At 41.1% G+C, this 144,179-nt stretch overlaps 1 protein-coding gene across 2 annotated transcripts; it reads left to right on the top strand.

Moving 5' to 3' along the window:
- The first annotated feature begins 43,025 nt into the window (after nt 1-43,025).
- Nucleotides 43,026-140,925, top strand: bahd1 (bromo adjacent homology domain containing 1). Of its 2 annotated transcripts, none has more exons than XM_062968180.1 (7): nt 43,026-43,505; nt 101,288-102,925; nt 125,033-125,394; nt 130,883-131,042; nt 134,875-134,951; nt 135,923-136,014; nt 137,606-140,925. In XM_062968180.1, the coding sequence occupies exons 2-7, from the start codon at nt 101,305-101,307 to the stop codon at nt 137,793-137,795; spliced, it is 2,502 nt and encodes an 833-aa protein (XP_062824250.1). In that variant the 5' UTR covers nt 43,026-43,505; nt 101,288-101,304; the 3' UTR covers nt 137,796-140,925. The 2 variants fall into 2 exon arrangements, with proteins under 2 accessions (XP_062824250.1, XP_062824251.1); XM_062968181.1 differs by lacking the exon at nt 43,026-43,505 and adding an exon at nt 95,882-98,048.
- Nucleotides 140,926-144,179: the final 3,254 nt, after the last annotated feature.

Here is a 144,179-nt window from a genome sequence, read left to right as displayed (position 1 = left end):
AAAACAACATTTAGATATGAGGACATAGAATTAAAGCCAACTAATATAAACATTAAAATCACATGATCCAAAATATTGATGCTGCCTGCCCATCTTCAAGTACATTAGCTGTTTTGAGTCTCTATATTGGGAGGAAGATGGGAGAAAAATTAAGTAAGTAAATAAATATATAAAACAAGGCCTATTTAAACCAGTGGGGTTTTTTTTACATTCTTTGGCAACACCCTCCCTCTTGTGTTCCCCAGCAGCTAATATACAGACACAAACTGATATCTCATACTGCAAGTGATATATAGCAAGCCTGTATTAGAAACCATTGATGGCCCTGCCTGGAATGAGGGTACCTAATTCCCCTTTAAAGACATTCAATTTGGTGCCTGTTGCTGCATCTTGTAGCAGTAAATGCTACCATTTAATGGTGTGCTATGTGTAGGGCTGCCAGTTCAGAGCATCCCAGGCTGTGAAATTTTAAGGCCAAATCTTGAGAGCTAGGGTTGCCCCCATTTATATTTTTTAGTGTAGTGGGTTTAGGATCAAGCACAGCTGCTCAATGCATTTAGTTCAAATAATAAACACCAAATCTGGTCGGAAATTAAATTTTCCGAGGTTTGCAGTGGGGGGAAAGCTTTCCTAGCTGTTTTTAACACCTTATCAAGCACTGCTTTTAAGGCCACATGGGAGTACCTCAACCAAGCTGTGCCTCAACTAGTGAACAGGTTGCAGTTGCTACTATGAGCCACCCTAAAGGAACAGAGAGCCAAGAACATACCAATATAGGCACTTTTCAAGATTGTGAGCTCCCACCACCACCCTGAGAACTGGAGGAGAGGGCCTGGCTTTCAAATCTGTAAACCATAGCTGTATGGGAGACTAGTTATTTTCATCACTACCAAATCTCCATCCAAGATATCTCCAAGATAGCTTGTGACGGCGCGAGTGGCGCCATCTATGTGTTGGAACTATAAGTTGCAAGATTTGAATTGTTGTATCATGCCTGATTTTGCCCTTACCCTGTAAATGTAGTTGGATTGGTTATTTATATCTGTCAATCAATGTTGTGTGTACCTGTTATATTGCTCACTCAGCAAAACTGTTTGGCTCCACCTCTTCCTGGAGTAGGACTGTGTTTCCTCCTTTTCATTCCATCAGCAAGTTCTCTATCGGATGGACGTGAAAGAGAGGCTTGGCTCAAAAAGCCCTTCAAAAGTTACCTCTCAGCACCAATTCTGAGGTTCTTACCCTTGGGACTCACACTTCATGTTCAGGGCCAACCTGAACAACGTTGAGGAGTCTCAAGCGCCTTCACATCAGTCCTTTGGCAACAGAGGAAGACTCTTGTCTTCAGATATAGGTCATTGGACTGAGGCTGAGTTTGCTCCGGCATTCACAGCCAGAGAAAGAGGGATCTAGAAGGCTCCACGGACTTAAACAATCAAAGACTGTAATGTATATTTTCTTTTACCCCCTTTGTGAACAATAAACCCAGTTTTTGAGTTATCTACAGTGTTTTGGTCCTTGGGAGTTCCAGTTTCCCTAAAGGGAGGGCAAGAAGCAATCCCCTGGGGAAAGATGTCACGTCCATGCCTCTTTCACTAAGAGTACAGCCCCAGGCGCGACGGCATATAGCTCATTCTGGTCCCAAGCATCTTAGAAATGTGACCCAAGACTAATATTAATGTATACAGGGTATATCATATATATTTTGTACACATAGGTAAAGGTAAAGGTTTTCCCTGACATTAAGTCCAGTTGTGTCCGACTCTGGGGGGTTGGTGCTCAGCTCCATTTCTAAGCCGAAGAGCCAGCGTTGTCCGTAGACACCTCCAAAGTCATGTGGCCGGCATGACTGCATGGAGCACCGTTACCTTCCCACCGGAGTGGTACCTATTGATCTACTCCCATTTTGCATGTTTTCAAACTGCTAGGTTGGCAAAAGCTGGGGCTAACAGTGGGCACTCACTTTGCTGCCCAGATTTGAACCTGCGACCTTTTGGTCAGCAAGTTCAGCAGCTCAGTGCTTTAATATGCTGCGCCATCAGGGGCCCTCCCCTTGTACACATAACCAGAGGGTTATTTTATACACAATATTTTAATCATTTTGTACATGAAACAAAGTTTGTATACATCGAACCACCAGAAAGCAAAGGCGCCACTATCTCAGCTACCCATGTGGACAATTTTTGAGTATTTCAGAAGTCAAAATGAAAGTTAGTTCTCTTTTAACTATTGTAATTAATGTTTTAGCTTTTGTTGTTTTTTAATTATTGTGAGCTACTTTAAATCCCAAAGTTGGGGTATAAATGCAATAAATAAATAGTAATCCCCACCCCTGCCTGATGTCAAGGTTAACTTCATTTCAAATGGGAAAATTGAGAGTTTGGGGGAAATGGAAAGCGGAGAGTTGGGCTGGATGATCAGGCAGACTTTTCCACTATCAGACGTGCTTCTCAGAAAGCAGCCCATCACACAGCTGCCAGTGGCCTTCACAACCTCAGAAGGAGCCTGGATTACTTTTCCCCTGGAGTCCACTAAAGAGGTCTGCATGAGTGGCTGGAGCCGAGTGCTTAAGACCAGGCTAAATTGCATTTGGAGCACACTCTCAAGACGGCCTAATACAAATTAATTGCCATCTTACACACTTTAGCTGCCCTTTTGTGTAAATGATCAGGGTGGTCAGCAGGTGGGTTTCCTTCTTCTTTCTATAAAAGTTTGCATATGGAATATAGCCATTCTAATTCCTTTCACTGATTGCGAATCATCGCCCAGGGGATGGGGGCTAATCCAGATTAATGTGGACTTGAAAAGGATCTCTTTACATACGCCTGTATTGTGTTAAGACTGGCTCTTTCACGTTCAGCTTTTTATGATGGCGATCTTGATTGTTAATTTCAGGGAAGAGGGATGCAATTAAGAGAAAGATTTAGTCTATATATCCTGGTCCTGGTTTAGCTGGAGTATGAGTTTGTACAGCTGTTGGCTCATTTGGATGCTAATGAATGAATGGCTTTAACAGCGAAATGCTGATACATGTGTATATTCCTAAGAGTTTATTTGGACAATGGAGCCAAACACTGCATGGGAAATGTCTCCCTGTTGCACTGGAGAAATCTTTATACTACTGTCTTACGACCAGGTATTATTACGATGGTCTGCTACCTTTTCATGCTGAAATAAGGACAACTTCATGCAAATGAGAAGAAATTCTTGTTCCTTTCATGGTGCAGAAAAAGGAACCTCAGCTGGCCTGTGTATAGCAAGTTTGTGAATTGCATTCCCTCTTCTACATATGTTATTGCCCCACTATTAAGGATACGTATCTTCCATCATTTCTCAGATAAGAACTGGAATAGGTGTGGGAAAACAATATTAGTGTGGCAAAAATTATTGAGGAAGAACACACAAGCTAGGAGAGGCTGCATCAGTTTTCTTTTGTTTGAATTTACAGGGAAGGGAAAGATTTAATTCAGTGGTTCTCAACTTGTGGGCCATGGCCCAGCAGTGGGCCTTGAGAACAAAAATCCCATTTGTGAACCTCATTCTTCTTTATTTATTTTATTTTATTTCCACTCCTTTCTGCAGAGCTGACCATTGCATTGGATAGGCCACATCAGATCTAGATTATTAAATATGGTTTTCTGTGGGAGAGCAGATGGCAACTACTGGATGGCATATGTTCTGTATCAGAAACTAGAACTAATGTGGTATTTCCAATACAATTTTCTGAATCAGCACCCCAAATAACCAAACCGAATCTAAAGTTAACCAAAAACCGATTTGAAACCCTTTTGGTGCTAATGTTGAAGAGGGGTCCCTGGTCAAAGTGGGCCCTGGTAAAATTGGGCCCTGGTCATAAAAAGGTTGGGAACCACTGGTTTAGTCGATTCCTTTTCTCCTGTTGAGTTAATTGTATGCAAATCGTTTTTGCACTTTGAGCTCAGTTTGCAGCAACTGAAGTGAGATGAGGATGAAGGGGAAAGGTTTATTTATTTCATGTCAAAAGCATTGTATAAATAAGTATAAAACTGATAAAATAGACACAAGTGCCTAAATAATTTTCGACCAAAAATGGGCAACAACAACCACATCGTCTGTAGCATTAAACCATTTTTCCTCTGTGCATGAAGCAGGGCATTGTGGACAAGCATACAGATGTTGAGTTGTTTCTTCTGCTCCACAGTCGCACTAGGTGGAGTATTCTTTTAGGTAGTGCCATTTTGCCAGGTTGTCTTTTGCTCTGCCCACTCCACTTCTGAGTCTGCTCAAGGACTTCCATGTTACCCATTCCTAGTTTGCCCCTGGAGGCAGACCCTCATGGGGAGGGGGAGGGGCAGCCATTTGGGATTTCCTAGTTTAGCTGCCCAGAGGATACTCTTGCTGTTGCTGGGGGAAAGTTAAGAGGAATGGTGGTTCTCATGCAGCTTTTCCTTGATTTGAGTCTAGTGGGAGGAGGCTGATAGCCATGTAGTGGGTGGCTTTCATATTGTTCAACCATATTTCTCTTACAGTTAGTAGCAACTTCCCGTCACACATCGGGGGAGGGGGGGCAATGCAAGCTAGCTTATAGAGTTTATCAACAAGTGTAGGTCTGAGACATACTGTGATTATTCTGCATGTTTTATTCAGTGCTATATTCGCCAACTTCGTGTGGACAGACTTGTACCAAACAGGGCAGGCATACTGAGCAGTTGAGTAAGACAAAGCCAGGGCTGCCAGTAAGTTTCTGCAGGATGTTATAGTGTGCAGCTACTTTGTGCTTGGTGTTCATACAGTGTTTCCTAAATGTTAGTGTTCAATCTAAGGTGACACCGAGATATTTAGGATGGAAACAGTGTTCAAGGTCTTGGCCTTCCCAAGTAACTTTCAATTTCCTGTTGGCTTCACGGTTCTGTAGGTGGAAAGCAATGGCACACACTTATGTCTTGGCAGGGTTAGGCTTCCGGTGGTTATCTTTGTAGTAGTAGGAGAGATCTTTCAAGGCATTAGCAAATTGGTTTTCAACTGTTTCAAAGTCTTTTGCTTGTGTTGATAGGCCAAGGTCATCAGCATAAATCAAGCTTATTGTGATTGGTTGCTGTGGCTGATAGGGGAAAGGTAGGAAGAGGAGAGGAAACTAGGGCTCCATCTACACTGGCATATAATGTTAAACTGATTATATGAGTCAACATTGACAGTATAATGCAGTTTCAAACTGCATTATATGGCAGTGTAGATAAGGCCTGAATCATCATAAAAGACGATGAGGAAAATGAGATGACAAAGAATTGCTCAGGATTGTCCCCATCAAATCAGTGCACATGGAAAATATGTGAATATTAAAGAGAGTGAGGTCCAGAGATATACATAGTTATGCGGGGGCAAATAAAGCCCCCCCCCCAATTGGGAATCCTCCCTCTCCTCCATGAAATATGAAATTGGCCAGCTTTCTGTTAATTTCTGGTGTTGCAGTCATTCAAATGTTCAGTTAAGTACAGAAAAAGTTTAGGCACCCAAATAAACAGGGCAGGTAGTTTTCAGGTGAAAACATACATACTAAATGTCAGAACTCTAGGTATTAATGATTTTCAGTGTCTTTTTGCGCAATGGATTTGGATACTGAAAGAAATTTTCATTAGTGTCAGAGTCTTCATTTTGTTTTCCTCACTTTATTCTTAGGGAGTTCCTGTTGTACTTTGCATTTAGCTATCATATAATTCCCATAATTCCAATAATAATACCAGTTCAAGAGTGACTTTGGTTGTATCCATTCTGCAGAATTATGTCAGTTTGACAGCACGTCAACTGTCATGATTGTGAAACGTGGACTGTCTACAGACGTCACACTCAGCTCCTGGAGCGATTCCATCAGTGTTGCCTCTGAAAAGTCCTGCAAATCTCTTGGGAAGACAGGTGGACAAATGTCAGCATGCTGGAAGAAGCAAAGACCATCAACATTGAAGTGATGCTCCTACGCCATCAACTCTGCTGAACTGGCCACATTGTCTGAATGCCCAATCACTGTCTCCCAAAGCAGCTACTATACTCCCAACTCAAAAAATGGAAAATGGGATGTTGGTAGACAGGAAAAGAGATTTAAAGACAGGCTTAAAGCTAATCTTAAAATCTGTGGCACAGACACTAAGAACTGGGAAGCTCTGGCCCTTGAGCACTCTAGTTGGAGGTCAGCTGTGATCTGCAGTGCTTTGGAATTCAGAGGCAGGAATGGAGAGCGAAAGGGAGAAATGTGCCAAGAGGAAGGCGCATCAAGCCAACCCTGATTGGGACCGCCTTCGACCTGGAAACCAATGTCCTCACTGTGGAAGAACATACGGGTCAGGAATAGGGCTCCACAGCCACCTACGTATCCACCACTAGGACACCACACCTAGAAGACAATCATACTCGGACAACGAGGGATTGCATAAGTAAGTAAGTAAGCAAATCCTTTAAATACTTTGAAGGCACCAGATTCCATCTGATCTTGGAAACTAAGTAGGGTCAGCCCTGATTATTATTTGGGTGGGGAACTATTATGAAATACTTCTTGTAGGATGTATTTCAGAAGAAAGCAATGGCAACATCACCTTGGAGTATTCCTTGCCTCAGGAGAGCTTATGAAATATATGATGCCACCCTAAGTCGACAGGCAGCTTGAAGAAGGCACACATACACACTCATTTATTCTACCTTTCCCTTGTAAAACTAAACTTAAGGAGAGAAACTGTGTAGCTAAAAAAACAAAACAAAATGCTAACATTAAAATGTAACCTTTCGAAAACACTAAAAACAATTTAAAACACACAGTTAAAAATAAGAAAACGCAGTTTAAAAGCAGGAGAGTTAAAAACAGACATCAACCTTTTAAAAGCCTTTAAAAATGAAGCACTCTATATTTTAAAATCATCAACAACAACCTTTGTCTCTAATGGAAGGACAGCAAGAAGGGAACGTCATTATAACCTGCCTCTGAAGAGAGTTTGGGAGCTAAGATCAGCCACCGAAAAGGTGCAGCTGGCGTGACCATCAGATATGCCGGTGAATATGGTAGGACAGAGAAAAGAGCTTCTCCTGAAGATCTCAGGCAGGCTCGTTTGGGGAGACTTTTATCTGCCATATAGCTATTTAGGCTTGAGCAGCAAACTCTCCAACAGTTCACAGATGAAAAGAGGGACACGGCAACACCAGAGTATAGCCAGAGTATAAGACCAGCCATGGGCAAAGTTGGGCCCTCGGGGTGTTTTGGACTTCAACTCCCACCATTCCTAACAGCCTCAGGCTCCTTCCTTTTACCCTCAGCCACGTAAGTACCCCCACAGAATTCCATTACTACAGCATTTCTCAACCTGGGAGTCAGGACCCTTGAGGGGGGGGTCACGAGGGGGTGTCAGAGGGGTCACCAAATGACAAAATCACCCCCCAACCCCACCAGTATTCAAATTTATGCATATACAGTATTTGTGCCAAATTTGGTCCAGATCCATAGTCGTTTGGGTTCACAGTGCGTTCCAGAATTAGGTGAACTACATCTCCCCTAAATCACTGTCAATTCCTCCCAAATCCTTCCAGTGTTTTCTGTTGGTCGTGGGGGTTCTGTGTGGGAAGTTTGGCCCAATTCTATCATTGGTGGGGGTGAAGGGGATCTTTGATTGTAGGTGAACTATAAATCCCAGCAACTACAACTCCCAATTGTCAAGCTCTATTTGTTGTTCACTTTCACGGGGGTTCTGTAACCCTAACCTCAATGAATGTGGAGGGCTGATTGTTTAATGAGGAAGGACACACAAGATGTTTTTGCCTGAGTCTAGTGCAGGTATGGGCAAACCTCAGCCCTCCAGGTGTTTTGGACTTCAACTCCCACAATTCCTAGCAGCCTACCGACCATTAGGATTTGTGGGATTTGAAGTCCAAAACACCTAGAGGGCCGAAGTTTGCCCATGCCTGGTCTACTGGATAAGCAAGACTCCTTCCTTCTCTACCACAACAAGTTAATAGAGTGCAAACTACTTTGGCACTTTTGACTTCAGTTTGCAGGACCAGAAGTAAGCTGAGTGATCAAGTGGGAAGAGAGAGAAACTGGGGCATCTTTGAAACTGCTGAAAAGCTGGATTAATTAGAACTCTGACTATCAAATTGAGACAGGTGGATGGGGTGGAGCAGTCAGCAGCAGCACTTTAAGTTGTGCCTGGAAACAGACTGCTAACAAGTGGAATGATATGAATATAAAGTATGCATCTTCGAAATTCTTTCTTTTAGCAGGCCCAAACCTCTAAAATGCAATACTCAGGATGCATTTGCACTGTATAAATACAGTTTGACTCCACTTTAACTGCTATGGTTCAAAGCTGTGGAATCTTGGGCATTGCAGTTTGGTGAGGCACTAACATTCTGGCAAAGAGAGCTAAAGGCCTTGTAGAACTATAAGTCATATAATTCCACAGCAGTGAACCATGGCAGTTACAATGGTGTCAAACTGCAATAATTCTAGCCCTAGTTTCACAAAATGTCTATAACTTTATTAGTATCTTTTTATACACAGTTCATATTTTCCAAGCATTTCCTTGGTTAACTGGATATTTAAAAATGCAAGGGTTCTGCTCTCTCAGCCTTCTCAGTTTCTTCTGAATTACTCATGCAAAGTTGGGAAGGATCGTGGAGGTCATCTAGCTCAATGCCCCGGATATACCATGCACTACAGCATCCCTGACAGATGGCCCTTCATCCTCTGCTCATATACCTCAAGTGCTTACCATTCAGTGGTGTGCTCATAAATATTGAAGGGTAAGTGCTCCTCCTGACAGTCCCTATAGGAAAATGCCCTGGATGCAAACTCATTTCTCTGTGCTCTTAAAATGAGGCATGCCAAGCCAGACACACTACTCCAGAAGTGGTCTGACCAGACCAGCTCGAAATAGGATGCAACTATTAATCCTCATGATCTCAACTTGTCAGACTGGAAAAGAAATTGAAAGAGTTTGCATTTCCCTTCAGAAAAATCAACTGTTCACCTCCAGAGACTGGTAAAAGTATAAATTACATTTTGTATTGAAATCCATATATCTCCCATTCTTCTGGCATAATGTTTCCAAAAAGGATGGCTAAGGCGCACAAAACTATGCATGAATTGGGAAAATGTGCATGATTAGAAATATGTACATTTGAAAAGCAAGCTTGAATCACCAGAAAATTGTACACAAAAGTGCATACCCTGGGGAAAACTATGCCAAATTACAGACATATTTCCATATGGAAAGGAGATTAAATCTGGTACCATACAAGAGAATTGGGAAGGGATGGGAATGACAGCAGGATTCTGAAAAATATGAGAAAAGTGTGACCATTTTTCACATCTGGATGCCTTGCTTTTTTAAAAAATTATTTTGTATACACAATTTTACACTGTGCACAATTAGATAGTTACCTTTTTTCCCCCTCTGGAGTACCTGTTTTTTGTTAATGCAGCCTTAAGATTACTTTTATAGCAGCTTCATCATACTGCCATGGAAAACTTTTGTATCTCAAAAGGAAAGCACTATAAACATCTGGAGATGACCACTCTCCTGCCACTTAGCCCATTAGTGGGCAGATCAATAAATAAAAGAAAAGATTTGTGTTATTGTTTATTCATTCAGTCGCTTCAGACTCTTCATGACCTCCTGAACCAGCCCATGACAGAACTCCCTGTCGGCTGTCGCCACCCCAGCTACTTCAAGGTCAAGCCAGTCACTTCCATCCATTTTGCCCTTGGTTGGTCCCTCTTCCTTCAATTTTCCCCAGCATCATTGTCTTCTCCAAGCTTTCCTGTCTTCTCATTACATGGCCAAAGTACTTCATCTCTTCCTCTAATATCCTTCCCTCCAGTGAGCAGTTGGGCATTATTCCCTTTAGTATGGACTGTTTTGATCTTTTTGCGGTCCAAGGCACTCTCTGAATTTTCCTCCAAAACCACAGTTCAAAAGCATGTCTCTTCCTTCGCTCAGCCTTCCTTATAGTCCAGCTCTCGCATCCATAGGTTACTATGGGGAATACCATTGCTTTAACCTTCATTGCCAGTGTGATGTCTCTACTCTTCACTATTTTATTGAGATTGGTCATTGCTGTCCTCCCAAGAGGTAAACGTCTTCTGATTTCCTTGCTGCAGTCTGCATCTGCAGTAATCTTTGTACCTAGAAATACAAACTCTGTTGCTGCCACCATGTTTTCTCCCTCTATTTGCTAGTTATCAATAGATATGGTTGCCATGATCTTGGTTTTCTTGATGTTTAACTGCAACCCAGTTTTGTACTTTCTTCTTTCACCTTGGTTATAAGGCTCCTCAGCTCCTCCTCACTTTCAGCCATCAAAGTGGTATCACCTGCGTATCTAAGGTTGTTAATTCCAGCAATTTTAATTCTAGCCTTGGATTCGTCAAGCCCCGCACATCGCATGATGTGTTCTGCATACAAGTTGAATAGATAGGGTATACAGCCCTGCCATTTTCCTTTCCCAATCTTGAACCAGTCTGTTGTTCTGTGGTCTGTTTAGTTGTGTGGATATGAAAGTGCATTTTAAAGTTGCACAGGAGATGTTGCTTTGAGTCTCACATTGGAAGACAAGGCAAAGTATTATAAAGACACATATACATACAACACAAAATAATGGAATCATGGAATTGGAAGGACCCCATCAGTTACTGATCCCAACTCCCTGCTAAATGCACTAAATCCAGCTAGAACATTCCCAAGCTCATTTTGGAGATATTTAGTGAGACAGCAACATTCTTCGACAGAGAAGGCTGAAGTCCTTGTAAAACTACAACACTCTAAGTGGGACTGTAGATAGTTTGTAGGTTGCATTTCTTCATCAGCTTCCCTATGCGGTCAGTGGTTCCCTTAATGCAGGGGTCCTCAAACTTTTAGAGCAAAGGGCCGGTCCACAATCCTTCAGGCTGTTGAGGGGCCGAATTATAATTTTTTTTAAAAAAATACGAACAAATTCCTATGCACACTGCACATGTCTTATTTGTAGTGCAAAAAAACAAAAACAAAAAAACAATGAAAAAATAATACAATGTTTAAAAATAAAAACAATTTTAACCAACATAAATCTATCAGGATTTCAATGGGAAGCGTAGGCCTGCTTTTGGCCAACGAGATAGTCAAGATAATTAGGGTTGTTTTTGTTGTTGTTGTGTGCCTTAAAGTCATTTCAGACTTTGGCCGAGCCGAGTCTAAAACTGAGGGCGGGGCCCCGGTAAATTACCTTGGAGGGCCACATCTGGCCCACGGGCCTTAGTTTGGGGACCCCTGCCTTAATGTATGGTATGAACACTTTTCCTCTGGGTGGATCTTTGTCTTTTCTCTTGTGGCTTGTGCTTGGTCTTACAGCTCTTCTGATGTCTATGGTGGAGTATCCATTGGCCTGTGGAACCCAGTTGAGGTGGTTCAGTTCCCCATGGAGGAGATGGAGTTTGCAGATTCTTTTTGCACAGTCTACCAGGGCTTTGATTGTGCTTCTTCTTTTGACTTGGGTGATGGTTGGAGTTTTTATGTATGTATCTATCCGTGTGTGTAGGTTTTCTGTAAACTGTGTGGCCTAATTGTTGATTGGGTTTGCAGATGATTGATTGGTATTTGCATTATTTTCATTGACATTGTAGGAGGAGATGAACACCTCCAAATCTCCTGAATAGTATATTTCATTTTTGAAATATTCCTTTATGTAGAAGTAAAGGAAGTTCACACATAATACAAACAATTTTAGTAATAGCTTTCATTTTCATCATGTCTAACTTATCTTTAATCCCACCCATCTCTCTAAATATTGTGCAATATGTTTTATCATCTTACATTAACATTAAGTTGAATAATCTGAGATAAGTCCCTAGAGATAATTATATCCAGTTAAGTAATCACATTTGGGCAGTAACGAAACTGATATGCTTTAAATATGCTGATATGCTGAAGCCCAGTGAAGAATGGTAGTGAACTGTTCAGAAAGTCAATGATTCTGCACATCTACCATAGTTCTTCAATTGTAAGACAGCGCCGATTGTAAGGTGCACCCTAATTTCAATACCATCACCAACAAAAATACATAAGATACACTTGCAATTCTAAGACACACCCCATTTTTATATAGGAAAAAGTGCATCTTAGAATTGAACAAATACAGGAATATACATAATGGATTTTTTCATATTTTTTAATAATCTGCTGGTTGATGCTGTTTAAGACCCTTACGTTTGATCTGCACCGATGGTGAAATGTATTTGACTGTAAAAGGGTGTTGTGGGAGTAATGGCAAGTTGAATCCTTAGTAAGTAAGATTTGTTCAGAAGTGGTTTACCTTCCTCATAGTCTGAGGGTATATAGAATCAATGCAATTTCACTCCACTTTAACTGCCATGGCACATTGCTATGGGATCAGGTACATGATTATTTTACAAAGTATTTAGCCTTCTCTACCAAAGAGAGCTAATGTCTCACCAAATTACAAACCCCATAATTTCATAGCATTAAAGCATTGCAGTTAAAGTGGTGTCAAACCGCATTAATTCTATAGTGTAGATGCACTCTGAGAGTACAACTTGCTCAAAGTCACCCAGTGAGTTCCCATAACTTTGTGGGGATTTGAACCCCAGTCTCCTAGAGGCCCGGTGAAACACTTGACAGCCCACAATATACTGCTATAATACTATTATTACTGCCAAGGCAATATTTTGTGGGATTTGGGGATTGGTAGTTTGGGGAGGCACTAAAGCTCTCTGGCAGAGAATTCTATGCCCTTCCCTAAATTGTATCTCCCAGGATTCCATATAATGTTGTCAAAGCAGTTAAAATGGGTGCTAGAAACAATATCATATGAAAGCTGACTGGCACAACCTGGGGATCACAACCAGATACAGTAGAGATATCTGCCCGGGGGCTTTGCTACTCTACTGCTGAGTACACATGTCCACGTTAAAACAGTGGATGTGGCTCTTAATGAGACATGCCGCATTATCACACAATGCCTACGCCCCACACCACTGGAGAAATTGTACTGTTTAGCTGGTATTCCACCACCTGACATCCGCCGGGAAGTAGCAGCCAATAATGAAAGGACCAAGGCAGTGACATCTCCAGCCCATCCCCTGTTCAAATACCAGGCAGACGCCAGGTTGAGAACCACGGATCTACAGAAATACTCACAGGAACACCTCAGCAAGCGAGAGTCCAAACGTGGCAGGCTAAAGCCCGGAACCTCAAGCCATGGCTGATACCGAATGAGAGACTCCCCTCATGGCACCCAGAAGACTGGGCAATTTGAAAGGCACTGAACAGACTGCGCGCTGGTACCACATGATACAGAGCCAACCTTATGAAATGGGGCCACAAAGTGGAGTCCACGACATGCAAGTGTGGAGAAGAGCAAACCACAGACTATCTATTACAATGCATGTGGCATGTCCTGCCACATGCACAATGGAGAACCTTTTTATAGCAACACCAGAGGCACTCCAAGTGGCTAGCTACTGGTCAAAGGACATTTAATATAATGCCAAGTTCGCTTCTAATATGATAAATAAGCAGTTAAAGCGGAATAATAGTGTATAGTAGAATAAAAGTGTAGTATGGTAACATCCTGAAACCTCCACACCACATTAGTATTGCTAATTAATTTGAAATCTAAGCCCCCTTGTACATTCTGGCTTCCCAGATTATCTGCTTTGAACTGGATTATATGGCAGTGTAGACTCATGTAATCCAGTTCAAAGCAGATAATTTGGGATCAGATACTGAATTATATAGCAGTGTAGATCCAGCCTGAGCAACTTGAATCTTCTTCGTTTGGCAGATTATTTGCTTAAAAGGCAGAAAGATGTTGACTTTATAGGTTTTGGACTCACATCACACAAGCTGCAACAATTGCACAAGAAACAGGCGTTCAGCGCAGCCTGCTTGCCGTCCTGGATTGCAGAACCTGCTGTAAACCTGCCCAGATCTCAGTGCCCTGCCCTGGTTTTGGTTTTTTATCTACTGTAGTAGTTGTTGGTAGGAAATTACAGCTAGACCCAGGCTGCCTGTAGGTAGTTAGAGGTGATAACTCAGCAAGGATATTGTGCTCTTTACCCCACTGACCTATTTTGGATGGGAAGAACAGGCTCATTTGTTTTCCTTCGGCAGGTGTTCGGCTAGCAAATGAAAAGTATGCTCTTTTTAAAAAAAAATGAGAAGGACTGGAAATGTCAAATAGCAAAGCTTGTAGGAAATTGTTTGATGGCTGGTGGAAAAATAATAATCTCAGAAAAGAAGTAATCCTTTTACTCTTTGCCAATGTTTGTCCTTTAAAAAAAGTAATTGGATATTGAGGGAAATGTGATAAAGATACAGAGTAATGTCTTTAATATGTCTTGCAGAAAGTTTGGGTAGCTTCCTTATTGAAGCTGAGCATGCCATTTGGAAACTGAATCTACTGGATAGATTTTAAATAAAATTCCTTTTGCAACTATTCTAAAGACCTCTCCGTATCTGCTGAGGTTTGGTTTCTGGACTCCTTGTAGATACCAAAATCTGTGGATGCTCATGACCCAGTTTATATAAAGTTATATAATGGTATGGTAAAATGGCATCCCTTACACAGAATGTCAAAATTAAGGTTTGCTTTTTGGATATATTTTTTTAGGAGAAGGGGGATGTTAAAGCTGTAGATGGTTGAATCAATGAATGCAGAATCTACAGAGGACCAACTGCATTACTGGTCTTAATTCACCTATATCACGCCTTCCCTCCCAAGTGGCACTCAAAATAGTTTACAAATCAATCTCTCTCTCTCTCTCTCTCTCTCTCTCTCTCTCTCTCTCTCTGTATATATATATATATATATATATATATATATATATATACACACACACACACACACACACACACACATACACACACACACACACACCATTTAATGCAAATCAATTGAAAAGATAAAAGTTTAAAATCAGTAGATCACCACTCTATTAAAAGCTCTTTCATTCAGCTCCCCAAAGCCTATTGGAATTACAGAAGGGGGGATTTCAATGGAAAGAGCTCAAGGACGGACTCATCTTACTCTCCCAGAGGTGGGAGGGGAGGACAGTACTTCAAAAAATCACAAAGAAAGCCTGGTGCCACATTCCCACCAGGCGTATCTATGATGGAAGAAGTCTGAAAGAAAGAGCCTCTCTTGAACATCTCAGCTTGGGCAGCCTCATATGCAGTTCTTTGGAGAAGCTGAATCTGTGCCATGTAAGTCTTTAAGGGTTACAACTGGAAGCTTCAATTGTGCTCAGAAACAGATTGCAGTTTGGTGGAGCTGGTTTGATAAGGGAATTGTACATTTCCTGTCACTAGTCGTGCTCATTACTGTGGCTCCAGCTCTCTGAGCTAACCGAAGTTTCTGAGCACTACTCAAAGGCAGGCCTAAGTATGTTGTTGTTCTTGTTCTTGTTGTGTGCCTTCAGGTTGTTGTTAACTTATGGTGACCCTAAGGGGTTTTTGGAACCTAAAAGTATGTAACTTACCCGGCATCTTCCAATGGGTTTCTATGGCTGAGCAGGGAATTGAACCCTGATCTCCAGAGTCATAGTCCAACACTCAAACCATTACACCAGGCATCCTCAAACTGCCATCTCCAGCTTTTTGTACCTCTAACTCCCAGAATTCTCGACCATTGAACAAGGTGGCTAGGGCTTCTGGAAGTTCAAGGCCCAAACAGCTGGAGGGCTACAGTTTGAGGATGCCTGCATTACACTATATTGACTCTCAGTATGTTACGGTAATCCAAATGGGACATCACTAAAGCACATGTCTTTGAAGCTAAATCAGGCCTCTCCAGGGACAAATGTGATTGACACACTGTGTTCAACTTTCCAAATGCAGTCTTCTTGGCCATCAATGCCCTGATTATCTAGTCTCAGAGCCGAATCCAAAGACTGCACTCTAACTATGAACATGTATCTTCAGGGGAAAGATAAGCCCATCGAGCACAGACTGAATCCCTATTCCTTCTTCTGCATTTTGACTGACTAAGGGTACTTCTGTCTTATCTAGGTTTAAGTTTCATTCATTATGGATGACAGATGCTAATTGAGAATCAAAATAGCTTTTCTGGATTTAAGTGGAGAGGAGCAACAGAGTTAAGTGACATCAGCAGAATGGAATGGACAGTAAACATTTGAGTCATCAAAACTCAGCAGAAGCAAGAGATACTTGCTCTGCCTGTCCGGTTCCCAAGGCAGGCCATCCACTAAATGACCAATCTGCCTCCATCCTGAAGCCAAACTGGAATGGATAGTCCTCAACCAGTAGGTCCCCAGATGTTTTGGTCTTCAACTTCCAGAAATCCTAACAGCTGGTAAACTGCCTGGGATTTCTGGGAGTTTTAGGCCAAAACACCTGGGGACCCACAGGTTGAGAACCACTGATCTAGATAATCAATTTTAACCAGAGACAACCAGGGTTCACAGGTCATCACACATACCAATATCTTGCCCAGAAATTGAATATTGGAGATTGGCCAGCAGTTATCTTAATCGGTAGGATCCAAGTATCTCATTTGCCAGATGGCTGGGGGATTCTGGAAGCTGTAGTTCCAAAAAATATTTTTCCAATCTCTTTTCTGCATTCTAATCACCTGCCATGAAAAGCAGTGACTAGCTGGAATGAAACAACATACACACATTGTTATCAAAAGCAGCTGGATCATTTAATTTAATCCATTAAAAATCAAATGTATAGTCATTAAATCACTAACTTATTGCCACACCCATCCTCTCTTCCCATGCGCTCATTTCCATTTCAGCACAAATGCACAATTTGTTACATAGTGTGGTTGTCCTATATAGACTGGTTCAGTGCAGTCCCATTGAATCTAATAAACATATTGTCAAATGAATATGCATTGGATCAGACTTCAAAAATGATTAATGCAGTAAGTCAGCAACTGAAATTAGCAATAAACTGAAGCATGCTGATATATACTGGCCTCTCCTCTTCTAAAATTTTATGTTTAACTGTGTAGGAGGAGAGAGTAGTTTTGACAAGCTCCTGTATTCCACTTTGCCAACTCAGAGATCTCTTCATCGATATAGTTTTTATACCGATGGCTCATTTGTTGGGTGGGCTGCAGGAAAATAAGGTATAACAGCCAGAAAGTAAGTTTGTGGATGTTAAAAAAAAGAGCTCAGCATGAACCTCCGCTTTTAAAATTTTGTTCTTCTTGCAGGGCAGCTTGAAGAGAATCAGATCCTGTTACATGCTAAATGCTGCCGAGGATGTCCCAAATGTGTCAGCTTCTGTTTTGTTCCTCTCGCTTTGGTTTGTGGTACACTGAAAGCATAATCAAGATCTGATCAGAAGGGATGATGCTACTAGCAACCTGCTGGCTTCTAGCTGCTGCCATGATACTGATCAAGGTGGAGGCTGGAGGGCAGAGTTAAGCCGGGAACTCAACAGCACGGCTTCCTGCTGCATTGCCCAGTTCCTCTTCCTTGGAGGTCTCTTTAAGGAAGGACTTGAAGTGAACAAATGAACACTTGCCTTTGCTGGAGCACAGTCCAAAGGAGACAAATGATCTTCTAGGAGATTCAAATGAATATTTGAGCACTTCATTCTGTGGTACTCTCTGCTAAGTCACCCTGCACCATATTAGTGGATGTCTATATAGAGGACTGTTTTATTCAAAAGCAATAATTGTTCGTACACAATTTGCCTTTGCCTTCTCAGACAGATTCAGAAATGTCATTTGTATAGGAATAAACAGACCTATTCCAAAACGTTTTGCATCAGCAGTGGGAAAAAGTAAGATCTCTTCATCCAATTTAGACCTGACTTGAAGGTTGGGTGGCTGACCTGAAGGCTGCCAGTTCGAATCCAACCTGGGGACAACGTGGATGAGCACCCTCTGTCAGCTCTAGCTCCATACAGAGACATGAGAGAAGCCTCCCACAAGGATGGTAAAACATAAAAAAAAACATTCAGGCATCCCCTGGGTAACATCCTTGCAGACAGCCAATTCACACCAGTACTAGTAGTACAACTTCTAGTATATTTGAGAACTCGGGAATTTTTAGAACTTTAGACTAAAAAGTAATTTTAACAAACTCTGGTTGAAACTTATTTCATCATTGGCAACCAAACACATCTTCACCTGCTCATGAAGGCAGAAGCACAGACTGACAGGCAGGCCTTCAACTCTGTTCTCCAGAACTTCCCTTTTGATCTCTTCATCTTGACATCTGTTGCCTGAGGCAGTTACCTCATTGCCAAATGATAGGGCCAGGTTTATGAGTAACTCTTAAATGAAGAATTTGTAAGAGTATACGTTGTTCCATGTTGAGAGAAACAAAGTTATGCTCTGATTGCTAGTTACTGTTATGTGTTTTCAAGTCAACTCCAAATTATAGTGACCCTATCATAAGGTTTTCTTGGCAAGATTTCTTCAGGGTAGGTTTGCTATTGCCTTCCTCTAAGGTTGAATATGTATAAATTGTTCAAGGTCACCCAGTGGGTTTCCATGGTTGATAAGGGTTTCAAATCCTGCTCTTTGCCCTAGTAGTCCAAAACTGCATAATGATAGCTCCAATTGAAGTCTATCCCAAATGAATTCATGAGAACTTGATCAACACTTATGTAATTTTCCATTGATTCAATGGAAATCTGCAATCCTGCAGTTGGAACTAACTGGATTTAGGTACATGTCAAATGAGTAAGAAAGTGCAAAAGCTGAGTTGCAGTTAAACATAAAAAAACAGGATGATGGCAACAAGACTGATTGATAACTGAAAAATATAGGGAGAAAACGTGGAGGCAGTGACAGACTTTATATTTCTAGGTGCAAAGATTACTGTAGACAGAGACTGCTGCCAGGAAATCAGAAGACGTTTAATTCTTGGGAGGAGAGCAATGACCAATCTCCATAAAATAGTGAAGAGTAGTGACACCACACTGGCAACGAAGGTCCACATAGTTAAAGCAATGGTATTCCCCGTAGTAACCTATGGATGCGAGAGCTGGACCATAAGGAAGGCTGAACGAAGGAAGATAGATGCTTTTGAACTGTGGTGTTGGAGGGAAATCCTGAGAGTGCCTTGGACCGCAAGAAGATCAAAATGCCTGACTGCTTGCTGGAGGGAAGGATATTAGAGGCAAAGATGAAGTACTTTGGCCACATAATGAGACACGAAAGCTTGGAGAAGAGAATGATGCTGGAGGAAATGGAAGGAAAAAGGAAGAGGGCCGACCAAGGGCAAGATGGATGGATGGTGTCCTTGAAGTGACTGGCTTGACCTTGAAGGAGCTGGGGGTGGCCACGGCCAACAGGGAGCTCTGGTGTGGGCTGGTCCATGAGGTCACGAAGAATCAGAAGCAACTGAACGAATAAACAACAACAAACAAATTAGTAAAACTTACAGATAACTCTTATAATAATTATTGTAGAGACTAGTAAGTTCCTTTATTTACAGAGGAACTTCAAAAATGTCTGTGTCTGTATTCATGGCTATATGGTTACTTGCCTGTCAATCAGCTCTGTTCTTTAGATGTGTCCCTTGAAGAATACTCCCACTCGTCCCTCACCTCCAGATCACATTTCCGCAAGTGTCAGCCATATCCTTATTAGAGCATATCTAGATCAATGCATTGTGCACTGGTGGTACTAGTTGGAGTTTCTTTGGACATTCTGCTGGTGAAACTAACTAGAGAATTCTTCCTGCATGAAAATCCTGTTTCTTGTTCCAGCATGTCTCTGTTCAAACACTCCATTCTCTGGGGTTTCTTCATATCAGTATGCTGAATATGAACTAGTCTGCCTGTTCATTGCAGAAAATGCTCATTTTCCTGTAAAAACAATGAAAAGTCTTGAGACCCCGCTACAAATTAAGACAACAGATTGTTTTGTTTTCGTGGTGCTGAGGGCAGACTTTGGAAACTTTATTTTGGATGACAATTCCCAGAACTTCCTAGTTAACATGCTAACCAGGGAGTATGGGCACCATGATCCAAAATAATTTTTCCGGGCTTTTGTCATGACTTTGTACATGCTGACATCTTCACAACCCAACAGAGATATGTCAGTGTTGTCTCTTTGCTCTTCATTTCAACATGGAATTCACATTACGGTTTATTGCTACAAAGGTGCAAATGAATAAATACAATGCTCACTATATTACCAAGTATGACATAGGAGAATAATTAACTATCACGACATATTGTTAAATATCAACTGGTCTGAAAGACAGGTGCTTCTTTCTTTAGGTGCTCAAGCATACCTCATCAGTCTCAAGACTTACCTACACTGGCCACTTAATTGGCCACACTCTGTCCCCATCCTGTGGCAGAGCAGAGTCTTCAAGTCCAGCTGGCCTGAGACCAGTTTGTCCCTGCTGGACTCTCATCTTACCTTCCCTGTCACTGTTACCTCTGCTGGGTGGCCACAGAGCTCTGTGTCAGGACACAGACCCCTTTGAAAGAGCCACACACAAGAAGTAAGGACAAAAAACGTTTATTAAATGATATTCTGAACCTAGGAACACTTAACTTCAGTGTTCCTGGTAAAAGTAAATGTCTTTTGCTTCAAGAAAGGCAAAAATGCAGGAACAGAAAATAATCCGGATTATCCTGCTTGATAATCTGGCTTAACTCCAGCCAAGAGTTACTGAAACTATGGTCACGCCCAACTACGGTACGGAAATCCAAGAGCCAAACGCACACCCGTAGCGAGAGTAGACGACGCCGTTGTCCAAAAGCCAAGCCGAATTCAGGAACCGAAGGAAAGCCAACCGGGAGTAGTGATGCCGTCGTCAGGAGCCAAGCCAAATTCAGGGACCGAAGGAAAACCAACCAGGAGAAGCGATGCCGTTGTCAGGAGCCAAGCCGAATTCAGGAACCAAGGGGAAGCCAGGAAACACCAAACCAGGAACGAGCGATGCTGTCGTCAAGAGCCAAACCGAATTCAGGAACACGAAGCTGTACAGCCAGGACCCAAGCCCAACAGAAGAACAGGCAGCGACAACCCAATGTCCAAAACGACACCTTGCCTTCTGCAAAGAGTCTTTACTTCCAAATCCACTTTTAACTTACGCATCATTATCCGACGATGATGAGGCCTCCGCCCTGTCATCATTATCCACAGCTGATCTTGATCCCATACGTGAACCTCGCCCATCAACCCTCCAGTCCCTCCATCTTTGTTCAAGACTTAGATCTCCCCATGTCCCTGGTGTATCAGCAGTTAGCCAATCTCCTGATGCACCCCCAGAAACTGGCTCTGCCATACACATTTGCTTGAGTCCAGTCTGCAGCACTTTCCATCTCACTCCCAGACCCATCATTCCCAGAAAAACCCTGAAATGTTTCATCTTCCGTGGGAGCAGTGAGTAAATCCCGGATCTTCTTCCTTTCCCTTTCTTCATCTGACTCTTGCTCCCGAGTTGTCCTTTTAGTTCCTCTACTCTCTGTTAACCCATCTTCTTCCAGCATTGACTCCTCATTGCTAGAGAACCCTTCAAACGTTTCTTCCTCAGAAGGAGCCATAAGTATTTCCCGGAACCGCTTTGTTTGCTGTTCCTCATCAAACACCTGCTCACCATTAGCTCTTTTCCTCCTGCTAGCAGTTCTACTACTAGTAGTATTATTGCCCCCTGACCCAACTACAACACTCTGGGATTGCTCCTGGCCATTGCAGGCACCACAAGCCAGTATTAAAAGCAGGATTCGCACAACCATTTATATATATATTTCTAAACAGAGGCTTCTCCAGAAAAGACAAATGTGACACGAGATTGCCGGAAACTGTGGTATTTATTGTGGTACCTATTGTTTTGGTTTTTAAAATCCATTATGATTTATTTATTTTATTTACAGCATTTATATTCCACCCTTCCCACTCCGAAGGGGACTCAGGGCAGATCACAGAACATACATATGTGGCAAACATTCAATGCAGATAAGACAGACAATTATACATAGATAGAGGTATATATTTTCCTCCATCTCCAGCATCTTGGAGGCTTCTGCTCAGTTCCAGCCCTGGAGGGATGCTATCGCTCCATCTCCCTGCCAAAGAGCTTTGTTCGTAAATATTCTCCTTGATCTAATCGTTGGTATTTTCTGGCATTTCTGGGTGCCTTTAAAATACCTCCCTGCTTTTTAAGCGGTACCTATTTATCTACTTATATTTTGCTTTTGAACCCCTAGGTAAGCAGAAGCTATACTAAAGGCAGGGAGCTAACTGTGACCCCGGTTTTGAACTGTCAACCTCTTGATTGACAAGATTTACTGCTGCTGGTGCCTTAACCTGCTGTGCTAAAATCCAGTCCCTTCAAATCCATATGAAGTTTCTATTTGGAATATTTTATGACAATTCCTGACATTTCAGTTTTTATTGCCAGCTTTAAGAAAAATTCTGAGCTATATTTGAAAGTATACATCAATAAATGTATTTCATACTGCTGGGGAGGAGCAGGGTTCCCCTAATGATGCTTATAAAAACATGGCTCTTCCGCTGTGCTTTTGGAGAGTAACTGTTTTTATTCTTCTTTTGCGCCTCTCCAACATCTTTCCTCTAGTTGGTTCCACTTTCGTATACCCCTGCTCCCCGTGGTCTCCATTCCCTTTATCTTTCTCACCCAAGTTTTAATTTTTGTATTCATGCGGCCGGCCCTGTTTTTACTGTTTTTGTGATTTGCGTTGTAGTGTATATTGTATATTATTATTTACTGTATCGTTTATTGCTCTATATTATGTTGTATTTATACTTGTTATATTGTCTTGCTCTGGGCATGGCCCCATGTAAGCCGCCCCGAGTCCCCACCGGGGAGATGGTGGCGGGGTATAAATAAAGTTTTATTATTATTATTATTATTATTATTATTATTATTATTATTATTATTATTGTGACATGGGTTGCAGTGCTTGGATGGTGGCTGGCCTTCAGATTCCCTTACCTTGGGGTGGAAAAGTATGCCCCTTGGAGCACATGTGGCCCTTGGCACCCTCAAATGCAGCCTCTGAAGCCCCCAGAAGCTTCCAGAGCTTCCAGACTAAAAATAAAATGAGAAAACAGGATTGACTTTTGTATTATTATTATTATTATTATTATTATTATTATTATTATTTTACTTCAAATCTGCTGAGAAATTTGCTTCCCCAGCCCTCCGAAGCCCTCACCCCCCCCCCCCCCCATAAAATAAAATTAACCAGTGCTATCCACCAGGCAGGCGAAGAATAGAAAAATGACCCTGTCCAGTTGCCCATCAATGCCCTTGCTATTTCCATTTCAAGACTAACAGTAGAACAGGGAAAGGCAAAGGGACTCTTATCCACATCTTCATTTTCCTTGTCTCTTAAAAAAAGTTGCATCACAGTGTATTAGTAAAATAGCACTGGCAAAAGTATACTGTTATGTTGTAAGAGCTAAGGCTTCTTTCGAGCAATCTGGAAGAGTCTGCAAACTAAAAAAGTAATGAGGGGGGAATGTTACAAACATCTTCTCCCAGTTACTACTTGCATATTACAAGTTTGTGTGTGCTTCACAGCACATTACATAATGGGATCTCCCAAACTCATGATGAAATGCACCACAGGATTTTGGCTTGGAAGCCCCACCCCAAAACCAGAGAAACTTTGAAAGGGTTTTCTGGGCAGAAAAGATAAAAAAGGAAGAAAAAAACCTCTGCCATTACAGGTGCAATTACACAGTATTGCAGATAGTTTATTACTCTATAGAATGAGGTACTTTGTGACTTCCTGCTCCTAAACCTGTGTGGAACTGAAAGCTATTTTAAATGTTTCCTTTATATCAGGAATCTTCAAACTTTTTAAACAGAGGGCCAGTTCATGATCTCTCAGACTGTTTGGGGGTCGGACTATAGTTTGAAAAAAACAAACAAACCATGAACCAATTCCTGTGCACACTGCACATATCTTATTTATAGTGCCAAAAAAATGAAAGAACAATACAACTTTTAAAATGAAGAACAATTTTAACCAACATAAGTTTACCAGTATTTGAAAGGGAAGCGTGGGCCTGCTTTCGGCTCGTAGGATATTCAAGTTAATTTGGATTGTTGTTGTGTACCTCCAAGTAGTTTCAGACTTAGGGCGACCCCAAGTCTAAAGTTTAGGGTGGGGGTAAATGACCTTGGAAAGTCGTATCTGGCCCACAAACTTTAGTTTGGGGACCCTTGCTTTACTTGAACTACATATAAAATGTATACACCCAACATAGCATTATTTGTGAGAGGAAAAGCTTGTATAAACATCAGACTTAAGTACTGGACTGTCATTCTGGGTGCCTTTGGAAAGTTAAAGCTGCATTTTATACATGCAGTGTGGGTTTGCATGCATTTTCTATTCTAGATTCATTTAGACAAATAACTACAACTTGCCCTGAACTGACTGAGAAACTGTTACAGCTGATAGGAAGACTCAGGTACCATAAGTATGTACATAGAGGTTAAATCTAAGATAAATGCACTCTATGCCATCAATTTAGACAGCAGGAAGGTGGATCATGACTTCAATCATAGGGAGAATAAAGCACATGGCAGAAACTTTCATTTTTCCGTTTCATCCTAAATCCACTCATTATCAGGCCTTCACTCCAGCTTCCCATGCAAAAGTTAACTATTTCCACTGGGGGTATGGAAATACCCTGTTCTTTACAAGGGGTGTTTCTTAGGAAATGTAGCTCTAAATCCAGTTTCTACTAACTAGAGTGGATCTATTGGATTATTTGCTAGACAGTAAGTCAACATTTCTGTGATTCCTTTTGATTCAATGGACCTACGGGATTCTAGTTGAGGCTAGCAATCAGCCATATCAGCGTGGTGTAGAGGTTTGAGTGTTTGGACTCGAACTGGTTTGAATCCCCACTCAGCATTGAAAAACTATTATGTGGCATGTCACATTCTCCCAGCTCAGAGGACAGCAAGGGCAAATACCCTCTTAACAAATTTACCAAAAAAAAACCCCACCCCATGATAGATTCACCTTAGGTTGTTGTAAGTCAGAAACACATTGAAGATATACAACTCCAACAGCATACCATTATGCCTTGTTACTAACTCCTGCAATCACTTGGGCTCACCACGCAGCTATGCCAACATTGGGATCTCTAAAGTACAGGTTGAGTATCTCTTATCCAAAATAACAACAACATTATTGTTGTCATTATTATTTCTTACCTGCTTCTCTCCAAAGCTCGAGATGGGATATAACGTAAAATTAAAATGCAATAGATAAGGCTTTTCTGCCAACCTAGCAGTTCGAAAACATGCAAATGTGAGTAGATTAATAGGTACTGCTATGACAGGAAGGTAACGGCGCTCCATGCAGTCATGCGGCCACATGACCTAGGAGGTGTCTAGGGACAACGCCGGCTCTTCAGCGTAGAAATGGAGATGAGCACCAACCCCCAGAGTTGGATATGACTAGACTTAATATCAGGGGAAACCTTTACCTTTACCTAGACAATGCTTGGGATCAGAAGAGTTTTGGCTTTTGTTCTACTTTTATCCAGATTTTGAAATATCTGCATTTACATATATGTACACAATGAGATATCTTGGAGATGAGACCCAAATCTAGACATGAAATTCATGGGTGTTTCCTACACACCTCATACACATTTTCTGATGATAATGTTGTAGACAACATTTTAAATAATTTTGTGTATATTGAATCATTAGAAAGCAAAGATTTCCCAGCCACCCATGTGGACAATATTGGTACAGTAGAGTCTCACTTATCCAACATAAACGGGCCGGCAGAATGTTGGATAAGCTAATATGTTGGATAATAGGGAGGGATTAAGGAAAACCCTATTAAACATCAAATTACATTATGATTTTACACATTAAGCACCAAAAATCATGTTTTACAACAAATTTGACAGACAAAGCAGTTCAATATACAGCAATGTTATGTAGTAATTACTGTATTTACGAATTTAGCACCAAAACATCACAATTTATTGAAAAGATTGACTACAAAAACATTGACTAATAAAAGGCAGACTGCGTTGGATAATCCAGAATGTTGGATAAGCGAATGTTGGATAAGTGAGACTCTACTGTATTTAGATTGTTCTGGATACGGTGGTTAGAGTGTTCTCAACCTCTATGCATTTGGATTTATGTTTTTAAAAATCATTCATAAATGACCTGGGCAGTGTAGTAAGATGGCCAACTTTGCCAATGACACTAAATTATTTAAGCTGGTGAGAACATTAACAATACAAGTGGATAGTAAAGTGGCAAGTGTAAGCAAGAATAAAGTGGTACATACTGATGGGCAAAATATTGATGGGATAAGAAGTTGCAGTGACTGATCAAAAAGGGGGAGAGATCCCTGGATGAAAATGCCGGTCCAATGTACTTCTGCTGTTAACAAAAAAGGAACATGCTGGTCATAATCAGCAGAGGAATGTTCAAACTGATAGTATCATAGTCTGCCTTGATACAAATATTTAGTCTTATAACATGAAAATGTACAGTTCTGGATACTGCGCCTCAAAAAGAATACTCTAGCACTGGGAAAAGTGTGCAAAGATACAACCAAAATGATTAAGAGAAGGAGCAACTGCCCTGCAAGGAAAAATTACAATATTTGGGGTTGTTTAGATTAGAGAAAAAAGATAAGAGGAAACAGGATAGAAGCATATAAACCATGCATGACGCAGAGAAAATACCTTTTTCTTCACTCATAATACTAGAACCTATCCTTATCACCATCATAATCACCACCACCATCATATATTTTATTTCTTATCTGCCTCTCTGCAAGGCTCGAGGCAGAGTGAAGGAGGTCCCTGAGTTACAAACACTGGACTTACAAACAACTCATAGTTAAGAATGGAGGTGAGACATAGAAATTTAAATTTAGGGTGATAGAAATTTACCCTTTGGAATGGAAATTTACTCTTGGAAGAGTTATGGGGAAATGGTGTTTCCATTGAAGCTTTATCACCAATCCTTGTTTCCACAACAAGCCAAATTTTTAAAAATCCATTGATCGCAGGGACAGAAAGTGAGGTGAAATTTTCTAAACAGGAGCATAGACAGAAAAAGAAATATATAATAATTTGGTAGGAGCAGAGCCGGCCCTAGGTATTTTTCAAGTGTAAGCAAACAGAATTTTGGCGCCCCCCCCCCCCCCAAACCAATCACTGAAAAATAAAAGCATTGGATAAGCGAAAATGTTTGATAATAAGGAGGGATTAAGGAAAAGCCTATTAAACATCAAATTACATTAAGATTTTACAAATTAAGCCCTAAAACATCATGTTTTACAACAAATCAACAGAAAAAGCAGTTCCATACCTTGCTGAGGCAGACCTCAGGACACAGGAGATGCCTCGATGGCGCCCCCAACAAGATGGCGCCACAGGCAACTGCCTAGTTGGCCTGGTGGTTGAACCGCCTCTGGGTAGGAGTTACACTTAAAAATGTACCTGTTCCAACTTCCAAACAAATTCAGCTTAAGAATAGACCTACAAAATATAGCTTAGGTTGCTGTGAGTTTTCCGAGCTGTATGGCCATGTTCCAGAAGCATTATCTCCTGAAATTTTGCCTATATCTATGGCAGACATCCTCAGAGGTTATACCTCACAACTTCTGAAGATGCCTGCCATAGATGTGGGCAAAATGTCAGGAAAGAATGCTTCCGGAACATGGCCATATAGCCTGGAAAACTCACAACAACCCATTGATTCCGGCCATAAAAGCCTTCGACAACACATAAAACATATCTTGTTTGTAACTTGGTATCTGTCTGTATAATATAGAGATAAAATATAATAGATAATTGAAAATATAAAACCATTTAAAGCCACAATAGATAATTTAAAACACATAAACATAAGTTTAAAACACATATTATAATCTTTCATACCTTTAAAATATCAGTTTAAAATTCATAGTTTAAAATGAACTGACTAGGCTTGCTGGATGAGATAGATCTTTAATTCCTTTTAAAATTCAGACAGCACATTTAGCTGCTGAATCTCTTACAGCAGCTCATTCTAAAGTCTAGGGGCAGCCGACAAAAAGATCCTCTGGGTGACGGTTGCCAGTCGAGTTCTGGCTGGTTGAAGTAAGCATCCCTCAGAGGACCCAAGTGCAAAGAGCAGGTTGTAAGGGAGAAGATGATTCTGCAGGTAATTTGGATCCAAACCTTGTCAGGATTTAAAGGTCATAACCAACACTTCGCACTTTGCCCAGAGACTAATACGCAAATAATAAAGTAATGTTAATATAGGTATTATATGCACTCTCCTGGATATTCCCGTAATCAACCTGGCTGCCATATTTTAGACTAATAGGAGTTTCCGAACTTGATACAGAGGTAGTGCATTGCAGAAGTCAAACCTTGAAGTTACTAATGTGTGTGTAACCATCTTTAACGTAAAGGTAAAAGTTTCCCCTGACGTTAAGTCCAGTCGTGTCCAACTCTGGGGGTTGGTGCTCATCTTCATTTCGAAGCCGAAGAGCCGGCGTTGTCCAAGGTCATGTGGCCGGTATGACTGCATGAAGTGCCGTTACCTTCCCGCTGGTAACCTATTGATCTACTCACATTTGCATGTTTTCAAACTGCTGGGTTGGCAGAAGCTGGAGCTAACAGCGGGCACTCACTCCACTCTCCAGATTTGAATCTGCGACCTTTTGGTCTGCAAGTTTAGCAGCTCAGCGCTTTAACACACTGTGCCACCAGGAGCTCCTATCTTTAGGTCCTACGAATTCAGGAAGGGGCACAGCTACAATCCATCTGGGCTGACATTTGGAGAGACAGATCCAGGAGCCCTCCCAAGCTGAGAACAGTCTTTCAGGGGAACTGTAACTCCATCCAAAACAGGTCAACTTACCTCCAGGTCGGGCTAGAACTCTTAATAGCAAGAACTTCTGTCTTGTTCAAATTTAGTTTCCATTTGTTTTTCTTCATTCCGCCCATGACCTTGTCCAAGAATGAATTTAGAGGCAATGCATTATTACTGCTATGGCTGTTTTTGAAGGCACGGAGAAATACATCATCAGCAGATTGATAACACCCTGTCTCATGTCTCAAAAAGTCTCCTCAAGTGGTTTAATGCAGATGTTTAAAAGCATTGGGGACAGAATTGCACCTTGTGGAATGCCACATAACAGCTCCTTTTTTTTGTGAGGAGCAGTTATTCTCAAGCTCCACCATCTGGAACCTACCTGAGAAATAAACAGTGCCCTTGATTCTCCAAAACTCCAGGCGCTCCAGAAGGATGCCATGGTTGATGGGATCAAATACCACTGAGAGATATAAAAGCAATAGGGACATAGTCCCAGTCAGTGTTAAGAACGCTAATGTTGAATAGTAGGCAATCTAGGACAACTAAAGGAAGTATCTCTTCCCAAAGTGCATGGTATTCATTGTCACATATTCCTGTCTGTTCTTATAAAATAGGCTATTCCTCTAGTCTTTGCAGCTACATCCTCACTGTGATGTAGTAGTTAAAATGTTTGACTTGAAACTTGGCAAAACTAGATCCATATCTCCACTAAGACTGAAGATCACTAAGATTGGATCTACCCTGCCATATAATTTAGTATCTGATCACAGGTAATAATAATAATAATAATAATAATAATAATAATAATAATAATAATAAAAATTTGTACCCCGCCCCATCTCCCCAAGGCACTCGGGAAGGCTCACGATATAAATAAATACAATAAGATACATAAAAATGAAATAAACACATAATAACACTTCAACTCAATATACAACAACACAATAAAACAGAGCACAAGTATCAATTTAACAATAAAAAATTCTAAAACATTAGTTAAAACAGTCTATTTGCTTTGAACTGGATTATATGAATCTACTCAATGTCATATAATCCAGTTCAAAGCAGATAATATAGTATCAGAAACTACATTATATGGCAGTGTAGATGGGGCCTAAGAGACCAGTCAATTTCTTATTCTGACCTACCAGGTAATGTTGTTGTTTTGAGAATAAAGTGGGGAGGGAAGAGTCACACATAACATCTTGAAGCCATCAAAGAAAACATAGGGTATACATGAATGTAAATAAACATGATGGTGATCAATGCTGCTCTTTCTCAAAGAAAAAGGTAGCATTACATTTGTAACAAATATATTGTGTAACTAGGCATGTTTCAGATAACAAATGTAAACACTGGAGTGAGAATAAATGAAATAAAGAACATTTCCTTAAATTTTACAAATGGTAGTAACAGAAATAGTACAAAGCATGTTAGAAATACAACAAATTCTTGTGGCAGTATATGGAAGGCTGAATATTCAAGTCTTAAAAATATAAATGGAGTGGGATCGAGGGGATCGAGGGATTAAATATCCTAAAGTCACCAGATCCTATCTGATCTTGGAAGCTAAGCAGGGTCAGCCTTGGTTAGTACTTGAATAAGATACTACCAACAAATATTTCTGAGAATGGAATTGGCCAATCTACCTTGGACTATTCTTTGCTTAAGAAACCTTATGAAATTTTGAGGTTACTGTAAGTCAACTTAAAGGCACATACACCTACACCAGTAGTAGGAGCAGTTATACCACAAAATCATAGAATCATAGAGTTGCCATTTAGTCCAACCTCATTCCGCCAAGCAGGAAAATCGCATTCAAAGCACCCTCGACAGATGGCCACCCAGTCTCTGCTTAAAAGCCTCCAAAGAAGGAGCCTCCACCACACTCTGGGGCAGAGAGTTCCACTGCTGAACAGCTCTCACAGTTAGGAAGTTCTTCCTAATGTTTAGGTGGAATATCCTTTCCTGTAGTTTGAAGCTGTTGTTCCATGTCCTAGTCTCCAGGGCAGCAGAACACAAGCTTGTTCCCTCCTCCCTATGACTTCTTCTCACATATTTATACATGGCCATCATGTCTTCTCCCAGCCTTCTTTTCTGCAAGCTAAGCATGCTCAGCTCTTTAAGCCACTCCTCATAGGGCTTGTTTTCCAGACCCTTGATCATTTTAGTCTCCCTCTGGACACATTCCAGCTTGTCAACATCTCTCTTCAATTGTGGTGCCCAGAACTGGACAGTGTTGGATACCAATTGACTGTATGCAAAATCACCCCACTGCACTAAATTAGACATGGTCCTGAGCACTGGGACAGGACTTTTTAATGCTACTCAACAGGACACACACAATGCTATCAAATACCTCAGCCAATATTTCAGCACAGGAGGTTTCTACTCATAATGCAAAGTGCAAGGATGTGTATGAAATGTGATGCATTGTGGGTTTATTTTTTTAAAAAAAATGGATTTACTTGAATCACATTTCTAGGAGAGGAAAAAATCTAGATATAGTTTGTGGTTAAAAATCTATAGATGTCCGAACTTCCAATTCGATCCTCAAAAGAAAAAAAAGAAAACAATAGCATACAGAAATACGAAAAATGCACAAAAATGTATATACAGTAGAGTCTCACTTATCCAAGCTAAACGGGCCGACGGAACCTTTGATAAGTGAATATCTTGGATAATAAGGAGGGATTAAGCCTATTAAACATCAAATTAGGTTATGATTTTACACATTAAGCACCAAAACATCATGTTAGACAACAAATTTGGCAGAATAAGTAGTTCAATACGCAGTAATGCTATGTTGCAATTACTGTATTTACGAATTTAGCACCAAAATATCATGATATATTGAAATGCCTTGGATAATCCAGAACCTTGGATAAGCGAGTCTTGGATAAGTGAGACTCTACTGTACAAATATAGTGCAGTTAGTAGCAATTAGCAGGGCCATGGATGTGCATGCACTCACACAAAGGGCTTTTCATAAAATGAACAGAACAGGCATGAATTGGATTTACACAAGGAAGATGTCCACAGAAACTGCCATGATTTGTTCATTCCTGACATGGATAGTTAAGGTAGACTAAAGACATTTTTTAGAGAGAGATTTCTAAAGAAACAACAACAAAAAAGAAACCTTGGCCTGTTTTTTTGGTTTTCTTTCTAAGTACGGCCTCGCATAGCGAGTGGTTATTGTTTTGTGGAGGGGAAATGTATACCATACCGTAGTTATCTTGAACCATCCTAGTGGTAATGAGCTCATAGCTCCCTTCCAAAAAATTTGGATTTTTGTCAAAGTTACTAAATATATCCGAACTCAAGCCAAAATCTAAGTTACATTTTACCAAACTACTGGAAGTTGCCTATTTCCCATTAATACAGTGTGGACATTGCATAATGCTTATGTGCAAAGTCAAGCACAAGTTCTAATCCCTTTATGTTTTGTGACTTCATTTCTTAAGTTAACTTTGGAGAAGATCTAGTGGGTGCCTGTCTGGCTGATTCACCCTGAACTGGAGGTGCAGCAGGAACTACTGTGAACTAGTGCTTTAAGGGGGAAACTGCAATACTCTCTGGTATTTTAGAGTACTTCTTGGGCAATATCCTAGCGATGGACTTTCCTGATGCCAATGCCAGCATCTTTTGAGTTAATCAGGAGGCAAGGCTGACTGGGGACAACCACACTGGAATCCCTAATGTGTTGTGAGCAACTCCTCAGAGATGCAGATGTTTTCTTGTATCCCCGTTTAAAATGCTTGTATCTTAAACAGTTGAGCAGAGAGCAATTTCACAAAGCTATTTTGGGAAGTGGGGGAGTTGCGTGGAGGGTGAATGATGCATCTGTACGAATTCTGAAGCAGAAGATGCCCCCATTTAAAGAAATCATTCTTAAAAAATCCCGTAGTGACAGCTGCTTCGTTTTAAGATGAGTCAGAGAATCTGCTGTAATTTAGGAGCACTTTTCCAAGAAATAAAACAGAAACTGCACAGGAAACCTTCCTTCAGTGTGGTTCAAGACACAGAAAAATTCACTTCTCACTTTTCATTAGGGAAACTCACTTGTCATGCAGGTATGCGTGCTTCTCCTACTTTGAAGACCACAACAAGTGTGAATTTTCAACGTCTTTGTTCTATCTCAGGAAGATGTGACGTGGGTAACTGTTTCCCTTTATACTTTTTAAATGTCCCACTCAAATCCAGGGCATTTCAGGCTCCTTCTAACACTGCCATATAAAATTCAGATTATCTGTTTTGAACTTGATTATATGGCAGTACTGTAGACGCATATAATCCAGTTCAAAGCAGATAATGTGGATTATCTGATTTGATAATCTGGATTATATGGAAGTGTGCAAGGGTCTTAAGAGAGTAGTAAATATAAGAGGGTTACATATACACCCCATGATCTTTGTGGAGTTTCCCACAATCCTCTACATGCAGATCACAAATGACATGGAGCGCTTCATTTGTTTGCTGACGTGTGTGTGTGTGTGTGTGTGTGTGTAAAACTCAACCACAATTTATTATATGATTCAATTGCAGACCTAGGGAATCCCAGATTCCCATTAATTCAGTTATTCTGAGATCAACAATTGGATTTAGGCCCTAATTTGGTCACACATTGGGCTGAAATCAATTTAAGTTTAGAAAAGTAACTTTTTTGACTGTAACATCCAGAATGATCTAGTGAGGATCATGGATTCTGAGAGCTGCAATCTAAAAGTAAAATTTCCATGTGCTGGATTTAAATGCCTTTTATGTGAACCTTGTTGCTTTCAGTGGGTCAGCAATGAGTGAGAGCCAAGGTAGTAGTTGGCAAGGCTAGGATTATGGAAGACTGGGGTCTGAATCTCCTTTAAGCCCTGGAAACCCAGTGGTTGGCCTTGGACAAGTCATTCCCTCTCGGCCTCAGAGGAAGGCAAAAGCAAGCCTCCTCCAAACAAATCTGAAGTCATGTAATAACAACCAGCAGTCTAAACTAGATCTAATAAAGGCATAAATACAATATACTTTTGTCAGTGTCTGAATTATTATAGTCATAATAAAGACAAAAAATGATGAGCTACGAAGAAATGTAAGTATACATTTGAGGAAAGCACTATGGCAATAAATATTAAATTCTAAGATAAATTATATGTATAACCCTAGGGAGCTGAATTTCCAATGCATTAATATGAGGGAACATATATTAATTTGTATTAAATTTCTGCCATATCATTAAAATAATCCGCCATGGTCAGTCTTGGAGTCTTGATTTCTTGAACCGCTATTTAAATGAACAGTCCTTGGTTCTTTTTTTTAAAAAGGAAGTGTTTTGCCAATAATTAGAGTGCCCGGTGAAGCAGTGGGTTAAAGTGCTGAGCTGCTGAACTTGCTGACCGAAAGGTTGGCGGTTCAAATCTGGGGAGTGGGGTGAGCTCCCGCTGTTAGCCCCAGCTTCTGCCAACCTAGGAGCTTGAAAACATGCAAATGTGAATAGATCAATAGATACCACTCCGACGGGAAGGTAATGGCACTCCATGCAGTCATGTCTGCCACATGACCTTTGAGATGTCTACAGACAATGCCAGCTCTTCGGCTTAGAAATGGAGATGAGCATCAACCCCCGGAGTCAAACATGACTAGATTTAATGTCAGTGGAAAACCTTTACTTGCCAATAATTGAAGCAGTAAGAACTGTCGCGAATATTGTCTTGTCAATTGCAATTGACCCATATGCCGATTGACATTTTGAGGGAACCCGGATTTAAAAATGGATAAGAAACCTTAAATGCATTACATAATGATGTGTCCGCAGCCAGCAAATCAGAAGACATTTACTTCTTGGGAGGAGAGCAATGACCAATCTCGATAAAATAGTGAAGAGTAGAGATATCACACTGGTAACAAAGGTCCGCATAGTTAAAGCAATGGTATTCCCCATAGTAACCTGTGGATGCAAGAGCTGGACCATAAGGAAGGCTGAGCGAAGGAAAATAGATGCTTTTGAACTGTGTGTTGGAGGAAAATCCTGAGAGTGCCTTGGACCGCAAGAAGATCCAAACCAGTCCATACTCCAGGAAACAATGCCCGACTGCCCACTGAAGGGAAGGATATTAGAGGCAAAGATGGAGTACTTTGGCCACATAATGAGAAGACAGGAAAGCTTGGAGAATAGAGAATAATGCTGGGGGGAAAGGAAGGAAAAAGGAAGAGGGGCCGACCAAGGACAATGTGGATGGATGGTATCCTTGAAGTGACTGGCTTGATCTTGAAGGAGCTGAGGGTGGCGACGACTGACAGGGTGTTCTGGCGTGGGCTGCTCCATGAGGTCACGAAAGAGTCGGAAGTGACTGAACGAATAAACAACACCAACAATGATGTATTTTAGCATTTTTCAATTTTGCAAGAGCTATTTAACTACCTCTATCAGGTAATGGCAATATCTACAGCTGTCACGATCCAAATTTGGCCCTGCAGCTTTACATGCATCAAAAACTCCCTAGATATTAGGGATGTTATTTGAGTCTCACTTATCCAACATAAATGGGCCGACAGAACACTGGATAAGCAAAAATGTTGGATAATAAGGAGGGATTAAGAAAAAAGCCTATTAAACAAAAATTACATTATTTTACAAATTAAGCACCAAAGCATCATGTTTTACAACAAATTGACAGAAAAACCAGTTCAATACACTGTAATGTTATGTAGTAATTACTGTATTTATGAATTTAGCACAAAAACATTGCAACATTTACTACAAAAACAATGACTACTAAAAGGCAGACTGCTTTGGATAATACAGAACATTGGATAAGTGAAGCTTGGATAAGTGAGACTCTACTGTATCTATCTATGGATGTGTGTGTGTATTGTTCATAACTATTTGTATAACTACAAATAATTCTGACGTAAGATTTACAGCAAGGATGGAATGGAGAATTAGAATACCCAGTTTTTGAATAATCAATGGTCATTGGTTTTAACATCTATAACTAGCATAGCTATAGCTCTCCAACGATGTCTTAAGACAGCATAAATTGCTCCTTCGGGTATAATAGTCGCCACAATGTCTATTCAAGAAAGTGCTTTCTAAATCAGCAAACTGGAGTTGTAATGCAGCAAACACTTCCTTAAGGCATATATGTTGCCGTTGGCCCACAGTAGCCAGGCATTGTGAGGAAGGAATCACACACGAGTAAATTTTGTGTAGGAATGTTCTTTTAATATTCAGCAATGAGCATGTCCTTTTGAATTATTTAGCTGTTTCTTGGAAATTAGAACACATGACCAACAGAAGTGGATTTCTCTCCTGCCCTCCTGACTGCTAAAAGATTGATACTTCATTACTGGAAAGATAATTCTCCTCCGCCTGTGACCCAACGGACAGAAGATCTAACGCTTGCAAGCTTTGAAAGGATGACGTACGGATGAAATTAAGAAACAGGCTTCTATTTGAATATTTGGTCCACTTTTCTGGAAGCTTGCCACTAATGTGGTTAATCCTCTCCTTTTGTGTTTTTATGGTTATACTGGAATGTTATTGTATGTAACCCAGAACCCCTTTGAATGTAAATACTTTTTCTTTAAAGTAGGCATGGGCAAACTTGGGCCCTCCATGTGTTTTGGACTGCAATTCTCACAATTCCTGGCCTCAGGCCCCTTCCTTTTCCCCCTCAGCCACTTAAGCTTATTGTTCACAAAGGGTTATCCCTTTAAGGCAATAAGATGGACGTTTCAAAGGGGTAAAGGAAAATATACATTACAGTCTCTGGTTATTTTAAGTCCATGGGGTTTTGCAGCTGAGAAGCTTTTCCAGGTCCCTCTTTCTCAATGGAAGGCCCAAGTTTGCCCATGCCTGCTTTAAAATCATCCCTCTATCTTAAGTCAATTGCATAATGTCAGAAAAAGTTCCAGCCAATTAAAAGAGGGTCTATATAGAAAACTATAATAGTATCCAATCCTCGTTTTGCTATTTATGCTTATTTGAAGGAAACTCTGTCTGAAGTGACTGTGTAGCCAGTGTTGCAATTCTATGTTCTGCCTAATTCAATTGGGAGAAAACCTGTCAGTATGATGTATATTATTTGAATTCAAGGTGATCGACAGAAAGTTGAACTCACAAAAGTAGTGATACAGAACCACTTAATACTACCCCATAGTTCTGGAAGAAATTATTCTTCAGTAAACCATTTTCAGGCTGGCTGCCCCAACTTAAGCATTTGGGAGCCTGAAAAAGTATCTACCTGAACCTTAGTTTTCCGTCTTCAACCTGGAAGAAAGCAACAGCCAACCAGCTTTAGTTATTTAGGAAAATAAAGGGAATACAAAGACTGCTGTGCTAATGGGATTCCTATTAAGGGAGGATACATTACATTAATGCAGTTTGACACTTTAATTGGGTTGCTGTGAGTTTTCCGGGCCGTATGGCCATGTTCCAGAAGCATTCTCTCCTGATGTTTTGCCTGCATCTATGACAGGCATACTCAGAGGTAGTGAGGTCTGTTGGAAACTAGGTGAGTGGGGTTTATATGTCTGTGGAAAGCCCAGGGTGGTAGAAAGAACTCTTGTCTGTTGGAGGTAAGTGAGAATGTTGCAATTGGCCAGCTTGATTAGCATTGAATTGCCATGAAAATGAACAAAATCTGGCTAACAGTATCAAAAAGACACTAAAACCAAGACAGTAAATAAGCTGCAAGGCTATTGAAGCTGCAAGGCTATTAAACCCATTGCTTTTGCCGTTCTTATACAGATTCTGTCATACTTATGGGTCATATTACTCCTCAAAAGATTGCTTAAATACAGTAGAGTCTCACTTATCCAACATAAATGGGCTGGCAGAACGTTGGATAAGCGAATATGTTGGATAATAAGGAGAGATTAAGGAAAAGCCTATTAAACATCAAATTAGGTTATGATTTTACAAATAAAGCACCAAAAACATCGTGTTATATAACAAATTTGACAGAAAAAGTAGTTCAATTGGCAGTAATGTTATGTAGTAATTACTGTATTTACGAATTTAGCACCAAAATATCACGATGTATTGAAAACATTGACTACAAAAATGCGTTGGATAATCCAGAACCTTGGATAAGCGAGTCTTGGATAAGTGAGACTCTACTGTAGCTAGGTCTTAAGATTTTTCCTGAAGCTTAAGAGCGAGGGGGCTGTTCTGATGTCACTGGGGAGGGAGTTCCACAGCCGTGGAGCCACCGCCGAGAAGGCCCAGTCTCTCCTCCCTGCCAACCACGCCTGCAATGGGGGCGGGACCGAGAGCAGGGCCTCCAGAAGATCTTAACCATCACACCAGATCATAAAGGGAGATGCAGTCTAACAGGTAAGCTGGACCAGAACTGTTTAGGGATTTATAGGCTAAGACTAACACTTTGAATTGTGCTAGGAAGCAAATTGGCAGCCAGTGGAGCTGACATAACAGGGGCATTGTAGAGCTTAAGGTCCTCCAGCTTTAGCGACTAGGCAGGCTATAAATCAAATAATGAAATAGAAGAGGCGGCCTGGCGCTTGTTTTGTAAGGGTGGGGAGAAGAGAGAAATACATGAAGGCAGAGCCCTGGGGTGGAGAGGAGTCCACAGGGACCAAGCCCATCATGTGTGGGAACAGGGTTATGGATCAAATTAGGGTGACATATCTACACTGTTGGATTCATACAATCTGACCGCACTTTAACTGCCATGGCTCAATACCATGCAATCTGGGGATATGTAGTTAGTTATACAAACTCGTTCGCCTTCTCTGGCAAGTGTTACGACGCCTCATCATGACACAACTCCCAGGATTCCCCAGAAGCTTATTTATTTATCGTGTTAGAAGTAAACCGAGAATACAGTTGTAATGTATTTAAAAACACAAACAAAGTTTTAAAAACTGGGTTGGAAATGGTACATCAAATGTGACATGGTCAAAACAAAAGACTAAAATCATTGTGTTGTCAAAGGCTTTCATGGCCAGAATCACAGGGTTGCTGTGATGTAAGCTAATAATTTTTAACTGATTTATATTGTAATGTATAATTTTTATATATGCGTTTTATTGCAAGCCGCCCTGAGTCCCCTGTTGAGTGAGAAGGGCGGGATATAAATATTGTAATAAATAAATAATAAATTTTCCAGGCTGTATGGCCATGTTCCAGAAGCATTCTCTCCTGTCATTTCACCCACATCTATGGCAGGCATCCTCAGAGGTAGTGAGGTGTATTGGAAACTAAGCAAGGGAGGTTTATCTGTGGAATGTCCAGGGTGGGAGAAAGTTTAAAAAATGGCATTACGCTAAATGTCCTTTGACCAGAAACTGGCCACTTGGAGTGCCTCTGGTGTCTGTAAGAAGGTCCTCCATTGTGCATGCAGCAGGGCTCAGACTGCATTTTAATACGTGGTCTTCATTGTAATAGCTGGAGTCCGCACTCGCATGTCATGGACTCCACTTTGTGGCCCCATTTCATAAGGTTGGCTCTGCAACTCATGGTGCCAGAGCAGTATGTTCAGCGCCTTCCAAGTCGTCCAGTCTTCTGTGTGCCCAGGAGGGAGTCTCTCATTCGGTATCATCCATGGCTCGAGGTTCCGGGTTCTAGCCTGCCACTTTTGGACTCTCGCTTGCTTTTTTTTTTTCACATTTTTTTTTATTAATGAAAGTGAAAAACAGTAACTAAAATAACATGTATCCATATACAACCGCAGAAGAAAAAGGAATAAAATAGAAAAAAGGAATAAAAAGAGAAGAAACAAAAAAAAATACAAACAGGTATAACAATTTGCACTGTAGTGTCGCTAAACTAATGGATGATCACAGATTTGCTATACCATTGTTGTACCTTAACTTATCCTTGTCCCCCTTACCCCTCGCCCGTGAACCCAACCCCCTAGACCTCCGATACCCCTCAGTAAGTATCGCGTAACTGACCGTCAACTACCCCTGTATCTTCTTTCGCTAAATCCCCTTTATGGCTGTCATCAAATCTACCTTTGTCTTCTTTTCCAAATACCCAAGTGCCAGCCTCCATTTATTTGCAAACTCCTCATTATTTCCTCCTCTGTTGCTATTTGTCAGCTTGGCCATTTGGATATATCCCCCCAGTTTGTCTCTCCAATCTCTAATACTTAGCTCTTCTTCCCCCTTCCATGTTTTTGCGATTATTAGTCTTGCCGCAACAAAACAATATTGGCAAATTTCTTCATCTCCTGCGCTAATATGCCTTCTAAATAAACCTAATAAGCATGTCTCGGGGTTCTTCTTGACCTTATTGGTAATCATATTATTTGTTTCTTTCACCACTTTTATCCAGAATTCTTGAACTATATTACAGGTCCACCATGTGTGGAAGAATGTTCCTTTTACTTTCTTGCATCTCCAACAGGCCCCTCCTTCTGTTTTCTCTATTTTCGCCAGAAGCTCTGGAGTTATGTATGTTCTGTAGAACATTTTAAACATATTCTCTCTAATTGAGCCGGCCAGAGAGAATTTAAACCCCTTTTTCCAGAGATATTCCCATTCTTCCAGGTCTATGTTTCTACCAAAGTCTCTGGCCCAAGAGATCATAACGGTTTTTATTTGGTTGTCTGCAAGGTTGTAGTCTAGAATAAATTTATAAAGCCTTGAGAGTAAGCCTTTGTTGCCTCTGTCAAAGATACATTCTAACTCGGATTTTTTGGATGCAAATCCCACCGCCGCATCCTTTCTAAATCTATCATGCAGTTGGTAAAAACTGAACCAGTCTTTTAACCCTAATTCTTCTCTGCCCTTAAGTGCCCATTGCCCTCTTTCTTTAACTAAATATTCCTCATACGTTCCAACTTCAATACATGTAGCTGGTCTCAAGACTGCTTCAAGTGGGCGCAGCCACAGAGGGGTTTTGGGCTCTATCCCCTTCTTGTATCTTTTCCACGTTGTTAAGAGACTGGATCTTATAATATGCCTTTTAAATTCTTTATTCACCTTGTCCTTTTCATCCCATAGATAAGCATGCCAGCCATATCTTAAATTGTGTCCCTCTAATTTAAGTAATTTTTTGTTGTCCAATTTAATCCAGTCCTTTAGCCAGCTAAAGTTAGCAGCTTCATAGTAGTATCTGAGATCTGGGAGTGCCAGGCCCCCTCTGTCCTTCACATCAATAAGATTCCTATAGGCAATTCTAGCTTTTTTCCCATTCCAAATGAATTTAACCAAATCTTTCTTCCAGTTTTCAAACACCTTTACCCCCTTGATAATTGGTAAATTTTGAAACATAAACAGCATTTTGGGTAGCACCATCATTTTAATCACAGCAATCCTCCCTAGCCAGGTAAGTTGGAGTCTTTGCCAATTTTCAAGGTCTCCTTTTATCTCCTTCCACGTTTTGTCGTAGTTATTTTGATAGAGTTTGCTGTTTTTGTTAGTTAACCATAGTCCAAGATATTTTACTCTTGGCACTACCTTGCAGTTAGACAGTTTCTCTAGGTCAGCCGTATCACAATTGGATAAATTTTTGGTTAGAAAAACCGATTTCTCCTTATTGATTTTGAAGCCCAACACCATGCTAAATTTGTTAATAACCTCAAATAATGTGCATGTACTTTTTAATGGTTCCCTTAAGAAGCAGACCAAATCGTCTGCATAAGCCTTCCCTTTAAATTCGTATCCTTTTACCCTGACTCCTTTGATTTCGCTGGTCTCTCTAATTCTGATGTTCAAAATTTCTAATATCCAAATAAACAGTAGCGGCGACAGAGGACACCCTTGTCGAGTCCCTTTTTGAATTTCTATGTAATTTGTCATTTCGTCGTTTATTTTTAGCTTGGCCCTTTGTCTAGAGTAAATGGCTCCTATGGCCCTTCTAAAATGTTGTCCCACTCCAAAGAGCTCCAACACTTTCAACATATATTCCCACCGCACGTTGTCGAATGCTTTCTCTGCATCTAAAAACAATAGTGCAATCTCTCTGCTTGGGTCTTGTTCGGCATATTCTATTATATTTAGCACAGTTCTTACATTTTGGCTCAGGTGTCTCGCTTGCTGAGGTGTTCCTGCAATGACCTCTGAAGATCTTAGAAAACTATGTGACGGAATAAAAAACTAAAATGTGTAGTCCACGCACTGCCTTGCCAGAGAATGAAGATACTGAACAACAAAGAACAAGTGGTTTATTCTTCTTAAACCCAGAACAACATATGTACAGTGCACTCAGTTGCACCAACTCACATAACTCCTTAAAATAGTCTTTCCTTTGTCCATGTGGATAAATTCCTTCCAGCAGTATCATGAAGGGAAACTTCTTTCTCTCTAGTTCTCTCTTCAAACTGCCTCATAGAGAATGAGTCCACTTTAAATTCAGTTTCTGCCTCCTGCAGAATTCTGAGATTTGTCGTTTGATGAGGCCCAGGACTCAGTAGCTGAGCTGTTTAAAGCCTAAGTAGATTTAAAGTGGATCCAAGCTCTAGTGCAGGCATGGGCAAACTTGCCTACCGGCTGTTAGGAATTGTGGGAGTTGGAGTCCAAAACACCCGGAGGGCCCAAGTTTGCCCATGCCTGATCTTTGTTGTTACCTAATGTAAAAAATCAATGAATGTGTGTTTGAGAGTCAACTGCAAAATAAGATGCATAAAGCTGATTGGTTGAGCCATGTCTGAAGAGCTGTTAAGCCTGGGAGTTTTGGATACTGTTGCAGTTTTGTTCAGGCTTGAGCTAAGCATGTGCAGAGAGAGTGGGTTTAAAGTGGATCCAAGCTCTAGTGCAGGCATGGGCAAACTTGGGCCCTCCGGGTGTTTTGGACTCCAACTCCCACAATTCCTAACTGTTAGGAATTGTGGGAGTTGGAGTCCAAAACACCCGGAGGGCCCAAGTTTGCCCATGCCTGGTGTAGAGAGATGCACAAATGGAGCTGGATCTGGGGGAGCGGAGGATACAACAAAGCGAGGGGATGATGGAGGAGGAGGAGGGAGGGGACAGAGCCCAAGAAACTTCTCCTTCTCCTTCCTCCTCTTCCTCCTCCTCCCACGCGGGAAGGGGAGCCGGTGATGGCTCCGCGTGGCGGGCGGGAGGGCTGGAGCAGGACCCCCTCCCCATGGAGCAGGTCCTCGTGCAAAGCGGGGAGAGGGCGGGGCGGCGCGTGTGGGCTTGCCATGCCTGAGCCTCCTCCTCGTCGTCATCCTCCTCCTCCTCGTCCTCGATGCCGCGGCTGGCCTGCGCCGGGACCTGGCTGCTGCTGGGGCGGGTGGCGGGCGCGGCGATTGGCTGGCGGGGGCGGGCAAAGCCGGGCGGCGATTGGGCGGCGCGGCCGAGCGGACGGCGCTGGGGAGGCCCCTCATTGGCTGCCGACGAGGAAGCAGGAAGGGAGGACGGACCAAGGGAGCCGAGCAGGGGCGCGGGGCCGAACACTGCCGCTTTCGGGGACTTGGAGCTCATCGAGGAGGAGGAGGAGGAGGATTAGGAGGCGAGCCCGATCCGGACCCTGCTTTCCTCTGCTTCGGGTCCCCTTGCGCCTCCTCCGGGCCTCCTCCGCGCGGGCCCCAGAAGGGGGCGCGCCTCCGTCCCCATCCCGGTGGCGACGCGGAGGGAGAGAAGGAGGGAGGGCCAGAAAGGAGGCGGCGGCGGCGGCAGGAGGAGAAGGAGCAGCAGCGGCGGCGGCGGCGCTGACGCAGCAGCGTGGATCCCGGGATTCGGGCGCCCCTGCCGGCCGGGGCCTCCTGGCTCTGCCCTGCGTGGGGCCCGCCACAGCCCCCGGGAAGAGCAGCCACCCTCGGTGAGCAAAGCCCAGTCCCTTCGCAGGCAGGCAGCGATGGGGCTCCACCCTGGGCGTCGAGGAAGTTGCGGGAGGGAGGGAGGGAAGGAAGGGAGGAAGGAGGCAAGCGATGGGAACAGGTGCTGCCGCCGCCGCCACCGGCGAAATAAATAAAACAAGGCAAAGCCTAAACCCCAAAGCCCCGGTGCCCTCACCGGGAAGGCAAGGCACACGAGGAGAAAGGCAAGCAAGTGTCTCAGCTTAGGATTCCTTTGAGCTGAGCTTAGGATCCTTTCTGTTTTCCGGGCTGCATGGGCCATGTTCCAGAAGTATTCTCTCCTGACGTTTCGCCCCCATCTATGAGGTTGTGAGGTCTATGAAGGGTTGTTGTCGAAGGCTTCCATGGCCGGGATCACAGGGTTGTTGTACGTTTTCCGGGCTGTGTGGCCATGTATACCTCACAACCTCTGAGGTAGATAGATGTGGGCGAAACGTCAGGAGAGAATACTTCTGGAGCTGTATGTATCTGAGGATGCCTGCCATAGATGTGGGCGAAACGTCAGGAGAGAATACTTCTGGAACATGGCCGGAAAACATACAACAACCCTATATGGAGGTTTCTTCTGGGTCCTCTTCAGGGGCAGCAGCCTCTGTAGGTGAAGGATGGCAGGAGTGTCTGGCTTAGATGTTGCCTGGACACGAATGGTAAAAAACTATGACATATTTATTTCATTTATTTCCAAGGGGTGGGTTGGCATGCGGCGTTTGCCCGCTTGCCCGTGGATGTCACGCGTGAAAGGAAGGGAAGGAGTGGAGGGGGCGCGGCTCTCGCGGGACGCCCTTCCTTCCCAGCTCCCCACGATCACGACGAACAGGCCGACAAAACCGGGAACTTTCCGCCGCGATCCGGCTGGGGCTGGAAGGGAGAAAGGAGCGAGGCGGGGATCCTGCGTGGGGCTTCCCCCCTTCTTTCCTTCCTTCCTTCCTTGCTTGCTTGCTTCCCTCCTTGAGTGGCCCCTCAAGGAAAGGCTCGCCCTTCCTTCTCCCCTCCTGCTTGCCTTGCTTTTCCCTTCCCTTCCTGGCGTCGTCGGGGGTGGCCTCCTCCTCCTCCTCGCCGTAGTCGGCCATGATCCTCCCTCCTTCTCTCTTCCCTTCCTTCCCTCTCTCCCTTTCTCTCCCCCACCCCCATCCCCTTTTCCCTGGGCTTGAGAAGGGCTCTCGCGTGGGGCTGTGCGTCGTGGGCGGCTCCTCCTTCCTTCCCCCCCTCCCTCCCCCTCTGTCTTTCGGCTCCCGGTGGCCCCACGGATGCCCGGCCTCCCTGGGATTAGTTCTCTTTCTGGAGTTATGTAACGACCAGGAAAACCATTAACTTTGGCGGCAGCAGCAACAACTAACTCCCCACCTCCCCTTGGACCTCATCACACTAGAGCTTGGATCCACTTTCAATCCACTTTCAGGAGGAGGCTTTGAACAGCTCAGCCAGAACAGGTCCTGGGCCTCACCAAGGCAGAATTCTGCAGGAGGCAGAAACCGGATTTAAAGTGGAGTCATGCTCTAGTGCAGGCATGGGCAAACTTGGGCCCTCCAGGTGTTCTGGACTTCCAACTCCCACCATTCCTGGCCTCAGGCCCCTTCCTTGGACTTCAACTCCCACCATTCCTGGCCTCAGGCCTCTTCCTTGGACTTCAACTCCCACCATTCCTGGTCTCAGGCCCCTTCCTTTTCCCCCTCAGCCACTTATGCGGCTGAGGGGGAAAAGGAAAGGGCCTGAGACCAGGAATGGTGGGAGTTGAGGTCCATTTTTTAGCTTGTAGTCATCCATATAGCACACTTTTTTCTCATTTTTAAAATATTCAGCAGTGGAACTTTACCCCAGAGTGTGACAATTGACCACCTTGATATGTCATGCTATTGTCATTTTATACTTTTGATGTTGAGTGAAGTATATTCATTGCATAGTTTCTCCACACCTCACAACCTCTGAGGATGCCTGCCATAGATATGGGCGAAACGTCAGGAGAGATTACTTCAGGAACATGGCCATACAGCCCGGAAAACATACAACAACCCCTTGAGTGAAGTAGTTGTGGCATTGAATGTTTGCCCTGAGTCCCTCTGGGGAGAGAGGACAGTCTAGAAATAAAGTTTTATCTTATGATTAGCATTGAAAAGCCTTGCAGTTTCAAAGCTTGGCTGCTTCCCGCCTGGGGAATCCTTCATTGGGAGGTGTTACCTGGCCCTGATTGTTTCATGCCTGGAATTCCCCTGTTTTCTGAGAGTTGTTATTTATTTGCTGTCCTGATTTTAGAATTTTTAAAATACTGGTAACAAGATTTTGTTCGTTTTCATTGTTTTCTCCTTTCGGTTGAAATTGTCCACATGCTTATGGATTTCAATGGTTTCCCTGTGTAGTCTGACATGGTGGTTTTTAGAATGGTCCAGCATTTCTGTGTTCTCAAATAATGTACTGTGCCCAGGTTGGTTCATCAATTATCTTGTTAGACTACAACTCCCAGGGTTCCATAGCATTGAACGATGGCAATTACAGAGGTGTCAAACTGCATGAATTCCAAAGTGTAATGTACCCTCCATTAATAGGCATCCCATTAGCATTCGAACTACAGGAAAGGAGATTCCACCTGAACATTAGGAAGAACTTTCTCACTGTGAGAGCTGTTCAGCAGTGGAACTCTCTGCCCTGGAGTTTGGTTTGGGCTCCTTCTTTGGAGGCTTTTAAGCAGAGGCTGGATGTCGGAGGTGCTTTGAATGCGATTTTCCTGCTTCTTGGCAGGCGGTTGGACTGGATGGCTCATGAGATCTCTTCCAACTCTGTGATTCTATGTACTAATGTGTAAGTCAACCTCATATAGTAGTGGAGCAGGCTTTGGGGCTAAAGTTAATGCATTTTGATAAGACTTATGCTGCTGTGATTTTTAGTTTTGTATATGATTTAATGGATTTTAACTGTGAATTGTTAATACTGTTAGGTTTAATTCTGTTTTAATGTTTGCATATTTGTATATTTTAAACTGTGTGGTCATACTTTCAATGTAAGCTGTTTTGAGTCTCCTTTGGGAGAGATAAAGTGGGGTATAACAAACATAATAATATGTGTTGTCAAAGGCTTTCATGGCCGGAATCACTGGAATGCTGTGAGTTTTCCGGGCTGTATGGCCATGTTCCAGAAGCATTTTCTTCTGACGTTTTGCCCACATCTATGGCAGACATCCTTAGAGGTTGTGAGGTATATTGGAAACTAGGCAAGAGAGGTTTATATATCTGTTGAAGGCCCAGGGTGGGAGAAAAACAAGGCTTTGCAGGAGAAGTGTAGAGGTAGGCACAAGTGATGATTATAGTCTTCTATTTCTCCTACTCTGGACTTTCCACAGATATATAAACCTCACTTTCCTAGTTTCCACCAGACCTCACAACCTCTGAGGATGCCTGCCATAGAAGTGAGTGAAACATCAGGAGAAAATGCTTCTGGAACAAGGCTATACAGCCCGGAAAATTCACAGCAACCCAATTAAAGTGGTGTCAAACTGCATTGATTCCACAGTGTAATAATAATAATAAAGACCCCTCCTTCCCAGAGCTGGTCACCTAGCCCACTTTGGAGTGTGCTGCCTCCTCTTTTTTGAACAAATCAGACACGGAGACAGATGTCCCTATTTGAAATGGGCCCTAAAAGACAAAAGACCCTTTCTGTTCCTGGTTAGTGGTCTCTTAGAGCAGTGGCTTGGAACCAGTCGTTAGAAAAGGAAGGATCAAGTCTGGGAAACTTTTTTTAAAAACACTATTCCTCATAGAGAATAAGCCAGGTACCCTAATGACTCAAGATAACTGTTGACGTGACAGAAAGCCACAGAATCGCGCTAGTATTTAGAAAGTTACGAAGAAGGCCATAAGGTGATGGCACTAAAAACCAGGATGTCCAAAAGAACGTATTTCTTTTTATATTCCTCAGGCATGGGTAAACTCTGGCCATCCTTCAGGTGTTTTGGACTTCAACTCCCACCATTCCTAACAGCCTCAGGCCCCTTCCTTTTCCCCCTCAGCCACTTAAATCACAAGTGGGTTTAAAGTGCTCTGTCTCCTTCCTTTCCAGTTAATGGTCTTAACTTTACTGTTCATAACTTTATGCTTTTCTGGCATCAAAGCCCGCTGATACTGTCCAGCTGGTGCATAAGAAGGTATCGGCCCCATTGTACGTGGCTGCTGTTTTGAAGTCCCCTCAATTTCCCTTAAGCGGCAGGGCAAGTTTCACAAGACAGTGCTTTGAAAACAATCTACACTGCTAGGAATCCTTCCCCCAGATATCCTTTCCGTCTGGTTAATAGAGGTTAGACTTCAAACACACACAAAGCCATTCCAAAATATGTGCTGCGCTATGGTGAAGGACTCACCATGTAATTTGGCTGGAATGTATCTCTTTCCAGGGGACAAATCTGCATCCAGTGGGAGGGTTGAAATACAGCTGACAGCTGTATACAAGGTGATGCACTGTCATTAAAAAAAACAGATGTGAAATTGCACGTCTTTCTTTCACACGTGCTCACCGAGCTCAGGAAATTACACATGTGAAACTTATTTGGGGGGCTGTCTTAATTCTAAGAAAGTCCAGTACTTGGTTAAATTTATTACGAATTAAACAATTATTTCAGTAGAAATGAAGGGCTATGGCTGGTTAAACAGTTGCTTCGTCAAATTATGCAATGATGTATACATTAAAAACATATTCTTATTTTGCTCATAAGTTAGTGACTCCTCGGTAACGGCCATAAATTTTTGCCAACAATGATGTTAAACATCAGACATTCTGTTTGTTTGTATAGACTAAAAGTTGGAAACAACTTACATATTAGGATGTAACTTAATTGGTTATTTCTAATTTAGTATATCATGCAGTGTGTGGAGGAGCAACTTTGAGTCGGAGAGGGACTCTATGTGCGTAAGCGTGTTTGTGGCACATGTGCCACAAACACGAAGGACGCAGCCACAGGGAGCCTGATTTGTTATTGTTTATCTTGTTTACCTGTGTCATATTAATTATTTGGTTTATTTGTTATGTAATTTTGGCATTGAAGGCTGACATTTTTTTGTGAGCCATTCCGAATCCCCAGAGGGGAGAAGGGACGGGATACAAATAAGGTTTTGTTGTTGTTTTTGAGTGATGTGTTAATGAGGTTAATGCTGGTGTTCTGGTAATGTCCACTTGCCCATTTCCATGTCTTTCTGCCTGTAGATAGTATGAAGACCACAAGTTGAATATGTGTTGTTTTCTGATGTGTGGAAGTAACTTCCAGGAGATCACCTGCTCTCTTTTATATCTGGATGGTTCTGAAAAGAGCAGGCTCTAATATTCATGAGACTGGCCAATACTACGTTGATGGTTGCTACTTATTTCCAACTCTATGATTCTACTTATTTATTTAAATTTTGTATCCTGAGGAATCCTAAAGGCATGTACCAATCTTTTTATTGCTTGTGCTTTTTGTAATTCAGGGAGAACAATTCCTAGTCCTTGTTCATAACAAGTGCAAGCAGAGTTCTTGTTCAAGGTTTTTGAATAAATCCATGGTTTAGCTTGTTATTTGAGCCTTGGGTTTACTTGAGTTCAAGCTAACCAAGTCATTCATTGCCTTTTACTTATAGGGTGTTGTAAGATACTAGAGCTGTGGAGTAGATTGCAAAAACCAGAGCTTTGATTAAATGAGATGGGGCAATTTTAATGTTCTTGGGAAGATTTGATAGGACTTTGGAGAAGCACTTGAAGTATCAGGCATTTGAAAAACATCATAGTCAGAAGAGATTTCTCCAGGAATTGATTGTGTTTTCTTTATCACTGGATTTTGTAAAAGCTTCTTTTTAATAGATATATTTGAATCAAGTTCCATTTTCTGAGTTTTAGCCACCCAGCATTTGTGACTGGACCTTTCTCCACTGTTTTTGGATCTTTGCTAGTCAAGGTGCCTCATAGTGACCGACTTTGGTAGAAAGGTATGTGACAAATCTCTACCTTGTTATCAGGTCATTGTAAGGGATTTTTACTGCTGATAACTCAGCAATTTTCTAGGATTAGACATTTAGTTGCTTATTTGTTGGCCATAGAAGTGACACTGGCCATGAGTGCCTGTCAAATGAAAAGGAAAATAACAGATATTGGTTGTTTGTAGTACTGATGATAGGGTAAAGGAGAATTAACTGTATATATGCCCAGTAAAGAATGTGGAAAGGTGACAGAACTGTTTTCCCAACTAACTGTCAAATATCAGCTTCCCGCAAGGTTGAATTTAGTATTATGATGTCAATGTCAAGCTGTATTTATTGTATTATATAGACTTTGGGATTTTGAATGTGTTTGAAATATTTTTGACCTGTACATGAAGGTGTTTAGCAGCTTGGTCCATTTGTTAACTTTGGCAAATTGACTCCCCCCCCCCCCCCCCCCACAATACAGAAGAGTTTCACTTATCCAAGCTAAATGGGCCGGCAGAAGCTTGGATAAGGGAATATCTTGGATAATAAGGGGGGATTAAGGAAAAGCCTATTAAACATCAAATTGGGTTATGATTTTACAAATTAAGCACCAAAACATCATATTATACAACAAATTTGACAGAAAAAGTAGTTCAATACGCAGTAATGTTATGTTGTAATTACTGTATTTACGAATTTAGCACCAAAATATCATGATACAGTAGAGTCTCACTTATCCAACGTAAATGGGCCAGCAGAACGTTGGATAAGCGAATATGTTGGATAATAAGGAGCGATTAAGGAGAAGCCTATTAAACATCAAATTAGGTTATGATTTTACAAATTAAGCACCAAAACATCATGTTATACAACAAATTTGACAGAAAAAGTAGTTCAATACACAGTAATGCTATGTAGTAATTACTGTATTTACGAATTTAGCACCAAAATATCACGATTTATTGAAAACATTGACTACAAAAATGCGTTGGATAATCCAGAACGTTGGATAAGCGAGTGTTGGATAAGTGAGACTCTACTGTATATTGAAAACATTGACTACAAAAATGGCTTGGATAATCCAGAAGCTTGGATAAGCAAGGCTTGGATAAGTGAGACTCTACTGTATGTGATTATGCACAACATTGCTTTCTTATCATATGAGTTAATTGTGTTTCTGTGGTACTAGAGTGCACTTGTAGAAAGCTTATGGGTACATGCATACTTGTGTGGGTATTTCCTCCCTATTTTTAGGATTCAGCATTGGATATGTTGGCAACCCTGCCTCTTTGCCAGAGAAATGTTACTTGTGCTTTTGGTGTTCATGTTCATCAGGTGTATAAATCATTCATGGGAAGTGATGTCTGAAGAGATTTTTTATGGATAGCGTCCTGTGTGTAATGGACCTCATACTTGATTTCTTCTCCTTACAATAATACTCCTTAAAGATAAGGGAAAGCAGCACTTTTATTTATTTCAAAAGTTTTATATCATACTATTTCCTTTCCATTAATGAATATTCAAGGCTGCTAACAGCATTGTGATTGTTCTTAATGGAAATGCAGTTTCTCTGAAGAAGAAGCCAGCAGAATGTAATGGCAGTTTCATAAAGAAGAGAAGCACACAATAATGGATCAACCCCTTGCACTCCATTAAACAGCATTGTTTTAATCAAATGAGGAGGTCATACAGGTTTATATATTCAAAAGACTGGGTGCTGCAGGAGAGAAGGCCTTGTGTTGGAGATCCCATCATTCATGCGTTGATCAGAAGTAGAACTGGATGTGTTCTTGAATTATTGTCCCCATATTGTGAGAATAATAAGTGGGAAAATCCTTGTTGTTGGTACCAGCAGCCTTGGTTTGAACAGGGGAGGGGGTCCCATATCCTGCCACCATTGGGTGAAATGCCCTCTTCTGTCGAGATGGTGGACCATTCATACTTTGTAGTGACTTGAATTGGAACGCTTAGATGAGGAATTCTGGGCTAACATTCTTCAGTTCTGATCCCATAATTCCTCATGTGGTGGAAGTAAATGAGGATAGGGACCAGATGGATTGGAACGGTAAGGTTTTGCCAAGTTTAAAAGCCTCATTAAACTATGGGCTATTTTAAGTGGAGAGTCTGTTTCAGTCTTTTTCAAGAGAGTGTGACGCATTAATCATGTTTGAGTCACTGCAAGGTCTAGAGAGGTGGACTGCCTTCCACCCACCCATATTGCAGTCTGTTGACAAGGTTCAAGACCCAAAGTCAGTTTCCTTTTGGGTACTACTTTGACCCAGCCAAACACTTTTTAGCAACCTTGAAAAGGAAAGGGGAAAAAATCTGGGGAAAACAGTTTTATTTTCAAATGGATTTGCTTACATATTGATCAGAAACTCACATTTGGCATTTCAGTTGAAGAGATGCAAGTTTTTGGGTTTTTTTCATGTCAGGAGTGACTTGAGAAACTGCAGGTCGCTTCTGATGTGAGAGAATTAGCTGTCTTCAAGGACGTTGCCCAGGGATGCCCGGATGTTTGATGTTTTACCATCTTGTGGGAGGCTTCTCTCATGTCCCTGCATGGGTAGCTCACCCGCTCTCCTTGGATTTGAACCGCCGACCTATTCCTCAGCAGTCCTGCCGGCACAAGGGTTTAATTCATTGCACCATCCGAGGGCTCCAAATGGATACAGTAATCTGTATGAAGAAAGTCTATAATATTATAATATTATTAATTTTAACAGGACTTTCATTGCTAGAATCCCTCATGGATGATGATGTGCCTCTATAAAAGAGAAATGCATGGATTTCTCTATTTTTGTGAGATATCTTTACTGTGTTCTAAAGCAGTGATGCCCAAATTTTAATTCTCTGGGTGTTTTGGACTGCAGTTCCCAGAAGCCTCAGCTTCTTTGACCAGGGATTATGGGAGATGAAGTCCAAAACACCTGGAAGACCAGAGTTTGAAAATATAGTTGAATCCACTTGTCCTGTGGATTTGGTCAGTGTCTCTCCTTATCTGTGGCATCTTAAAAGCATCACAGCAAGCTGGATTAAAAGTACTGAATTCTAAATAGTCTCTGTGGAATGTGCAATCTCAGTAATTTTGTCTGGGATGGACAGCTGTGATGCTTCTTATTTTCTAAAGAAACGTGAACTTTTCTTTACCCATTCATTACTGGTGCAAAATATGACTTCGCTTGATCTATTACTGCTGCAAGTGTAAAGCAATAGTGTGATGAACTTTCTGATTTCTCTGTGGACAGCAATTGTTCCTTTTCTTATTTATATGCTCCCTTGCTTGTATATCTTTTTGACTTTATAACTAAACTTTAGACTTACTTCTGTAATGGATTGAATTTACTGTTAACTTCTCATGCTGTAGAATGCATTCTAGTGAAATTTTGCAAAGCGATGCACGCCATTTAAATAAGAATAATTACTGGCAGTCTAAGTTGACATATGCCATGACTGCATGTGGTAACTGTGGCACTGGAAGAATTAGCCACATATTAAAATGAGAGCCAAATTCCTATACAAAGTCTTCATTTTACTTTCATTTCCCTAATGTTTGTCCTTCCAGGAGACATGACATCTACTGTATCAGGGTGGGAAATGTTGGCCCTCCAGATAATGATGGATTGCCACTCCCATCATTAATCACTGGTTGAAGCTGATGCAAGTCACACTCCCAACAGCAGTTTGTTTTTATTTATAACTCCTTTAACAGTTCAGAAGTTTCTAAATGTTCTCTTGTCAACATGGGATATTGACTTCATTATGACTCTTCAATTCTTTACATAGAGTTGTAATTCTTTAGAGAAAAGCATTTAACAGATGCTACTCTGAACGAACTCTGGTGTTTTATAATAGTATAGAAATCATGCTACCTTAAGAAAGGTGCAATGCCCCATTGGAAAACCTAGGAAAACCCTATAACAAGTGTCTGATATTGCACCTATATAACTTGTAGGTTTAAGAATTCTAACTTAGCCCATTAGATGTCTAGTCCAGTGTTACTCTGTGATCCTTAGACCATTGGTTTCCAGTCCCTGGCGAATGTATGAGAAAGATAAAAACTGTTATAGGTAATAGGTATAAATATGGTGCTGGTTCATGGCTCACTACAAAAAATCCTCCACATCAAATAGCCCAAGAAGCAGTGATCTAATCAACACTGGAGTTAGCCCTGCCCTTCAACATTTCAGGTGGGGATCAATGTCAACTCTGCGTGCATATATAGATACTTGGGATGTTTTCCACATGTAGAACATGTTCTGCCACTGAGTTAGAACTAATGAAATATTACCATTCACCCTATCTTAACCCTTTCTGTTGGATTACATATTGCATCCTATAGTCTCTCCCAACAAAGTGGTCCCACTGTTGGAATTGTTGCCATTGGGAGATGGTGCCAGGGAATTCTCACCCTCGATTTGTGTTTGCGATTTCATCATGCTTTCTTGGAGCACTTCAGTTCTTACTAGGAGTTATGCCATTCAGGTGGCCATTATTCTGTTGTTTGGATCAAGAGTAATTAATTTGAGGGCCATAGGACACTTCCATTCTTTTTCTTGACCACCCTTAGTGCAAGAACTGTACTCCACAGCAGTGGTTCTTAGCCTTTGGTTTCCAGATTTTTTGGACTGTCTGTGTCCTGGTTTCCTTGCCACTGGACTAAGATGGATAGGGATTCTGGGATTTGACCTCCCAAAATGCCAAAAGGACTGAAGTTTAAGAACTGCTGCTCTGCAACATGATGTGAGTTGTGATGCATTATAAATCGGCAGGAAGAATTCAAGTTCCATGTGGCTCTTTTCTGTAGAATCAAACATTTCAGCTGTGTCTGTGCCTCTGTTATCCTTGTTTTCTTATGTTTTTCTTGTTGAATTAAACGTTAAATAGTTTAATATATGTAGTGCCTGGAGGAACCAGTCTTGGGATAAGCGACTGAAATAAATAACTGATTTGTTCCCTCATCAGGTCATGATCTCTTTTATTTACTTGTTGTTTTATGATGATTGGAGTTTCACTATTTGAATCTTTAATAGAAATAGGGGTTTTTTTTGTGGCGCAAAGGGTTAAACTCTTGTGCCAGCTGAACTGCTGACCTGAAGGTTGGTTTGCTGACCTGAAGGTTGCCGGTTAGAATCTGTGAGACGAGGTGAGCTCCCATCTCTCAGCTCTAGTTTGCAGGGACATGAGAGAAGCCTCCCAGCAGGGTGGTAAGACATCTGGGCATCCCCTGGGCTACGTCTCTGTAGACGACTAATTCTCTCACACCAGAAGCGACTTACAGTATGTTTTAAAGTCACTTCTGAGATGATAAAAAAAAGAAATAAATTATAGGGAACAGATTTATATCAGATTTATTTCAAGATTACAATTTTGTTCATAGTTGTAAATATATGCAATACAAATGGCTGAACTAGCTGGCAAATCTATAACCAGCTATTATTTCTTATCATTTGGTAGCACAAACAACATAAGTATCTCAGTTAATACCTGTTATTAAACATACAGCTGCAGCCACCCACTAACCCTTGGTCATCAACGTCCCTATTTGTTCTTGCCTGTTTTCCCCTCTGTACCAACTAGTACCTGTAAAAGATCCAGACAAAGAAATATTGTAGAGAGGTGACCATGGGAACAAATTCTGGTTTTCATCTAATCAATTGAACTAATTGAAAGTCGCAGCCATGGTCTACTATATAACTATAATTCAAGAACACTGTATTGAACAAATAGGGAAAAGTAAATAAAATGATCTACTTAATAGCTGTGTTGCTCAAGTGTTTAGACTGTTAAGAAGGGGAGAACACTGCATGTTATGAGCATATTAATAAACTTAAAAATGCCACTGGTGAGATTTCTTTAAAAATCCCGTAGAGTGCAATATTTTCATAAATCAATTTCAGTTATTGTTGACTTTTCCTGTATATTAGATATCCATTTATGTCTCAGTGTGCTATCAATGGCTAGGCGGTTATTTTTTATAACTGGATAGCAAAGTTACTTAGTCAAAAACTATGTATTATGTGTCCATGTAATTAATTGCCTAAGAACATTCTGTGAAATTATTATTACTATTATTATTTATTCATTTCTATTCTGCTTTTCTCCCACTGGTGGGATTCAAAGCGACGTACAGCATATAAAATTCATACAAATACACTGAACAGCAATACATAATCAATTAAAACATCATATCCTGATTAAAACCTAATTAAGATATAAAATAAAACAATTAAAAAAAACTTACAACAAGCACCATATTAAAGATATCCATAACCTCCGGCCACTGAAGTTATTTGTCAATTATTATCAACAAAAGAATTATCAAACTGGCAGTGTCTATTTTCATTTGTCTGGGAAGGCCTGGTTCCACAGAAAGGTTTTAATTTGTGAATGAAAGGCCATTAAGGAGGGGGCTGATAGTACCTCATTAGGGAGGGAGTTCCAGAGCCACAGGGCCACCACTGAAAAGGCCCCCTCTCTCGTTCCCACCAAACACGCCTGTGATGGTAGTGGGACCGAAAATGACCAAAATGAGGTAGCCGCATTTCGTCAAAGGACAGTCCAGTTTTGCTCACCATTGTCAGTAGCTAGTTTTACTTGTTTTACAAAGATTGCTTTGTATTGTGGCCATGCTGCATACAGTATACTGTTAATTACTTATAACAAATGATTCACCCACTTACTTGTGAACACATCCAGTGTAGCTGCATAAGGACAATGTATTGTCCCATCTAAATACATTGGTGAAAATGTCCATTAATAGGGTCATATCATGCGATCAATCTGTTATATAGGTGATGTTTGATTGTGGGAGAATTAAGTGTTTTGTCTTCCATTTTAGTGTTTGTATGAGAGGGAGCCCCCAATGGTGCAGCGGGTTAAACCGCTGTGCTGCTAAACTTTTTGACCAAAAGGTTGGCGGTTTGAATCTGGGGAGTGGGGTGAGCTCCCACTGTTAGCCCCAGCTTCTGCCAACCTAACTGTTCAAAAACACGCAAATGTGAGTAGATCATTAGTTACCGCTCCAGTGGGAAGGTAACAACACTCCATACAGTCCCTGTGAGAGGGAAAGGAATAATTTCCAAGTGCTGAAAAAGCAGAATTTCAGTGAGATAGGAAAGGGATATTCCTCCCCAAGCAATCACTTTTGTTTCAGTGAATATCCTGCAAACTTGGAAAGTTTAATTTTTGGACTATAATTCCCAGAAGCCCATAAAAATAAAATAAACCCCTCTCAGAGTTGGCTGACACTGTCCTCAACAGCTGTTTGATGCCATTCTATTCCCCCTGTTCTAAAAACCTAGTTCTTGGTTCTGTTTTATGGTTGTTGCTGCAAAAGGGACAAGAACATGGCTAGAATAGTGGATTTTTTCCCCTTATATAGAAAACTCTTCAAACCAGATCTCTGTGAGAAACGATTTGTATATGTTGTTGAACATATGTGTAGTGGGCCATGGGGGATTGAGAGAGCTCAGCTAGGTGATCTAGCAGTTATTCTCACCGACATCCCTCCAGTCCTTTTTGAACTTACTGCATGTAGACAACTGCAAGCAGGTATTTTTCAGAATGGTGCAAAATATCAGAAAGTCATTTAAGTTTAATCCAGGTAGGATCATCTCAATTAAGTTGAACATAGGGCTGCTGGCAGGATAACTGAGGAGGTCTCCCAAACCATTAATGGTTGGGTGAAAGAGGGAATTTCAGCAGGTGTTGCTTGTAACACGACCAGGTAAAATTCCCTTTTCTATATGACTATTAAAGGTAGAACGACTATCTCAAATTTTCAATCTGGCAACCCTAGGCCATATAACAAAAATGTTGCTTTTTCTTATTGGAACTTCATTTCTCATGCCTCTTCCCTGGATTGGAAAAGAGAGATTTTATGGATTTCTTCATGGAAGGAAGTGTGTAAAAGAAAAAGAAATCAGCACAATTTTACATACTGATCTGTAATACAGTGCAAATGTATTTTTATTGCAAACTACTATGAAAGAGTAGTAATAGTAGTAGTGGAAGTAGTAGTAACCCCCGGTGATACAGCGAGTTAAACCGCTGATCTAGTGAACTTGCTGACCGAAAGGTTGGGGGTTTGAACCCGGAGAATAGGGTGAGCTCCAGCTGTTAGCCCCAGCTTCTGACAACCTAGCAGTTCAAAAACATGCAAATGTGAGTAGATCAATAGGTACCATTCCAGCAGGAAGGTAATGGTGCTCCATGCAGTTATGCCAGCCACATGACCTTGGAAATGTCTTTGGATAATGCTGGCTCTTCGGCTTAGAAATGGAGATGAGCACCAATCCACAGAGTCGGATGCGACTAGATTTAATGTCAGGGAAAAACTTTACCTTTACTTACTATGAAAGAGAGAAAATAGAAGTGGGATATTAGTAGGGTAGGAGAATGTATATTTTCTCCTACCTGATATTATCAAAAATGGGCCTTCTCCACAGACTTGCATGCTTACATGTATTCTGTATAATTTGCTCCATAGTGTGTTACACTTCAGTTTCCTGATAATTTCACTCAAGAATGAAATACAGAATAGTCAAAGAGCAAAAAGCTGGTGATCTGTGGAACAGTAATTCTGGACCATGTGACATTGAGACTTAAAGTTTCTCTAGCTGGATCATGTGAAAGAACTGCAAATGTCTTACTATCTGAGATGGTTACCAATGTGTGCCAGAATTTATCAAAATGTTTCACTAACAAATGCTGTGGCTTGGTTGTCATGTAATAAACAAAACCCACCACTGAGTATTTCTTGCCTAAGAAAACTGTATGGAATTCATGGGGTTACCATAAGTTGACAGGCAGTCAGGGAAGTTAGACTTGGCTATGGTAGTCCATGCTCTTGCTACATCTCGCATAGACTACTGCAGTACGCTCTACGTGGGGTTGCCTTTGAAGACTGTTCGGAAGCTTAAAGTAGTTCAACGAGCTTCTTACTAGAGTGACGTACAGGGAGCCTACAACCCCCCTGTTGCGTCAGCTCCATCGGCTGCCAGTCTACTACCAAGCACAATTCAAAGTGCTGGCTTTGGCTTATAAATCCCTAAATGATTCTGGTCCAGCTTACCTAGCCAAACACATCTCGCTTTACGAGCCAGTTATAGCATTAAGATCAGCTGGGGGGGGGGGGGGGACAGGGCCTTCTCGATAGTGGCCCTTCGGCTGTGGACCCCCCCCCCCCCCCAACCGAGATTAGAGTGGCCTCCTCCCTCCCAGTGCTTAGAAAACAACTAAAAACTTGGCTGTGTAAACAAGCATTCAGTGATTGACAACAGCAGCGTAGCAGATGGATGACAACCTTGGGATCAGTGCCATTTTACATTGTTTTATGTTCATGTCTGATGTTTCATACTTTTAATGGTTTAATTTATAATGATAGGCCACTGTTTTAGATGTGAAATGTACTATTTTTATTATTTGTGGGGCATTGAATTTTGCCATTTATTTGATGTGAACTGCTTCGAGTCCCCCCAGGGGTGAAAAAAGTGGTATATAAATGCAATAAATAAATAAACAAATCTGTAAGTATATATAACGTATACACAGAATAATAAACCAAGGATCTAGAGCTGCAGTTCCCAAATCATGTTTCGTGGAACCCTGTGGTTCCACAAAGGCATCATAGGGGTTCTTTGAAACAAATGTTAAAAATAAAATTGAAATTGAATTTTAAAACAAAACCACATGAGGCCAACTGTTTGATGTCCAGTCTCCATAATAACTATTTTGTGCTACAACTATTTCTATCAGGTATGTAGCTACTGGCTCCATATTTAAATGTTTTACAACATGAGTGAGTCATGCCTAGTTGATTTTTCATGTTGATTCCACATTTCCTTTTTGAATTTTTCTTTCTTTCTTGTACAGTTTTTGAGATAAAATTTTTTGCTATACTGGGAAATTTTTCATTAAATATCAAGAGTAAAATGTACTCTAAAATTAGGCATTATATAGGAAATTTTGGAGAAATATTTGATTTAATGTAAAATGATCGAGAATATTTCTGAGTTCTGTGGAATCTCCTCAGGATGGCCATCTTTTGGGAGGGCTTTGATGGTGTCTTATTGCCTGTTAGAATGGGGTTGAACTGGATGACCTTTGGGGGTACCGTTGAGCTCTACGTTTCTATGATTCTGTGAAATTTTAACTAAACTTATCAGGAACATAATTAGGTTTCCATGGAAAATAAATGTCTTCTGAAGGGTTCCATGGCCAAAAAATAGTTTGGGAATTGCTACTCTAGAGAATCTTTGCCTCAGATTCATGGATAGTATGCTGGTAGAGAGTGCTAGACCTCAGATTCTTGGCTCCTCTTGCCAGGCAGAACAGCACCAGGCTACATGGATCAGTGCACTATTTGGACACTTAGGAGATTCTCACATGAAGCTTGTTATGTATGTTTAAAGCTCCCTAGCTATAAATGGAAGAACTCACAATTGCACAACATCGTGCCAAATTCACTCCAGACCAGTTGTCATCTCATTTTGAAGCAGTACTTATTAGTAAATGGGGGAAACCCATTTTTGGACACCTGGAAGTGTTTTGAAGGTTTGTGCAAAGGTTTGCTGAGGTGGTAAGATAATCTAAAAGTGCTCCTGCAGCAATTTTGGAGGCACTGACCTAGGGTTATGGGCCTATTGAAAGCTTTAGTTTCAAGTGCTTTACTTCCCTGTCCCCAAACTGCTTGCCATTCCATTTTCGGCAAGCAGCTTGAGAACTCTGGCTGCAGTGCCATAACTTTCCACTTTCGTCCTGTTTCTTTTCATTTTTAAAATAGAAGTAATTGCTCTATTTCATGAGTTAATTCCAGGCATGGATAGAGATACTCTTTTATAATTAAGCATTTCCTTATTATTTGCAACACTTCCTTTGTCTTTTCCATCTGGTGCATGCCTCTGCAGCCCAAAACAAGGTTTGGCAATCATAAGATCAACTCCCTCCTGCAGAATACACAAAATAGCAAAAAAACAAAAAACAAAAACAACAACAAAAAAAAACAAAACAAAAACTGGGAACTACAAAGTGCATCTCTATTTTTTCATGAATATGACTTTTTAAAGTTTTTGTAGGGATAGGGCTTGGAATTTCAGAATTAACTGCCCTAGTGTGCAAGGGTGCATAGAGAAAAAGCCCCAATCTTGTAAGATGTTGAACTTGTGCAGTTGCACAAATCTTGAAAAAAACTTAAAAGGGGAAGGCATGGACAAAGAGGACCATGCCGGATTGGAAGAAGGAGTTCATGTCCCAGCAGCTGCGATAAGCTAAAAGCGCTTTCAGGTTTCTGAAAGCACTTACAGTCAGGGTTGGTGTGCCAATATGAGTTACTATTCTGGCAGGTTCAGGCTCTCAAGCAAGATGAGTTTGCAATCACAAGGACCTGTTTTTAGAGCCTCGTATGGTAATACCTTGGAGCCCCCAGTGGCGTAGCGGGTTAAAATGCTGAGCTGCTGAACTTGCTGACAGAAAGGTTGGCAGTCCGAATCCTGGGATCGGGGTGAGCTCCCGCTGTTAACCCCAGCATCTGCACCCTAGGAGTTCAAAAACATGCAAATGTGAGTAGATCAATAAGTACTGACCTTGCGGGAAGGTAACGGCGCTCCATGCAATCATGCCGGCTATATGACCTTGGAGGTGTCTACGGACAATGCCGGTTCTTTTGGCTTAGAAATAGAGTTGCGCACCAATCCCCAGAGTTGGACACGACTAGATTTAATGTCAGGGGAAAACTTTTACCTTTTATGGTAATATCTTAAGCCAGCATTTTCTGGAATTTTAGTTTAGTGTTGTATTTAAACATGTATGTCTATACTAAGAAAAGACACAGTCAAATTTATTGAAAACAGCAAGATTAGGCAATTATGTGAAAGAGATCAGCTCATCAAGTTTCAAAGGAGTATTAGCCATATTAGTCAGTCCTAGCAAACTTCAGAGTTTTGAATATAATTCATAATACCATCTAGAGTAGACCAATTACATACTTGGGAAATTGAGGCTTCTGGTCTAGTCCAACTGAGGCAAACAATCAGATCCAGCCTATGGAGTTATGGCACAATTAAAACTCACAAAGTTATTATATCATAATTTTTCTTTAATTTTGGCCACATCCATGTGGAACTTCTGAAACCTGAAGCTTCAGATATACTTACAGAGTGTAGCTAGTTGTCTGTGGGATCAAAGGGAAGAATAAATGAAGAAAATGAACTGCTAAATTTGTTTACCGAAAGGTCGGCAGTTTGAATCCGAGGAGCAGGGTGAGCTCCCACTGTTAGCCCTAGCTTCAGCCAACCTAGCAGTTTGAAAACATGCAAATGTGAGTAGATCAATAGGTACCGCTCTGGTGGGAAGGTAACAGCACTCCATGTAGTCATGCCAGCCACATGACCTTGGAGGTGTCTACGGATAACGAAGGCTCTTTGGCTTAGAAATGGAGATGAGCACCAACCCCCAGAGTCGGACTCAACTAGACTTAATGTTAGGGGGAAAGCTTTACCTTTTACCTAACTTCATTTACACCCCATCCTTTCCCCCAGATCAGGACTCAAATTAAAATAAATACAATGTAGTTAAAAACACAAAATCAAACTGTTCACATTAAAAATAATAGAAAACATAATATTGAATTGATAGAAACAATTTAAATACTGTCTACTTTAAACAATACATTTTAAGCAAAAAGCCCCTTTATTAAGAAAAACACCCTACAGTCCCTATAAAATTATATTAGGTCTCCCTAAAAAGCAGAGCTAAATAAATAATTAAATCTAGGATTATACAGTGCTACCTTTGTTATGAATGAGGTCAAATAAACAATGAATTTTAGAAGATAGGAGAAACTCAGCGGTAGAATCCAATATTAAAATTAATGTTTTTGATGTCTGATTATGCAGTATTGGCTTGAGAGCTTTTGGGAGAGCTGTAGACTATTTGGAAGAGGTTTAAAATCTAGTTTGAAACATATCATCCTTGGTTCTGTGTGCTTATTCCACTTTTGCCTCTAGTGAGACAGGGTTTTTTTGAATTTTAAAACCTGCAAAATCGGTTTGACCAAAGGCAGTAATGTGTTCAAAGAAGTGTGTGCCTGACGGTGGAATCGCCTCCCATGCCACTTTCATCTCTTAAGAACAATTTGCTGTCTTCAGCCAGAGTTTGGGGGGAAAGGCAGATAATTGCTTTCTCCTAAGAGCCTGATTCTCTGAATGCTTCCTCCCAAGAGTCATTGGTTTCTGTAAGAATTATTGCCATATATGCACCTTAGTTAGTGGGTGGAGGAGGAAAGGTTGATAATATTCCGAACAGGCAAATTATTCTGAATACAATTTGTTTGCAGGGTATTTTTTCATTTTATTTTGGTCTCTACTATATATTTTCCTGATTTACCGTAGCATTCAGTTAATGCAACTGACTGGCATTAACAACATCAATGAAGGCAAGATTGTGAGACAGCCTCCCTAAGCCCAGTGTCTTCCAGGCGTGTTAGTATACAGTTCTGATCATCCCCATGCTATCTGAGGATTATGGGGATTGTGGTACAAAAGACCTGGTTGAGGAAACTGTATTGAAATTATACAGGTAAAACTGAAAAAGCAGTAAGGGATACATGCCGAGTACAGGTGAACAATTACCATAGGATTAGTGTAGGAACCCAACAAAGCTCTTAATGATTCTTGTTCTATGTAGTGCTAATTAATTATGAGTATTAATATTCTTGGGAAAGGATTTTTTCGCCAAGGATTCTACCGCAAGTTATTCATCCGACTCAGGACAGACCCATCCACCTCCATCACTGGGAGGATTTCACATTTAATACAGTACTATCTTGGGTTTTTTAAATGGATTAGAGGCAGAAAATGAGGGACATCTTTGATGATGTGTTGTATTATATTTCGGAAAACTATTAAATGTTTTATTCAGTAATGTTGTCTTATTGCTGTACAGTTTTTTTTTCTTTCCTGTCTCTTAAAGGTAAAGGACTCCTATTTAAAAGACCAAACATTCATTGATATTCTAAAGGAAGAGACCAGACAAAATAAAATAAAATTGGGGTTGCTGTGAGTTTTCCGGGCTGTATGGCCAGGTTCCAGAAGCATTCTCTCCTAATGTTTCACCCACCTCTAAGGCAAATTCTCGGAGGTAGTGAGGTGTGTTGGAAACTAGGCAAATGGGGTTTATGTACAGTAGAATCTTGCTTAGCCAACATAAACGGTCTGGCAGAACGTTGGATAAGCGAAAATGTTGGATAATAAGAAGGGATTGAGGAAAAGCCTATTAAATGTCAAATTATGTTGTGATTTTACAAATGAAGCACCAAAACATCGTGTTTTACAAGAAGTCTGCCACTTGTTTGGGAATGTGACAGCACTGGTGTTGTTGCTGGGCATCTTTGCCCATTGCAAGTTGCTGCCTAGAGAAATAGCTGTGGATCTGGGCAGGAGGCAGACTGCGTTGAATAATATAGAACGTTGGATGAACGAAGGCTGGATAAGCGAATCTTCTGTACCTGTGGAATTTCCAGGGTGGGAGAAAGAACTATTGTCTGTTTGAGGAAAGTGTGAATGTTGCAATTGGCCACCTTGATTGACATTAAATAACCTTGAAGCTTCAAAGTTTGGCTGCTTCCTGTCTGGGGGAATCCTTTGCTGAGAAGTGATTATCTGGCCCTGATTGTTTCTTGTCTGGATACCAGTATTAAAAAACTCTAAAATCAGGACAGTAAATAAAGAACATTCAAAAATGAGAATTCCAGACAAGAAACAATCAGGGCCAGCTAATCTCCTCCCAACTAAAGATTCCCCCAGGCAGGAAGCAGCCAAGCTTTGAAGCTGCAAGATTATTCAATACTAATCAAGGTGGCCAATTGCAACATTCACACTTTCCTCAAACAGATAATAGTTATTTTTCCTGCCCTGAACATTCCACAGATATATAAACCCCACTTACCTAGTTTCCAATATACCTCACAACCTCTGAAGACGCCGACCATAGATGTGGGTGATACGTCAGGAGAGAATGCTTCAGGAACATGGCATACAGCCTGGAAAACTCACAGCAACCCTGTGATTCCGGCCATGAAAGCCTTTGACAACACAATGAGTTTAGTCTTTTGTTTTGACCATGTCATAATTGATGTATCATTTCCTCCAGAAAGGTTAGGTATAAACTTTAGTAAAGTATTTGGAGATTAAAATAATTTCTAGCCCTGGGGATGTATTTTTAAATAACTACCTTTAATTAGTGGAATTTAGAGACATTCAAGATCTATGTGTATGCATACTGGAAGATCACAGCAAGTAAAAGTAATGCTATTCCTAAACTTTCCCAAAGCATATTGAATATGCCATTTACAATAATCATTTTCTTCTCAGATGTCAAATGTCCAGAGTCAGCATCTGGATATGTGGGAAGAGGAGAGAAAATGAGGCATGTACTATAAAAATGTCTTCTCACGTCTTTGTATTTATATCATTGAGTTTTATTTGCATGCCCTACTTTGCCATATTTTTATCTTCTTACAATCTATCCTGTCTATAATTACAACCTACCCACTTAGGATCATGCAGAGAATATGGGTGATACAGTTTTGGTTTATACTATTAATTTTTGATAGTAAATTTTATAATTGATGTTCTAAACTTGCCAATTTTCACATACCATCATATGAAATTTGAAAAATGTGGCTTTGTTGTATTAACATCAAAAGTAAATAAAACACAGAATAAATATATATATTTATTATATATTTATTATATATATTATACTCTCCCCCAATGCTTTATTATTTCACAAGGTGAAATAATATATTTAGCTCATTGACATTACCCTGAAATGTGGTTGAAAGTACAGTAGAGTCTCACTTATCCAACATTTGCTTATCCAATGTTCTGGATTATTCAACGCATTTTTGTAGTCAATGTTTTCAATACATCATGATATTTTCGTGCTAAATTTGTAAATACAGTAATTACTACGTAGCATTACTGCATATTGAACTACCTTTTCTGTCAAATTTGTTGTATAATATGATGTTTTGGTGCTTAATTTGTAAAATCATAATCTAATTAGATGTTTAATAGGCTTCTCCTTAATCTCTCCTTATTATCCAACATATTCGCTTATCCAAGGTTCTGCCGGCCCGTTTATGTTGGATAAGTGAGACTCTACTGTACATGCGATTATGAAAGGGTTGTTAGCATCTGTGTCTAAAGTGATACTTAATCATGGCAATTTGCTGGAGTCCTGGGAAATACAGAAGTATTACAACAAGTAAGAAAGTCACATAAAAAGTTCTACATATCAATATTTATATAATAATAATAATAATAATAATAATAATAATAATAATAATACGGTAATACTTTATTTATACTCACCCTTCTTCCCAAGGGGCCTCCAAGTGGATTGCAGCATATAAAGCAAACACATTCAATGCCTTGCTACAGTCACATACAGTGAAACACACAAACACAGGCAAAGGCGTCTCCTTTGAATTCCAGCTCTGGAAGCGGTGCTCATCTCCGGCTCTGGGGAAGGTGCTTTTCTCCAAGCCAAGGAGCCTGTGTTGTGTGGCTGGCATGATTACTTGAAGCATCTTTTTTGCCTTTTCCCACCAAAGTGGTACCATAAAATCATAGAGTTGGAAGAGACCTTGTGAGCCATCCAGTCCAACCCCCTGACAAGAAGCAGGAAAACTGCATTTAAAGCACCCCTGACAGACGTTGCTTTGAATCTATTTATCTACCTATCTACTCACATTTGCATGTTTTTGAACTGCTAGGTTGTCAGGAGCTAAGGCTAACAGTGGGAGTTCACTCCATCCTTCAGATTCGAACTGCCAACCTTTAGGTCAGCAGTTCAGCAGCACAAGGGTTTAACCCATTGCTCCATCGCAGCCCCATATTTGGTAGTTTGAAAGAAAACTACCACAAAGAATTGCAAAATTAGAAATAAGTAACTTTAGAATGTGATCCCTGTATCCGAGGAGAATATTTTCCTGGACTTTGCGTCATAGGTGAAATGGTAGATAATAGCAAATTGTATTGAAACGAAGGACATCTGGCCCAGGATTACCATAGACTTGCCCTGGAAGATCTAGAAAATGCCTAACGAAGACATTTTTACATGGATAAATGAAACCATGGATACAAGTGTATTGTATGATATTCCAGGCTCTTTTTGGCAGTGGCTTTTAGTTTTGTTTCAAAACAAGGCTGGAAGGATTTTCCTTACAGATAAATCTACCAACATTTTTAGTATAGTCATTTATATTGTTTTTAGGGGTTTTAATGTTTTAAAATGTTTTGTGGTGGTTTATTTTGGTTTGCTTTACACTGTGTTAGCAATGCTTGTGGAACACCTGTATAAAAAGAAATACTATTGGGTCCATCTCTGAGAGAAAGGCAGCATACAAATGTTATAAATAAAAAAAGAATATGAGCGTAACAGATTTTTTGTGTGTGTCAGGAGCAACTTGAGTAACTGCAAGTTGTTTCTGGTAGGAGAGAATTGGCCATCTGCAGGGACATTGCCCAGGGGATACCTGGATGTTTGATGTTTTGCCATCCTTGTGGAAGGCTTTTCTCATGTCCCCACATGGGGAGCTGGAGCTGACAGAGGGAGCTCACTCTCTCTGGATTCGAACTGCCAACCTTTTGGTCAGCAGTCCTGCTGGTATAAGGGTTTAACCTATTGCACCACTGGGGGCTCCAGCATAACAGATGGTAATATGTTTTCTAACTTAATATACAAAAAGGGAGGAGCAAATTGTAGAAGTCAGAAATCTTTTGTAAATGCTAGATGATTCAAGATAGTATATGAATTAAATTACTGAAATGATTAGTTTAATGGTGAAACTGAGAGGAGGATAAATGACACAGGTGTCTTAGTGAAAATTGGCTCATGGATTCAGTTCTGTTATCCTACTTAGAGCTCCAAATGTTTGTTGAAACAGAGGGAGTTTGCTTATGCATTACTAATAGTAAATACTCATAGAGATTCACCCTGGCATAATTAAAAATTATTTCCATGAGGAGAAATGCACACAAATTGGCAGGGGGGTGATTCAAGCTCAGTTGAAACCTTGTCCAGGCAAAGCTTGAATGAGAAAGCAAAGATCCTGTGTTCCCTTTAGATTCCTTCCTGAGTTACTTGAGAAAGATTGAGTGCCAGTTAAAGGACATAAACAATAGCTAAATGACAGTAGGATTGATGATAAGGTTTGTAAAGGATATTAGCACCTGGGCAAAAGATTATTGGAAACTATCTAACATCTGGTAAGCAGTGGCACAAAGCAAGATAATATAGAATGAAAAGTAAAGCACATGCTTGCCATTTCTTGGGAAGAGAACTTTTAAAAAGGTTTGCTGTAATGCCTAAGAAAATGTGTGATCTGGATTGAAAGAGATGATGTTGATGTCTCAAAGAGAACAAGAGTTACCCACGTTTGAAGCGATGAGTGGGAATTAACCTCTGCAGTAGCTGGAGGCATTCATGCAAACTTTGACACTTGCAGCTTTCCTAGGGGATATAGAGTTATGATGTACATAATCTTCTCATGGTTCTCAGGTTCATTTATTATAACTCTCTGCATGCAGTTGGCGAAAGCACAACTGCACAAAAGAGGCTGTTTCCAACACAGTGGTTGAAGTGCTGAGCTGCTGTTTCATCTGCTCTGCTAGCCAAGCGGTATCCTCCGTAGCTTTCTCCACTTTTGTTTGGCATCAGCTTTCCTCTTGGAAATGTGAACATCAAGAGAAGAACTTTCCTTTTCTCTCTGTTAGGATGGCATGTGAGTGAACAATACAGCTGGGATTTCCTGTGCCGGCATCTCTACAGCAGCATTTCACAACAAGTTCAAACAAGGCCTTTGAAGATCATTGTTTCAGAACTCTGAAGCTGGCCCTATACCCAGTTTGGGATAGTTTGTCATAAAACAAGTACCCCAGGACAATATTCTGGCCTATTTCTTGGTAAATCAGGAAGCACATATAATGTCTAAGTTCTTTTTACTCTCTGTGAGAGTCCACATTAGACACATGGCCATGGCACTGTGTTTTCATTTGGAGAAGCATTTGTATCTCAACAGTGTCATACGTGTTGCCTGTGGGAGTGAGTACTCTTGATAGGATCCTTCTAGCCTGAATATCTTGGGGAACATACGTTTAGGCCTCTCACTATAAAGTCACAAGCCTGTGCATGTTAGTAGATCCGCTTGACCTCTGCATGACTTATCACACAGTGCAGATGAAGTAAGTCTCTTCTCCCTGGAGATTTGCAAATACCCACCTGCATTGCTTATATGGTAACCAGAGGTGCAATTATTTCCCCATATTAATCTCCTGCAGTGTTACACCAGCTCAGTTGAGAGCTAGCTTTCATTAACCATTTGTACAGTAAATCTTGACATGTAAGATTTGAGGCAAGGAAATACTGGCATTGATACATAAAACAATGAGTGAAGATGGTAAGCATCTTTAAAGTACAGTAGAGTCTCACTTATCTAACATAAATGGGCCAGCAGAACGTTGGATAAGCAAAAATGTTGAATAATAAGGAGGGATTAAGGAAAAGCTTATTAAATGTCAAATTATGTTATGGTTTTACAAATTAAGCACAAAAATATCATGTTTTACAACAGAAAAAGCAGTTCAATACATGATAATGTTATGTAATAATTGCTGTATTTAGGAATTTAGCACTAAAACTTTGCAATGTATTGAAAATTTGACTACAAAAACATTGACTACTAAAAGGAAAACTGTGTTGGATAATACAGAACATTGGATAAGCGAAGATTGGATAAGTGAGACTCTACTACATTTGTCCCTCCACATTTGCAGTTTAAACTTTTGCAGATTTCATCATTCACATATCTGAGTAAAATTGTTTTCTCTAGGAATCTCTAGGTCCAGCAATGTGACTACTACTTCTAGTCATACTGGAGGGCCTGGAGATTCTAAAGAGAACACCTCTCTAAAACTATCTAGGTCCTCTAATAGAATTCTGTGGTCGACTTCCACCTAAAATTGACCATGCAGCCATTCTGGAAAACTCAAAAACAATTAGAGGGGCATTTTCTCAGGTAAACAATAGCAATTCTTTTATTCACCGTTTTTCACTTTCATTGAGGGTTCTGTGCTCCTAATCCCAGCGAATCTGGAGCACTGACCATAACTCATCTAGAGCAGAATAGTGAAATCCATTGACCACTCAGCTATATGCAAATGAAAAAAAATATTTTGGCTGTAGAAAATATCTGCTACAGTAATGATTTAAATAGAACCTCCAAAAATAAAACACCATAAATGGTACCACTATAAAAAATATGGCTAATAGCCATAATAGTCATGATTATGCCTCTAGATTGTGTCATCACTTGGGCAGGACTATTTTCTAATACCAGAGATAGAGGGAACAATAAATTACAAATGGTCTTGTTTCCCCAACTTGGCTCAGTGAGGCTTGATTTCTTAAGAGAAACAGATTTCTCTAGGTAGATATGACGATATGATTTACCTATGACTTCAAGATGCCAGGATTGTAAAATTTATTATTGGTTACATTTATGTTCCTCCTTCTCTCCAAGCTGTTTTCCTTTCCACTACGTGTGTGTATTTCTGAGTACATGCAGAGGGTCAGAATGTGGACATACTTTCTTAGTAGTGTCTATGGTGTAGGTATCTATGTTTTTGTGCCATGTTAAGAATGTTGCAATTCTGAAACTTGGTTGCCAACTCTAACCTTATTTGACAGGTGCAGTGTTGTGTATTTTACTTGCAACTGGATTTTGCTTATGCATAGTGATATTAATATTCTGGGAGTGATGTATTGGTGTGTAATCAGTTAAGCTTATACGTTTTATAATAAGGGTGTGAAAACGTGTAATAATTATATAGCAGCATGTAATTGTTGTGAAGCTGAACATAGAAAAAAATCCTCATTACTCAATCTCCATGTTTTCTTAATGGAAAACACAAGGACCAATTTTCTTTGGTGTGATAGGGAATGATGTGATGCACCTGGAATTAGTGCAAAGGAGACATGTAAAGAAGACTTGTGCATTTTCCTATCTTTGACAGAAATGGGTACCATATTGATACATTGGAATGTCGCATCGAGAAAATGGCCAGCTGCTGTGAGATTTGTTATCATTTGCCTTTTTTGTGAAAAGAACAACAACCCTGTATGTCACAAACTTAGTGCAAAGAATTCCTTCTGCACAAATAGTATGTTTTTTGCAGAAATTAGCCCGTTATGCTTGAGCAGTAGTATATTTTTCACGAATGAGGTTTTTGCAGAAAGGTTCCAAAGTGTGAAAAATTATAAAAATGAGAAAAACCTAATTTCACCCAGCAGAGTGAAATTAGGAGTCACGGTGGCGCAGTAGGTTAAACTCTTGTGCCCGCTGGACTGTTGACCTGAAGATTGGGTTTTTGACCTGAAGGTTGCCAGTTCGAATTTGCGAGATGGGGTGAGCTCCCGTCTGTCAGCTCTAGCTTGCAGGGAGATGAGAAAAGCCAGCAGGATAGTAACACATCCAGGCGTCTCCTGGGTAACGTCTCTGTAAACGGCCAATTTTCTCTCACCAGAAGCAACTTGCAAGTCAAGTCGCTTCTGACACGATAAAAAAAAAAACCCAGCAGAGTGAGAATTTCTGAAATTGTTTGTTCTTGAAAGAATGGAAGAAGCAAAAGAATTAGAATACCATCTCCTTATCTACAGGAGAGAGATTATTAAACTTACAGTGAGGCCAGGAAACTGTAGAAAATATGGTTCTGAATGGTTCTTGCCAGAAGTTACTGTAGAGTCATCCTGAAGGATCTAGATTAGAAAATGCCTAGAGATAAAATACTGATCTCGCTGGTACTGGGGTCATAGTGTAAGTAAAAAGAGAGAACTTCAGACAAGTATATCATTGCCTGGAAGACCTTTAAAAGTACATCTTCTCTAGGAGTTTTCTAGTTTCTGCAGGGAGATACAGTAGGTTAAACTGTGGGTACTGATCTCATGGGTACGCGACTCATACCGGAAATAATGATGCTTCTAGAGACAATGACTAATTGCAGTAGTTGTAGGAACATTAGGAAAAGATTGTTTTTTCTCTTCCCATTCTAGCTGAGAGCTTTGATTGCACCATGTTTGTGGATGCTTTGCCTGTATTTGCAGCCTAGATAGAACTACTTGTCTTGGAATTTGTCTGATCTCTTCTGCAGCAAGAGTGCTTGCTATTAATAAGAGCAGGGGTCCCCAAACTTTTTAAACAGGGGGCCAGTTCACGATTCTTCGGACCGTTGGAGGGCCGGACTATAGTTGGCCACCGAGCAATAATAATAACAACAACAACAACAACAACAACAAAAAAGAGAGTTGAAAGAGTCCATTCCCCTTCTGTCTTTGTGCACCAAAAGCACAAGCAAAGCACCCCTGACAAATGGCCACCCAGCCTCAATGTTAATAATAATAATAATAATAATAATAATAATAATAATAATAATAATAATAAAGAGGGTTGGAAGAGACCCTTTGGGCCATTTAGTCCAACCCCCTTCTGTCTTTGTGCACCAAAAGTACAAGAAAAAAAAACCCTGACAAATGGCCACCCAGCCTCAATGTTAATAATAATAATAATAATAATAATAATAATAATAATAATAATAATAATAATAATAATAAAAGAGGGTTGGAAGAGACCCTTTGGGCCATTTAGTCCAACCCCCTTCTGTCTTTGTGCACCAAAAGTACAAGCAAAACACCCCTGACAGATGGCCACCCAGCCTCAATGTTAATAATAATAATAATAATAATAATAAGAAGAAGAAGAAGAAGGGTTGGAAGAGATCCCTTGGGTCATTTAGCCCAACCCCCTTCTGCCCTTGTGCAGCAAAAGCACAAGCAAAGCACCCCTGACAGACGGCCACCCAGCCTCAATGTTACTAATAATAATAATAATAATAATAATAATAATAATAATAAAGAGGGTTGGAAGAGATCCCTTGGGTCATTTAGCCCAACCCCCTTCAGCCCTTGTGCCGTGGGGGCCGGATAGATGGCTTCGATGGGCCGCATCCGGCCCCCGGGCCTTAGTTTGGGGACCCCTGAATAAGAGCAAAGGTTGCTTCATTTGCAATGAAGGCCTGGGTATTTTCCGCATAAAATAGCATAGGCAGTGGACATTTTTGAAAGCATGAGAGTCTTAAAAGGGAATTTTGTGATGTTTGCAATGAGGAAACAACATATATATAGTATATCACACTATTTGAAAAATATACCTATTGAAAACTGATATTCTTAGGAATTTTTCGTATCAGTGGTGAGAGAGAATCTACAGAGTACAGCAGATTGGAGTTCTTTGAAGGCTTGGATTACCTTTAAGTGAGAAACATTATTTTATCTGGTGATGGTTTCTGACCAAGTGCTTTCTGCAGGTGATTATGTTTTAAGTGTTCTTTGTAACATACTTACAATATAGTTTCACAGGAAAAAGTATACATATCAGTTGCTTTTAAAGTGAGCTGATAGATAATCAACTTCCCAATTGCACAAAGGTTTTCTTGAATAATCTAATGGAAAACTTGTATCTGAAGCAACATTGTGTTTAACCAGTGTCCTCTAGATCTGGAAGGCATCCAGAGTAAATCTGTCCGATGCGGCGAATGCAAGGTTTGGTCCAGTATTTGATAGCTTTTCATGCCTACTAGGATTAGTATTTCATGGTTGCTAGTGGATGATTCTGACTTATATGTGACCAAATGGATTTATTTAGTGATGACTAATTGTGTGTGTGTAATATAAATGTTTACAAGAGCTGGCATAGTGATGATTTCAAAGTCTATGTATGTCTTTGTGTGCATGTACACATGTAGGGAATGGATAGGGATTTATTCAGAGTCTAAGCTTCAGTCTGTATACTTCTGCTCATGGTTGAGAATTGCTTGCTATCTCTGCTTCTTGAGAGCAGGCAGGTAGAAAAAGTACTATAGGGTTCTCCTCTTTTTAGGATTAGCTGAACCTTTTGTGTCTAGCCACTGCAGATGGTTGGGACTTGCTGAGTTTTTGATTAAAAATGCATCCTAGTTTTGCAGATTTCTTTATAACTGGGACAGAAAGAACTTTAGTTTAAAAATTCAATTGTAGGAGAAAGTGCATTTAATAATATTGTATCTCCCTAACATTTCTTTTTCTCAAGCCTTAAGTCTTTAAGGTAAAGGTAAAGGTAAAAGTTTTCCCCTGACGTTAAGTCCAGTCGTGTCCGACTCTGGGGGTTGGTGCTCATCTCCATTTCTAAGCCGAAGAGCCAGTGTTGTCCGTAGCCACCTCCAAGGTCATGTGGCCGGCATTACTGCATGAAGCGCCGTTACCTTCCCGCTGGAGCTGTACCTATTGATCTACTCACATTTGCATGTTTTCAAACTGCTAGGTTGGCAGAAGCTGGAGCTAACAGCGGGCGCTCACTCCGCTCTCCAGATTTGAACCTGGTCTGCAAGTTCAGCAGCTCAGCTCTTTAACACACTGAGCCACCGGAGGCTCAGTGACATAGGAAAGGGATATTCCCCCGAAGCAATCACTTTTGTTTCAGTGAATATCCTGCAAACTTGGAAAGTTTAACTTTTTGGGCTATAATTCCCAGAAGCTGGGGCTAAGAGCGGGAGCTCATCCCACTTCCTGGATTCGAACTTACGACCTTTTGGTCAGCAAGTTCAAGAGCTCAGTGGTTAATCTGCTGCGCCATCGGGGGTAGTCCAAAAAGTTTAGTTCAAAAATCAACTTAGGTCAATTTATCCATGGGTCAGTGTTAGTACTGTACCTTAACTCTTATTAAAAAGGGAACCATCCCCTCCTCTGAGTAGAGAAGCAAAAGGCAAGAGCTTATCCATGACTTACACATGAGTATTTACAGTATATACAGGCAAACCCAAGTTTGCTAAGGGTGCAACACTGAGAGCAAAAACAGCTCCTCCAAGACTAGTTACTGGATTATAAGAGAGTTTATTTTACACCTATTGAATTTGCTTCTATTACAGATGGTGCTACTTTTTGGTAGCAAAAGTTCATTCCTGTTCAGACATATGTTTGATACTTGCAAAGTGATGGAAAATTAATACATAACTTTTTGTACAATCCATATTGACAGAATAAAGGAGGGAAGGGGAGTGCTTCTTTGCAGAAGGTGCTCTGCAAAGCAGAAGAGAGTTGGAGGGTGCTTTGCTCTAGTTCCTTGGACATCAAAATATAAATCTATATTATAGTAGTTACTATAAAGCTAGGTACCTGAATTTATTGCTCTTCCTTAACAGAACACTTTCTTGAGCACATTAATTGTACGCTCTTTGATGTTAAAGAACTTGTAAAATTATATTTCTTTCATGTCTCAAGAGATCTCGGTCCTTGCAGCCTCCTGCTTCTGCCGTTCCTTGTATCTGGAAAAGTCACAACAGCTTAAAAATTGATTTATTAGATTATTTGTGCTTTTTTGCCCAAAGATGGTATGTCTTTTTACACCTGTTCAGTAACCTTGTGCCAGATCTATTTGACCATTCATCAACTCAAAAGTGGGGATCCTAATTTCAAAGTTTCACTTTTTTCAAAAGGAAAAAAGTCACCCTACGTATTCTGTTGCTTTCTAATGTCCTTGGATTCTTTTGTAGTAGTTAATCTCTTGTTCTTATGTTTACAAGCAAAGAACACTGAATTTAGCTGGTACTTCTGTGTACGCAGAAGTTATTTGAAGGAAGACTGCCTAGTTGTATAGACATTTACAAGCACATGGTACTGGAATAAAAGAAACACCAGGGTCTTAGTAGAAGGGCATTTTTAGAATCCCATATAAAGTTCCTCTTTCCATACTGTTAATGTATAATTATCTCACACTTTCTGTGTCTGTCAAATGTTAAGATGATTATATAAAACCAACACTGCTTGCTCTTGCCTTTCTGTATTATTCACAAGACATTTAGGAGTATTTCTTGCTCTCATTCTATACTTCCTATATGTAATCTCCTTTGACTAAAAAGATCTTTTTTTCATTTTTTCCTATTTTAATTTTCTGGAGAGCTAACTTTTGTCTCTGCTTGTTCCTTTCCTCCACATAACAGATCTATCTTCCACAGTCCCATCTCGTTCTTTCACTCCAGTCTTTTCAACATTATTTCCCTCCTCTAAGGTTTTATTTTGACTTGATATCACTTAGGGAAGACTGTGTGTAATGTGAGTTTTACAATTTATTTTGCATCCACCATCATTAGGTTAGGGTTCCTAACACAATTATAGAGCCAGGTGTTGGAAAAGTTACTTTTTGAACTACAGCTCCCAAACTCTTCTAGCCAGCTTTACTGGCAAAAACACTGAATGTGTGATTCTGGGAGTTGTTATCTGGAAAAGTAATATTACCAAGTCATGGGCAGAGCACAAGCCAGTTTCGAAAGCTGTGGCACTGGTCGTTGCTTTTTTGAATAGTAGATGGTAGAAAATACCTCTTCTTGCAGCCATTGGAACTCAGAGTAGAAAACACTAGACCACATTACAGAATTACAGCATCTTAGCACTACTTTAACTGCCATAGCTCCATCTTGTGATTTGTAGTTTGTTGTAGCACCAGAGCTCTCTGACAGAGAAGGCTAAATCTCTCACAAAACTACAAGTCCCACTATTTCATTGCATTGAGTTAGGGCAGTTAATGTGTTATCAAATTGCTATAATCCTGCAGTTGTGAATACAGGTGGAAGACCAGATTTAGCCTGCCTTCTACATTCTGCCATTATTTTTGGAAAAGGTTGCTTTATAGTATAACCCTGAATTGCCAGTAATTTCCTGCCCAAGACAAAGTTTTGAAGCAAGCTTTTGGTTCCTCCTACGCTAAAGAAACCCACAGCAAATTTCCACAGAAGTACTGTACTTATCAGCTAGTGAAGTTTCTCACAGGCCTCTCTAGCTGATACCACCTTTGGTAGCAGCCATTACTCCCTTGCTTTCCTGCCACCTCAATACCAGTTTCAGGCTTTATAGCAGATTAGGAATAATTTTCCGATACTAAGAGCATTTAGCGGTGGAATATGCTGCCACAGAGTGTGGTTGAGTCTCATTCTCTGGAGGATTTTAAGCAGAGGCTGGATGGCCATCCGTCGGGGGTGCTTTGATTGCACGTTCCTGCATGATAGGGGCTTGTGGTCTCTTCCAACTCTATTATTCTATGAAACTTCATATTCAAATACGTTCCATATAAGAGACGCCAGAGGCCATTTGGCACCTGACAGATGCTTGTGTGTCTGGCCTGGCCTGGCTGGTGCCACTTGGGTCATGGCTGGAGAGATGAGCCCCTCCTTACCTTCTGCACAGCCCTGGAAAGCAGTTGAGTGCTTAGCAGTTAAATCTTCAAGTGCTAATTGCTTAGTAATGAAATATTTAATCACCAGGCAATTAACTTTTATAGGGAAGTGGCTAGTTGAAACTGTCTATTCTGATGGAGGTGTTTAATAGCTTGATGAAAGAAAGGTTCCCATAGCCTGTCCAAACCTGGACGAAAACATCAGGGCAATTAAATTAAATTGAAATGTGAACGAGGAGTTTCATTTTGGTTGGGTTTTTGGGAAGCATAGTAGGGATTAATTTCAGAATGGATTCAAACTGCAGGAAAACAATGTTACTGAAATGTTAGGAAAAACTTTCTTATAGGAGTTGTTGTACTTGGAGTTCAGTGGAGCCTCCTTCTCTGAAGGTTTTGAAACAAAGGCTGGCTCTTCTGGAAGTGCCTTGAATGTATATTCCTCAGTGGAAGAATGGAACTGATCTGGATAATCTTTGTGGTCTCTTCCCAACTCTATAATTCTGTGACTAACCACAAGTCATGCCATCTTGGCCTCAGGGAAGAACGTCAAACTTCCTCTGAGCAAATCCTGCCAACAAAGCCCATTATAGGTTCACATTAGAGTCACCATAAGTTGGAGATACACACAACTAAAACTTACACCAGGCCTGGGCAAACTTGGGCCCTCCAGGTGTTTGGGACTTCAAGTCGCACCATTCCTAACAGCCCCAGGCCCCTTCCTTTTCCCCCTCAGCCGCTTAAGCACCTGGAGGACCCAAGTTTGCCCATGCCTGATCTGCACTCATTTGAGTAACCTTTAGTCCCTCGTGCAATTTGATGTATTGAAATGGGATGGTGAATTTGTGGATCAATAAAAGTTTGCCAGATTTTCCCCCCGTTTGTCGTTTCCTGTTTTTAGTTTAATATAAAAAACCCCTTTCAATTTCTTTGTTTTGCCATCAAGACTTAGAGTTTACAAACATTTGTTGTTGGTAACAATTTAGAAATATTGTTAGCATATTTGCAAACTTTCAAAATTGTAGGGTTTTTTATGTGATTATTTTCAAGGCAAATGCATTTACATATCTGAGAGAATCAGTATACGTAGTTTTTGACTAAACAGATGTAAATAAAAATGTACATCTAAACCAATGGTTCTCAACCTGTGGGACCCCAGATGTTTTGGCCTTCAGCTACCAGAAATCCTAACAGCTGGTAAACAGGCTGGGATTTCTGGGCATTGTGGGCCAAAACATCTGGGGACCCACAGGCTGAGAACCACTGATAAACCAAACAATTATGGATTCACTTGGTTACCTGCCTGCACGAAATGTAGCCGCATCCTGAAATTCCTGTTTCATCTCAGACTGCAAGTCAAACAGAAACGAAAAACTTGAGGTCCTGTTAGTTTCACTTTCTGCAAACACATGGAGGAGCAGTGTCTCGTTTCATTTTGTGAGGTGGAAAAGCTTGGACACATTTGTGTACAATCTGTTAGCAGGGTATTTTATTTAACTTCTTGGAACAGACGTGTTACAGGAAGCAGAAAATGTCTCTTCTGACAGGGCATCAAGGTGTTTTGGTGCTTAATTTGTAAAATCATAATGCAATTTGACGTTTAATAGGCTTTTCCGTAATCCCTCCTTATTATTCAACATTTTCGCTTATCCAACATTCTGCTGGCCAGTTTATGTTGGATAAGCGAGACACTACTGTATTAGAAAAACGTAGGAAGCTAGTTTACACTGTGTCAGACTACTGGACATCCTGCATATCTTGCAGAGGACTATCAGCTCTAAACAGCAGCCACTTTCCTGTGTTTCAGGTAGGACCTTCTTAACTGTGCCTAGAAGTCACTGGTATTATTTCATTGTTTCCCATACATTTGACAGTGGTTCCCACTGCTGTGTTAGTAATAATACATATAAAGATATGACTGACAGAAAGAAACTGACAGTAGCCCAGTGCATTCAGTGGAACTTAAATTTTTCTGCGATAGTAAATGAGCAACCATAGCATGTAATGAACAGTTTTGAGGTGGAGTATAATCAGTGTACTTTTGCCTTAAAAGCCTAAAGGAACTAGAACCTTGGAAGCTAATCAGGGTCAACCCTGGTTAGTATTTGGATGGGAGACCGCCATTGAATACCAGGTGCTATAGGCTACATTTCAGAGGGAAGAACTGGCAAAGCTTTTTGGAATGTAAGAAATGTGTATGTGAAAGCTGATGACCATCTCTCTGGAGAGCTTTAATTGTATATTACTGCCAGGCATGGAGTTTGGGCTAACTGTCTTCCATTTCTTTGGTTTTGTGTCATTGTCCTAAAGAGCAGGGTATGGCCACCTGGAGAAACCATGCTGCCCTGGCATTAGAAAGAAAAGGAGGACATCTTGCCTATAGTTGCATGTAGCTGGAGAGAGAAGCTGGGTGTTCTCTTATTGAACTTATCCCAAAGTTATGGAATGATGGCAATGGCGAGTGACAATATAGATTCCCCCACCCCAAGATTCATTTTATTTAAGTCATATTGAATTTAATTATAACGTACATTACTTTTCTGAATGACTTCATTGTAATTTAAATAAGAATTTAAATCATAAGTGAGGAAGGTTCTTTGTAATCATTTTGCTAGAAATAGTTATTGTTTAATACACCATTAATACATATTTAGAGATGTAGGTGATAGGTGCACATTGAGCAGTTATTTTGGGTTGTTTTCCTATTAATTCATCAGAAAGGAGACAGCTCACAGTTCCCCTTGCTTGATTATTTATTTATTTGAGTTATATTCTGCCTTTCTCCCAACCAAGGACTCCATATGGTTTACAGTATGAGTAAAAATACACCTGTATTTACTTGAGTAGTGCACCATCTCATGTAATTCACACACATGTAATGTGCAAGCAAAGTAACTTGGCTTCCCCTTGCTGGTGGGCCCTTCCTCTGCCTGCCTGACCGAAGAAAACAGCTGAAGGACAGACAGACAGACGGGAAAGGGAAATCGAGCCTCCTTCGCCCCTTCCTCAGCCTCGAGCTTGGCGGAGGGGCACCCCTTCCATTGTCTGCCAGCTGTTTTGCTTGCAAAAATGATGGGATGAGAAAGCCCTCCCTTATCTTAATCAGGCTCATATACTTTTTACTTTGACTCTAAACTATGGAGGGCGTTAAGAGATAATCACCAACACTTTAAATTGCATCCAGAAACAGACCAATAGCCAGTGACGCTGTTTTAGCAAGGGAACAATATAGTCCCTGTAACCAGCCCCAGGCAGAAGTCTCGCCACAGCATTTTTGAACTAATGCAGTTCCAGAGCAATTTCCAAAGGTATTCTGATGTAAGACATTTTACAGTAATCCCAAATGGGATGTAATTAAGGCCATGTACAGCCTGACCAGATCTGACATCACTGTGAATGGGTGCAGATGTACTCCATCCTTGTAAATTCTTCCTCTACTGACCATCTCCATTTTTCACATTTCAAGAGAAGAATGACCTTGGGAGCAAGAGAGCAAACATGTAATTCATGGGTGTTGGTGTGTGCATGCCAGTTGTTTTCAAATCAAAGGAATCCTAAACAAACCTGTCACAGGGTTTTCTTGGAAAGATGTGCTCAGAGGGAGTTTGACTTTGCTTCTCTCTGACTTGCCCAAGATAATCCAGTGGGTGCTGACCAGTTATTCAAACCTTGTCCTCCAGAGTCGTATTTCAACATTCAAGCCACTACATCATGCTGTACTTCATGTACACTATGTGAAGAAATAGGAGCAATCAAGTTATCTCCCATCACCGTAAACAACAGTTGAAATATTCATAGAATATAATTAGATATTGTATAATTGATATTTATGATATATTAGCTTTTTAAAAAACTAATTGACTTAAGAAAATTTTGAAATCTGGTTGAAATGAAAAACCCATTGTTTATCAACCCTGGTTGCAGTGTAATTGCTTCTACAATGATTCATCATAGTATGTCTCTTCATGAGCAATGGAGGTGGTTTTGAAAAAGGGCTTTTGTAATTTTGGCTTCAGTTCTTATATTTGCATGGAGACTTGCCTCCTACCTTGTCTTGAAGAGCAAGCTTTTCCTGTTAGATTTGAAAATTTCATCAGGATATATAAAATGCCCCCAAAAGCAATACAATTAAAATGTGGGATTTATTCAGATTTGATCTGGAATTCTGTGTATACTTACATAGTACTGAAATCCATGGTTTTAGGGCATCTGATCCATGCAAAGGTTTGTAGCTGTAATACTAAGAATATTGGGAGATTCACCCTTCTGCGTTTTCTATTAACAGCAATGTGCTATTGTAGATTTATTGTGAAATGCAGAACTTGCTGGATTCAGGGAAATAATGGCTGTAGTTCCCTTTTGTTGGGTTTCACATTATGAGTTGAAATAGACGACTGTGTGAAACAGCTAGATATTCCTGGGCAGCATTTATGGCACATGCTGTGAAACAGCCAGAAAATAAGGAAATCCCAAGGGAGATGTTAGTTAACAGTGAAGAATTTCCCCTTTGCTAAGCATCTCAAGCTTCAAGAGGGAAGACCCACTATACAACCAGTTTTTAATTTTTTAAAGTCACCAATTATTCTATGCTGTACTATTGACAGGCCGTCCCCAAATTACAAACAACTGACTTACTGACTTACAAATAGCTCATATTTAAGAACAGCAAGAAGTGAGAGGAATCTACCCCTAGGAAGGTGTCTTCACTGAAGCTTTATCTCCAGTCCTTGTTTCCATAACAAACCAATGTTTTCAAAATCCAATTATTGCAGGGACAGAAAGTGAGGTGGAATCTTCTGAACAGAGACAACAAAACAAACACCACAGGGGTGTGATCCCTTCCCTATGCTATCCAAAGAATGCAAATGTGTGTGTGTGTGTGTGTGTGTATGACTGGAGTTACACTTTAAAAAATATCTGTTCCTACTTACATACAAATTCAACTTGGGGACTGCCTGTATAAGAGAAAATGCCTTTGGTGTTAACAATATTTTTTTAGCATCTACAGGTATTTTGGTGATGCCTATAAAGCCTAGTACAATCCTTTCGAAGTAGAATTTGTAGAGCATGGGTGGGCAAAAGTTGCCTCCAGGGCCACCAAGGGATGGTGCCTCTGCTAAGGGCACCTCCCCCCATTTTTTGGATTTTTATTTTTTGGAAGGGATGCTCCAGAGGTGTGTGGTTCTTCAAAGTCTTCCAGAGGGATCAGTGGGATCCTCTTACCGGGCATGGGCAAACAAAGGCCTGGGGGCTGGATGCGGCCCCCTAGGTGCTTACCTCAGGCCCTCCTCATTTTCCCTGTCCTCTCAGCATAAGGACATGGTGGCCCACCACATCTGTATGCAGAAAGCACAGTGGAGAAAGGCATGTTCTCAGTCACATCATGTCTCGCCCTCCTCCCGGCATAAGGATGGTGTGAGCAGCCCTGTCCTTACGCTAAGAGGACGGCCTGAGGAAGGCACACAGTGGCTAAAAGCTCTTTGGAGTGCTCTTGGCTGTTGCATGTCTCACCCTCCTCCTGGCATAATGCTGAGAGGATAACCCGAAGATTGGGGGGAGGGTCTGGGAGGAGGGTCGGGGCATTTACTAAATGTCTCGTGTTCTTTCTGGTATAAGGATGGGTTGAGCAGCCCCATTCTTATGCTAGGAGGACAACCTAAGGATGACCCGGTCCTGCTCTGCCCTCTCCCACCCCACCCTCTCACGGGCCCTCTCCCTCCCAGCCTAGCCACCTCGGTTGAGCCCACAATGCGGCACCAAGGCAAAAAAGTTTGCCCATGTCTGCTCTAACCCGTTTGCCCACCTCTGCTGTAGGGCATTTTTTATTTTCTGATGATTGTAGGCTAGTTGCCGTATGACATTGCAGGTAATTAGAGGAACAGAACATAATGAATAGAGGAACAAAGAAGCAACTAGTGCCTTCCTTGGATCATGTTTTGCTTAACAAGATGATGGTAAGACTTTGCATAGCACTTTTCCCCCAAGTGATCAGATCTCTCAGATCAAATCTTGAGTAATCATGGCAGCAGCTCTGAAAGATTTCATTCATATATTTTAAGGCAATTGCCTGATTTTCAAAGACTTCACCTGTGAGTTGCACAAGTTTTCATTGATTAAGACAATTTTGTACATTTTTATCTATGGATAAATGAATAGATGCAATGGTTCTGAATTAACTATTATTTTCCCTTCATTGGACATTGTTTAGACTGGGTGCTCCTTCGTGTTGGGAAGAAGCACAGCATTTTATTTATATACATTTTCTAAAGTTTCTTGTTTTTCATTTTTTTTTCTTGCTTAATTGGATCTAACTTTGTAATTGACTGATCTGAGCAAGAAAGGCAGGAATCTTTTGTAAGGCAGTAGGCCATGTTCAACATACTTGGACTTCCCAGTAAAATTTGCATAGAATCAGGCTATAAATATTGCCTGTTGCAGAACAGGGAAAGAGTGGGTGGGGAAATAATATCTTGCCGAAGGCAGTCTACTGAAATGGTGGCTTCAGTGACATCCCTGCCTCTCAGTGTTTGTTTCTACATCATGGTGCCTTTCAGGGTTATTCTTATTACAAGGTACATACTTTTTCTTTAGTTAAAAAAATACCAAATCCCAGTTGAAATGCAATGTGTAGTATAAAATTTGTGTTTCTTAGCACATCATATGCATTAAAGTTTTCACCACAGCTTGACAAGTAACAAAAGCATTCTTCTCATCTCTGCTTTTTGACCATATTTCACTGTTTCTGTACCTATACTAATGCACTAGATGAAATGCTTTTCTACGCTTACATGTGTTTACCTTCTGCTGTACTATCTGCATGCAAAACCCATTGTTCGCCTTTTTCCTTCAGCAACTTGTTATAAGCATTGTTCAGTTGATACCTATTGCCACTTCAACAAAATACATTTCCATTATTCTTGAAACTCCTCCCTGTCATTTCAATATATCTTCATCCTCAGAAGCATCATTTATTTGATGAAGTGGACTGGAGTTCACAAAAGTAAATTAGCTCTTGATGATCAGTAGACTGGAAGCATGTCTGTCCCCCTTATGTTCCAACAGCCTCCTTATATACCATAAAACTGTCTGCCTTTTATTTTTAGAAGTTGGAACACATGCTTTATTCAGCCTTTCCTTGTATAACATTTCCTACATGAGCCTACTCACTTTTTTCTGAAGCCTAGAGTTACGAGTTACTGAAGAGAAAGCAAGTGTGAGATCTACTCACACTTTCATTATCCTTTAGGTGATGTTGATGAGCTGTAATTGGAACCCATTGAGCACTTTTTCTGCAAAAGCATATATATTCCGCATGGTGTAAAGACAGAGACTAGAAATAACACCCACCCCCACCCCCATGAGTATTAGAGTTCAGATCATTGCAGAACATTGGGGATTATATTCTGGGAAGACAAAATAAGAGGATACCCAGAATTTAGAAACATTACATTTTGAACAACAATTATAAGAATCGTTTAGTATGCAGACTGGGAGTTGCAGTCCGGTATTTCTAAGCTACAAGGGCACATCTACACTGACCACCTAATTTGAGATGAAACAGACAGAGGAGGAAGCCATTTGAACACATCAAGGTGTTGAGTTCTCCGACCTGATTCCATAATCCAGAATATCTGGTTTCACAGCCATAGAGGATTCAGGGTTTTTCCCAAAGACTGCATCAGTGCCCATGTGCAGATCAACAGACCACCCACCCCTTATTCAGTCTCACCGTGCAATATGGTGATGCGCACTACGGGCTCTATTTTGGAGTATCCCTTCTCCTTTCTCTGGAGAATTCCCTAAAAATCCCCTAAAAATCTGTTTAAAAGCCATTGGCTTTACTTAAGGAAAAAGAATATGTTTGATCTTTGTCTGAACCGTGCGAATTGAAATTTATGGCCTCCAAGCAAAAAAGCAGTGGGTGTGTGTATGTGCCTTCAAATTGCCTGTTGACTTATGGTGATCCCATGAATTTCATAGATTCTTTTTTTCTGGCAAAGAAAAGGAGCTTGAAAATCTGGAACTGGGTCTTTAGAACTACAGAAGAATTTGTTTTGTTATACAGAATCACTGAATAATAAATTACTTCAAAATGTTGATTTTTGCCAAATTGCTTCCTCTGAAATCTAACCTGCAGTACATGTTATTAGTTGGCATCCAAGTTCTGGTTTGGGCTGACCCTGCTTCCCTTTCAAGATTAGACAGGATCTGATGCCTTAAAAGAACAATCCTGAATAATATCCTTGCACACATCTATGTTGCTGTGGATTTTTTTTTTAATTTAGGGCATGAAGAGATCAGATGAAAAAGAACCATTTGACAGAGAGGGAGAATCTGTCATTTGATCTAACAAATAGGACAGCTATATAATAAGTATTAATATTTGAATTTCAGATTTTGTCACTTTAGTATGATTTGGCTGTAACCTGTCATTGTCTTGCTTTCCCTCCAGTGAAGAGTGGTGCGAGCCTCTCTATCAAATGATGAATGCAGCACTTCATCAAGTCTAGTCATCTGTTTTTAGCAGGAAGAATGTCACTCACAACTTGGATAAATCACTTCAGCCTCTCGAGTGGTTCTTTTGTAGAAGCAACTGTTTTTGCTCTTGTGAAGAAAAATGTTATGGCTTTTGAGTGTCATTTTCCAGTTCTGCGTAGTACTTTTTAAAAAATTAACTAGTTCTGACTCAACTATGCTGACTGCTCTACCCTGTTCTGGCATTTCTAGCACATATGTTGCTTTCTGCTAATTTTGTCTTGAAATCGAATTTGGTTATTGAAAGCCAAGATAATCTGGCGAATTTGTACATCTTCTTGGTCTCCTTGTTGTTTAAAGTCCACATTTCTCTACTCATGATTGAAGCATACATCTGTCTGAGATGTATTTCTGAAAGATGTGCAAGGATGTTAGAGCCCTTGGGGAATAAGGGTCACTGAGTTTGGGTTATTTTATCAGAATAGGTAGTACCTTTGAGAAACAGCTGTCCTCTCCAAGCTGTTTTCTGGTCATTCATGCTGTGCTCAAAAACCATTTTTAAAGACAACTCGGACCATAACTTGAACCCTGAGGTTGGCTTGTAAACTCTAGTTAGTTTAAACCAGTGGTTCCCAAGAACTAAAATATGGTCTGTGGCCTCACCATTACTATGCTGTTGCAATTAGAGCGACTGGTCTCACAAAACCCTCTTACAATCCCGAGGCAACAGGGATGTCAGGAGGGTAGAGGCTGACTACCCACGAAAAGTGCAAAAACAAACCTCCTGACTGCTGCTTTTCCTCCTCCTCCCTCTCTCTGAGTGGAGCTGTTCCATGTGGCGCCTGGAAGTGGGGCACCTTAGTGTCTTTGTTTTTAGGCCTGTTCCTGAGGTTATCTGGGGTGCTGATTCAGAAAATTGCATTGGATAGACCACATCAGCTCTAGTTTTCTGTTGGCAACTACTGGGTGGCATATGTTCTGTATCAGAAACTAGAGCTGATGTGATCTATCCAATGCAATTTTCTGAATCAGCACCCCAAATAACCAAACCGAATCTAAAGTTGACCAAAAACTGATCCGTAACCCTTTTGGTACTAATGTTGGAGAGTGGTCCCTGGTCAAAGTGGTCTCTGGTCAAGTGGTCCCTGGTCAAAAAAAGTTTGGGAACCACTGGTCTAAATCATGGCATGTTGTGACACCCAAATCCGTAACTGTGACTTGAAACAAGACCTAACAAAAAGAAACAAAACAGACATGGGGAAAACTAACTACAACATGTTTTGTTGTTTGCAGTGTAAATTGGTGGCTTAATTCACAAACCATGTTCAACACTGTAAGTGGCTTATCATGATGTACAAGCATATCCTGTGTGTTGAATTTAAATGTTTATTTTCATATGTATGTTCTGCCTTTTCACAGCCATTTTAAAAACACGAAATAATACAAGTAGTAAAACCAAAAAAGAAACCAACACTTTAGCAAAATCCATGTACAGGTCATAGTGGAAAAGAATGTTTTTTTCTGCCACACAGTTCATGGCATTCAGCAAAGTTCCTGAGCTTTCTGTGGAACATTTTTAGGGGCTGGAGGGGATTAAAGAAGGCCATCCCCCCAATTGCTTATGTCTCAGTCTGGATCTAAGATACTAACTCTCCTATTAAGCCCATCCAGAACAGTAAGGCAATAACATTCTAGAAGCAATAACAAAGAACTTTTGTTTAGTTCTATAACAAAATGCTTCAAAATAAAGGAAAATGCTAACAGCAGCAAGGGTAAGAGATGACGCATGTCAAAACTGGAAGTAATAAAATCGTTCTGTATTTTAAAAACCCATCAAAATAATTGGATTCTGGGTGTAGCAAAAGAGAGAGGTAGAAGGCTGGCCAGATCTCAACTGGGAGAGAGTTCTGTGCTGCAGAATTACAGCAGAAAACCACCCATTGTATTGGGAATTTTTGTGTCAGGTGCGACTTGAGAAACTGCAAGTCGCTTCTGGGGTGAGAGAATTGGCTGTCTGAAAGGTAGTTGCCCAGGGGGTCGCCCGGATATTTGATGTTTTACCATCCTATGGGAGGCTTCTCTCATGTCCTTGTAAGGGAAGCTGGAGCTGACAGATGGGAGCTCAACACACTCCCCAGATTCAAACTGCCAAGGGCTTAACCCATTGCGCCACCAGGAGCAATTTCTGTTCATTTCAACAGAAAGGAGGAAACCATGAAAATGAACAAAATCTGACTACCAGTATTAAAAAACTCTAAAATCAGGACAATAAATAAAGATTAAAACTAAAAAAAACAGGGGAATTCCGGACAAGAAACAATCAGGGCCAGCTAACACCTCCCAACAAAGGATTCCCCTGGGCAGGAAGCAGCCAGGCTTTGAAGCTGCAAGACTTTTCAATGCTATTCAAGGTGATTAATTGCAACACTCACACTTGTCTCAAGCAGACAAGAGTTCTTTTTCCCACCCTGGCCATTCCAGATATCTAAACCCCACTTGCCTAGTTTCCAACAGACCTCACAACCTCTGAGGATGCCTGCCATAGATGTGGGCAAAATGTCAGGAGAAAATGCTTCTGGAACATGGCCATACAGCCCGGAAAGCTCTATGGCAACGACCCAGAAGTCTACATTTGGGGGACAGGGAGGATTTCAGTGATCAGTGAAAAGACTTTGAGGTCCTTCATAGCACTTTGCTTCTCTTCATGATTAGCAGAAGTACAGCCCATTATCCACAACTGGATTAATGGTTTACATTCCCTTGGGTCAAGACCTATCTGTGATTAGGTCTCAACCATTTTTATATGGACAAAGTCATGACTCACTTATTACATTCTCTTCCATGATTCCCAGTTTCAGTCTGGGTCAAAACCCATAAGGCTTGCAATTTGGAATAAATTGACCAGAAAGGTAAAAATATATAATGTCCATAAAAACTTCCAGTTTAGGGTGTGATCGCTCCTTCTGTAAAAAGTACTTCTCTGCAAAACCTCTGTGTGATGTTTCTTTCATTCATTTGAAATCTTGTTTTCTCTTCCACCTTGAATTAATGTACATTCATGGTTCTGTAAAAAAAAAAAAAAGTAAGAACTCTGCATATTTTAAAATGCCTTTGAATATAATTTACATATTTTCATGAACGTAACAGATGCAGAAGTGTCATTGGTAGACATATGGCATTTATCCTAAAATATTACTCTGAAATTGCTATCCTCAAGTGTGAACAACATTGAATCAGCTGTTGTGCTTTTCTTTTTGAGGCAATTCAATATGTCTCTATGAAAGAAATCCTTAATTCCTCCACTTTTCTGGTCAGGTCACACAAGTTCAATTCTTTTTTTTTAAGTTTCTGAATCAGCCTCTATTTTGCAATGCAGGGGTAGTATATATATTTTCTATAGCACTTTTTTAAAAAAGCAAACATTGTAATTACATAGAGTTCATTAGTATTTCAGAACAGTATTTTAAATTCAAAATTATGTATAAGATACCGGGAATTAAAAAGGAGCAAAGTTGTACATTGAATACTTGAATAAATTCAAATTGTGCAATATAAGAGAGAGACAAAGAAAAGTGTAGGAAAACTAAACATTGCACCTGCAGCAAGGGCAGAAATATTGATCTTTTAATCAAGGAGTATGATTGTGGAAATGCGAAGTGAAACTTGGCCTCTAAGGAGAAGTAGTAAAATGCAGCTGTGATTTGAAGCTAGACCTGAAATTAGAGGGTGCTCCCCGCAAAACCCAGGAATAAATGGATGTGAACATGAGTATTTATAACATTTTATCTCTTCATCTTGAATTTGGTTCCATGAGTGCTGATGGTTTCAAAGAATCCCAGCTACTTAGAAGGCATCATACTGCATTTTTCGTTCTTCCAGGAACAGCCCAAGACCAAATGGAAACATACTTGAAAAGGCTGATTTGATTTTAAGGTATTGTTCTATTATCCGGGCGGAGGCCATCAGGGCGCCAGAGAGAGAAGGATAGTCCATTTTATGAGATGGAGAGTGGGTTGAGGGAGGAAAATTGTTTTCTGCTGTTATCCCCCCACCCCCCCAATGTCCCCGTTGTGGAAACAAGCCTAGTTTATGATATGGGAAGGGGGAGGGGGAATAGCCTACAATAATGGGGGAAATAGCTTTCCTCCTTTAACTTTCCTCTGGTAAATAGACTGTCCTTCCCTCTCTAACGCCCTCTGGTATCCTCTGCCCAGATAATGGAACAGTAGCTAGTTAAAGTTGAAGGTTTTCTCCTGACATTAAATCTAATTATTATTATTATTATTATTATTATTATTAAACTTTATTTGTACCCCGCTAGCATCTCCCGAAGGACTCGATGCGGCTTACAAAGGCCAAGGCCTCAACACACAATATAACAATACAAAACAAAAGGCAAATTAAAAACAATTAAAACAGTATAAACAACAAGCAATAAACAATATGCTAAAACACAATAAAACTGGGCCGGGCCAGAGTAATGGGTACAAGATTAAAAGTGCTGAAGTGACAGGTGATATATAAGGCTTCTAGGGCAAGTGCAGAGTGCGATATACAATCTTAGTTCTGATAAAGTGCTTATGGGACTTGGTGTTGGAGATTTCCTATTAATCTGGGAAGGCACATTGGAACAGCCAGGTCTTCAAGTTCTTTCTGAAGACTGCCAATGTAGGGGCCTGTCTGAGATCCTTGGGGAGGGTGTTCCAGAGTCAGGGGGCCACCACAGAGAAGGCCCTGTCTCGTGTCCCCACCAACCGTGCTTGCGACGCAGGCGGGATCACGAGCAGGGCCTCTCCAAATGACCGAAGTGAACGCGTGGGTTCGTAGATGGAGATGTGGTCACGGAGGTAGGATGTATTGTAATTGTATCTGACTCTGTTGATTGGTGCTCATCTCCATTTCTAAGCCAAAGCGCTGGCCGTTGTCTGTAGATACCTCCAAGGTCATTTGGCCGGCATGACTGCATGGAGGGCCATTACCTTCCCACAGATAATTCATCTCACATTTGCATGTTTTTGAACTGCTGGATTGGCAGAAGCTGAGGTTAACAGCAAGAATTCACCCTGCTCCCTAAATTCAAAAGTGTAAACATAAGAGTTATTTAAAATGAAACAGTTTATAAAGTTTAAAATATTACAATTCATTTAAAAAAACTATATACCGTTATGTAGAAATTTAAAAAACAGCATTGCACAGCATTAAAAAGCCCATCCCAGTCAGTTTCTAAAAGTTTGATGGCATAAAACTTGTTTTAACTTGCTGGTGGAAAGAGAGCAAGGATGAGGCTTTCTTGGTCTCCCTAGGGAAGGAGTTAGAAAATCATTGAAGGCCCTTTCCTTTGTTCCCATCAGATGAGCCCAAGAAAGTTTTGAGACAGAGAGAAAGGCTTCTCCAGAAGATGGGCTCATAAAGGGACATATGGTCCTTCAAGTAGCTGGACCCAAATTGTATTGAAGTCTCTGCATGGAAGCTGGCTGATTCAGAAGCAAGAAAGGAGATTGGGAGGATGTGAAGCATTTCTGCAAGTCTGCAGAGACTTTGCAGGTGGGATTGGGACCACCAGTAGGCCAGAGGTTCCTTAACTTTGGTCTGTCCTCAGCAGCTCTCCAGGGCTTCAGGCAAATGCCTTTACATCACCTCTGACCTGATCCTTTTAACTGAAAATGTCAGAAATTGAACTTGGGACCTGCTGCATGCAAAGCATGTGCCCTGCTCCTGATTTCTCACCACAGAAGCAGGTTCATATTTATTCAACTCCATAAAAAACCTATTATATTCATAGTTGTTCCTCTGTTGCTTCACTGCAATTTTAGCTGAATATTGTTAAACCTCAGGGACAGTTTCTTTCTAGCTGGAATACAGCTTAGTGATTATTTTATGGTGTCAGTGGAAATACACCATTGTCCTTGGCAGTTTGTGCTCCTTCCAAGCAATTTATAGTGCTGCTTACTTGGTCAAAAATTAAGACTACCAAGCAGTGCAATACTCTAAAGGATTTAAACACATGTAATTAAAAATGAGCTCCAAGGGAAAAGGCAAACTTACTGCTTCATGTTTCTGTAAGTGGTTTGCTTGCAGCGGCTCCCGACGTTACGATGTGCTTGCCTCATGGTCTTGAAATCAAACTTTCCAGCAAAGACAAGCACTGGGTTTGATAACAATTTAGCAGGTCCTGTAATTTACTGTGGAGCAAAATTGTTTGACAGCAATATAATTGCTAGGATGGGATATATACCCACAGAGATTCAAGGCACCCATATGTTCACAACTGTAATTTGAAAGGGGGAAAATGGGAAAGCTGCTTACTGCACATATTTCTGCACTGTTGATTTGAATGTAAAATTGCACAAGCGGGCACCTCCACTGGATTGGCCCTCGTCTTGGCATGTTTTTTCTGCAGCTCTGCACATCTTGATAATTGTGGAGGTCTTAGAAGAAGCTTCTCGATCCAAATGTTTCTGTAAAGGGAAGAAAGCCTTAGCCAAATGTAATCTGACAGGTTTACTTGTTGTGCTTGTACTATTTGCATGGTTACATCTCTAGTAATTATATGTAAATTGGTTTTTTAGTTAACTGTCAAGAGTTTCCAAGAAGAACTCTGAGCGTTAAAGAGATTGCTATTGTTACTCTCTTATACTGATATGTGTATACAAATGCACAGTTGTGTTTATAATGATAGTTACACATGTTCATGAAAATGCCAGCTGTTCTTAATCTCCTCTCCTTTCGGGGGAGGCTGCTTAAGGATCATACTTGTATTATCTTGTTTATAGTGTACACTGAAATTCAATGATGATGCCTTGATTTTGTGTGTGAACATATGTTTGCAAGTGTATATGTAGATGCTCTCATACAGGTTTGCCATTTCTCGTATGTGTTTTGGCTTGTCAGTTGAAATGGTTTAAGTGAAGTAGAGAAACGAACACATCTTTATGACTGTCCTAGCATTGACTGGGAACATTAACTGAGGGTGCTTCCTGACAGCAGGAAAATGCAGGTTTTAAATGGGGGTTACAAATTCCCACGACCTGACTGCAGGTCCCCACACAGACCTGTTAGTCGCAGAGTTCGGGTCATCCACTGTCTTCACAAGCTTCATTTGTATCAAAACAAGATGGAGGGCTGATGGGGGACATCAAGCAGAAGGGTTTTTTTTTAAAAAAATCACTTGGTTGTGCGTTGGACCATATATGAGTTTATGCGCACATGTCTTAATATAAATATAAGCAGATTCACATGTGTGCATATGAGGTTCAGCACAAAATGGAGTGAATTAAAAAAGGTCTGCCAAATTTCTGCCTTTCCCCAATTGTTTATTTACAGCGAATATGTTCATTTTCCAGATGGAATCGGGATAAAGGAGGACCTTTTTACCTTGTGATTTTCATCCGATTTACAGGTAGTGTCATGTAGCCACCACCCCCTTTTATCCCGGTAAATGCCATGTTTAGGTGTGTGTAGATGGGCCCTGAGTGAGAGACAGATAGCATAGAATCATAAAGTTGGAAGACACCACAAAGGCCATTCAGTCCAACCTTCTGTTGTGCAGGAGCACACAATGAAAGCATTTCCAACAGTTGGCCTCCAGTCTCTGCTTTAAAACCTCTAGAGAAGGAAACTGCCACATTTTGAGGCAGCCGCTTATTCCACTGTCAAGTTCTTGCTGTCAGGTAGTTCTTCCTAATGTTTCGGTGGACTCTTTTCCTGCAGTTTGAATCAGTCTCCAGAAAACAAGCCAGTCCCCTCCTCTGTGTGACTTGCTTTGAAATAATTAAACATGGCTATCATGTCCCCTCTCAATCTCATTTCTCCAAACTGAACATACCTAGCTCCCTTATTCTCCTAGGGCTTGGCTTCCAAACCTTTGATCATTTTAGTAACTTTCCTCTGAACACATTCTTGCTTGTCAATATCTTCCTTAAATTGCGAGGCCCAGAACTGGACACAGTGTTTTTCCAGGTGAGGTCTGACCGAAGCAGAATAGAATGGATCTATTACTTCCCTTGATCTAGACACTACTCTGATTGATGCAGGATTTCATTTTTTTTTATTTGTACATTTGTTTGCATTTTGTTGAAGTCTGAGTATAGACCTTTCCCAGTATGATCATTTAATGTGCTACTCTTTATTTAGCTTTCCTTTTTTCTAAGTGTGGCTGGTTGTTCTAATAATTGGACATACTATATGTGCACTTCTGGTAGACTAAATGTTTATATGACCCTGTGGTTTTTGGTTTCACTGGGACTTTGATTCAGTGATTGAACATGTTTGTACTTAATTTCAAAATGTTTAATCCTTTGGGGGCATCTTTGCCTTGATACTGAAATTAATGGAGCCAATTCTGTTGACTGAATAAAAGATTCAAAATTGAGGCTATTTTGCAAAATAACGATATACAGATATAAAACTTAACATGCCATTTGTTGTATTGCATTTACACTGTTGTAGCTTTTGAAAGCTTTGTGAGTGGTCTTTTGTTGTTGTGTGTTTTCAAGTAATTTCTAGCCTATCATAGGGGTTTCTTGGCAAAATTTGTTCAGAGGACATTTGCCTTTGCCTTCCTCTGAGGTTGAGACAGTGTGACATGCCCAAAGTCATGCATTGGGTTTCCATAGCTAGGTGGGGATTCAAACCTTGTTGTCCAAGGCTCAAACCATTACAACATACTGGTTCTCTGAGCTTTCTATGATCCATAAGATAGTTGTACATGGTTTGTTTTTGTTTTTTTAAAAAAAGAAGTTAAACTTCGGTAAAAAGAAGAAAAACCTTAATTTAAACAAACCCCCTATTGTGGTGATGGATGCCAAGAATATAGGTAAGCTGTTTTCCTACTTGGAATAGGGCTTGACCAACAATTAAAAGAAAATATAGTATTTTATGCTATGAAGAAAAAAATCTTCCTTTTAATGTTGAAAAAATGTTGATCTATTCAACGAACTGGCATTTTATAATAGCTTGTTTTGGACTCAGTGACAAATTGGGTCTTTTTCATTTTGAAAATGGGAAACAGGGAGCCTTGGATTTGTATGCTCACTCTCCCCATTGGTGTAGCCAGAAGGGGGAGTTCAGAAACTTTCATTTTATTGAAGCTAACTAGTTTCATGAAGACTAATTGCACGTTATGGTTATGTATAATGGTAAGCTAATACTTAAATTGGGAAGCAAAAATCTTATATTTGTTTTTGTTTTGTTTTGTCTGCAGCTATACTAATGAGGGAGACAAGGGGAGAAACAATAATCAGATCATTATTCATTGTTATGTCCAAAACAAGTCAATATCTGCAAAGTGGAGAAACTGAAATCATAAATACTAATCTTTTAAAATTCATTCTGATGTTTGCTATTTGTCTTTCATGGTATAGAGCAGGGTGTCAAACCCATTTCCATCAAGGGCCACATCAATCTTATGGTTGTCTTCAAAGACTCGTTGAATCAATGGATGAACAATCCGTGGATACAAAGGGCCAACTGTAATTTTTTTTACATAGTGGTTGGTGATCTTTAGTTTTTATCTGGTTTGGGTCCCCAGATGTTATTGATCGACAGCTTCCATCACTTTTGATTATCTGCCATGCCCACTAGGGATAATGGGAACAGCACTTGTGGCTCTGAGGTTGGGGAAAGGTTAAAGAACATTTTAATGTCAGACATTATATCCACAAGTCTTGTATCTAAAATCAAACTCACATATCCTGACTAAACAGAGCACACTGCAGCCTTCCAGATGTTAGTGTATTACAACTCTCATAAGCTCCAGTCATGATGTCTAATGATGAGGAATACAGGAGTTGTAATCCAGCATCTGGAGGGCCACATAAAATGACGCGGAAGGCCAGATTCAGTGCGTGGGCCTTGAGTTTGACGCATATGGTATAGAGCAATGGTTCCCAAACCTTGGCCTTTCAGGTATTTTGGATTTCAGATCCCAGAATTCCTGAACGTTGGCCAAGCTGGGTGTTCAAAACACCCTGTGGACCAAAGTTTGGGAACCACTGGGATAGAGAAGATGCAGATAGGTGTAACAAGTTGAATTTTGTTTTGCCTAGTTTAATGAATGAAATGTGTTGCTATGTCTTTGTTAAAGAACTGCACTTAACTTTTGATCTTGGTCAAGGAAATGTGAGCAGTCTCATTTCCCTGTTTGCATTCTCTTAAAAATTGAACAAATTGCACCAGGAGGAAAACAGAGGAACTCATTAAAGCCATTAAACAGTGATGATACGTCAAAATAAGCCACTTAACATAAGGAATTGGCTTTAACCTACTTTTATAAATGTCGATACCTCTGTATAAGCCATTCTCAAATGTGATCACTACAAAAAAGGAGGGAGTTGGCAATAACCCTTGCAAGGCTGTGTCTTACGTGCCTAATCTTAGAAGGTATTTCAAATAATTCTGCCAGAGAGAGAAGAGATTTCTTTCAGTTGCAGTGAATTTCCTCAGGGCAACCTAAATATATAATAGTGATTCATTTATCCACAGTTGGAGTTGTTTTTTTTTGTTTTTTTTTTTTTGTTTTTTTTTGATATGGGTATCTCCTTTTACAGTAAACATGAGCTGTGGGTTACCATGAATATTCAGTTTGTGATTTTTTTGTGGGGTAACCAATGAGCTTAAATAACTGAAAGGGTACCAGATTCTAGCTGATCTTGGAAGCTAAGCATGGTCAGCCCTGGTTAGTGCTTGGATGGGAGACTGCCAATGAATATCAAGGCTGTAGGCAACGTTTCAGAGGAACAAACTGGCAAAACCATCTCTGAGTATTCCTTGCCTAGGAAAACCCTATAAAATTCATGGGGTCCACACACACCAACAGGCCACTTGAAGGCACATCCATATACATAATGGAGAACATTACTAAATGTTGGATTCAGTGTGGGGTGCACATGTGTCCTGTTTGTTTGTTTTAACAAACAGTACCAGCAAGGTGTTGTCGAAGGCTTTAATCGCTGGGATCACAGCGTTGTTGTACGTCTTTTGGGCTGTGTGGCCATGTTCCAGAAGTATTTTCTCCTGACGTTTCGCCCACATCTATGGCAGGCATCCTCAGAGGTTGTGAGGTATGGACCAGCAAGAGTGGTGATTCATGATTAAAGTACAGGTTGCGTGTCCCTTATCTAAATGCTTGGGACCAGAAATGCTTTTAGAATCCCCATGTCCATAATGAAATATCTTGGAGATGAAATCCAAGTCTGAACATAAAATTCATTTAGTGTTTCTTATGCATATATCCTGAAGGTAATTTTATATGCAGTATTTTAAATAATTGTGTGATTCAAACAATGTTTGTGTACAGTGAACCATCAAAAAGTAAAGGCGTCACTGTCTCAGCCACCCATAACAACTATTTTGGATTTTGGAGTATTTCCGATTTTGGAATTTCAGATAAGGGATGTGTAACCTGTATCTGTATATTTCTACTGTATAGTTTAATGGAAGAGGGACTGAGAGACTGCTGTGTTTGCTCCTCACATATCATAAAGGGAAAGGCTTTATTTGGTGTGTGATCTTTCTTTTAGTTTGTGGTAGCACATTTTTGTTTGGGATTGGCATTCAGAATGTAAGTGTGCTGTCCTGATATAAAAAGATTTTTAGTATGTTGGTGGCTATTTGGCAAAGGTTAATTGCTGTTTCTTTTAAATACAGAGCCTAAATCTAAATAGCTAGTCCCAACTACCAGGAATTTGATCAAGTACATTTAATTGATTCAGTGAATCTAATCCGGTTGAGGCTAACAATCAGATCTAAATTTCCAGATGAAATTAAGTATTAATCTGGACATTTTTTTTCCTAAATGGGTCATAAAACTATTGACACAAGTTGTATATGCAAATATTAGACATATGCAGGAAAGATGCCAGTCTCTGACAGTCTGCACAGCCCCAGTACTGTTTCATGTGTTCCTTTTTAGCTTGAAAATACACGTTTTACTATGCTGCTTTGCCCCTTGTTTGTTGACTAAAATCTGGATCAAGTGGGACAGTCAATCTTTGTGAAGTGTTTACTTTTCTTGGGGACACGTTTTCTTTTTTTCTTTTCTTTTTTTTAATGTTTTTGTTGGACTTTATATTCATAATCATAACAGTAGTACAGTAGAGTCTCACTTATCCAACGTTCTGGATTATCCAATGCATTTTTATAGTCAATGTTTTCAATACATCGTGATATTTTGGTGCTAAATTCATAAATACAGTAATTACTACATAGCATTACTGCGTATTGAACTACTTTTTCTGTCAAATTTGTTGTATAACATGATGTTTTGGTGCTTAATTTGTAAAATCATAACCTAATTTGATGTTTAATAGGTTTTTCCTTAGTCTCTCCTTATTATCCAACATATTCGCTTATCCAACGTTCTGCCGGCCCGTTTACATTGGATAAGCGAGACTCTACTGTACTTCCCTTCCTTTAACATTTGTCTTCTAAATCATTTTTCCCCTCCCACCCTCCCCCACCCTCTCTCCTCAACCACAGTATATTTCTACTAACCTTGCAGGTCCAGTCACAGATAAAGTCTTTGGGGACATGTTTTCAAATCATTCTTTCAGTTGTTACAAATAGGGTTTTCATTTAATTCTGTTTTGATGGTGGTGGATCTTGTTGTGTGTTTTAATGATGTTCTTTTTTTCACTACTGTGAGCTTATTTTTTCCCCGTATCAAGGAGCGACTTGAGAAACTGCAAGTTGCTTCTGGTGTGAGAGAATTGGCCGTCTGCAAGGACGTTGCCCAGGGGATGCCTGGATGTTTGCTGTGAGCTGCCTTGAGTCCCTTCATTGATAGAATGATGGTACATATCTATATATATAAAATGATAAAGTTGTTTGCGCAGTGACTATAACAACAAAACTAAACATCCCAGAAATACGAAATTTGGCAACACAATGCAAAAGGCTTGCCTCCAGGTTACAACAACACAACCACACCACAAAACCACAATCCAGACCCACAAAACTCACAACAACGCATCATGCGATAACAACACAACTAAACGCCCCAGAAATACAAAACTCGGCAACACAATGCAAAAGCCTTGCCTCCCGGTTGTAACAACACAACCACACCACAAAACCACACTGGACCCACAAAACTCACAACAACACATCGTGACTATAACAACACAACTAAACGCCCCAGAAATACGAAACTTGGCAACACAACGCAAAAGCCTTCCCTCCAGGTTGTAACAACACACCCACACCACAAAACCACAATCCGGATCCATAAAACTCACAACAACGCATCGTGACTATAACAACACAACTAAACGCCCCAGAAATACGAAACTTGGCACACAACTAAACGCACCAGAAATATAAAACTTAACAACACAACGCAAAAGCCTTGCCTCCCGGTTGTAACAACACAACCACACCACAAAACCACAATCCGGACCCACAAAACTCACAACAATGCATCATGACTATAACAACACAACTAAACATCCTAGAAATACGAAACTTGGCACACAACTAAACGCCCCAGAAATATAAAACTTGACAACACAATGCAAAAACCTTGCCTCCCGGTTGTAACAACACAACCACACCACAAAACCACAATCCGGATCCACAAAACTCACAACAATGCATCGTGACTATAACAACACAACTAAACGCCCCAGAAATATGAAACTTGGCACACAACTAAACGCCCCAGAAATACAAAACTTGACAACACAACACAAAAGCCTTTTCTCCCGGTTGTAACAACACAACTACACCACAAAACCACAATCCGGACCCACAAAACTCACAACAACGCATCTTGACTATAACACAACTAAACGCCCCAGAAATACAAAATTTGAACACAAAACGCAAAAGCCTTGCCTCCCAGTTGTAAGAACACAACCACAACACAAAACCACAATCCAGACCCACAAAACTCACAACAACGCATCATGACTATAACAACACAACTAAACGCCCCAGAAATACAAAACTTGGCAACACAACACAAAAGCATTCCCTCCCGATTGTAACAACACAACCACACCACAAAACCACAATCCGGACCCACAAAACTCACAACAATACATCGTGACTATAACAACACAACTAAACGCCCCAGAAATACAAAACCTGGCACACAACTAAACGCCCCACAAATACAAAATTTGGCAACACAACACAAAAGCCTTGCCTCTCAGTTGTAACAACACAACCACACCACAAAACCACAATCCGGACCCACAAAACTCACAACAACGCATTGTGACTATAACAAATACAAAATTTGATAACACAACTCATCCACCTCCCCAATCCCTACATTCACACTTGGCCTCCAAAAAAACAATTACAATAATAACAATGACAACAACAACAACAACAATAAGAATCAACACCATCACAGGCAAGAAACAGCCAGGCACTGAGGCTGAGAAGCCAGTCAGTGCTACAGTGGGCCTCCAAAAAACAATACAGTAGCATTTAACTTATCCAACCTTCATGACCACTACAACAACAACAATAATAAACACCTACACAGGCAAAACAAAAAAAAGAATATTGTACCACAATAAAAATATAAACCGCACTCAGCAGAATCAGACATTACAATTAACAACAAACCAAAGACAACAGGGATCTCAAGCAATTATCAATCAACACAAAAACTGAAGAAGGTAACAGACTTCAAATACTACTACAGTAGAGTCTCCCTTATCCAAGCCTCGCTTATCCAAGCTTCTGCATTATCCAAGCCATTTTTGTAGTCAATGTTTTCAATATCTCGTGATATTTTGATGCTAAATTTGTAAATACAGTAATTACAACATAACATTCCTGCATATTGAACTACTTTTTCTGTCAAATTTGTTGTCTAACATGATGGTTTGGTGCTTAATTTGTAAAACCATAACCTAATTTGATGTTTAATAGGCTTTTCCTTAATCCCTCCTTATTATCCAAGATATTCGCTTATCCAACCTTCTGCTGGCCTGTTTAGCTTGGATAAGTGAGACTCTACTGTACTAATGTGAGTATAAAGAAAGGTGGAGGTCACAGCATAAATACAACCTAATGTAGACTGACCAACACCACCAGACTAAGCCACAGCAACGCGTGGCTGGGCACAGCTAGTGCTTAATAAACTTTAATAAAGAGTCCAGGTCAGATGAATGTTTCTATACCTTCATTGCACCTCTATGGGGGATCAGGTTCCTTATTTTTGCCAGCTCGCCGTGCAGCCATTTCTGACATCAGGCAAGCCATGATCTCCTATAAGCAGGGCTTTCAGTTAGTTAGTCTTTTCCCCCCTCTAGGATTTTCTCTAGCCCTAGTAGACTATCATTTCAGTCTTCCCTTCTGTCTCTTTTTATACAACATTAGAGCTTCAAATGTATTATGAACACATTTTAGATCTTTTTAACAGCATTTGTTAAACGTGAATTTAAATGGCACACTCCAAGATTTCAATTCCCAAATACCAGATTAAAATATGTAAGTCAGTCGCTAGGAAATATGTGCTTCTGTTGATGAGCCATTTGATTATTAATGTATAATGACACAGATAAGAGAAATGATATGGTTCAGTGTTTTACACAGCATATAGTACTGATTTTTTTTTTAAAAAAAAAAATCAGTTAGAGGGGAAATACCCATTATTCTTATTCATTTCCTACAAAAAAAGAGGTTTCTCTAGATCTTGGGGATAATCCTGCATGTGGATAATTCTGATGAGAAATGCTTTTAATTTAGTAACACTGCCTGACATATTTTTTGTTGGCTAGAATTCATAAGGTTAGTTTGTAAGTGAAAAGAAGTGGGAAGTTTAATAGTAAGAGATGGGTCTGTTGCCTGCAATTCTATAGATTTCTAATTTGAAATATCATATCAATTTGAAAGCCTCATATCAATACATCTGGAGTCCCCTTGTTTTAAAAGGTATCCTTTGCCCACTTGGGAATCCATATTTTATACAAGGCACCCATTTGCTAAGCACGTGCTGGGCATCAGTTGGTGTATTGTGTGAAGCTGCATTTCTCTGCCAGTGATACTAAGACATTTTCCTCTTTGTTCTCAGGGGTGGACATTGATCCTATGACGCATGCCCGGAAGAAACAGCTCTTACTTCTGAAACACTCAGCTGGTTCTGCGGGCCAAGCTTTGTCACCGATTGACTGTGAGAGAATGGATAGGACTGAGGCGGAGGATAGTGAGCAAGGAAATGGCACTGAGGGGCAAAACTGCCAGAGCAGATTTGCAGGCGTGAATAAAAGCAGGATTTCACAGGAACTCAGAAAGACGTACCCATTGAGGAAACGTCTCAGCTCATCTGTGGATAAAAAAACATGCTCAGTGCTCCTCACTAGACTGGAGGATGTTGCCACATCGTTGTCAGAAGGAACTCATGGCGGGATGAAAAGAGGTCTTGCCCATTGTATGGATGACCTCAGGTCTGTCTGCTTTCCAAAACCAGTTCAGGTGGTGGCTGCAGGGAAACCAGATTCCTCTGGAGGAAAATGCACAATATCCTGTCCAGGAACGGAGCAAGAGGGGCACAGTGCTTGTCTGTCAGAACCAAGGAAACGAAGGCTAGCCTCCCTGAATGCCGAAGCTGTCAACAACCTGCTTTTCGAACGGGATGACAGCTTATCCAGCAGGCGTTTTCGCAAGGATGCCTCCAAAGTCGGTGGAGTTTGTTGCACTAAGAGCACATGTTACAACTCTCAGGGGACTTGGCCCCTGACGGAAAAACAGAGCTCTAAAACAGTGAAGGGAAAGAACCAAAACAGATTGGGACCGAAGTCTGCTCCTGGCGACCAGTCATTGGATGATGTCTTTGAAGGAAAGAGGCCGGAGGATGGTGGGATTTCCTACCACCCGGCTCCAAAAAGACTGGCCAGTCTCAATGCTGCTGCATTTCTGAAACTGACTCATGAAAAAGACCAACCGCTAAAGTCGCGGAGTAAATCAACTGGAGAAAGCAAGCCTGAGAACCACAGTTCCAAATCAAAGCTCAAGTGGGCCAAAGCCAACGGGAAAAGCTGTGTTAAACCCAAAAAGGAAATGTCCACTATAAATACAGATGGTCAGCACAGCTGGCAAGGAGTCCCTGAGGGTTCATTCAGAAAAGTAACCCATCAGGATCCTCCTAGAATCTATGGAAAAACGGAATCTATCAATTATGAACCTAACTCTTGTGAAGGCACAGAGGGCTTCTTTCACCGGCTGCCTTTGCTAATGGGTGGGCAAGCATCCATGAAGCCTGAATATGGAAGGCCTGGAGAGAAATCTCCAACTCCCAAACAGGAATTTCATCAGCCTTCCTTCCCAGTACCTCAGTTCCATCCTTTGCCTGTGCCGGGAAACCATCCAGATTGTGGCTGTCTCTATGAATCGTCGGACTTGACACCATTGAATGGATTTTATGTTTATTATGGCCAAAGTGGATACAATACTTACACTCATTGCTCAGTTTACCCCAAGGATGAGCTGTCCCAGGCAACGGGCTGTGAGGGGCTCTTGGTATCTCAAGGTTCCTTACCATCGGACCCTTCGTTTCAGCCCTTTCACTGGTGTAACTCTCCATACTGTTGTGGGGAAGGACCGGCAATTAATAGTTACAGCCTGTGTGGAGTTATGCATGTACCAGAAAGCAGAATTGGTGGTGTACATACAGGGCGGAATGGCTACCCTTATAAGATGCCTTTTGCAGCAGGTAAGCTTTAAAAAGGTTTCTTTGCCTTATTGCTAATACTTGCTATTTTAAATTAGTGGCTACTGCCATATTTTATTGTGCACTTTACTTAATTTGACTTGAGCTTTCTTAATTTCTGTATGTTCTGGTTTTATGTAAATTGTTGTGTTATTGATTTTATAAATGCTGATGTATTGTATTTTATATGTTGTGTGGAACCATTGTGTGCTGCTTTGAAAGCCGCCTTGAGTCCCTATGGGAGGTGGTGGAGGGGTCTAAATCAAGTTGTGTTGTTGTTGTTGTTGTTGTTGTTGTTGTTATTATTGTTTTACTGTTGTTATCATCATCTTCATCATCAAATAGGTACTTATATTAGCAGCTTTAATGAGCAAAATAGTGTCATGGTAGTCAGCATTTAATACAGCTAGGGAGCAAGGTAGTTTTTTTCTGAATTGTTGGGTGCTAGAATGTTGTTTTGGTTTCTTGACGTCTTCACACTTAAGAAGTCAATATTATGCAACTCCCCAGATGATCACACACCCCACTGCATGTTTTTATTCATGAAAAGATACAGATGTGATTGTGGAGGTGACCCCCCTATGGAATCTCATGCATAAAGCAGCTGCCTCACTTCGCTTATTAGGAAGGCCCTCTGTTTCTGTGATACATGCTGCCTCTCAGTGCTTGAATTTCAGAGACCGATTTCTCCAACCAGAGTGTTGTGTTTGGAGTGTGCTGCATGTGGCATGTAGCTCGACAGTTTTATACGGGGAGTTTAATTTTTATAAACACCTCTTTGTTTGATCCTGGTTTATGTTTATCACATGAGATGACAGGCTTAGAGGCTTGGAACCTACCCAAATTGGTCTCTGTTTTGCTTAAGATAACTTCATTTGTAAATATAAACTTGAGTACTTTGAAGTGTTGAAACTTCTCTTGATGATTTGGCTTGTTTAAATAGTAAATCAGGTCTTTTGCTTGATTAGTGTTGATTTTCTCCAAAATATTAATAGAAAGCTGCCACATATTGAGACAGATAGGACCCAATTTTGACACTCCTGACTGGCAGCCATTCTCCAGGGCTTCAGGTGGGATTCATTCCTAACCCTACTTGGAGGTCTGATGGTGGTCAGTCGAGTCTGACCCTATTAAGTTCCATGACCAGACAAGATTATGGTGCCTAAAGAAATCAACAGAAGGATATTATGCATAAGTGCAACAGTTGAGAGTATACATTGGGGATGGCAACTTCCTTAACTTCACATATTCTCACATATCTGGCCAAGCATCCATGTGTGGTATATACTGATAAGATTATAGAACTGTAGTGTAGTATACTGTATCTGGAGAAATCCTGACTGGATTAATATCACTATGAGAGGTGAGAAAATACTGTGGTGATTACTGTGTTGTTCTGTATGCCTTACCAGCTTAGTTGGTGGTGGAGCTTGCTAGAGTAGGAGTCCAGCAGCATTTGGAGCAGCCAGAGAGGTCCACTCCAGGGACAGGTTTTCAGGTGAAAAACTGGAAGCCCTTCATCCATGTTGTGGTGTTTTATCAGAAGGATAAAGCTATCCCCCAGACTTTCATACTCCTTGAAAATGTCCACAGAAGAGAATGCTTTTCTGCATGTCCTATGCCATGGTTATACTAATTGTTTAATTTTATGGTGTTCTTTTTTACTGGTTGTTTTGTTTTAATGGATTGTTGATTTTATATGTCTTGGACTTTCTGTCCTATGTGTAAGCCACCCCAAGTCCCTTCAGGGAGATGATGGCAGGGTATATTTAAAAAGTTGTTGTTGTTGTTGTTGTTGTTATTATTATTATTATTATTATTCAACAAGGCCATGTTCAAAATACTAGTGGAAAGGAATATTCTTGTTCATCTCTGGAGCATCACTGCTGCAGGGACACTGCAGGGAGCGACCTTAGCCTGGAAATGGATAGTTTCCAGATTGCAGTCAGCAGGCTGGATCAATATTTAAGCACATGGCCTGCCCTACAGTAGCCCCCTGAAAATGCTGCACAAGCTTATTGTTAGTAGTGGTGTACAGGGGATGTGGGTCCTGTAGAATAAGCAGTGAAGCCCTTTCTTTGGTGGAGGACACACCCTGAATCCAGGCAATAGCTTAAAAAAAAACCCTTGGGAAAGTGTGAAGACCTTTTTTCCAGAGCCTGAGCGTTTCAGGTATTATTTTGATCTTGTCAGCTTACGATTTAAGTGTCCAGGTGTAGTACCTAAAGAATAGATACTGAAGACAGACATAAAAAAGAAACTATCCCCACACCCTTATTCATAAAAAGCAGGTACTATTTATCGGTACCACTAATAATTATGGCTGAGATCTGAAAATTTCTGTGTACCCTAACAGTTGTGCTCTACTTTCTGTAAGTTGTTTGTGGCTTATTCAGACATCACTGAAGATCTGAGAAGAGAAAATCTCCATCCAAATCAGAGTCTGCTCATCCTCTCCTACTTTTTCTTGAGCCCTGCCCCCTCTTCCTAAGCCAGAAAGAAGTCTTACCTGCTGCATTCAGTCCTCGATAACACTAATTCATCAAAAGTAGAGAGAATCCTCTGACTAGAATAGTCTACTGGTTCCAAACAAAAATTCTGGGTGCAAAGAGGTTGATTGCAAACCTGATGATGATGTCGGTGTGGTAACATCCCAGATATCTTCCTATCTATGAGGAGCGGGGGAGAATTTCCACCTCTCCATGAATTAGTTCCCTGACAGTTTTGATTGTGGGCAAATTATCAATAGGCATTTGGCTCTGCAGGGAAAACGGGAGACTGCAGTGCCTGAAACCATGTTTCAAGTTCTCTACAAAAAATATTCAGAGTTAGTTTTGTTGGCTATGGAAAAAATCCCAAACCCACAAACAGTGATACCTTTAACTTCAAAGCATACAATACATTTTGTAGGCTTTTGTGGCTTCATTGGGCAAAGTTGTTGGAAATCATGCAGGAGAAAACTGGTGGTGATGTTAGATTCACAGACCTACATTCTGCCTGAGATATTGTCAATGAAGATGCTATTGAGGGATTTCAGTGCCGGCAGAAGCCATTCCTCTTCTTGGCCATGTGAGGACTAGGGACAAAGAGCAATAAAAGACAGGGTAATAACATTTCAGGTCCATTAGCAATCGAAAAGTAACTTCCCTTGAGACCCAGCTGTCCCTGTCCTGTGTGAAGCTAATTGCTCCTTTCTTAGACAGAGAACATTGGATTTCTCAAGGAGTCTCTGTACTGTTACTTCTGGGGAAAACACTTGTTATATAGGTAAATCATGCATAGTTCTCACAACATCAATAAGGTTGACTGGCCTTTGCCTGTACTTAAATCCTTCAATATCTTTACATAGGCCTGTGACTCTAGTGAGTTTTTTGTGTTTCTTTTGGATAGGGTTCTGTATGTTATGTTGAAAGATGTTGGAAGTTGTCAGCATTTTAACTACTACACATTCTTTTCTGTGTCAGTTTTTCCTGTCCTGTCAGCTGAGATGGACTTGGTTGAATTATACTTCTTTTCTACCACCCTTGAAAGTTAACTTTTTAAAATGACAACTCCCATAATTCTGTCTGAGCATGGTATTTCTCAGCTCTCTGTTGTTCTGTAGGAAAGTTCTCATTGTCTATTACAGCATGACTGCTAAGTTTTTACTCATAGATTTCTGAATTACCAAGATGCCCAGTTCTAAATCAAAATCCTATTAGATATTTCCCAAATTAAAACTCAATTGCAGCAATAAAATATGCTGAATTAAAATTAGGGGTTTTTTTTTGTTTGCCGTGTCAGCTAAATATGTTTACTTTTTCAAAGGCAATATGAATCATTGCTTGTTTTTAGATAGTATCCACAAGTTGAGTTGCATTAGAAGTGCAGCACAAGTGGTGGGCTGGTGGTAGTTAGCAGGCAAATCATGTCCCCCATGAAATGGAAGGAAATCATCCATATTCTTCAATTGATAGGAAATCTTAAATATTATCATTTAAGACTCTGAATGAAACGATTGCATTATACTGAGTCACACTATTGGTCCATTTAATCAGTTATTGTCTGCAGCAGAAGTGGACAAAGTGACCAGTGAACAGCATGCCTCTCTTGGGACTCTAATGTCTAGACCCTCTCCCAACTAAATAGCAAACTTTCTTTTCTCTCCAAAACTGCCTAAAATGGTCACAACTACTACAAAATGCAACAGCTTGCCACAACAACTCTCCTGTTTCCTCACATACCGTAAGATGTCATTCCACAAATCAGCTCAAAATGAAGTTCCATGTTGACCATGGTGATGTAATCTAGGAAATGTGTCTTGTCTCTTCTGCAGTTACCTGTCCCTGGTCTACAGACTGGCCATGCATCCCACACAATTGGGAGTCTTAAGCATCCCCACTCTTTAAACCTTGCACTGTTCATGTGCAAAATATGTGGTGTGGCATGAAACTGTTCCTTCCAGAAATAATTTAAAAGGTCAGGAATAGATCACACATAGTTAAAGGTCTCCATATTGGATCATCTGTGGTCACACACACTGCAGCTTGATAGTGGTGAAAGAACTGTTGTCTTATATGATGACTGATGAATAGGGTTTCCCCATAAATGATTATTTATAGAGAAAGGCAGCTTTTGTAATAAGGCCATAAATTCAGTTTTAGATGCTACCAAGAGTAAATTGACTGAGAACTCTGTTCAGTTCTGGTATTCAAAACAGTTTCTTGGGCTTATAAATGTTTCTAAGTGTTTATATTTTTGTAACATCTCTGGGTTATGTATCTTGCGGTTCCAGTTCCTCAAAGAGTACATGATGCAAATTAAAATTGTGTCCATGCATGAGATAGCCCAGTAGGCTGACTCATGTAGGACAGTTTGGCATGTAATCAGTTGTAAGTAGAGCTTTTGCTGTCTATAGAGCTGAACTCTACCTATATGCTTTCTAGATCATTTGTTTAATAATTTGATTTCAGGTATTAAAAAAGACTTCTGATGCTTGCCATACTAAGAAATCCCACACCAGTTATGTCTGACCTAAAAGCTGTTGTTGTTGTTATTTTTGTTGTTAACTTCCAGTTAACAACAACAATTCGACATTGAATTGTTGCCAATATGTGAGGCCGCTCTGAGTCCCCCTTGGGTTGAGAAAGATGAGATACAAATATGGCAAATAAATAAATAGTTGACTTCAATGTAATGTAATCCCATGAATGAGAGACCTTCAAGTCATTCTGTCACCAACAATGCTGCACATGTCTTGCAGGCTCAGGGCCAGGCGTCTTTGATTGAGTTCATCCATCTGGGATGCAGTCTTCTTTTCCTTCTGCCCTCAGCCTTAACAAGTGTTATTGTCTTTTCTAGGAAGTCATGTCTTCTCATGATATGGCCAAAGTACAAGTCTCAGTTTAGTCATCTTGACTTCTAGGGAAAGTTCAGGTTCTAAAAGTGCCAAGTCCACAAACTTTTGTATTTGTTTTCACTACTATTTACACAATGAGTAAATAATTTCCCCTACTATCAATGGCACTTTCTTCTGTGGGCATCGGTTTCTGGCTGTGTGCGACCATGCTGTGAAAATAGATTTTAAGATTCTCAGGAAGGGCTTTGTAATCCAATTACACTGGGGGATTTTAATTGGATGGATGAAATGTTTAAGTAAGGACAGTGAAATGGGTAGTATGAGTTCCTCCAGTTCAAGGAGGAGTGTATTACAATCCAAAAATTAATATATAAACAAAGGCTGTATTTGTATAAATGAAAAGGTTTACCACCACAATGTAGTGATTTCTATCCCAATGGATTTGTAAGCCTGCTGTTGCACTAAAACAGAGATCAGAAGCCTCTGGCCCATGGTCCAAACCCATCCACCAGGAATTCCCCATCTGATCAGCAAGCTCATCTTGCAGGCCCCAGCATTTTCTCAGTGCTATGCTTGTCTCTAGTCACTGATTAGAAGCAAGATTTGGGATTTCCCTACACTGAGCCCTGAAGAAAGGCAGCCTTTCTTCAGCACACTGCAGGAAAATGTTGCTGTTATCTCTAATCCTTACTTGGAGGAAAAATGAGGGATTTCAGGTCATTTGAGCTTAAAAGTGCCCTGCTCCTTTGAATATGGTCCTTAGTGTCCATGGTTGTCAGAGTGAAAACTGGAGAGGGCACCTGAATCTTTAATGGCTGTGTAGAAAAGGGAACTACAATAGATGTTGCTTGTTATTTGATTTCGTGACACATATTGACATTCTCAGTCTCCTATACAACCATGAAAGATACAGGCGCCCTTTCCAGTTTTCAGTCTGGCAGCAACCTTAACTATGTCCTTAAAAATAAAGGTTTTCCCTTGACATTAAGTCTAGTCGTGTCCGACTCTGAGGGGTGCTGCTCATCTCCATTTCTAAGTCAAAGAGCCAGCGTTGTCCATAGATGCCTCCAAGTTCATGTTGCTGACCTGACTGCATGGAGCCTTCCCACTGGAGCAGTATCTATTGGTCTACTCACATTTGCATGGTTTCAAACTGCTAGGTTGACAGAAACTGGAGCTAACAGCAGAAGCTCACCTTGCTCTCTGAATTCAAACCGCGGATCGTTTAATCAGCAAGATCAGTAGCTCAGTGGTTTAACCCACTGCACCACTGGGGGCTCCATAGCTATGTCCTTGCATTGTTGAAATATCTCTCCTAAGTCCCTTTAAAATTGTAATTCAGCACCTGGGCAAAAAAAGAGGGATACGTCTCCATTTCACTTTAAAAAATGAGCACAATATACATTCAGGAAATTGGACAACAGTATCAGCTTGTTCACAGTGCAAGCTCCGTTTGAAGAGTTAACTTTTAAAGTTAGAGTGATTTGTAATTCATGGACCTGGCTGATTGTAGTTTAATATTCAGAACTAGGAAGTGGTGTTCCTTCTCCTGTATAATGCATGGGAAGGCATCTAACCACATCCATGAATGACTTCCTTCAAAGAGAGTGAGAAAGAGACATGACGTAATTCAGTCTCTCATAAAACAGAAAGTTCACATGTGGGTTGGCCCCTGGTAGTCCTTGGGTTATATATATGTACATGTAGTCTATAGACGCCTTCCCAATTGGTTTGTTGTCCTTTGATGCCTTTCCTACAGCCATTTACTTTTTAGCCAGTCATTTAGGCAGCCTCACAGCAGATATGAAACTGACAGAGAGGAGAAGGCTAGTGGAGCCACATGGATATTTGCTGAGTGAAGTGGATGATGCCCATAAATATCTATGTAATAAAAGTGAATTAGTCTCTTGGGTTCTTCAAGACAGGTGGACTTTCGATAAATACTGAGGAATGAGATGCTGTGGGGTTTTTCTCAGCAAACTTTTAAAACATTGCTACTAACATTTTGTTAAATTACATTTTACTTCTGCTATAACTTTCTGTTTTTTATTTATATCTATTTTAAAACTTTAAAAAACTCAACCTTGAGCAAGAGAGTATACACGTAAATCAGATTAGAATATAAAAAGGATTCCTTTTTTCTCTAACATCGTAACAGGGCAATAAAATCGTTATCCTCAGTTGGATCAGAAATAATTGCTAAGTGAGAACATTTAGATTTCCTTCAGTTTCTTTTCCTTGAGGAATCCCAATGTTTAACTGAACTTCAGGTAATGACAGACATTGGGCCTGGGGCTGCATTCGTCAGATTAATTTTCACAGCTTTTTTTTTTTTTTTGCAAGGAACCATGGGAAGGATAATTTTCTCAGTATATTCAGATTTTGAAAAATAACACTGATCTACCTTGCACAGTTGTTGTTCTAAAAGTCACTGAGATTATATGTATATAAAGTATTTTAAAGCATTATATAAGGTTAGCAGCCTCTGGGGCTGAATAAAGCCCCGCCCCCTCCCTATGGCTGTTTTGGATTGCTTCCAAGAATAGCAGTTCACCTCTTAAATACATTATACTCGTAACACCCTCCCAGCAGTATAACTTTAACAAAAATCATTTTGTATATCCAGACTGAACTTCTGACTACTTTCAGTCGGGAAGGAATTTTTAGCAGTCCATGGAATCCATAGAGGGTCCCAAGGGGAGGCTGGAGTTTCCTTTCACAGTTGTAGTATTTTGATCTCACTTTAATTGCCATAATCACCTCCCATGAGATCCTGGGATAAGTACAGGTTGAACATCCCTTATCCGGAATTTTCAAACCCCAAATTATCCATGTGGGTGGATAAGAGGGTAACACCTTTGCTTTCTGATGTTCAGTGTATACAAACTTTGTTTCAAACACAGATTTTTTTTTTGAAATAGTGTATAAAATTATCTTGTGTGTGTGTGTGTGTGTGTACCCTGTTTCCCTGAAAATAAGACATTGTCTTATATTAATTTTTGCTCCCAAAGATGTGCTAGGTCTTATTTTCAGGGGATGTCTTATTATCGAGGAAACAGGGTATATGAAGATATGTGTGAAATATAAATTAATTTCTTATTTAGATTGGGTCCCATTTCCAAGATATCATATTACAGTAGAGTCTCACTTATCCAACATAAACGGGCCGACAGAATGTTGGATAAGCGAATATGTTGGATAATAAGGAGGCATTAAGGAAAAGCCTATTAAACGTCAAATTAGGTTATGATTTTACAAATTAAGCACCAAAACATCATGTTATACAACAAATTTGACAGAAAAGGTAGTTCAATATGCAGCAATGCTATGTAGTAATTAGTGTATTTACGAATTTAGCACCAAAATATCACGATATATTGAAAACATTGACTACAAAAATGCATTGGATAATCGAGAACGTTGGATGAGCGAGTGTTGGATAAGTGAGACTCTACTGTATGTATATATATGCAAATACAGATTTGTTAAAAAAAATCTAAAACAAAATCAAAGATACTCCTGGTCCCAAGTGTCTTGGATAAATGATACGTAGCTGGTGGTTTAATAAGACACTAGGGCAGTGGTTCCCCATCTTTTATCCTTTAGGTGTTTTCGACTTCAATTCCCAGAAGTCCTTGCCAGCTTGACTAACAGATAGAAGCTCTAGGACAGTGGTTCTCAACTTGTGCGTCTCCAAATGTTTTGGCTTTCAACTCCCAGAAATCCTAACACCTAGTAAACTAGCTGGGATTTCTGGGAGTTGTAGGCCAAAACACCTGGGGACCCACAGATTGAGAACCACTGCTCAAGGTGCTGAAGACTAAAACATCTAGAGTTTGCAAACTGTGTTCTGTGGAACCCTAGGGATCCGCAAGAGCATTGTAAGGGTTCCACAAAAAACTTTACATTTTTTAAAGCCCATGCCAGAATATGAAGATCTTCAGTGTATCTCTGCTTTGAAAACAAAATTTGAATCTGTGCCACTGGATGACTTTTGGGTAAGACTCATAGATATGTATGGCTATCAGTAGTCAGAAAGGCTATCTGAGCAATGTTCCCCTTCATGTCCACTTGTCGATTCAAACCAGTCATTTCAGCTTATGCTTACACCAAAAATAAATTTAGGAATACGTTGGATGCCACCCTGGATTTATGTATTCAGCTGTCAGACATAAAGCCTAATTTGAAAACTATTTTAAGTACAAAAAATAGACAATTTCAGTACTGCATTTAAGTGTGAATCCAATATTTACTGTACCAAGATAAATGTTTGTGCTTCTATCCAATATTTTCTTGTACCAAAATAAATGTTTATGGTTACAATTAAAACATTTTCTCTTTATTTCCAAATGTGATGAACCATGGGCCTTGTAGTCCTGCTCAGGACATTGTAATCCCTGATGAAGATGAAAACTTGGGTTTTTTACCTTCCCAGTCTGAACTGGATTCCTCTCAGCCAGATCCTTCCCAGGCAGATCTGGAAACCTTGCACCTGCAAGAAAGTTGTGCCCCAGAAGTATGTCAAACAACCCCAGAGCCTACTTCTCCCGTGTTCTTGCGCCGGGAGTTTTGTAAACAACAGAGAAGTTTGGATTCAGCTTCGCGCAGGAGTGCGAGGATAGCAGCTAAGAATGTTGCCAATTAACATTGGTTCTCGTGAGAATCTTTAAGGAGTTTAACATCTGGTCTCAGAGTTTAGCTTTCGTTTCTGATTCCCAGAGAACCGCTTTGGTGAGAAAGTTGGACTCTATATAGGTGTTTTGCCCGCGTAGCAACTTCGCGGAGTCAATTCGTCAGCCTACGGAGCGAGTTGTGTCTGGACAGCGCGCTCCGATTCAAGCCTCGCTTCAGCTCAAGCCTTGCCTTGCTATCCAGCCTTCGCCTTGCTTCCCAGCCTTTGTTTACCTACGGACTTTGCCTTGTTTCCCAGGACTAATCCTTGCCTTGTTTCACGGATTTTACCAAGTTATTCCACGGACCTTGTTCTTGTTCTTAGTTACCTTGTTCCACGTTCAAGCCTTGTTTCAAGTATCAAGTTATTTCCTAGCCACGCTCAAGTTTTATGGACTAAGGACCTTGTCATCTCCCCTCACTTTGTTTGGCAAAGTGAGTGTTTCGGTTATTGGATTACAACTTTGGACCCTAATATTTCTTATTGGACATTGCTTTTTTTGGACTAATTCTGACCTTTCCTGAAGGGTCTAATTCTGGACTATTTTCTATACTTGTTTTTATTAACTTTATATATTCCTTCAATAAAGATATTAGTTAGATTCTGGCCTCTGTGTATGGTTATTGGTGCCTCTGCCGCCTGGGTCGTGACAGTTTGACTCCGCGCCCCATAAGCACCAACTAACCGAGGCCAGGATGTCTACCGGAGCCGCGCCGGCTGGACAGCCGCTCAGCTACACCATCAGCAAGGACGAAGTGGACCGCATCCGTGACAGACTCAACGCGCAGGATGGAGAAATAAAAGGGTTGAGGGAGCGCGGAGTTCGCCTCCCGGCCATGGCGTTGCCTACCAAGTTTTCTGGAGAAGCTGCTAAGGTTCATGTTTTCCGCCGCCAATGTCAAGCTTATCTAGAGGCCCGTGATGCCGAGTTTCCCCAAGAAGACATCAAGGTGGCGTGGGTCTACAGTCTTCTAGACGGACCAGCGGCTAGCTGGGCGACGGCCCTGTTTGATCAAGCCTCCCCCCACCTAAGTTCAGCACAACGCTTCTTGGATCACCTTAAGGAGACCTGGGGAATCGAGGACAATTTGGAGGCAGCCGGTCACAAACTCCGGCGCCTCCTTCAAGGAGACAGACCCATGTCTCAGTACATAGCCGAGTTCCGCGTGCTGGCCCACAACACCGGCTGGAACGATGTAGCCCTCAGAGGACAATTTCGGGAGGGTCTCAACATTGAAATGCTGGAAGAAATCTCCAAGGTGGATCCTCCCCAGACCCTCGAGGCACTCATTGATCAATGTTTACGGGCTGAAGTCATGATTGCCAACAGGAAACAATGGGTTCGAGGCCAGGGCGGTAGAGCCGGGGCAAAACCCCCCGCTCCCGCCAGTGTTCAGCCACGTCCGGTGTGGAGACCCCCGCCGCCAACCCCATACCCCAGAGGAGGCGAGGAGGTGCCGATGCAGTTGGGCAATGTGCGTCCCAGACTAGATGCCGCCGAGAAGGCCCGTCGTCAACGCTTGAACCTCTGCTGGTACTGCGGGAACGGGGGCCACTTCGCCAGAGAGTGCCCAGCCAAAGGGAAGCCTGCCGCCCGTCTTGCGGCGGCGTCCTCCACGGAGTCGAAGGCGTCTGAGCCGACTGGCACACAGCCGGCGGGGGAAGCCAACGACCGGGTGTAGAGAGGCTCGCCAACCCGGTCAAAAAATCCATCCAAGAGCCGCCAACCGGGGTCCTGTTCCTTCTCGTGGTCACATTATGGTCAGCAAAAAGGGGACCCGTCATGATCCACGCCATGATAGACTCTGGAGCTACCAACAATTTCATCGATAGAGAGTATGCCGACTCTCTGGGATTACAATATCATGATTTCAAGAATGCCCGTGTGGTGCAAGCCATAGACGGCCGTCCCCTCAAGACGGGCCCCGTAAGCCAGTGGTCGGAACCCACCAGGATGTGGATAAGGGAACATATGGAAGAGATTTCCTTCTTTGTTACCGAGGTTCCCCATTTCCCTGTGATTTTGGGAATTCCATGGCTGACACTCCACGACCCTAACATCTCCTGGTCCAACAGAGAACTGCAGTTTGCTTCACCGTACTGCCAAAACCATTGCCTCGTAGCCAAGGTATGCCATGCCACAGACTCCGAGCCCATCATCACCTTGCCAAAGAAGTACTCCGAGTATTGGGATGTATTCAATGAGAAAGAAGCCGAAAAATTACCCCCACATAGACCTTATGACTGTGCCATTGACTTGGTGGAGGGGGCCCCGATCCCGCGAGGGCATCTCTACTCCCTGACTGAACCAGAGCAAGAAGCTCTCAGGGAATTCTTAGAGACAAACCTTCGCAAGGGGTTCATCAGACCCTCTCAATCCCCAGCCGCCTCCCCAGTGATGTTTGTGAAGAAGAAGTCAGGGGAATTACGCTTGGTGGTGGACTACAGAGCATTGAACAATATCACCAAGCGGAACAGCTACCCCCTGCCCTTAATCTCGGATCTACTGGACCGACTTCGAGGAGCCAAGGTCTACACCAAGCTGGATCTTCGGGGGGCTTATAATCTAGTTCGCATCAGAGAAGGGGACGAGTGGAAGACCGCCTTCCAGACTAAATTCGGATTATTCGAGTCCCGAGTTATGAATTTCGGTTTATGCGGAGCTCCCGCAACGTTCCAGCATTTTGTCAACGATATTTTTCAGGACTATCTAGACAGATTCTTGATAATCTACCTGGACGATTTTTTGGTGTTTTCCAGATCACAATCAGAACATGAGAACCACGTCAAAATGGTGTTGCAACGACTGCGGGATCATGGACTTTATGCCAAGCTAGAAAAATGCGCTTTTGATCTACAAGAGGTAGATTTCCTTGGCTACCGCATCTCGCCTCTAGGGCTTTCCATGGATCCAGCCAAAGTTTCAGCAGTATTGGAATGGCGGGCGCCAACTAACAAGAAAGAGGTGCAGCGTTTCTTGGGGTTCGCGAACTACTACCGCAAGTTCATTCCAGATTTTGCCCGCTGGTCCGACCCCATCACTAGCTGCATCCGTGGAAAGCAGCCTTTCCGCTGGACTGATCAAGCAGAGAAAGGGTTCCAGCAACTGAAGAAACTATTCACCTCCCAGCCAATTCTACAGCACCCAAATCCTGGAACCCCTTTTGTGGTGCAAGCGGACGCCTCTGATGTGGCAATTGGGGCTGTACTCTTACAACCGGTGGGAGATCACCTCCACCCCTGTGCCTTTTATTCTCGTCAACTAACCACACCAGAGAGGAATTACACCATTTGGGAAAAAGAACTACTGGCCATAAAGGCAGCCTTTGAAACTTGGAGACATTGGCTAGAAGGGGCCAAATTCCCCATTGAAGTCCACACTGATCATCGTAATCTAGAACATCTAAGAACTGCCCGCAAACTAAATCAGAGGCAGCAACGTTGGGCTTTATTCTTTGAACGTTTCAACTTCCAGATCCATTATGTGACCCCAGCTCAAACCAAGCAAGCAGACGCCCTGTCACGTAAACCGGAATACGCTGCAGGACGCAAGGAGACCTTTGAATCCCAACTGCTACAACCTGAGAACTTTGCCACGCTCACAGTGGGGAACACCAAATCCAGTCCCATTGGTTCAACTTCCCCTACTCCAGGACCCATCTGTGCTCAAGAAATCAGGGCTAGTCAGCAAGCAGATGCCTGGGCGCAGGACCAACTTCGCCAAGGTCTGCATTTTCCCTTTTCGCTTAAAGATGGGCTGCTCTGCTATAGAAATCATGTTTATATCCCACCCGGACCGGGCAGGGAAAAAGCGCTTCGTCTGTGTCATGACTGCAAACCAGCAGGACACTTCGGACTATTTAAAACCATGCATTTGATCCTAAGAGATTTTTGGTGGCCCAAGATCCGCAAGGATGTGGAAAAATATGTCAACACCTGCCCAGTATGCCAGCGCTCCAAGATACGAAGGGAGAAGCCCTCAGGGCTTTTGCACCCCCTTCCTACCCCATCTCGCCCATGGGAAATAATTTCCGCGGATTTCATCACTGACCTACCACCTTCCTGTGGATTCACCACGATCTTAGTGGTGGTGGACCTATTCACCAAGTTAGCCCATTTCATTCCCTGCGAAGGCCTCCCCACGGCCAAAGAAACTGCGGATCTATTTCTTCAGCATGTTTTCAGACTACATGGATTGCCCAAGAGTTTAGTCACAGACCGTGGATCTCAATTCACCTCTCGTTTTTGGAAGGCACTACAAAAACTACTGGGCATAGACTCTCGCTTATCTTCAGCTCATCATCCCCAAACAGATGGGCAAACGGAGCGCACCAATGCCACTTTGGAGCAGTATCTTCGCTGTTATGTAAACTACCAACAGGACAATTGGGCTTCTCTGTTACCACTGTCTGAGTTTGCCTACAATAATGGAGTTCAAGCTTCTACAAAAGAAACGCCGTTCTTTGCAAACTACGGTTTCCATCCACGTTTCTTTCCCCCTGTCATTGAAACTTCAGAAGTTCCCGCAGCAGAGGATTGGCTGCAGGAACTCACAGCGGTGCAACAACTTTTGCTCCAGCAACTGGACCAAGCCAAGGAGGACTATAAACGCCACGCTGACAAACACCGCCAGCCGGGCCCCGAAATCAAGGTAGGAGATCGGGTTTTTCTGTCCACTCGCTTTCTGCCCTCCCACCGCCCATGCCGGAAGTTAGATGCCCGCTTCATTGGCCCCTATCCAGTGGTGGCGCAATTAAACCCCGTGACTTTCAAACTCCAACTTCCGCGTTCAATGCGCATTCACCCAGTGTTTCACCGTTCCCTGCTCCTTCCGGCGGATGGTGTGCGTCCTGATACAGACCAACCGGCCCCCCCTCCTGTTTTGATGAATGGGGAGGAGGAGTTCGAGGTTGAGGACATTTTGGATTCTCGCTTTCATCGCCGCCGCCTACAATATCTCATTGACTGGGTGGGTTTTGGGCCTGAGGAACGCTCTTGGGAAGACGCCTCCACAGTCCATGCTCCTGATCTAACCCGTCGCTTCCATCTGACCTATCCCACCAAACCGCGACCTCGCGCCTCGGGGAGAGGACCCCAGTTTGGGAGGGGCCCTGAGGAGGGGGATAGTGTGATGAACCATGGGCCTTGTAGTCCTGCTCAGGACATTGTAATCCCTGATGAAGATGAAAACTTGGGTTTTTTACCTTCCCAGTCTGAACTGGATTCCTCTCAGCCAGATCCTTCCCAGGCAGATCTGGAAACCTTGCACCTGCAAGAAAGTTGTGCCCCAGAAGTATGTCAAACAACCCCAGAGCCTACTTCTCCCGTGTTCTTGCGCCGGGAGTTTTGTAAACAACAGAGAAGTTTGGATTCAGCTTCGCGCAGGAGTGCGAGGATAGCAGCTAAGAATGTTGCCAATTAACATTGGTTCTCGTGAGAATCTTTAAGGAGTTTAACATCTGGTCTCAGAGTTTAGCTTTCGTTTCTGATTCCCAGAGAACCGCTTTGGTGAGAAAGTTGGACTCTATATAGGTGTTTTGCCCGCGTAGCAACTTCGCGGAGTCAATTCGTCAGCCTACGGAGCGAGTTGTGTCTGGACAGCGCGCTCCGATTCAAGCCTCGCTTCAGCTCAAGCCTTGCCTTGCTATCCAGCCTTCGCCTTGCTTCCCAGCCTTTGTTTACCTACGGACTTTGCCTTGTTTCCCAGGACTAATCCTTGCCTTGTTTCACGGATTTTACCAAGTTATTCCACGGACCTTGTTCTTGTTCTTAGTTACCTTGTTCCACGTTCAAGCCTTGTTTCAAGTATCAAGTTATTTCCTAGCCACGCTCAAGTTTTATGGACTAAGGACCTTGTCATCTCCCCTCACTTTGTTTGGCAAAGTGAGTGTTTCGGTTATTGGATTACAACTTTGGACCCTAATATTTCTTATTGGACATTGCTTTTTTTGGACTAATTCTGACCTTTCCTGAAGGGTCTAATTCTGGACTATTTTCTATACTTGTTTTTATTAACTTTATATATTCCTTCAATAAAGATATTAGTTAGATTCTGGCCTCTGTGTATGGTTATTGGTGCCTCTGCCGCCTGGGTCGTGACACCAAACCTACTACATTATGCAAAACACCCAGTCAATAGGAGTAAATGAAAGAAGGAAGAACCTTGTAGGTTCACAATGCTTAGGGACAGAGTTAGGGTTCCGCGAGGGTACGGAGTCTTCTGAAGGATTTTGTGACCAAAAAGGTCTGGGAACCACTGATCTAGAGAACCAGAATCTAGGAATCATTGCACTAAAGGAGTTCTGGAATTTCTAATCTGAAGATCCCAAGTTTACATAAGATGTGTTCATGGCAGTTAAAAGTGGAATCATAATGTTAGGAATATGTAATATTGAAGGCATACAAGAACTTCATTCCAAAGAAAAGGATATGCTTAGGCATTTTGCCTAATCTTCATCCCTCCTCCCTCCCCTCTCTGTTTTAAACTTGATGGCCCCTTCCCCCCTCCCCCTCCCAAAAAAGGGAATGATCACACACACAGTCTCTGAAGAAAAAGCCCCTACAAGCTTAAAATGGCCTGTGGTACAGTGAAAGGGTACAACTGGGTGTTCTTAACCAAAATGTTGTAGGGGATGCATGGGTGTTTGGAAGGGGGTAGGCATCTGTAGGCCACCATAGGGGCCACAGTGTAGCTCATAGACCACCCTTTACTCACTCCTACAGTAAATCATGGTTTAAAATGGGAGTGTTGAAAGACTTGTGGCAAGACAGAGACTCCTTGCAGGACGTCTGCTGCCTTGTTGTCTTTAGATTTATGCACCAACCAGACAAAATGATAACGAGACACACAGGAATATCTTGTAAATTCTAATTAGTTGGTAATGTTATAATGTATTGTACTTTTCTCTTTTTGGAAAGGGGAGAGTGTCAGACGATCTGAATTTCTCAGTCTTTCAAAATGTGTGAAGTATTGGGGCCAGCCTTCCTCAACCTGGTGTCTTCCTGATGTGCCTCATCTACATTGTCCATACTGATTGAGGAAGATGAGAAGTATATTCCAACACATCTAAAGGGCCTCAAATTGGGGAAGGGTGGACTGAAGTTAGGCCATCAGCTTTTCTGAGAGCTATGGGAAAGAAGCCTTTTTTTAGCTCAGACACATCTAACTAGTGTTTTGAAACCTGCAGAGGGAAACCAGAGTTACTTTTAATAGCAGAGCAACAGGTGATGATGTCACAGCTTAATTTGAGGCTGTAAATCTTGCACTGTGCAGCGGGGACCTACCAATTTAGCCTTATTCTGAACATATTGTATCATGCAAGGACCATTGTGCTGCATCAGATCATCTTAACATGCCATTCTCTTTCTGACAGTGGCCACTCTGGGAGAAGGTCAGTCACAGGGCAAGACAGGGCTGTCAGTCCCTTGCTTGACAGAATATGAGATATTCATAGGCATGTATAAACAAGATGCGGGTGGCACTTCTGGTTAGCCTGGTGTGCCTTATTCACCTGATGCTTTTGGAAACCCTTTTCAGTGCAACTACTGGAATATTCTGTGACGGTATGCTTGGTAGGTAGTCCATTGACGTGTGCAAAATATTGCTTGGTTCTGGCTTGGACCTGATTGCTACCAGTTTCTCAAAATCTGAGAAAGTAAATCAGTTCACTTCTAGCTCCATGCTGCCTATACAGTTTCAGGCTTCTCTGGTCTGCCTCCTCAGAAACATCCACACTTAAAATGCTTGTAATGTTGTAATCAATTGCACCAGCAGATAAGAGTGTGGGTTCTTCTGACTGGAAAGTATAGATCACTGGTTCTCAACCCGTGGGTCCCCAGGTGTTTTGGCCTACAACTACCAGAAATCCCAGCCATTTACCAGCTATTGGGGGACCCACAGGTTGAGAACCACTGGTATAGATGATCCTTGATACATTTGCTTTCTTTAGTGGTTGCTGATCTTGAGCTATAGAAAAAGCAAGAATTCAATTCAATTCTCAACTGTTAAGATCTATCTAGAAGGCAGCTAAGGTAGAACCCTTTTATCTGACATGAGAATGTTGGGTGTAGAAGATCTTATTCTTATTTTCTTGCATGCATGGAAGAACATTTAATCATAAGACATATCCCTACTGGAAGGCAAAGACCTTTCAATTCAGGCAGGTCTTAAGTAAGTACCTGTTACGGTCAATGGTTGATAAAATCAATGGCCTAGACTTTTAAAATATTTTACTTCTTGATTATTTTCTGTATTTTCAAATTATTTTCATTAGTGCCTCAATAGCATAATTTGCATATTATTCTATGTGATTTGTTGTTGTTTGGAACCTTTGTAATTATATTGTAGACTACCTTGTATTCCAGCCCTGGGCAAAAAGCCATATGAAAACAACAAATACCTCAAGGTGTATTTTGGGGGCTGCAACTCCTCGGATTAACCATGCTACCTTTTGTTGGGGTTAGGACATTCTTCAGCTTGGGAGTCCCACAAAGTATCCTTCCCAAGGTCTCTTTTATCTGCAGTCTGTTGTAGTACAGTCCAGATATAGACTTACTATCTCAGTGGGTCCTAAGTTGGGGGAGGACCACACAACCCTTCATCACAGTGAACATGTAAAAGGGTTGATGGAATTGCCTGGGTGCAAGCAACCATTCCTTCTGCAATCTACCCTGGGATGCATGAACATTGGTAGCTCTTAAGAAAGATTAGCCCTATAAGAAAGCATTCCTCTTCAAGTGTAGTTCTCCATGTATGGAGAAGAGGGGGTTCCCTGATAGAGTGGCATTTCTTTTCAATTGTGTAGTTCTTGGTTTGTGTGACGAAGAGATGGTTCTCCGATTAAGGTGCCATTGAACCTCTAGTCTAGTTCTCCATGTATGGAAAATAGGAGGTTCCCTGATAGGTTGGCATTCCTTCTCAAGTCTAGTTTTCTGTATATGTGGAGAAGAGGGAGTTCCCTGGTAGGGTGGCATACCTCTTTAATTGTCATTTTCTCAATGGAAAATAGGGAGTTCCCATAGGGTGGCACTCTAAGTATAGCACTCTGTATATGTGGAGAAGAGGGGTTTCCCTGATAGGTTGACATTCCTTTTCAAATGTAGTTCTTTGAATGGAAAATGCAAATGTACAATAGACATTTATAAGGGGATGTAGTGTGTGACACTAGTGCTGACTGCAGTAGACTGGCCTTTGTGGCCTCAGCAGCCTCCTCCATCCACATCTGAATGTACAGAAAGATGCCCAGACACTTCCTATCAGCACTCCCAAAGCCCCTCCCAGCTTCAGAAACATGTGCTGTTTGCATTTTACTGCATCGAGGGAGAGGCGGTTCAGGAAGCTCTAGAAAGGTGAGTATATCTGTAGTAATCCTGGTCATTAAGAGATCCGGTCATATTTATTGGCTGCTCTTGTTTTTACAACTGTGGCTCTTGACAGGTCAGCAGCATCACTTGATTGCTAATGTTCCAGTCTCAAAAGAGGAGAAAATAGTTTAGTTGCTGCCTTACAGCTTACAGAGTGGGAGGCAGAGGGCAGCAGTTTCCCACAGAAAAAAGGGCTTCAGCTGCGCTTTTGCACTTTAGATTGGAATAAGCAGCCACACCGATTCTTTTAATTTCTTAGAATTTCTGAGGCACTTTGTGTCTGCATGTACCTGCTTTCCTTATGGCTTCCATTTGGGTGAAACCTCTCAGTTTCAGTGGTTGCCTTATTGACCATGATAATTGCCAGTTCTTACAAATTTGAGGCTCTCTTCCTTCCAGAGCTAGCATGACCAGTGATTGGGGGGTTCTGAGAATTGTAGTCCAAAAACAAATTTTCCAAACTGTGTTACTTGCTGGCATGGTCATGTATAAACACCTTCCTAGTTATGTTTCTCTCCTTTAGCATGAAGTAAGTAAGTCCCGTGAACCTGGAGTGTCTGGGAATGTCTATGAACTCAAGCCCTGAATGTTTTTGGAATGTGTAGCAACTCTTTTCTGGGGGTGAATTAAAAATACTAATTTAAGTGAGAAAAACCACTTTGCTTTCAGAGTTTAACAGCAGCTACTCTTTGCCAAAGGGAGATGTTTGTAATTTTTATTAAGAACAGTTGATTTTTTTATCTTAATTTCCCAAAAAAAACTGAAACCTTTTACTAATTGGTAATTGCACGCACAGGATCAGCAAGAAACTTGAAAGTCCCAATATATTGCCACATTGATGCTGTCAGCAGGAAAAATAAAAGTGGATCCATTCCAGACAGTCCCCAAATTACAAACAAGATCGGTTCTGTAGATTTGTTCTGAAGTTGAATTTGTATTTTAGTCTAAACAGGTGCATTTTTAAGTGTAACTCCAGCCAAATATTATTTTTTAGCTTTAGGTATCATAAGGAAGGGTTAACGGCTCTGTGGTGTTTGTTTTGCTGTCTGCACCCTTGTTCAGAAGATTTCACCTCACTTTCTGTCCCTGTGATAACTGGATTTTGAAAATTTTCGCATACTGTAGAAACAAGGATTGGTGAGAAAGTTTCAGTAGAGACACCTTTTCCCCATGATAACTCTTTCAGGAGTGAATTTCCCTTCCTAGGGGTAGATTTCTCTCACTTCCTGTTGTCTCATTCCATTTGTAACTATGAGTCATATGTAAGTTGGATGTTTGTAACTCAGGGACGGCCTATATATGGTTTGTGTACAGGTTCCAATATAATATTTTGCACACCCAGGTGGTTTGGATTTTGCGCATGAGCAGCAATCAAATGATACAGTTACGGCCTCATCTACACATAGCCAGATACTATAGATCTGTTGTGGGATGTGCCAATGTGATTCAAATGTGCACATATACACATGCAACATGTTCACTCCGAGGCAGGATGTGGATGATGTTTATATGTACCACCTAAATTTGCCCTGGTCCATTAAGCTTGGCTATGCGCTCTCAGGAATGAAGAGTATAGTACAAGCTGTACGTAGGACAGGAGGCAGCAAGTGTCAGGGAAGGAGTGGCCACAGGGAGGAAGCAGGGAACTATTGTTATAAAGCAGGCATCCCTAATGCATTGTCTATGTGCTTGCCAGACAACAGCTGTGTTGGAGTTGAGTGCGGTATTATGATGCAGCTGGGACTGAAAGTGCATGCTTTGAGACTCCCTGAAGTGCTGTACACATTTCATTAAGGTTGCGGACATGTACATGTGTGCATAAAATGTCAATAAGAAAAGGATAGTACCTTGCTTGCCTGCTCTTGAATTCCACAACAATTTGCACTCCCCCCTCCACAGCTCACAACTGACACAGATCTTGCTAAGGGAGGGGATGGGTGCTCCCCTGTGAGCATGGGAAAGATCCCTCTCCCCACTGGGACAATGTGCCATGAAGTGCTCCACAGGAGCGAGGATTATTATTGTCTCCTTCAAGTCCGTAAAGTCCCAACAAGTGGGGTCAAAAGCCCTTCACAAACTCTAGAATGTGGATTAAGACTTCCAGTAAAGATGGGCAGCACTTCCATCCAGACTAAAGTGAGCTTTATTTAATAAAGTACTGGAATCTAACACTGGCTGGCTCACTTTGATTTCTAAATCTCAAGTCAAACATTGCTTGGTCCAAATCCTATTCTTAATCCCAACTAGAGCACACCCATTGAAACAGTGGTCACTTGGTACATCAGCATTTAATATTTGTTATTTTGATTCACTGAACCTATTTTAGTTTACTCAGGCCTATGTGAATTTTCATTTGAAGCTTATCAGTTATACATAAAACTTAAGGCAGCCTGAGAAGGCAACTGAATTAAAAACAATTCTCCTTGTTGAACAGAGGTTTTGATGGATGTGTCATTATTTGGCCATGGCACTTAGCTGTTGAAAATATTCTATAAACTGTGTCTAGAGTGAGGTGGAAGCATGATCTTGTAATGATCTTTGCTGGGTCTGAAACGCCATTATTATGATGTCTCCGCTAATGCTATGACACTTAACTTCTGTTGGTAATATTTTTTGTGTAACCATTGTTGGATGGTGCTATAGCATTCACCTCATTTCTGATATGTCCCAGTAACACTGGGAGCTAAATCTTTCTCATCATGTCTTGCTCTTTCACCTTTATCTCTTCTCTTTGTAGACAGCTGCAAGTCTCTGGACCAGCTGAGCCTAACAATCCCTGTGGCAGGGCACCCTGTTTCTCCTGCCCACCCACTCTCAGGATGTCCGGTACCCAGTGTGCCACCAGCTGCAGAACCCGTTCCTCACTTGCAGACGCCCAACTCAGAGCCCCAGACGATGGCCCGCGAATGCCCACAGAGCTCCAAGCCTCCCAGCGGCTCTAAATCCGGCCTCCGGAACACAACCAGCTGTTTACATGTATCTGACAGCAAATCGGCTGGGGCCCACTCTCATCCAAAGCAGCAACGCATTAACCGGAGGAGAGCCACAAATGGCTGGATTCCTATTGGTGCAGCCTCTGAGAAGGCGGTGTATGTGGTGGTAAGCATTTCTGCACACTGTTGTTGAATGGTGGGCCTCTTTATACCAGGTTTTTTCCCTAAAACTAGGATTCAAGGCAGCTTCTAAATTAAAACAATTGCATCATAGTTAAAATGTACAAAACAATATTAAAATAGAGTTAAATTATTGACTGAAAATTGTTTCAAACATGCTGTTAAAAGTATATCGTAAAACAAGATGTACACCCTCTTTAAAGGCTGTATTTAAAAACTTGCAGTTCTCAAAAGCCCCTCAGAATTTTTATATATATATATATATATATATATATATATATATATATATATATATATATAAAAAACTATTATTACCCACCCACCCACCCCCCCCCCCCCCCGCCCCACCGCCACCTTTCCTTATGTCTTGAAGCGGGGTATTGAGAAAAGGGCATGCGAAAGTCACCAAGAAAGCCCTATCACACTTCCTCACAAATTATATGTGTGAAGGCAGTCGACTGAAAGGAGAACCTCTCAAAATATTAGGGTCTGCCAGATAGCCAGAACCTAAACAATGAAAAGCTTAAAGATTATATCTAACACATCTGAATAGTGCTGGAGAACAGATAGGTTACCAACAAACCTGTTGCAATAAAGGGGTTTTGTGTGCTTCCTGTAACCCACCCTAGCAAAATGACTGTAGTGCTTTGTACTAACTGAAGTTTCCAAAGACTATTGAAAGGCAATCCCACATAAAACACTTTCTGTTGTTGTGTGCCTTCATTCTGTTTCCAATTTATGGTGACCCTAACGGAAACCTATTGCAGGGTTTTCTAAGGCTTAGAGTGTGTGACTTACCCAAAGTCACCCAGCAGGTTTTCACGGCCAAGCAGGAATTTGAACCCTAGTCCAGCATCCAAACCACTGTGCCACATTGGCTTTCTTGCAGTATTCCAAATGGAATGCAACCAATATGTATACACTTTGCCAGATCAAACATTTCCAAGAACGGGTGCAGTTGGCACTCTGGCTTTGAGCAGGCGAGTCCTTCTCTCTCAGCAAGTGGAGCCAAAGGATGAGTATTACTGTAGGATAAAAGCAAAGCAAAGGGAGCCAAACAAATTTATATTGAGCCAGGATTGTTTGTGACAGAATACTCTGGCCTGGTGCCAAGAATTCCCTGCACCTGCTCCTCAGCGTTGGAAAAATCCTCTGGCTCAGCAACTGCTGAGTCAACCTTCGAGATGGAAGGCCTCATTAGCAAGAGGAGCCGGATGTCTTGTGGCAGCCCTGCAGCGAGGACAGCCGCGCCAAGGGGGTTGGAAGCAACTTGCCTTTGGCTCCAGAAGGGCTGTGCTGAAAACGTGGTTCAGCCTAATGGATTTTGAAGGATGTTTTCCTTGGGGAAAGGTATTGGGATAACTAAGCATCAGATAAAACAGTGACCTCAAGAAACTTAAAGTCTCAGAAAGAAGACATGTAGAATACAAAACAGAATAGAGCTAAAAGGAAAGATCTGGAGCTTACAGAAGAAGTATCAGGGCACTTCCGGACAGGGCTTAAATCTGCTTCGGAGCGGGTTAAAAAAACCTGCTCCAAAGCAGGTTTGAGTCTCCACACTCTTCTGAAAGACCCAAACTTTCACGGGAGGTCTTTAAAAAGTCTTAAAGAACAAGGAAAACTTACCAGTTTGCCATTAGGTCTCTCTGGAAGCCTCCTGGAGCGTATCAATGACGCACCAGGAGGTGAGGGGGAGCGATCTTCCACCCTGGCTCCTACTGGGTCATTGATACGTTCCAGGAGGCTTCCAGAGAGGCATAACAGCGACCCGGTAAGTTTTTCTTGTCTTTTAAGGCTTTGTGGGGGGAGAAGCCCAAAGAACCGAGGTGGGTTGTGGGGACTGAGCCCAGGACTGTGGAAGCAGTCCCGTGGGTCAGTCCCCAAGGCCCAGGTCTAATGGAGTATCAGAGTAATTTGGGACAAAGCAAGGTTTATTTGCTTTGTCTCAAATTACTTCGCTTTTACCGGATACATTATTTGAATGCCTCCATTAAAAGTGCGACAGGGACCGCATTTTGGACCCTGTCTGGAAGGGTCCTCAGAGTAGAAGAGAAACTGCTGATAATGTGTTTGTTGTTGTTAACTGCCAGCAAGTTGACTTTGACTTATGTCAAAGGGAGGGACCTCCAAATCCATCCTATCTACACTCCCGCTCATGTCTTGCAAATTCAGGACCACGGCTTCCCTGATTGAGTTCATACCTCTGGAATGTGGCCTTTTTCTTATCCTACTGCCTCCTCCTTTACCAAGCATTATTGTCTTTTTTTTTTTATAAGGGAGTCATGTCTTCTCATGATATGGCCAAAATATGGCAGCCTCATTTTGTCTTCTAGGGAGAGTTCAGGCTTGATTCGCTCTAGAACCCATTTATTGGTCTGTATAGCACTCCATGGTCCTGATGATAGTTACTACTAAAAATTATGTGTGATACCGGAGAATCTGGAAAAAGAAACCACCGAAAGACCTTTTCTGTATTTCCAGTAGTCTAGTGTTTAGTTTTTGAACTGGAAAAACTTAGGGCATGTTTAGGGCCTGGCATGTCCAACTGTCAATAATGTGTTGCTTTGACACTTTTGCAAGATATCCTGCAAATCTGTCACCTGGGATAGCCTATAAGTAACCTAAAATTGCCCCTCTATTTGGGGAAAAGAAGATGAGTCCCAGCTCCACTTACAGATCCACTTCCTGTTATTCACCTCTTTTTGTTGTAGGAGGATCTCATTATGGCACGTGACATCAAGGCACTGATAGCACATAATTGAAATACTTAATAAGTTATTGAGGCATAAATTGTAAGAGGGAAAAAGATTGGTGCAAGGAAGTCCTTTTCACAATATCCTTCACAGAATTATCCCACAGAGAAAGAAGGGATATCTATTTTCTTTTTTAAATAAAACAACAACAAACTGCAATCCTATACTCTTTCAGATTTAAGCAGCATCAATCAGTACACCTGAATATATGTATCAGTATATTTTACATTTCTTGCCCTTGGTATTGTTACTTGTAGTACTAGACTCACAGGGATATGATGAAATGGGCTGTTTAGATAGCACCCATACCTTATATCAGGATTTAGCAGAGCCCAGATGTAATGAGTTAAACATGAAAGAATAATCTTTTTCTCATTACTCTTTTCAGCAAAAAGCTTATGGTAAATAATTAGTTTTTTAAAAAAAAATTGAATATTATGAATGAAATATTAAATTTCTCTTTTGACTTTCAGTTTAAATTTTATTTACAGTTTAAAGTAAATCTTGTTAAATGCTAGTTAAACCTATCCTTAGAGCCATTCATTTTATGAATCCATGATCACATCACCTTATTGAACAACCTGTAATTGAATAGGTAAAAAGCAGTAATACATGTGCTTCTGTTTTAGTCTGTGAAACAGAAATGACAGCAGGGATATAGGAATAGGTGATCTCATTCTGGTTTTAAAAGTTGGATATGCAAGAAAAATGATTTTTTTAAAAACAAGCAGAATTGCATGGTGGTCTTTGAATGCAAAGTTAAAGAACCACCATCATCTGCATCCATGGGCCTCTTTCCTTCTGTGTTTGCTGTTCCATCTGCTCCTCTGGGGGACTGTCCCAGGTATAACACACAAATGAGGCACCTAAAAACTGCCTGTACACTGGTGCTATATTAATATGTATACATATTTAAGGAGAGTCTTCATCCAGTAGTGCTCCAATACCAAGTGCGAAAAAAATATGTAACATTTTAAGATACCTTTTCTAAAAATTGAGACCCAAATTCAGTTTTTAGTCCTACTAGAATCAACCCATTGAGTCAATGGAATTTGACAATTTAAGTGCAGACTTGCCAACCTCACATTTCATTTACTGGATCTAGTCTTGCTGGATTAACAATTTAAGTGTTCCTTTGATATACATATGAAATTGACTTACTTACTTACTAAATCTAATGGATGCTTGTACTCACAGTTAAAATGTTGTGTTGTTGAGTGTATGTTTGTGGATATTAATTTACTACTCATTTTTATTTTTTTAATGTAATATAACCTGTCTGGGGACCAAAAACAGCGTACAAATTTACTAAAATAGTTACATCATCTAGTTTACCAGCTGTTAGGATTTCCGGGAGTTGAAAGCTAAAACATTTGGGGACCCACAGGTTGAGAACCATTGATTTAGATAACATAACTTAAGAATTACACAACTGTACCCTCCTAGATGTGATAATGTAGTAGTATGAGCTATTGGCTGCTGCTTTGCTTTGAGCTTCTAAGAAAGAAACAAACAAAAATAGTCAATGGGCACTTTTGCTCAAAAATGCTGCCATTTTTTGTCACACTGGGGGCGGGGGGGAGGAGACCCTATCAATTCCCACAACAAATAGCTTAAGTGCTGTTGTAAACTCCTTTAGTGAGTTGTAAATTTGCACGTAGTTTTGAGCAGATTTTTACTGTTTATCAAAAATACATTAAAATTCTGGGAGAAACCTTATGTAAATAGTTGGTTTGAATTGGAATTTTCTTTTGTTGAGTTAAATCAACCTATTTTAATCATTTTAAAGCAGTGTAAAGAGGAAAGAAGATGCTTTTTGGTGCAATCTTTTCTAGTAATTTTAAAGCTTTTCCCAGGGATTTGTAGAAGGATTTTGATGGGATTATTTTCATGTTTTGTGTCATCCTCTTAATCAGTCCTAAGGGTTTTTTGTTGGTTTGTTTGAAAGTAACAATGGAACATAATTGAAAAGCAGAGAGCAATGCAAGAAGTTTTTGTTTAAACGCTGCATTGATTAACAGCAACAAATTACTGCTATGATACAGGAGTGGGTGAAATGTCACCCTCTGGATGTTGGACTGCAACTCCCATCATTCTAGGGAGTTGCAGTCCAACTTCGGTAGGCGTGTGTGTGTGTGTCGCAATTTCTGTTGCTTCTATAATAAGTAATAGGGGAAAATGCTTTTTAAAACCTAAGTTTTCTAAGCTCTGGCAGGTTTGTCGTAGACAATGTGAGGACTTACGACTTGTGCACTTAAAAAGTATTTCGTTTTCAGCATCCTTACAACTTACTAGACTGTGCTGTAGTGCTTTCTACTTCAAATATTAAAGCTGATTTCTTTCATAGGGCGGGGAATTTACCTTGCAGTCTTGCACAGACTCAAACGTTAAAGGGATGCTTTCCTTAAACCTAATGTGAACTAATTGGTCCCCCCCCCTCTTTTTCCCCCCTGGTATAATCATTGTTGCCTTTCATCTGAGCAGTGTGGGGGATTTTTTTTTGCTTCCGAAATGAACCCACCAGGAAGCGAGATGCCTCCTGCTGCTTCATATACTCCAGCTTCTCCATGGGGTTCTCCGGCAGCAAAGGCACACACCCGTTTCAGCAGAACGTGTTTGACTTGGCGTACATGGTTTAAAGGAAGCCAGGGGCTGTTTCTCCCGCATTGTTTTCCCAGGCTCACTACTCTTGTTGGCGCTCTCCCTTGTCAATATTTGTAGAATGAACCGGAGCCAGCTGTTCGCAAGAGCTACCAGGCGGTGGAGAGAGATGGTGAGATCATCCGGGTCCGAGACACAGTCCTCTTGAAATCAGGACCACGAAAGAAATCGATGCCTTACGTGGCAAAGATATCTGCCCTTTGGGAAGACCCCAAAACAGGTATCGGACAGATAAAATGACTATATGATGATCCCCAGTGTAAAATGTTGTGGAGAATTGACAAGGAATGTAACCAGGCAACACCCTCTCTGGACAGAAACGAGGGGCCCTTTAATGTAGCGAACTTTAGGGTTACAGTGTTCCCTCACTACTTCGCGGTTCACTTTTCGCGGATTCACTGTTTCGCGGTTTTTCAATATACTCTAAAAGACTATTATAAATCATAAAAAATTACAATTTACAGCCTAAGAAAGGGAGGAAGGAGAAGCCAACGGGAGAGAAAAGGAGCCCAAGCAGCAATGGGAGGAGAAGGAGGTGATTTATTAACACACAATTGGTTGATAAAGACTTAAAATAGTGTATAACTACTAAAATAATGTATAAATATTAAAATAAATATAGCGTCCCTACTTTGTGGGTTTTCACTTATTGCGGGTGGTCCTGGATATCGCTAACCCCAGCGATAAGTGAGGGAACACTGTATAATTCTCTTTTAACTTCAGTGACATCACCTTATGGAATTTTGGGATTTGCAGTTTAGGGTTATTTAGGATTCTCAGCCAAAAATATATAGTGCTTCACCTACCATATACTCCAGAATGATATGTAGTAATTGGCCATGGCAGATAAAGTGGAATCACGGTGCTACAGTTTCATAGTGTGAAATAATAATAATAATAATAATAATAATAATAATAATAATTATTATTATTATTATTATCATCATCATCATCATCATTATCATCATCATTACCTTGTTTTTCTCCCTTTGGATCTTTTTTTCTTCAGATCCAAAGCAGCTCACAATTATTTAAAAAATGCAACACAAAAATTAAAATAGAATTAAACCTACAAGTCAGTTAAAATCACTTAGAATACATAGAAATGGTTACAACAAGAAAAACACTATGCAGGTGACTCTTAATTTCTGCTCACATCTCCCAGTTTTATTAAATGATGTTGTCCAAATTAAGAGAGAACAAATGGAATCTAAAGGTCGCCGTGTCAAAGTGCAAAGAATAGGATTGGCAGAACACATGGAAGTAGCAAGCCAAGTGGGTTTTACTTGTGGAGGTGAAAAAATCATGCCCGAGACAGAAAAAAAACATCCTGTTGTTCTCAATGTGGTGATGAATTACCAGTAAGGGCAGGAGCTCCCAGTCGTGCAGTGAATTAAACCCTTGTGCCAGGAAGCAGGGCGAGTTCCCATCTGTCAGCTCCAGCTTCCCATGCAGGGAAATGGGAGAAGCCTCCCACAGGATGGTAAAACATCCAGGCCTCCCCTGGGCAACATCCTTGCAGACGGCCAATTCTCTCACACCAGAAGCAACTTGCAGTTTCTCAAGTCACTCCTGACACACACACAAAAAAAATACCAGCATGGGCAACTGGCAGCCTGTATATTATATTTCAGCCTCTTTTAAAAATTATTTTGAGGCCTATGTGTTTTCTGTCCAAAACAGTGGTAGATGAGAATATCCCAGAGTGTCTGCAATATTTCAGCAGTCTTTGGACTCCTTTCATTAGGCATTCATTGACCAGTTGTGGAGTCGGAAAAGACCTCTAGTAAGGATGACAGCTGTGTGTGTGTGACACACTCCTTTTTCACCCTGAATGACCCTTCCTTGAGTGACAGGCTGTCCCCAGCACTTCTCCCTTAACAACACAGATGCCTCTAAAACAGGATGTGAATCTGGTGTCCCACAGGCCTCATGTGGCCCTGGGACTGTTATTTTCTGAACTCTGACACCCATTGTGGAAATCTGAATTTTCCCCCAGGATCAAACAATTTTTGATCCTAGATGATTCCAGTAATAATAATTTTGTATTAAAGCAAACATTTTGCTCTTTCCCCCACAGGTCACACTCATTTTAGGTATGGGAGGAGAGTTAGTGCTAATTCCAGTGTGTCTTAGGGACTATAACTTGGCCACGAAAGATGGCTTCCTTGGTGCATTTGTCTCTTATTTCAGAGAAATCTAGACATTCGCTGGGTGTCTCTGTGTTATAGAGCAAGAAGAGAAAGCTGTAATGTAATCATGGTTGAAAGCTTTCATGATAATTCATGATGATTCCTGGATTCTGTTCACTTCTCATATTGGTGTCAAGAACGGCAACTTCTGGTTCTTGGCTGAGGTCCAGTTGTTGTGGATGTTTGCCCTGAAAACACTTGTACCAATTTGCTGATTCGAGCTTCTTAGCAACAGCTGTTCCAACATGATTTTTAGCAGCCAGAATGTCATGAACCTCTAATTAGGCTAATGTTCTTTATAGTTTGCAGTCTGGAAACATTACAAAGCTTTGATTTTTGCCGGCTTGTCATAGTCTTGCTGCTAACAACTAGTCTCATGTTGCAGCGGGAATAAACAGAAAAAAAATATTTGGTGATGGGAATACTTAGCTATTGATAATTATAACCCCAGCCATTTAGTATTGTGTTTGGGGGTGAATTTGAGCTACTTGAAAGAGGCCTAAGCAAGTCAGTCCAAAATGGATTGGGCAACATCTTGAGATGGATGGATGGATGCACACTGAACACTATCAGTTGCTGCCAAAATATTGGAATGTCCTCCAATGTCATAGCATTTAACTGGACTGCAGAGCAGAACCTTCTCTTTCTTTCCCTTGGGAACATTTATAATAGCAATAATAACAATGTATACCAATTCAGTAGTAATAATACGACATTGTTATTTTTGCCATATTCCTTTATATCCTTCCCTTTTCCAATATAGGGACTCAATGGAGCTTACATAATGTTAAAACCAATGCATATTACAATATAGAAACATCAGTACAATACATTTAAGTGATGTTAAAATGGAATTAAACATCTATAAGCATAAAACCATTTGAAAATACATTAGAAGACAAGAATCAACAAGGTAGAACCCCATTAAAAGTCCATTGCAGTATTTTCTGAGAATCGAAAATGTTTTCAGTCATCAGAGAAGCTAGCCCAGATTTTAGTTGTAGCGCTGCCAGTTCTCACTGGTACAGATCTATGAATGGTGGCACCACTGTTTTTTGTATCAGTGCTTTGACATCATCAGTGAGGGCAGCTGGGCATGTAAAAGAAATAGCCTTATGGGTGGTGGGTATTTATGCCTCTAAAACATGTTTCCTCCTTCCATTGTATTATAAAATTGAGTGGCTCAGAACTCAATGAGGAATATTTGATTTTTTTCTCACTAGATGGTCATTTGAAGGATGATGAGCAGTGGAGCAATTTGATAGGTACCTTCATGACAACCAGTCCTATTGTACTTAAGTTCTCTCCAAGGTTACGGTCTCAGAGAATAAGGAAGGGAGTCCTCATTACTACCAGCATTTACTTACTTATTTGTATAGCGCCATTAATACACATGGCACTTCACAGAATAAAACAGTAAGGGAAGTTAGCCCTGCCAAAGACATGCAATCCATTTTTAAAAAATGGGAAGGAAGGTGTAAACCAGATACAGTCCAGTTGCAAAATAAGCTATCTATACAAATATCAAAACCAATGCACTACAAGCTAACTAATGTGTATAATCAAAATATAGAAAATTATGGAACTGATTGCTTTCATAGGGTAGGGAACTGTAATTTCCTCCGTATTTCAGGAGTGGTTTTGGAGATTTTAAAAAAAGGGAGATAAGTTTTTCCAAAGCATGGAGTGAGAAGCAATTGAGAGGTCAGAATGGCATACACCAGTCAGTAGTCACGTCTCTGGTTTTGTTTGTGAGCTGAGTTTATTTGCAGTGAAGGAATATACGGAGAACTCAATTGTGTCTTATCTGTGTGCTTCCTCTTTTCAATTAATGCAAAAACATACCTTGCCTCCTTCCAGGGGAACTGATGATGAGCCTCCTGTGGTATTACAGACCAGAGCACACTCAGGGAGGCCGCAACCCTAGCATGCATCAGGTGAGCTGCCAGTATCAGAAAAACTTGTTCCCTTCGAATCCCAAAGTAGCCCAATGGCTGTGCCCCTTCTTCATGCTCCTTTGTTGGTAGTTTCCCTGGTAGTGTGCAGCTTTTTCCTATTCTAAAAGTAAAAATTCCTCTCTTAAAACTGGCAATGAGGATTGAAGTTTAAAAAAAACCACTAGGATCCATTCATTTTGTCTGGCCCCCACTGGGATCAAGCCCAAGAACATTGCTAAAATTGAATTTGGGCTGGAAAAGGTTGTCATCCTTTGGTTTCTATAATACTAAGGATGATAATCATAACCGCACAACCATTTTTTTGCAAAGAAAGGACATACCTGTCTCTTAGATGCATAGCTGCTTGACCATGACTAGGTGAACCAGCATTTCTGTTTGTGTAGTCAGCTTGGGTTGATTTTGTAAACATTTATAGCAGAGCTTTCCAAACATTTCATGTTGGTGATGCACCTTTTAGACATTTTGCAACACAGTAATTCAGTGTTACTCGCAAACCAGATGCCTTATAACAGATAAGAACACCTATTTAAATTGTAATAGTGAAATGTTATATGGACACAACATATCTCATGAAAACTTTTCATTTATATTTTAAAACTATGTATGATTTGTTGTTTATTTCAAATAGATTCAGAGGTTTCTTGTTACTATCATGTGATACACCTATGTACTGCATCCAACACACTAGCGTGTCGAGACACACAGTTTCTCTGATTTATAGTATTTCATACTTTGGTGAGTACTCTGAATTGGAAGCCAGTAAAGGTTGGTGCTCCAATGCCTCACCTGAAATATTCATGATATTTAGTCAGCTTTAACTATCCTGAAAACGCACTTGTGTCTGTTTCAGAAATTCACCAAAAGATTAACATGTAGTGAGCATAAGCCATCATGGATTGCAGCCCCCTCTATCAAATGGTTATGATGCCCATTATTGTGCTCTCTTACAGAATGAGATCTTTGCATCCCGACATCAGGACGAAAACAGTGTTGCCTGCATTGAGGAGAAGTGCTATGTTCTGACCTTTGCAGAGTACTGCAGGTAGGTGGTGCTCTTTACCTGCATTTGCTTCTTCCATACAGAGAACTCTGCAGAATGGCTGGTGCCTTGGTTACCCACATGCTGACCTATAATCCCGTTTGGCTTTCCTTGTTGGTAGGCAGTAGGCATGCTACCCTGGGAATCTCAGCTATTTTTAATGGGTTCCTCTTGGCCTGTGTGAAAGAAATTGCCTCCCTCCTTTTTTTTTGGTTTCCAAACTGCCTGTCCACCTGCCTATCCATTACTTCAGGAAATAATAATATGTGCATACATATTTGATGTGCTGTGCAGTGTATAAATTGTGAGTCAGCAAAAACATGCAAACCCCTAAAACCAGAGGCAGTTTAAAAACCAGGAATCTCTTCCTCTGACAAAGCCTCTGACAAAATGTGAGGCTTACACTCTTTCTGGAAGGAATGTTTGATGGAATGTTAGTTCTTGCCCGTTAGCTGTGGCTAAACTCCTGTGCCTTGGTTGAAGGCCTTCCAGTTTGTCCAACCTGTAGGTAAGGATTTTCATAGTGGGCAGTTTGTCATCTTCTAGATTGTTGGTTTTAGAAATCCTTCTTCAATTTTAATAAATAAATAAATAAATAAAATGATCAAAGACAAATGTTAATCTCTGCCTACCTAGTTTATGGAGGTAAAATTCCTTTCATATTGGGGAGGGGGCTTATATTTGTTGCTTTGAATTGAGTCTGAGGCTGCATCCACACTGTAGTGTGGATGCAGTTTGACACCACTTTAATTGCATCACTCAGCATTATGAAAATCATGGGAGTTGTAATTTTACAAAGGCTTTACACTTCTCTGTCAAAGAATGCTGGTGCTTGCCAAACTACAAATCCCAGGATTCCATAGCACCGAGCCATGTTAAAGTTGTGACAAGCAGCATTAATTCTACAAGTAGATCCACCCTAGGTCTGCAGCAGGTAGGATTTCAGAGGACATCAGTACAGAAGAGCCAGTTGGACTAGTCTATTTTAATGCACCAGGTGCAGTGTCTATCTTTCTGTGTCATGACTTATTATGTAACCATCTTGTGTCTTTGTAGAAAGTCAGCATGATTAGTTTTAAGTGTGCCAGTGCAAACTGGTTTACACGTATAGTATTTATTGAGTAAGCAAGCACTTAAAGAGCAGAGGGAAGTTCCACTTGACCATTCCCAGTTCAATTACCATGTGCTTTCCTTTGTATGGCTTGACATACTTAAAAACATGGCAAAAGTGCCATCATGATTATTAAAATAGTGTCTAGGGGAATTTGGGTTTTTTTATTTTTGCAAAAGAGCATTTTGCATTATCCATTTGTTGGATAATGTGGCATTTTACATTTGCCAGTCAAGGCATTAGATGGTGATATTGCATCTCTCTGTCATTTTTCCTTCTATGAATATCCTGGAAAGTTTTTTTTTGGGGGGGGGGGTGTTACTCACTTCAGGATTTTTTCTTAGTTTCACCCCAATGTTTTCTTCAATTGAGAAATGCCTGCAGTAGTAACACTGAAACTTTAAACTCTCATAATTAATGTGCTGCAGCCAGCGGCATTTGTCCAAGAAACTAGAGTGACACTACTACCTAACTCTCTTCCAGATTTTGTGCCTTGGCAAAGCGTCGAGTTGAGGGGATCCCAGGCAAGAAAACCATGATGGTTCCTCCCTCAGAAGAGTATTCAACCCCTCCTCATCGCAAGGTGCCAGAGGACACCGACCCGGAGCTGGTTTTCCTCTGCCGTCATGTCTATGACTTCAGACATGGGCGCATCTTGAAGAATCCCCAATAACGGAGCCCAGCAACTGTGGGGTTTAACAAGTGGCAAAAGAGGGCCAAGGGCAGACTGACCTCATTCCCAGTGCATGCTCCCAACCTTTGCGGAGCAGTGCCCATAGGCACAGAGCAGAATGCCTAAGCACCCGATTCTCTGCATTTGGGAACAGATTTCCTGTTCAGGCAGATGTTCAAAGCACAGCACTTCATATAAAGAGCATAAATGGAAATATATATCTGTAGAGAAACGTGTGTGTATATAGATATAGGTGCTCGCTTCTGTAATCTATATCTATATGTACAATGATTTTCATATATGGGGAGGAAAGGCGTGAGCTGGGCCAAGGGATAAAAGCCAGTAAACTGAATCCAGAGTCAAGCCAGTCTTGGTGGGGATGGTTAGAACAGACGGGAAAGTGCGGTGCCCCTGATATAATCCCTGTGACATCTCCTTGAGCTTTGAAGCAAACCCGTATTCTGGAGACGTTAATGTCCTTGGTATCCTTTTCACATGCTGACTACATTTCTCTTTGCAAGCAAAAGAAGGATCGCAAACCAAGTATGGTTGTCTAGTCAGACTAGGGTATTCTAGCTTCTCTGAAGTGGGAAAGATATGATAGGGGATCACTCACTGTTGTGGGAAAGTTGAATATCTTTGTAAGACTGTGATCCTAAGCCACTTGCTTAGTGGGAGTTTCTGTTGAGATCAGTGGAGAATACTTTGAAGTAAATGTGATTCAGATGAGGATATGTGAAAGAAGGCCCATCTTTAACGACCACACTTCTTCTTGTGTGTGTGGTGGGTGGTGCACCTGAAAAGCTCTCAGAATATGAGAGAAGTGACAGCTGCTACAATACTGATCTCTCTCCTCCACAAGTCTGGGGAGACGTCCCTTCTGCTGATAAAAATAGTTTATATTCTCCCCCCCCCCAATTCCATTTCCTTCATTCTCATTTGCAGTCCTTGTAGAACCCAGACTTGCACACTCCAGGGTACTGGGGAAGGCTAGAAACCAGAGTTAAAAGAAATGACAAGGTACTGCTTGAGCTGCATTTTCTCAAACAGGTATCTTAACCTGACCGGCTTAACCTGGTAGGCTGTTACCTGTCTACCTCTCTTCTCTCCCGGCACCTCCGCTCCCTCGAATCTCAAACACTGACATCCAAGCATGCCCGCCAAGGCGAGACTCTGGCTCCCAAGTGAGAGGTTTTACATTTTGAGAAACTGCTACCTGATTCCTATGGATACTTCTGCCTCTTGCCTTACATGTATAGCTGTTAGAAATACTTTAGTTTAGCTTTGACACAAAGCTATTTCAGTTAATTCTAAAGCAAACCAAAGGACAGCATAAGAAGAATCCACCGAATCAGTCACACAAAGCTGGGATTCCGTTTGTAGATTGCACTAATTCCGAAGAAGTAAGAATCAACACTGTATCAGTTCATGTACCTGCTGACGGCCAGAGTCGCTCACCTGAACTAGGGACCTGCTTGCGGTGGGTGGGTGGAGGGAGGGGTGTTCCGAACTAGTGTTAAATGATAATAGAAGTGTTCCTACGGCTTTAATATTGTTGTCTTTTACGAGTAGAAGTAGCACTACCTGTACTTGCCCACAGGCTAGATCTGAGAGGTTTTCCACCTGCGCTCTGTATCCGCCTGTCTGGCCTGGAGAAAGTAGCCCCCTCCCACATTCAGTTCCTTGTGAGTGTGTGCTGTGTGTATGTGTGTGTCAACACAAACAGTCCCTACAGATTTGCTCTGCATACCAAAGAGGGGAGAGTGATGGGGAGATAGAGAAAACGGAGAGGTCAGAGCTGCAAGGCTTGGGAAGGAGGTGATTCCTTCAGTGGTCAAGCTGGAAAGTATTCATTCTCGCTCCCACCCTGATTCAGAGCAAGAACCCATGGTTTGACCGTGGTTCCTAGTGCCAAATGTGGTGCCGTGATTTGTCATAACTATGGCTTGGGCACATAGAGGGGCCTCTCAAAAGTAAACTTGTGCTGGAAAGCACACCTTGTTTTATAGCACAGGAGTGGAACGGCAGTTTCCCTATGACTTTTCACTCAGAGCATCATGGAGGCTGGGCTGGGCTGGGCTGAGCTGGTTGGGGAAAACCCTTTGCTTGGTGGAAAGGGAGAACTGGCATCACTCTTGGCCGTCTAAGGGTAAGCGGGAGTGAGTTGGGAGCAATATTGTGGGTTCTGTAACTACTGCCTGTTCTTCCATTCCTCCTCTCCCCGTTGAGGAGGGAATTCTCGAGAAAAACAAGCAACTGGAATAGGAAATGTTCCTATAAATGATATGGGTAAAAGAGTGTGTGTTAGGAGGTGGAGAGTCTGATCTATGCAGATTCAGATTTGGGGTCCCATTTGTGCTGTGACTGGATGGGGTGGGGGAGCAAGGGAAGAAATGGTAGATATCCTCTTTTATGAAAAGAGGGTGATGTTCACGGTGTGGAGACAGGAATCCTCAAATTATTTAATCCAGATTCAAAATTCAGGATGCCTCTGCCTTTCCTGTTAGAGTTTGGAAACTTCAAACTTCAGAAACCAGAGCAACTTCCTTAAACAAAAATTCCGATTTCTACTGCTTCCTCCTCCACCTTTCTCCGGACTCCTCTCCAGGCAGTGGGTTGAAAGGAAAGCCAGCCTCCCCAAGGCAAGAAAGGACTCTGCCTGGGTTCTGGGGTCGGCCGGGGTCCGTGCCCCACTGTCTGGAAAGGCGAAATCCCAGCCCTTCTCTGATTCTGATAAAGTCCAAATCTACTTCAGGCCAAGAAATATTGTTTAAAGACTTGTGTGGTTGTTTTTATGCTGTTTTGCGGACAGCATGTAAATGATTTGAAATGTCTTATCTGAAATGAAAATATTTCATGCTTTTTTAATCTATTAGATATGGAAATATTTTTGAAACTGAAAATGCAGTCCGTAGAATTTAAATTGAAATGTAATACATGTAAAATATATTTTAGTTGATAATTTTGTAAAATGCACTTTTTTGTGTCTCTTCCCTTTGTTTCCCAGATCTGTATTTCAGTGTTTACAGATGGAATGAGAACATTCCCTATACCCTCCTTCTGTGAAAAAGATATATTAGAAGTAATTCTTAAAAATAAATTTGAGAAATTGTATTGATTTAGAAAACAAGGTTTGGTCTTGTAGTGTTCATTTCCAATCTGTGTCAGGGGACACTTCTTGGTAATCATAGAATCCTAGAGTTGGAAGAGACTTTGTGGGCCAACCCCCTGCCAAGAAGCAGGAAGATCACATTCAAAGCACCCCCAACAGATGGCCATCCAGCCTCTGCTTAAAAGCCTCCAAGGAAGGAGCCTCCGCCACAGTCCAGGGCAGAGAGTTCCACTGCTGAACAGCTCTCACAGTGAGGAAGTTCTTCCTAATGTTCAGGTGAAATCTCCTTTCCTGTAGTTTGAAGCCATTGTTCTGTGTCCTATTCTCCAGGGCAGCAGAAAACTAGCTTGCTCCCTCCTCCCTATAATTTCCCATCACATATTTATACATGGCTATCATAGCAATAGCAAAGGACATAGTATATCTTTGAGCCATTAAATTGTAGGCCACCTGCAAGGCAATAATATCAAAGATACTTAGGCTTTTAATGTGAAATGCATCCAATTCTAACATTTTTATGGTCCACAATGCCAAAGTTATATGTAAACCATCAAAGCACATCTGCATTTTCAAGGTGATTATTCACAAAACATCATGGGTAGCTGAGCAGCTTCCTCCAAATAATAATTTGCTACTTGCAGACAGTGCCAAAACAAAAAAAAAACCCTCTGGTTCTTTTAATACTACACCTACAGTAATTTCAGGTTATAAAGAAAATATACTTAAACGAAAGTACCACCATATATTAACTTATTAACCCAGCAACTTATTCTAATAGGTTTTACATGTTTTTGATGTCTAAGCATTATGTTTTCCCCATTCTCCCTTTTACAATTAATGCAAAGTTAATGAATAGTACTGTACACTTGAGACATTTAATGTGGTGCCCAAGGAAGGTTATAGTAACCATCACACTGTTGCATTAATCTTCCATGCAAGCGAAGGAAAGGTCAAGATTTTACAACTGAAGGGTGTGTCTACACTGTACTAGAGTGCTGCCGCCTCACCAAACTACAACAGAAAACAGTCCAACAACATTTGAATGCCCTGATGTGTAACCTATTCCTATGGACAAGAAGCCACTGTCAGGACAGAATCTGGAGAAACTGAATGGTTTTTGGTTGTCTAAGGGGGGTCACATTCTGAATTTTTTATACACTGGAAGACCTAGAGAAGCCCAAAAACACGTTGGGGTGTGTGCATATTTTTTTAAGTGTGGTTAAGTGAAACCATGGCTATCGAACCTATGGATAAGGAGGGTACTGTATACACTAAGTGGATTAGATTTAGAGGAAGGAGGGGAAATAATTTTTAAAGCAATTTAAGACATAAAAATGACACTGTTTTACTAAGAGAAAATAGCAAAGACTGCTGAGGAATGTTAGGGCAGAAAGCGAAGAGACATAGAGATTTTAGTATGAAAAACACAAAAATAATGCCCACCTAAGATTATATAGCTTTAAAGTGGTTGATGAAGATGTCAAAATAGTTAAGAGATTTTCTATATCTTGAGTCGATCATCAAAATGGAAACTTCAGTCAAGGATTTAGAAGAGTACAAAAGAGCTAAGCAAGGTTGTCAAGTTTAAACAAGTGTAATAAAATGCCAAAATCTGATTCATTTATGCCGTATTTCTAGTTTCGGTGTATGGTTGTGAAAGCTGCACTGTAAATTAAGATGACAAGAAAAAAGCCATATAATACAACAACTTAACTGGTAACTTTGATTTAGGACTTCTGCAGGGACATACTATTAACTGGTAAGGAAGTGCCATCTGGTGGCAAATAGTAACTTCCCAAATAGCCCAGACACTTGCACTGAAGAAGATGAGGACTTGATCAAATATATTTCTCTTTTTGTTCTTAAGGAAGTTAATTTTCAAATGAGCCTACAATTCTACATTTAAAAAAAAAACCATGTTGCAACTGACTGGTGTCCTCAACCTCCTATTATTGGCCAAATATTTAGACTGACATTGTTGAAATATAGTGGGCTCCTATATATTCTTGGATATTACCTGTTTGCACCCATACATTTATTTATATATCTTATCTATACGCATAATAAAAGTGAAAATACGTATGTGTGTGTGGCTGGGATGTCCACTTACACAGACAAGCGCCCACATCCTCAAATAGCTATAGCTCCCACTACTCAAGAGACACCAATGGCCCTCCCTCAATTTGCATGACCCTGCTCACTGCCTCTCCCATAACCCTTTCCTATTCTTTTCTATGGCACACAGCAAACAGAGGAATGAATAGGCAATTGAACTTACTTGAGAGGTTTGGGGAGAATTCACCATGATTTACAGGAGTTGTGGGTACTGGGATGTGTAGTTCACCTGCAATCTAAGAGCACTTTGAACTCCACCAACAATGGACCTGGAACTCACTTGGCACAGAGAACCCCCATGACCAACAAAAAATACTGGAGATCTTTGGAGGGATTTATAGGAGTTGTAGTTCACCTACATCCAGAGCGCACTATGAACCCAAACCATGATTGTTCTGGACCAAACTGGGCATGCATACCCGATATGCCCAAATTTGAATTCTTGTGGATCTTGAGAGGAATCAGCCTGGACATTTTGGAGTTGTGGGTACTGGGATTTGTAGTTCACCTGAAATCAATGAGCACTCTGAACTCCATCAAAGATGAAATTGAACCAAACTTGGCACACAGAGCCCCCATGACCAGCAAAAAATACTGGAGGTCTCTGGGGAAAATTCACCTTGATTTCAGGGAGTTGTAGTTCACCTGCATCCAGAGAGCACTATGAACCCAAACACCGATGGATCTGGACCAAACTCGGCACACATACCCGATATGCTGAAATTTGATTACTGGAAGGGTTTGGGGGGAACTGACCTTTCCTTTTGGGAGTTGTACACCCACAACCAGGGAAACCGCCCTCCACTGAAGGTGGACCGGGACCAAACTTGGCACACAGAACTCTCATGACTAACTCAAGCTACTGGAGCAGTTTGAGGGGACTGACTCACCATAATGGGAGTTGTAGTTCACCCTGCAGCCAGAGAGCACACTGAACTCCACCAATGAAGCATCTAGAGCAAACTTGCCCAATATAACAAACTTTAAGTACTGATGGAGTTTCTCAGGTTAACCTGGCATAATATCAATTGTAGTTAATCCACAACCTTGTGCATTTTGAACAATTAAAAAATTGACTTTTTAAAAATAGCCCAGGCAATGTCGGGTACCCAAGCTAGTATGTATGTGTATATGTATGTGTGTGTGTGTGTGTGTGT

This window comes from Anolis carolinensis, chromosome 1, assembly GCF_035594765.1.
Source record: "Anolis carolinensis isolate JA03-04 chromosome 1, rAnoCar3.1.pri, whole genome shotgun sequence".
NCBI lineage: Eukaryota > Metazoa > Chordata > Lepidosauria > Squamata > Dactyloidae > Anolis > Anolis carolinensis.
Note: the sequence above shows the minus strand (reverse complement) of the source record. Positions and strands in the feature narration are given on the sequence as shown.

Bases quoted from the DNA above. Each gene is read 5' to 3' on its own strand.
- bahd1 (XM_062968180.1), top strand. From the start codon at position 101,305: ATGACGCATGCCCGGAAGAAACAGCTCTTACTTCTGAAACACTCAGCT. The intron at 131,043-134,874 runs GTATCGGACAGA...GCCTCCTTCCAG, and splicing joins TTGGGAAGACCCCAAAACAG to GGGAACTGATGATGAGCCTC. The intron at 136,015-137,605 runs GTAGGTGGTGCT...ACTCTCTTCCAG, and splicing joins ACCTTTGCAGAGTACTGCAG to ATTTTGTGCCTTGGCAAAGC.